The 136,231-nt window shown below is 41.3% G+C and overlaps 5 protein-coding genes and 1 long non-coding RNA gene across 7 annotated transcripts in view; 2 read left to right on the forward strand and 4 right to left on the reverse strand.

Moving 5' to 3' along the window:
• The window catches only part of fbxw4 (F-box and WD repeat domain containing 4), a 53,757-nt gene extending 40,470 nt beyond the window's left edge, over positions 1-13,287 (reverse strand). Inside the window, exons 1-5 of the mRNA XM_019271552.2 lie at positions 12,887-13,287; positions 11,680-11,775; positions 11,165-11,350; positions 9,488-9,620; positions 9,281-9,366 (exon numbers count right to left, since the gene is read on the reverse strand). Coding sequence (XP_019127097.1) covers positions 9,281-9,366; positions 9,488-9,620; positions 11,165-11,350; positions 11,680-11,775; positions 12,887-13,071 — 686 coding nt within the window. The 5' untranslated portion in view covers positions 13,072-13,287. The remainder of the gene's footprint in view (positions 1-9,280; positions 9,367-9,487; positions 9,621-11,164; positions 11,351-11,679; positions 11,776-12,886) is intronic.
• Positions 13,288-30,215: 16,928 nt separating this feature from the next.
• On the reverse strand, positions 30,216-37,045 carry fgf8a (fibroblast growth factor 8a). The gene is made up of 5 exons (XM_027275831.1): positions 36,333-37,045; positions 36,195-36,231; positions 35,131-35,311; positions 32,864-32,970; positions 30,216-30,952 (listed from the first exon to the last, which is right to left on the reverse strand). Exons 1-5 carry the CDS (start codon positions 36,362-36,364, stop codon positions 30,668-30,670), a joined length of 642 nt encoding a protein of 213 aa, XP_027131632.1. The 5' UTR covers positions 36,365-37,045; the 3' UTR covers positions 30,216-30,667.
• Positions 37,046-68,427: 31,382 nt separating this feature from the next.
• slc2a15a (solute carrier family 2 member 15a) lies at positions 68,428-91,356 on the reverse strand. Of its 2 annotated transcripts, XM_010750961.3 has the most exons (12): positions 91,238-91,356; positions 87,598-87,696; positions 83,783-83,943; positions 82,096-82,220; positions 80,919-81,064; positions 80,057-80,189; positions 79,547-79,734; positions 73,929-74,039; positions 73,407-73,508; positions 72,809-72,884; positions 70,709-70,836; positions 68,428-69,421 (listed from the first exon to the last, which is right to left on the reverse strand). In XM_010750961.3, exons 1-12 carry the CDS (start codon positions 91,280-91,282, stop codon positions 69,170-69,172), a joined length of 1,566 nt encoding a protein of 521 aa, XP_010749263.1. In that variant the 5' UTR covers positions 91,283-91,356; the 3' UTR covers positions 68,428-69,169. The 2 variants fall into 2 exon arrangements, with proteins under 2 accessions (XP_010749263.1, XP_027131633.1); XM_027275832.1 differs by lacking the exons at positions 87,598-87,696; positions 91,238-91,356 and adding an exon at positions 84,850-85,037.
• Positions 91,357-95,267: 3,911 nt separating this feature from the next.
• Positions 95,268-96,774, forward strand: LOC104935156 (stress response protein NST1). The gene has a single exon (XM_010750956.3). The coding sequence runs from the start codon at positions 95,454-95,456 to the stop codon at positions 96,663-96,665; it is 1,212 nt and encodes a 403-aa protein (XP_010749258.3). The 5' UTR covers positions 95,268-95,453; the 3' UTR covers positions 96,666-96,774.
• A 10,707-nt stretch (positions 96,775-107,481) lies between these two features.
• On the forward strand, positions 107,482-108,568 carry LOC113744814 (uncharacterized). Its single transcript, XR_003461852.1, has 5 exons — positions 107,482-107,587; positions 107,682-107,878; positions 107,951-108,037; positions 108,136-108,389; positions 108,482-108,568. It is a non-coding gene; the product is annotated as an uncharacterized LOC113744814 (long non-coding RNA).
• A 5,571-nt stretch (positions 108,569-114,139) lies between these two features.
• LOC113744818 (uncharacterized) lies at positions 114,140-115,725 on the reverse strand. The gene is made up of 2 exons (XM_027275845.1): positions 115,117-115,725; positions 114,140-114,572 (listed from the first exon to the last, which is right to left on the reverse strand). Exons 1-2 carry the CDS (start codon positions 115,707-115,709, stop codon positions 114,338-114,340), a joined length of 828 nt encoding a protein of 275 aa, XP_027131646.1. The 5' UTR covers positions 115,710-115,725; the 3' UTR covers positions 114,140-114,337.
• Positions 115,726-136,231: the final 20,506 nt, after the last annotated feature.

Consider the following 136,231-nt stretch of genomic DNA (forward strand, 5'->3'; position numbering starts at 1 on the left):
CAATGATCATGTCCTGAAGGTCTCTACGGAAAGCATCAGCACTTGAGTTGAATGGAGCTAGCAGTCCTGTCCCTCAAAATAAACCATCCTTGCCAGAACTGGGTATAGCTGACGCAAGTTGCTGACCTTTTTGCAAGGGACTACTTTCGACTAGATATCGTATCCAAATCATCAAGACAAGTCATCAAGCTCACAGACCCCTGGGAAGATCACTTAGATAAGGCCTTTGAGAGGAAGCTCACCAGCCACAAGTGGCTGGTTCCCCAACTACAATGAAGCTTCAACCAGAAACCTGAAGAACTACATTTATGTCAATAGTTGTGTAATTTTACATTTCTTTCTTAGGCACTTACTGACCAATACAGAGCATGTTTTTTTTTTTATAATTCACATTTTTATTGAATTTTTCATTTTTGTATACAAACATAAACATATCGAACACAGGCAACAATGAAAAGGCAACATTTTTTGCAGGCAATATCCTCCACAAATTATAAAAAAGAAAAGCTGAGAGGGTCCAGCATTAGGACTTGGATAGTGGGTATTCAGCAGGTACGGTGCATTCTTCACCGGTTCATATTCATTCTTCAGTTTCCGCATACAAAGTTTCTAAAACTCTCCCATTGTTCATAAGCAGCTTCATTTCCACCATTTAGTCTCATTAACATGTTTTCATATGCAGCCATTTCCATCATTTGAACTTTCCATAATTCCATAGTCGGGGTTTGGGGTTCCCTCCAACACCTCAGAATCAGACGGGCACAAGTTAGTAGGCTGGATTTTAGTATTTGGTATTTAAATTTATTTAGGTTTGGTACTGTTGTTCTGTCCCCAAGGAGACAGAGCCTTGATGAGGCTGGGAGTTTACATTTTAGCCAATTACCTATGAACACTAAAACATTTTCCCATAAGGGGAGAACCAGAGGACATTCCCACATAGCATGTAAATATGTACCGCGTTCTGCCCTGCATTTCCAGCATAGGTCATCTTCAATTAATTTCATTCTATTAAGTCTAGTCGGAGTAAAATAATATCTATGTATTATTTTATACTGAATAAATTTGCTCCTGGCTTCTCTAACATAATCTTCGGTGTTGGAAAGAATTCCCTTCCACACTTCCTCATTCAAGGTACAACCTAAATCCTTCTCCCACAACTTCCTTAGATGACCACACCCTCTGTTGGTCCTCCAGGGACAAACCTCATACCACTTGGAGGCTGTTTGAGACCTTGGTGGTAGTTTTGTGAACTGTTCGATTGTATTATCGTCATTATTATTTATAGACATTTTGTCTTTAATACAATTTCTAATCTGCAAATATTTCCAAAAATGTGCTCTTCCTTTTAGTTTAAATTTATCTACTAATGTTTGATATGAAACAAAGTTACCCTCCTCAAAAAGATCATCCAAAATTCTAATACCTTTTTCCAACCACTGGGCCCAATAAATGGTTTGTTTTCCTATCTTTATCTTTGAGTTACGCCAGATAGACGCAGATTTTTGAGTGTTATAAGAAATGTTGCAATACAGAGCATGTTTAACCCTTTCTTTTGTCTCCTGCAGTAGAACTAATTATTTCAGTTATTTTATTAAACTGAAAAATATTTATTTTTAGTAGCATGGTAATAATAAAGTGAGGAAAAACTATAGATCAAAATTAGAAATTCAATATTATGGCAATTTTTGTCATGCTCAGAATCAACTCAACATTGTGGTAGAGGGAACAAATGTTCAGTAGACATTTTCTCAAATAGCGACAAAACAAAAGAAACAGAAACACTGAGAAAAACTTATTTGACCCTATTTTACCCCTGCAACCTCCTGTAGTGCCTTGTAATATTTAATTCACCCTGTCCAATATGAGCTCGTCAGAGACTGTGAGCAGCCAATATGGTGTGGAAAAAGGAATATGAGTGAAAAAAGCAATCTGGACAGAGGGAAAAAAAGTCAAGGTCCATGGCCACTGATTGGATCAATATCTTTTCCGAGGCGGCAGGGAACGAGGATGGGGGCAGCCATCCTGCACTAGCCTTGGCATTTCACCGCAACCACAATAATCCTCACTAACAGACCTTGAGAGTGGAACAACAAAAACACGGGGATGGAAACAGAGGAGAGGTGGGATGGACAGTGTTAAGTCAATAGATTATCAGTTCTTCACAAATTAATCACCCTCAAACTTCTGGACAACATACTGTATGTAAACATCTTCATCCAAGGTCTGCAGCATACACTGGATGCACTTTTCAGACAAAAGAAGCATTCAGAGTACAGTAGCTGAGATGATCCAGGGAGGGATGTAATGCCAATTTTCTTGAAAGTTGATGCATTTTGACACTGGGAATTATACAACAAGTAGTTCCAACCAAGCAATCTGATTGGTCAACAAGCAAAACATTTAACATGTAACCAAATATCAAGAAATACACTGGTAGTCAACTTTAATAAGTAATACACCTTTCTTAAATAAATATTCTAGATAATATAGCCTTGTTAATACATGTGTGCACCTCGTTAATACAGGTGTGTGTGCACCTCGTAATACAGGTGTGTGTGCCTCATTAATACAGGTGTGCACCTCGTTAACACAGGTGTGTGTGCACCTCATTAATACAGGTGTGTGCACCTCGTTAATACAGTTGTGCACCTTGTTAATACAGGTGTGTACCTCATTAATAAAGGTGTGCACCTCGTTTATACAGGTGTGCACCTCGTTAATACAGTTGTGCACCTCGTTAATACAGGTGTGCGCCTCGTTAACACAGGTGTGCGCCTTGTTTATACAGGTGTGTGGCTCGTTAATACAGGTGTGCACCTTGTTAATACAGGTGTGGACCTCGTTTATACAGGTGTGTGTGCCTCGTTAATACAGGTGTGCACCTCATTTATACAGGTGTGCACCTCGTTAATACAGCTGTGCACCTCGTTAATACAGGTGTGTACCTCGTTAATACAGGTGTGCACCTCATTTATACAGGTGTGTGCCTCGTTAATACAGGTGTGCACCTCGTTTATACAGGTGTGCACATCGTTTATACAGGTGTGCACCTCGTTAATACAGGTGTGCATCTCGTTTATACAGGTGTGTACCTTGTTAATACAGGTGTGCACCTCGTTTATAGAGGTGTGTGTGCCTTGTTAATACAGGTGTGCACCTCGTTAATACAGGTGTGCACCTCGTTTATAGAGGTGTGTGTGCCTTGTTAATACAGGTGTACACCTCGTTAACACAGGTGTGTACCTCGTTAATACAGGTGTGTACCTCATTTGTGTGCAGCATGTCAGAAAGGAAAGAGTTTAATAACGCAGAGAAAATGTTGTTTTTGACTTGACAACGCTGTGGAGTTATTGGAAATGTCTGGATCACATCGTTCATCAGCTGTGCGCTGAGTCCATATACAGAGCTATCAGCTTAAAAATAAATATCAAGTTCACAGACTTAGGAGCTAAATCTTTTCATGGAAAAAGTATCTTCCTCAACAGATATCTTAGTCACTAAGACTCAAATAGCAAAGCCGTTTTGTGTTTTTGTGTGTGGTATTTATTCAGTTTGGAAAACGTCACAATCTCTAGATAGCTTTGATGAGACTAGACATTGTCTCTGTTGCTAGGTCATTACTAAGGCTCAGACTACTTGCTGGAGGAGTAAAATGGGTTCCGTTACATGTAGGAGTCTACTGCCACGACTTTCTGTTTTTCGCATTTCCCCCAGCTTTGGGAAGTGGAATACTGAATGACTGGAATTAACTTGGAACTAACTAAGCTTTGGTTTGTTCCATATTACCAAAACATACATCACAAAACATTGTTTAAATCCAACCATCCTATACAACACAACCCACACATCACAAAGACCAGAGTACAGAACTTATAAGAAAATTATAACACATTAAAACACAAAAGTTTCTGAGCAGATTCTAACTTATTACTTGCTTACTAATGGGCTGACTGTTACTTTGTTTGAATTATTGGTTTTATCGAATTAGGGATTGGCTTTGTAGGACTTCAGTTCACATACAGTGCTATACATTGCTTGATTAAACCTGAACACAATAGGATGCACTTGGAATGCCTGTACTGACACAATTCTACAAAACAAAAAACAAAACAAATCAGATCTTTCTAAGCGATCAAAGGACAGTTACATTTCTAACACAAGCTGCTCTCCCTCTTTGCCCTTCTGTTCTGCAGTGGAAGGCATGCTGTGAAGGCAGCCACCATTCACCTCATTCACTTTGAACTAACCTTTAAGCATCTCACAAAATCTGTCAGAGTGGCACATGGCACAAACAAATGCCAGTAACTGTTAAAGAGGGTGAATTACGATGCCTGTCTTGAGTCATACATCTGGGAAGAAAATCAACCTCATGACTGGAAACAACTCAGGCTGCTGAAGACCAAGGTTCAATTGTTTTAGGAGACAGTGTAAGAATTACCATTATAAGATGAATTTTGAATATTTAATATAATTTATTCATTATTCATTCAACTCCCCAAAATGTCACATTCTGTGTAAACAGCATTCAAGCACTCAATTGGGCATTAAATCTCTCAATAGAATCTTACAGGATAAACCAAACAAACCATACACATACTAAGCGTGCATTCAGACAGGATCAGGGATTGCGGCAGCTCGTAGCAGGGTTGTCCGGTGGTGGTGGTGGTGGTGGTGAGGGGAGCTGAGGTGGGTTGCTGTGGGTGTGTCTATACCAGCTGAATGTAACCGCTGTGAAACAATCAGGAAATTACTTTTTTATTTAGATTAACAGCTTTATCGAGTGTCACTGTCACTCCCACTCTGCAGCCTGTATGCCTGTTCCTTCACTATGCAGCTTTGGACTCCAGGTCAGGAAAAGTACATTATGCTTTACGACACTGAGTTGCAGACCACCAACTATGTCAGTGATTTTGGTGGAACTGGATTATATTTTATGGAGAACATGGTTTGCTCCAAGTCATTAGCTTAAGGACAATTAACATACTGAAGCTGGAATGTTATACAAAATATGATTTGTGTCCAGTGCCAAGATTCAGTGGAAATGCAGGTGGAAATAACAGGTGTGGATGTTGGGGTGTCCGGCATTCTCTGCCTAACCTTAATCAAAGTTTTAGTTACCAAACTCTACAATAACAGTACAGTAGTAGCCATGTGTCCATTATCTACATTGTGACTGGTAATAGGGACAGCAAAATTCTACAGTCATGCATAACGCTACTTAAGGTCTGCTTTTGCATGATTTGATTTATAACGCTGTAGTTTGCAAGCCTGAAACTGTTTATCATCGTGCACGCGTCATACTTCAAACTGTAGTTGTATGACATGTGTCTTGTAACTTCAGTCTGAACTAACTGTGTGTGTTGTACTGTGGCTTGTGCACATGGATGTCAAAGATCAGGACCTTGCACATGTGCACATTCACTTTGCAGCTCAGTGTTTAAACTGATACTGTATGAATTTCTCTTTAACATTTCAACACCATTCACAGGAAGTATAATATGTGTATTAATCAATTCTACAATAAATGTAATTAGTCTATCTGCATCATAATATCATGGGGACACCGACTATCATAGAACATAACCATCAAACACACTGGTGAAAGTCTACCTTTACTGTTTTAGGTGAGACTTAATTACCGTTCACAGCATTGTCATCCCTGGCTATTTACTTTCTCTAAACTGTTTGATTTTGTATGGTTTCTTCTTTCATATTGTTTGCGACCTTTAGCTAGGGTTACAACTCAGGTAAAAAATATCTATTTACCTTTCAGGACCCAGCTCGAGGGTTAGTTGTGGTGTGTGGTGCAGAAGTGTGTTTAATAGGTTTATCAGTGAGTTGACACCTGGTTTCGAGGAGAGTTTTAATTAACCAGGCTGTTGGTCAATGAGAGGTAAGAAGAAGGTTTCCATTATGAGGGGGCGGCGGGCTGAGGCATGGTTTGCTATTTCAGCCAGCAAATTGGAGAATTAATGATGTGGATAATCTGCCTGTTCCTCTCAGATCTGAGAGACGCTCGGAGGCCTGGATCAGACAGACAAGGCCACCATGCATGTATACTGATATACCGGATTTCTTATTTCCTTGTGTCAACAGTCACAGTTTTAGACTGAAAATTAGGAAATTTGATCTGCTCCTCACTTATTTATTTATAGGGATTGAGGACCAACTATGACTGAACTACAGTTGGGTTTTAAGGATAGAATTAGACATAGAGTTAGAGGATATTTCAATTAGAGAGATTTAGGAATGAATGCTGATAAAAGTTTTTAAATCCTCTGGAAATGTGGCTTGAAATAGTAAAAAATGCATATATCATATCAAAGTGAAGTGAACATCTCACTAAGCATCCACAAAAAACATTTTTAACTACCAGAAAACCCAGACACAGAAGCTAAACAATGTACTGCCGTGGATTGAAGAAAGAGCCAAACAATTTTAGCCACCTAAAAACAAATCAGTATCAGTTTACCTGGACACTGTATTTAAAAATATTTCCACCAATGCTGTCATATAGAAATCTCTGAAAGGCAGTAGAAGCTGTTATTAATGCTCTCTTCAAGGCCAGACCAGACTTCCTGGACATAAACAGAGATTTTAGCAGGATATTTATTCTATATTTATATATGGAGGATTTGTTTTGACCAAAACCAGGGCTGGTGATTGTCGGAAAGGGGAAAGACAAACCAAGACGTCTTGGTGAGTTTGATTATGTTTCTGTTATTTGAATGATTTACAATAAGTTCATTAAGCTCCAAAAAGTTCCATAAAAGAGAAATTCATCTGTTCTTATACTTTCCAGATACACGCTATTATGTATGTGAGGCTCTAAATGAAATAGTTAGAAGGCTTTTGTGGATTCAGGTTTCCAGCACCTTTAAGATCTTTTATGCAAGTGTGCATGAATAGTAATGAGACCTGTCCAAAACAGGAAAGAGTTATTTATAGCAGACAGTTGACAATGCTTAAGTGCAGCAGTGATACAGACTAGCATAACCCCTGGGTCAATAAGCACAGACTAATCTAGAGTGTGGAAGCTGACGAGATGCCAGTTTACACCCTGTGCACTGCTGAGATGCCCTTAAGCAAGGCACTGAACCTCTAACTGTTCAGGGTGCATGACAACGTGACATCATCTCTGCATATATTAAAGCATGGGTATTGATGTGGTTTGCTCGTGTATGCTTATATCTCAGGCCTGTATCTGTATAACAATTGACACAGTATGTCAGGAGGAGCCAGGAGGCAATACAGACACTCTGACGTAAATCATTTTGAGCAAAGTGTTTGCCTTTGTTCTTCAAACTGTTTTCTAAGAAGATTTCAAAACACTTTAACAGTATAAAGTAAAAGAGCAAATGACTTTGCCACTCAGGGAGATCACCTAAGACGTCATTTACTTTATTGAGTCAGAAGAACCCCTGCAGTTCAAAAGGAAACAAAGTCAGTGTCCTGTGATGCTAGCACAAAGTACTGTCCTTTGTTTTAATTAGTCCTGAGGCTGTACAGAGAGCAGGCAATTATTTTATGAGATGGTGGAACCCCGGATCTGTGATGTTTCCACTCTGTAGCCAGATGGACGGTCACCTGCCTCTCTACTGCAGCAGCAGGTGATTAAGTCAGGATACTGTTACAGCGCTCTGCATCTGTCATCAATGCTGTGAGTGATTGTGTGTTATTAAGCGTCTGGGTGTAAACATGGCTGAGATATCAAAGGCACTTCTAAATCACCACCACACTGAATTTGGTTCTGCTCTCCCATTGGAGAGGTTATATTGACACTGTGGTGGGAACCTGTAAATGTGTACTCTATCACTCTAACTTAAGTCTGCTTTTAAGGCTCAGAGTTACTCAGGTTGTCTTGATTAGTGAAATAGAAAGCTCCCTCTGCAAACCCAACACCTGCCTGCAGCACCATATACACCATCATCTCTACCCCCTTCTGTAATCTATAACATATATGGTCAATCACTTTTTGAAGTTGTTGCACATTATTTAACTGTTAATTTGATCGTTCTTACTTTTTACATATGTTGTTTTTGTTTGTTTGTATACTAGAGTATTGTAACAAAAAATAATTCCCCCCTGGGATTATTAAAGTATTTCTGATTCTGATTAAACCAGCAAAGTTACTAAACATAGTTCTCAAAAAAAAAAACATACTTGAATGCTAAATGAAGCGTGGAATCCAGGACAGTCAGCACAGAAGTGAACTAGCAGTATCAGAGTAGAATAGCAGTACTCTAGTTATGCAGTGCCATGTCATACACACTTGCATGAAGAGTATATAATGTGTTTGCAAGTCCAAGTTTACTCTGCTACACTACTTATATTGAGAAGAAATATTGCCATGCATTCAAGTTTTATTGTGTTCAATTAAAAAGACATTTTTAATACCAAACTGAACTATATGTAACTGTTATGTGATATGAAAGCCATAAATATACATATGAGTTTTTGCAATCTGTTAAAGGGTCAGTTATCTGTCAGAATGGCTAATAAAGCCGACTGCCTTACCTAAAATAGACATGCCTGCTAATGGTGGAGGATATTAATTATGTATATTAACATTAACCATCAAAGGAAAAGAGCACATGTACTATATTTCACTGCAAAGCATACAGTGTTTAATGCGTGAGACTATTAGACTCATGATACCAGACGATCAAAGATTGGAGAGTACAGCTGCTAACAATTCTAAGCACCTTACATTATTGGAAAAGATGCTCTCCTCCCATTCTCCTCTATAGTTACAAGTACACGACTTCTGCAACACTGCCCAAATATGAAGGGCCGTCCTGAAGACCCTCTCCTGGAAATCATTCTCACAATTTTAACAACGAAAGCTGTAAGATTGTCCTCTGTCTCTATTGAGTGTTCAGAGACTGACTTATGATCATCTAATTACTAGATTGTTTAAGAGATGAGATACATTAGGATCTGTCTGATTCAGCTCAGCAGCTAATCGATTACACTGTATGCAGTTCATACAAGTAAAAGCAAACTGTTCAGTCAGAATTCAACAGATGTGTTTTTGTCCATCAATTTGTGTTTCATTTTACCTTAAACCCAAAAACAAACCTTAGCCCTAATTACAGAGGTTAGTTCCACAAGAAACATTATTCAAAGAGGAAGTAGACTTTGCCATAAGACAGGTTTGTTTAACCCGATAAGGCCTTTCCTGGGGAAAACCTATTTAACTTCTAATCACAGCCACATTAGTCTACCTCTTTGTGGCTCCTGTTAACCAAACTCTGTGTGACTCTAAACAAATGCTTACCTTAGTGTGGGACTAATAGCAACAGACCAGACTCTGTCATACATGGTAATTGTGTCTCTGGGGCAAGTGGAGGTCAAAGTCCAAATCTAGAGAAACAAAAGTGACCAGTAAGCATGACATCAGTGAGACATCAGTGAAACCTAAATTCTAATTATAAACACCATGACACTGTGCATTACATCAATCAAATTAAAGAGGTGTTCTGACCCGGGCTGTTTGGTCTTTGGATCCACTGATGATGAGCCCGTCTTTAGAGTCCAGGCAGTTGACTTCCTGGTTATGACCTGATAACTCCATCAACATGTCAGTCTTCCTGCTGTGGACCAGGATCTTGCCATCACTGACACAAACAAAAAGGGAGTTACATTTATGATTAGCCTGATATTCTAATCCTAAAAAAAATTAGATTATCATCTTCCAGTATAGGCTGAAGCCTTTCTCTTCTGTCTTGTCAATTCCGTGCACAGCAAAGATCAATGTATGCTGTGTTACTCTTTTCAAACACTTGCTATGTTGAAAGATATTTAGAGTGTGGTCAGCACATGAAAGCCATTCCATTTGCTAGAATACTGTGACAGGTAGGTCAGGACAAAAAAAAGCGCAGTGAGAATAATCTGACTCAATATCCACCTAAGCCTATTTCACAGGTTTGAATCAAATGTCACGGCCTTCATCATCAAATGAAGCCATTCCCATTATCAATGACAGATGATGAACCAACTGCATGACCTAACTAAATTCATTTTACTGTTCTCACTGTTGCTGAGCTTAAAATCCATATAAAAAGCTGGTAAGTGGACTTTGATTTAAGATTTTTTGTTGCCACTGTTCCCAACATGGTATATCTTTGTCTGTAGTGTTTTTTTTAATTATGCAGATCCAGGTGTGTGGTCACCAACCCCTGATTGGCCCCAACTAACCACCTGTTTCATCCTTTCTTGGAAGCCCGGAGGATCAAGATTGGAGCAGCCAACCAATTCCCAGTCTCCAAGTGCCTGCATCACCATTATTTAAACCATGTAAACACATGCCAGTCAGGGCGGCTTGTGATTGTTGTGCTGAGCAGGCCTCGTTGATATCTGAAACTAGACTGCGAATGTTAACTGTTGTTAACTCTGAGACTAGGCTTAGTTATTTCATTTAGATGCACTAGTTCAGGGATGCCGTGTGATGTGTTCTTTGTTATAAGAGATTAGGTTAGATAGTGAGGCTTTTTGTTCTTGTTTGCTTTCACACAGATAGTATAGGCTCTGTCCTTTATCGTACCTTAACTCCTTTTGTTAAAATGAATCAGAATTTTATTAAATACATTTGTTATACCAATGTATGTTACTTCCTTTTCTCCTTTGAGAGCTGGATCGTAACAGGTCCAATTAAAGGTGGGCTGTGACTACGGATACACTAGATGGAGTTTGAGTTTTTCCAAAGGGTCTGCTTTTTCTTCCAGTAGATACTTGTGTAGGAGGGTGACCGGTTTGGCTCCGACCATTCTCTATTCATCTTACAAAGTAATGGACCAGGAATGTGCACTTACATCTGATTGACCGGCCAGCACGTCTTACCAGAAATGCTGCATTGCATGCTGCATCGTTTGAGCCTGGTTCAGCTTGCTTGCTTGCTTTGCTGAATGGCTGCATGCTTCACACAGGTTAATTTATGGTTTCACAGAGTGGACACATGTAGCTGCTGGAGATACATTTTAGGCTAATAGTTGACACGTGCCTTTGCACCTATGGAGGTCGTTGGTCATTGTGGGACTCCCTTATCTTCCCCTTTTCAGTAAAACACATCCAACATCTGTTACTCTGATTGTTGCACAATGACTAACGCATGTGGTGAACACCAAATAAAGTCACAAGAAGAACAAATAGAGCATTAACTAACCTTCCACCACTGATCAGGTGAGAATCCGTCAGTGCAAAGTGACAGACATCACCCTTGTGGCCTGAGTAGATTTCAAATGGCTTACGCTGGACCCTCCCAGAGTCTTGGGACAAATGGTATGCTCCAATATCAGAAGCCTGAGACAGAAACAGGACGTTTCCATCCAGCTGCAACCATGGCAACAGTCTGAAAACAAGATAAGTCATGATGAATGAAGAATACATTACGTTTGTTAGAAAATAGTTTAACATATGAAATATGCTTAGTTGCTTTCTTTAGAGATCAAGAAGATGGATATCAATTTCATGTTTATGTGTTAAGAAAGGAGTTAGAGTCAGGACATGCTTAGCTTAGCTTTACATAAAGAGTGTAAGCAGCCTCTGAGGATTATTGTAAAAGCTCAACATATATTTTCACATCATGTACTAAATGAACTCTACATTCTCATACATATTCCATTTATCATGTCTTACACTGCATATTGCCTTTAAACAGTCTATGGGCAAATGACTCACTTTGTTTTCCACTTTAGAGGAACAGCCCTTCTGCAGACCCCATCGTACCAGTTTTGAGCTATCTTCACTCTCTCTTTCAGTGGGATGTGACTGTATCTGCAATGACAGTGAAAGTTAAAGTTTAGATTCACTGAGCATCAGATGAGATTGTTGTAGTTGTGGAATACAAAAGCTCAAGTCATTTTGTCACCCTTGTGTGGTCAGTGCAGTCAACAACTGCCATTACACTATCATCTGCATCTGAGAGGCAACCAAAGTGAGCAGTGTGAGTCACTAGAGAAGCCTGAGGGAGGACACTGGGATGCCAGAGTGGCTGTGTGAGTCAGAATGATTCCTCGACACAGGTGATTATTAAAGTTTATATGAACTTTGATATTCCATAGTTTTGGCCGTTCCAAGCTCTCCGTCCAGGTGGGGTCCTCGGATGCATGTCTCTCTCTCCTCTTGTCTCCAAGCATCTTTCGACTGTTAGCTATCTAATGATGGCATAAAATGCCCTGATGACACATCTGGCCCCACTGGAAATGTTACTCTTTACTTTACTTGTTTGACTAACCTGGAGATCACAACCTGTGTGATTGTCTGGCTGCTTCTTGTGTTTCTGATCCCCTCTGACTACTTTTAGCAATGTCACTGCATTCTCAGAACCCTGTGGAATCCTTGTTACACCTGATACACTATGATCAAGACACATCTATGAATATTAGACCCAGGTTATATAAAACCAGAGTTTTAAACTAAGATTAATCAGATCAACTCCTCAGTTCAACTCAGACTGTGTTGGTTTGAGAATTGGAGCAGCCTAATAGAACTGACAGATCGTCAAAGCAGATGAAATGTCATTTAAGTCATAATCACTCTGATCAATGTGGTCTATAAGATAATGCCTGATCAAATTAAAATAAGTCATATTAACTGGTCTAATAAGGTGCAGCTGCCTCAGACTGGAGTGCTTCTGCTGCCTGAAGACAAAATTCAGGGAGGTAATTACAGAGTTGTAGGCAGAGTTACAGGTGTAGCTGTGCTGCTGTCTAACACACCGTGACTGTGCGCAGGACAACACACATACACCATGTGGCTAACGAGAACGGTGTAAAAACAAAGTGCGTCAGCCATCCTCTTTAAATAACCTTTGTATTACAATCACAGTCTGTGTGAACAGAGTTCGTGCTAACGTCAAGCTAAAAACAAACAGCACTCCTCTTACTTGTCTGTCCCATTCAGAGTAATTCCAGTATTCAGAAACTCTTTAGCAATCTTCCTCCACACGGCGTCCCGGTTCACGAAGTGGTAAATACTTTGACAGACTTGAGAGAGGCGACCGAGAGACTTGTAGTCCAAATAAGACAGGATGTGATAGAGAATGTCCTCTGGCAGCTGGGACAGCAGCATGATGAGCGCCCTGACAGCACGGCTGTCCCCTCCTTGTCCACTCTGTGCCCGGGTGTCCGCCCTGCGTCGCCCCGCACACCGAAGTGAGTGAAGTTAGTGAATCTGTGTGTTAAAGAAAGCAACGTTAAACAATCCTCCATGTTTCAGAGAGGAGCCAGACAGCACACACAGGAAGCCATGCCAGGGGAACGCTGACGTCAGACGACAACGTTACGTACCTGGACGTGATGACGTATGGTGCTGGGTTCAGCAGCGATTGGTTTCGAAATAACATAAAAAAGAGCTACAAGCTAAATAAATGGCAAACAATATAATATATATATTACAATTTGAATTAATAAATCCTTTTCACCGCAGCCATTTCGACGTGAGACAGTAAGGTCAACTCAGGTGTTTCCAATGAGACTCATTAAGGTTCCATTCCATTTAGTGCAGCAGAGCTTTTCCAGTGAACCAACATGCACCACAGCAGCACCCTGACTGTCTGACCTGAATGGAACGGGACCTTCATTAGTAACACCAAGATGAGAGGAGACCTGTTGAAAGCTCTAATCTCTGATTCAAATGGATGTCAACTAATTAACACTTAAAAAATATGACAGCAGAAAGGTCATATTATACTAAAGTTGGAATGGATTGAATGTGATAACTGAAATTTAATTGAATTAAATGAATTATATAAATATCATAGTAACACACACACACACACACACACTGAGTTGCTGTCATTAGCTGACAGTAATATCAACTATTTATTTACCAGGTTTCTATATGAATGACAAAGTAAAAGCAATGAGACCAGACCAGAGCAATCAAGAGTAGAGCTCACAAAACAATTATGAACAAAGAAATATAAAACACTATAGGTTCAAAACCAGAAGAAAAATGGCCCTGGTAAAGCTGGACAGATTTTTTTCAGAAGTGTTTTATACAGATCTGGCTAGCATGACATGCTCAGGTAGGGTACAGTACAGTCAAAACCAGCATCACATATTCTCGGCTTTAAAACAGTGCTTCGGAAACCTACAGGTGACGTCACTCAGGCTCTGTCCATTCTTTATACTGTCATTGGTCACATCCCTTGTTTTCTGTTGAATGAATCAATTCCAGCCACCAGGAGTCAACCAATGGTTTTAGTTGAATGAAAAGAAAACACTGTACCTTTTATCACTGTCGTTTGTCTACTGATGGAAAACAAGGTAATAATTAAAACAGCTGTGTTTTAGCAGGAGAAAGTAATAGAGTTATGATGTGACACCCTCTATTCTTAGACACTTGATTCAGATAAGAAAAGGAAGAGCAACACTATAGAATACCAAACCAACTATGAACTAATTCTACTACAATATATTTTGTGTGTCAAAACATGTCTTCAATAGAAACCAATAGGCCACAGGCCATAGGGTAGGGATAATACAGAGAGATGATTAACATATTAGGTTTGGTCTTTATATGGGATTTGTTGACAATAAAAAAATATATAGAATATAATAAAAATAAAAGCTATAATAGAAAACTTAAAAATAGAGAGTCCCAACATCATCTCCAGAACTACTATTTAAGAAACCCACAGTGCAGTGGATACCATGAAGACAGGTAGAATGACCCCACTGGAAGACCTGGGAACAGAGGGAGACTGGAACAAGATGGCAGTTAGCCGTTAGCTACGATTTAAGGCCTGCTTTACCCAAGAGATGGTGCTGATGATGCAAGATTCCGGCAGGATTTCATTGTAGTCTTTAGTGTTACTCTTTGGGTCAATCTGGCAGGAAGGGTTAACCCTAACCCTAAAAGGACACAGGTGCAGTTTTGGTCAAAGGGCAAGTGCTGGGACAGCATGGCTTGTACTCCCTCAGATGTGGCAACCTGACAAAGCGCCATTTACAATCTGGGAGGACAGGAGCTGAGATAAAGTGACACTTCAGAGTCTGGAAAACGTGCTCAGTTTGGGACCACTGAAAGAGGAGCTACAAGAGGTAAAGGGAATGTAGCTGGGCAGCAACTGTAGTTATAGACAAATTGTCTATATAAAATTAGCAAACCCCAGTCTTAACAAAACGTTTGTTGATGCAACACTTGACACGTGCTGCAAATGCTCCTGTCTTTTCTGAGAGTCATGTCATCCAAATAGATAAATATGAATCTGGACAGCCAGTGCATTAGTTTAGCCAAATGATACAACAAGATACTTGTAATGTAATCTTCCTCTCTCCGTCTCCAGGTTGACCCTAACCATGCTTTGGTCTTAGGTGAGTCAACGTCCTCAGAAGAAGGTTGATTGCACAGTTGTAGGGTACCTCAAAAAGGTCTGGAACCTCGAGAGATGAGGCATCAATTGCGCAGTTGTAAGCTTATCAGGTAAAAATTGAATGTTCAAGATGGTTACCTGATATAACTACTCCCATGCGGACGTGTGTAGTGATGCATGACCTATCAGAGGATATACACGTTACTGACCATCCACCGCACTGACTTCCGTGTGGCTTTCAACTGCTCAACACAACACAGTCTATGACAGTAGCTCCCAACCATTTTCCCACCCCTCCCACCCCTTCTTTATTATGCAGTGAACGTGCTATTTAATTTAAGTCAACATGATGTGCAAATTTCATTTTGACAACCTTACAATAGAAAATGCACCTCCTATGATCTATGGCGCCCCCCTGAGGTGGGTTGACCTGGGATGTGGACTGGTGAACTGCTTAACCAATAGATTTGAGGAGCTGTTCATTCTGAGCAGATTCAATGGTTCAACACTCAGCCGTTGAAAACAATCAATTATTTAGTTGGTAAGAAGTTCAAGGCAGAAACTGGCAAAAGATAATCAATCAGTGAGGCCAACCAAAGCAGGAAAGCGGCAGGCAGACAGAACCTGGAACAAGCCTTTGTAGTAATAACAATTGTACAATTTTATTACAGAACACCAGCATAAAAGAAAGACTTAACACATCTGTTAGCAGACTTCCGGTGTTGTAGCTGTGGTGTCGTGAAACTGAAGCAACCAAAGAAATGTCCAATGATTTCTTGTAATGAAGATTCAACACAGCACCAGCACTCAGTGAACTGTCACACAAGAGGTCTGGACTAAAGTCAGTGGAATCATGTTTAATCTGAGCTACAACTCTTTCATGCATGGATTGCTGGATGAAAAATGCCCACTACACATAAAAAACTATTCCAACTGATAACTGTATTGTGGAAAACCAGAAGCACCATGGTAATACAACAGACTTTTGACAATGATGATCATCAAACAAATACTTGCTGATTTCTGGAGGAGAGTAACTTTAGATCAAACTCTACACTGGCACATTGTAGACTTTTGCTATCAAAGAAACTTAGGAAGAATCGGTATTGTGAGAATGGTGAACAGGTGTGCTGACTGACTACAGACCAAACTGCATGAATGTAAAATCAAAGTAGAGGTTCATGACTAGCAAAATAGGGGAAATAGAAAAATAGCAAAAAATATCCTAAATGAGCTACAGAGGTATTGTGCCATAGATAGGTTTACTTTTTAGAATTATCAGAGGCAACCATGGCTTATATGTAAGTTTCCAATATGTTATTTTGCTTCAAAGTAGAAAAGAGACTACTTCTAGGAGAATTTAACCCACAAACAGTTCAGGTGAGTACTCAGCAGGACATTCAGTCATCATTTTAATGTGTCATCATTCTACAATGCATCTGAAAAAAGTAGAAGTAGAAGAGTCGTTTCACCCAAATGAGCAATAAGATCGTTTGTTCTAAAAGCAAATAAATAAATAAATCCCTTGTTAGCCTTTTCCAGGGCTTTTAACTGAGCCCATGTACAACTTACGTACTTACCTAACTTTCACCAGCTGAGTGAACTTACCAATATATTAGTCTGAAAGCTCCAGAAAAAGCTGTTGGGGGGACCTTTAAATTTACAACGCTCTCTATTTACATTCAGTTTCTGTATCAATTAGTTGTTTCACTAAATTTCAGTATGATGTTTTCCAGTGTGATAAACCAATAAATAATTTGCACAATAACACTAGATTGGTCGGATTGAAATATTTTAACTGGTACACATATGGATCATCACCTTGTGAGGAAGTTGATGCATGTGCACCAGAATCATATTATGATTTTTACAGACGCTGCGCAAGACAAGTTAATTTATAAAACACCATTTATTTAAGAAATCTACGGGACTATAGTCATGTGGTGACACTGTTATGTAGAGGTGTGTGTCATCTGCATAAGAATGGTAGAAAATGTTACCATTTACCATAATCAGTGTAATGGGGAGGATGTACAACTTTGATTCTAAAATCAAAAGTTGTGATGCGGTTTAAAATATAAATAAGAACAAAATACAGTGATTTGCCAGTTGGTTTTAATTTAATTGAATACAGTACAAGGACACTTTATATTTAATGTCAATGTGATGTAACGGACTAAAGAAAGAGATTTTAGAAGAAAGAAAGACTAAAGAAGAATTTTTATTTTGAAGTTGTAGCTTTTATTTTGGTAACTCTCCTTTAGATTCTAATTTCTGATCAGCAGTAGTAGTCCTTGGTTTTATTTCGGAAGATGCAACAATCCTCATCCGTCCATCTTCTATTCTTATGGCATTGCCAGTAAGTATAGTTATATATATTTTATTTATTTGTGAATCTGGGAAATCAACATGTTTGAAGCAACAAACGAAGATGGTTATCTGCATGGATTACCATAGCTGGATACAGCAAGAGGAGTCAGTCCTAGTCCTAGAAGTTGTCTTTCTACTTACAGGAAAGGTGGATGACATTTGGATCAAAGTATAATGAAGACCACAACATACCTTTCCCACCATTCTCTCAGTTCATAAGGAAAGAGGCCAAGGCAAGGAACGATCTGAGCTTTAATGTCTCTGTTTCCATGGTGACTGCTTAAAAAAGGAAAGGACGGAAAACTTGAGCTACAAAAATCAAGTTTAAGTAGACAAACCTAATGTGCATAAGGAAACAACCAATGGAGTTTCCAAGCAATGCCGCTTGTTGACATATGTTTCCGGTGCTGTGCTTCTGATACAGTGCAATCATGTGCCCAACAGCAGATAAGGAGCAGAAATCCTTACTCCAGAAGCAGCATACCTTACAGCCACATGCGTGCTATAGCTGATGAAATACCTGCTCTAGATACTCCTGCAGACATTTTGCTACTGTTAGGACAAGACATTCTCCAGGTCCACAAGGTCGGAAAGCAGTATAATAGACCACACAACGCTATGTTTGCCCAGAAGCATGACCTTGGCTGGATCATTGTTGGTGACATCTGTCTGAGTGGAGCACACCCCAAGGGAGGGAACACATTTAAAACACGCTTTATGGAAAATGGCCACCCTAGCTATATGTGTCCTTTTGAGCTTGTCAGAATTAAGGCAGACTTCAGTTAGGGTTTCAAGCAGATCAGCCTCGGGCATTTACTCCAGTGCAACAAGAGAACCATCTTGGAGGGACAAACAGCTTGCACCTTCTATTGATGGCCTGTCCTTCTTGCTGGATGCACCATTGCCATTTCGCAACCCAAAGAAACTGCTTCCAATTTATAGGCAGCATGCTCAGCAACTATTTATGTCATTGCAACATACGTTTCAGAGGAGACCCAGCATGAAAGAGGATTTTGTGTATTTCATGCAAGGAATCCTGGACAACCAGCATGCTGAACTGGCACCAACACTAGAAGAAGGAAAGGAGAGCTGATACCTTTCCATTTTGCAAACATCAAGTAAATGTTCTACTGCTTTCTTGTTCAGGAAGAACACAGAGATGTTCTAGGCTTCTTGTGGTTCACACACAACCTTGAAAATGATGTGGTGAATTACTGCATGAGAGTTCATGTGTTTGGGAACAGTGCATCACAAATGGTGGGAACCTATGAATTAAGGACAGCAGCACAAGAGGGAGAAAAAGACTTTGGCAGTGTCACAGGGTTCTGTTTCTAACCTCCTGAATGGTTCCAAAAAAAATCCAGGCTTAGTTGGAAAAACGTATGTTTCTAATGTATTGTCCCACCTTACCAGGTGCAAGCAGTTACTTGCAGTTACACCAATACTTACAAAAAATTAAAAATAATGTGAATGAAACAAAATACTCTATATACAAGTTCATAAGGAAAACAAAAAGAAAGAAAAAAACTCAACTTCACAAGAAAACCAATATACTCTGATGCTCAATAGCTGTTACCTCACCCCACTCCCCCAGTAGGGCCCAGGCAGCCCCTCCCACTAGACTTTTTTTTAATTGACATTTTTAACAAAAACATATTATTAAGAGTCACATGATTGATAAAAGCGAGTGTCATCATCCTATCTAATAATGTTGATGACGGCCTGTTTCTCTGTCGGAAGTGGACAGGTACTTTGTGGCGGACACATTTCCACACACCCGGTACGTTTTCATAAGCTGTCTGAGTGTATGCATACCTGAACTAGAGCTGCTAAGTGTGTACCCTTGCCAAAAGCTGCCAAAAGAACCTGCTCTGTCTCAATGTTTGTCACTTCATCAAGATAGATTTCTATGTGGATGGTGCTCTGAGGTCTTTCCCTACAGAGGCCGAGGCAGTTGATGTTTTGAAGAGAGCTCAGAACTTGCTGGATTGTTACAACATCAAACTCCACAAGACCAAGGCAGAGGTCATAAATACCTTCCCCACAGAGAATCAAGCCAAGGGCATCGAAACGCTGGATCTTGCTGTTAAAGATTTACCTGTTCAGTGCAGTCTTGGAGTAGCTTGGAATATGATGTGAGACACATTCACCTTTAGCATTCCTGAGTCCCAGAAATCCTTTACGCGTAGGACTCACCAGAAGAGTTCAATATCCCTCACACCTATGTTTCCTTTCACTGACGAGGTCCAAATGCACTGTGCAGCAGTGTTGGCTTCAGAAATTGCTGAGCAAGTCAAAGAGAAAATAGATCAAAAACTGGACGAGATAATGTCCTTTACTGACAGTTAGGTTACATAAACAACAAATCTTGAGATTCTACATGTATGTTAATTATTGAGTACAAAGAATCATGCAGTCAAGTCATCCAAGTGAATGAAGATATGTTCCAACCAATAACAAACCGGCTGATCATGTCTCAAGGTCTGCTGTACAACACTAGTTGGCTGCCTGGACCAAAGTTCTTGCTGGAACCTGAGAATCCATCAGACAACACCTGCTTTTAGTTGGTTGATCCAAACAGATGCAGAACTTCTTCCTGAGGTCACAGGTTTCTTGTCCAAAGTCTCTTCACCAAAGGCACTGTGCGTGCAAGTGGCTTATGGATAGTAGGAGCCAAGCAAGGCATTAGCATCTTATCTTATCTACAAGTGTGAGATATGCAGGAAACTGCATGGCAAGCTGGAGCAGCAGCAGATGGTAAACCTACCACCAGAGCATCTACAGCAGGACCCTCCATTTCCTTCTTTCTCTATCAGGGGACCTGTGAAATAGGATTGCCGGTAAGTATATTTATTTATATTTTATTTGTTTATAAATCTGAGGAATTAATAAGTTGTAAATCAGTTTAATGTAAGCACATAATACTTACCTGTTGCTAGAATTACTGTCATTTTGATTGTTTGGAATATTTGTCTGTTATTTGTTTATTTCAGTTTACCTTTTCTTCATTAAAATACAGTATTAAGTATTTTGGAGGAATGAGTTTAGCTTGCTGTTTCATACCATAGATGAGAACAGTACAGTCAAACTGGTAAATTTTATTGTTTTCTTTTTTTAATATACACTTATTTGTTGAGGAATGGCCAAAAAACACCTGTTCATGTAAACATGTTTATTAGTAACAGGTGATATCATGATGTCTCAATCTAGATTCACACCATCACTTCTCCTCCACAGATGGTGGTTACTAAGTACACTTGTATGTTTTATTTGCAGTTTGTTTGTTTGTTTTTTTCTTAAAGGAGGAATATGTATGCAGCCTTTAGAGCGGACATATTTCATCAATATAAGCATATGTAAAGGTTTCAATAATCTTTTCTAAAAGGCATGTTTGATGTAATAGTTATTATATCACGGAGGCCTCCAGATTAGACACTTTTAAAAAGGGGTCTAATGTAGATTGCAATAGAATGAAAGTGTAAACCAGCCCAGCCCTGTGGCCTGTTTAGCCGCTAAAACTGCCAAGGTTGTGTCACGGTCAAATGACTACCAAAAGTTGATTGACCTTATAACATTTTGTGAGGCGCTTAACCGTTTAGCATCAGTAGCATCAATTTGTGCTCATTCACATCACGAGGGTCCTCAAGTCTTCAGTTACGAGTGGCATCCGAGCAGCTCTTTGATCAGCTAAGCACAACCGCACATAATTGAAATATGCAGATCGTTTTTCTTTCTTTTTTTCTTTCTTTTTAAAAGACATGTCTGCTTGTTGAAAGCTGTGCTTCTCTGCAAGGCCATGTCCCAAACACCGGGCCGTCGAAAAAAATCATTTATGGTTGGCTTTCCAGCTGAACTGTCATGGCTAAAAGGAAATGAAGAGGTTGGGAGGAGGGATAAGGGGAGTAGAGGGGATGTTTGGTGGTTGAGGTGGGGGTGTTTCAAGGGGGCTATGAAGCGAGGGGGTGGGGTGGGGTGGTGTGGGGATTCTTTCCTTTTGATCTTTTTAGGGCAGCAAAGAGGGAGGGGGGCTCTGCCTGAGCTGGCAAACACATTTAGCTGGTAATTGTTCAGATCAGACTGACAATCAGTCTTGGAAATGCATGGACAAACAAAAGTTTACAGCTCCAATTGGAAAAGTCAACAGGTCTCGCATAAGGCCCGTACATAAACAATGAAACTGTCGAGCTGGAACTTTACTTTGATCAGTTGTTTGCGTTTCAATTATCCAGCCTGGTTGGACTGGTGGCTTTTGTTAATACTGCTGAATGGGGCTTGGATTTAATGGGCTGCCTGTCATTTTTGATAGAGAATCCATCCACCTTACTGCGTCTGTACTCAATCCATCTGAACATCCTCAGACAGTCAGCTTAGTTTAGCGGTACAGTACAGTATAAAATCAATGCTGGTAGTCACTAATCAGTTAAGTTCTTCTATTATAACAGTTACAAAAAGACAGACCCCATAATAAATGATTTGTACACTGGATTTGTTCTTTTCATTTTGCAGTTCTACTGTTTGTAAAATGTTTCAAATTGTTTATATTGAAATCAAGTAATTGTAGTTCATTAAGCTAGAGAAACCATATATGACAAGTCACTGCATGATTACAACTGTCCCTTTAAAACACTAAAGGGCTGGCTATGGATGGTCAATACTTGGGGAGCACAGGCTGAAATGTTTCTGAATTATTCAGGAGTGTAGCAAGGATTTCCAGGAGTCCCAAGTCTCCCAGTGGAATTACAGCCCCCTAAAAAGCTTGTAAGTTTATCTCTCTCAGGATGCTCTAATCGTTCTTTCAAAGCCTTTTCTTCACTGCAAGAAGAGAAATATCAACAGAAAAAATGTTAACTGCTAATGGTGAGACTATATGATCATGCTGATGCATGAAATAAAATTTTATGATTAAGTGATTTATTTAAAAATTTTTGATTTTAATAAAAAGGAAATTCCCCAATATTTATTTGATATTCATTTTTAGGTTCACAATTACTCTCACAAATCAATCAGATTTGGGAAAAATTGAAACAAAAATCAAGTCACTCAGATTTGATTGATGAAATTCACCTAAATTCAAAGTGACAAGCATCGAGTTACATATGGCAGTGACCAGTCCTCTGTCTACCAGATGATGTTCTGTCTGCTGTGTGAAAAGTAAAATGTGAAAATAAATTCACTGACTTCAAATTTCAATGTTAAGTATGCAGTAGTGATCCAATTTAACATTTACATGTTCAGTTTCTTTTTAAATTAAAATGATCACAGCCTCTCTCTGCTTCCATAGTCCTCCAATCAGACCCTCTGAAGTAAATAAGTATTTATGTGTACTTGCCCTGACACCAGTTTGGACTCTTCATTATCTGTAAATGTCACATTCACTTCACTTACATGTTTATAGATTTGTTTAATTAAAGAAAACAATATCTCAACTCATGACTGAGTCTGAGCATATCTAGTCATTTACATGAATCATTTAAGAGGCAACACTAAGTCGAAATGCTTTAAATTTGGATGGATCTGATGACCTAGCAAATTATATTCTTGACAAATGTCCTTAGAGAAGTTCACATTACTGAATGACTCTCCCAGAGTTACAGCTCATAGAAGTCAGCCCAAGGGTCAACAAGGGCTGTTTGCTCCCTGGGAAAATGAATGTTTCAGCAACATATACAAGTGGCTTGAGGTTGTAAGTGCTTTTTGATGGGGGCAACTTCTGTGTCGGCTTGTGGCATTCAAAGCTGCTTAGGGAGGCAGGGTCGTGTTCTCCGGTCACCCCTGCTATTCTACGGCCTCCACAGGGGGGGTCAAGGCACGGTTTAAATTGCTCCCTAAGCAAATGAAGAAGGTATCTCTGTTTGTTTATCCGGGGTTAAGGATGATGGTCGAGGCTCAATAAAATGGATGAAAGCGTTACCCCCGTTTTTCTGCACTGGAATTGCTCCGCATTTGCATGGCAGCATTGGCGACACAAAAGGTGTGATTTTTCCCACAAGCCAGTTCTTCTCTGAGGTTCAGTCTGACTTTACAGGCACTAGATGGGTGGGGGCTGTAGTGTAGAAGGCAGTCTAGGGGCCTAATTTAATCAATTTACACAAAGTCTACTGACCTTCCAGAGGGTCCGCAAATCCTGGATTCAAGAAGCAAAACCATAAACCAATGGAGTCACCTGTAAGACCACATCCTCTCTTTAAAAATATCAAACTGCATTTCATCAGTATTTTTCTATTAGCATCAGCTTACTTCATTAAGTTATCATAAAGCACTGGCCTCAATGGATTGATCTGGTGTCTGCGAGCTTACATGGGAAGTCCCAAAGGAAAGATCCCTGTGTTAATCCAATGTGGAAGAAGTTAAGCAGATTAATGTCAAGTGTTGTCAAGACCATTTAGTTCAGTGCTTTGGGTTAGACAGCCTCTCATAGGTCAGGATTAACTAGTGAAGGAAGTCGTCCATTTTTCTGCTGCATCTTCTCAGCAGGGTTACAAAATGTTTTCATGGCTCCAACAGCCAGTTTATGGAACTAAGATAAGGTTATTATATGAACTGAAGATCTGTATGATCTAATGATCATTTCATCTATTAGAAGACAGAACAGTGATGAGACAGTCAGGGTTCTTATAAACTTCAAATTTTTACATTAAAGAGTGTAATTAAGAACAAGCGACCAGGGAAAGAATCTCCAGCAAATAATAAAATGTAAATTAAAAAGTTATAAATACCTGTCATGTGTTCTTTGTTATATTGTTAAACTGTGGGTTAGAGTAAGCCTGTCCCAAAGAATACCACATTATTTCTCAGAAACCAAAGTGTTTTTCATTTTGAAATTATTTAACGCTTTTTTTTTTCAAACATATTTTTATTAGCTTTTTTTTTCTTTCTTTCTTTTTTTTAAAAGAACACATTACAAAAAGAAAGCAAAAAGATGACACACATGAAATTATTTAAGTTTCACAACATATCATGTCATGCAGCTTCATCTGAGTGGGAACTGGTTTCCTCTTGTTGTACAAGATATGAACAAATTGCTGCATTTACAAAAGAAGAGAAGAATCTGAAGGACAGAATAAATCCAAATGGGTTATCAGCTGACCTGTAATGAATAATGATGTTGATAGTTCATTAATCAGACCAGAAAATACATTTGTTTTTTTTCTTATCAACATAAATACATGCTCCATTTTTCAGCCATTTTTTTCAGACCAACCAATGAATTCATTAATCAAGAAAGTATTCATAAGATGAATTGACAATGAGCTCTCAGCTCTACGTAGTGTACATGTTCCATCTGTCTGTGTTATTAAAGAGTTCTTGGTTAAATGAGAATTTTTCCTTGTTTGGGGTTTCATGTTTTGTGTTCATGTTTTAATTTGTAATACTCCTTTCTCCTCGGGCCTGTAACTTCACTTCACAGCCCTGATTAGTTTCACCTGCTCTTTATCAGCGTTCACCTGTGTCTGTCTTTGTCTTTCTTTGTCTCAGGTGTTCCTTGTGGTTTGTTTTGGGGTTTTGCCTCATTTTCATGAACCGTGGACTGTAGATTTTCTACCTGGTCTCTATCTGATTTGTTTGCCTGTTTGGACTGCCATACCTGGTTTTACACTCACCCTGCTTGACTGTAAGCTTGTGTTGTTTCACTTCTGCATTATTGGTGTGTTCATACTAGACCTATGTAAAGTCTACAAATAAAGAAAAATCCACATTCACAAAGTGTATGACTCCACTTCATAAATGTACAAAGATAAGAGGAACGTTGCAACAATAGCTAAAAAGAGAAGTTCTCAGTAAGTTTTAAAAACAAGTTTTAAAAAACTCAGCTCAGTCACTTTCTCCACGCACACAGGGTCAAAACATATTTGCTGCTTAACATTTACATAAAGAACTTCCAGTTTTGCACAATGAAAATATAACTCCACCTGGAAACACCGGAGGAGGATTGTAGCTTGTTAACCCGATGGTAGAAAAAGCTGCAGTCTTCTATTTAGTGAAGCAGAAATGACAGAGATCAGAGAAGTATCCTGTCACAGACCTAAAATAGTTTTTGTTTTTTTTGCCCATTACCATGATTAGTAAAGTTGCCTAACTAATCATAAATAATAATTTGTGTTTGTGATATGTGCATATGAATGCAGAATCTGTGGGCGAGGGACCAAGATTTTGGCATCGGAAGTGTTTTAGTTTCTGTTCGAGTAGTCCTGGAACCTGTTAATGTTCAAGCTTTTTTTATTTTTTATTTTTTATTTTTATTAATGTTAATGTCTGGCAGTAGGGTTGGCTGCTGACATTACTTGATTTACTTATATACTAACTGATCAAGGGCTTCCTGTGGACACGTAGTAATAATTTCTGAACACACGCAAAGTGTGTATGATTACATTATTATTCTTAAATTCTTAAAATCTGTAAACCTTCAATGTAGTTGCACTAAAATCAGTTCCCTACAGTACAAACGGTTCTTCTCAGTTTGAAAACTTCTACACTGAGCTAAAGTGACTTCAACTGAGCTGAAGGTTTTAATTAATTGTGGGAATATGTTAATGCAACTGATATCATAAGTTGCCAGTCCCAGGCTACTTAGAACTCTTGTTTACAACAAATGTCCTCTTGAAGGAAATTTATGGCCTATTTGCTTTCCTGCTGGCAAACAAACACACAAACTAACACAGAGAAACTGACCCACTCATACACAAGTCAAACATACAGTACATGGTTAAAGGGCCCAGGCCTCTCACATCAGGTTAAAGTAGAATAGTGTTGTTTGATCAGTCACAAAATCAATCCAAATGCATAATATCATCATATCAGAGATGGATGACACTCTCTGGATCAATAAGAGGCCAATATGACCTGCTTGGATTGTCCAATCAGATTGAAGGGTGGGGTGTTAAAAGGTGGGAGATGAAAGAATAACAGTGGAGATACTGAGAGTTACAGAACCTGAAGGAAGCTAAAGCCCAAAAACAAACACAGCGGTATCATCCCCACAACAGCAAAGCGCTCTGACACTGACATGCTGCTATCTGCTAAAAAGGAAGGAGGAGGGAGGGATCTTCATGACTTCAAATGACCTTGTTATCCCAGTTGGGATCAGACTAAGAATACCCTCCCTGTTAGCTTTCCCTGGTCAGGTTTCATGTGGGGAGAAACCAAAGGCCACAGCGTTTCCTTTCTGTTCAGTTAAGAAGTGCTTGTAGAAGGTTAATACCAACATGAGAAAAGAAGCACATGTTCACCTCTCAACAAACGTCCTACAGAAAATGAGACAAAACTCAAAAAGATTCTGTCAATAAAGCAAATAAAAAGATGACAGGTGAAATAAAATGAGTCAGATTCAGATTTGAACTGTTGAAAGACCTGGATCTGGGCAGAATTTTGGTTGGCGATGCGAAGAAGCTGACAAAATGCAACAAATTACTGATTAATTTGGTATGGAGGCTACCAAGTGTTTCCCTGAATTAGCCATTAGTCATAAGGAGGTGCTTGAGGTGGCTGGGGTGCACAGAGAACAGGGTTTCATGTCCTGGTTTCATTGTTTGGATGAGTTTAAGTTAGAATAAATGTCTTTCATTGATCATTTCATTCAGTTAATTGTGTTAATATGGGGAATAAGTCCACCAAGATCTTGCACACTGTTCCAGGACAACAGGGCTGTTTTTTAAAAAATGTTCCTAAAACCTGAACAAATCAAAGTAAACTATCTGCATGGTGACGACTGGAGGGAAGAGAGAACACATGTTGTAATCTGCTGCAACCAACCTTAAATTAAAGGTTTTCCAGGTGAACAAGCAGATGAGCAAGTGCTGGTCTGCAATCTAATCGCAGGAAGTGCTTCAGCAAACCTTGAGTGTTAACCACACTTTCTGGTCTTGGGCCTGTTTGGCTTCTGTTCCCAGCTTTGGTCCAGTTGTTGTTGGTCTGTCCAAGTTGGGTTTTTTTACTTCTTCCGGTTCAGATACACACCAAACAGGGCAAATCTTTTGGATCTGTGAAGATCTCTAATTACCAGCATGTACCGCTAGTGCTCCTGTCTTCTACTGTAGCTTCTGGAGACAGGAAGACAGTGATGGATAGCTGACCACATACAGCTAACTAACAAACAAACTGACATTATGTAAACACAAAATAAATGAACTGTGGTGTAGATTGCACTGGTGTCAGATTTGCAGGGGTTGCCTACATATTAACAGTCAAGGCTAATGTAGTTAGCATTTCGGACGACCTGCTAGTGGCTTGTAGACAGATATCATGACTTCACATTTAGGAGGGAAAACGATAGTAACTTGAGGTAGTATATACCTGTACTTGCAAATACAAAGTGTACTAGGATTACTCTTTTGTTGTAAAGATTAACACAACACTTAATACAACAACAAAAAAATGAATTCCCTGATGCGTTATGAGTGCTCTTTAATTCCCAAAAATGACATGTTGTATGAACATTGCACCTACTTCTAATCATCTATGTTTATTTTAAATCAAACAAGATGGTGTGATGGTGTGTGTCCGTCATTCCTGCTTTTAACCTGCAGAGTTGCAGATTATGGGCCATACAGTAGATAAGCAATGATGTCAATACATTCTACCTACAGTAGGCTGCATGCCTTCTAGTGCCTTCTAGACACTATAATCACAACATTCATTTTTACAGATCTTAATAGATAATGACTCCTCCAATTCACGTCACTGATGTAAGATGTAAAATAAAGGCACTTGAGTCAGTTTTCAGTGGACCATTCAGAGCTATTCAACATTTTGGGATGTTTGTTTTCTGTCTACAAGAGTGAGATGATAGTTTGGGTTTTTTTGGAGTTGTATGAGGTACCCCAGTGTATACCTACAGTAGACAGTGCTCAGAAGTAGAGTCAACTACTGCTAAATATCTGTTCAAGTGAACGCTATATATTTCTGCCTTACCGTCAGAGGCTGTAATATGCGCAGTTGGGATGTTAGATGTAGAGTTCTACAGTTGAGATAATGTAGCGCCAAGGGAGAGGGCTGTCTGAAGGCAAGGTTTGCTTCTTGAAAATGGGAATGGCTCACTGAACGCTGAACCTCATACAACCCCACTTCAAATAAACAAACTATCTGTTTAAGAACAGAGCTGAAGTTAGGATGTAGTTAGCGTTTCTTAAGGCAAAGACTGGAAGCAGGGGGAACCAGCCTGGCTCTGTCCAAAGTATAAATATACACCCAATTACACTTCAAAAGATCACCAATTATCATGTTGTGTCTCATTTGTATTAAAAAGAAATGTCAAATCAACAGTTTGTGGTGTAAAGGTGGGGTCAGTCGTACCGGAGGAACATAACATAGATTTTCGAGTGTCATTCCCATGAACGCCACCTGTTGTGTTTTGTGGTTTGGTCCGAGCCACTTTGTTTGTTTCCCATTCACCAAAACCAAAGTGTCGGGATCGAACAACTACCTTTCTCCAGTATGACTGACCCCACCTTTACACACTATTTCTTGTCCAACGGCAAGTGGGTGCAACTGCCTGACAGGTTTGATACGATTGTGCCTGTACAGAGACCAACAACTAGACAACAACTAGCAACTTGTGCTATAGCTGGAGCTGCATGTAGGTGCTGTGTGGATACACGTATTTCAAGAAATGGTATAGCAATTAGAAATATAAGTTTACAGTGACTGTGAATTTCCTTTTTAGGTTTTAGCCACAAACCACAAAACAACTGGATCAGCAAGCTTTGTGCACACAAATGAATAAATCTGTCTGCATTTTTTAGCGTGCACAGATGTGTACAGATATTTGGTGATTAAAGCATCAATCATTCATCAGCACACAAAAGAACAGAGCACAGTATCCAACATGGTTTAAATCCAAACAGCTCATTTAGATGAGATTGTCAATGGTGGGAAAACTTACTCCAGAAATGTTGTGTAACCCATTATAGCCCATAAATAAATTTTAACATGCTAACAATATTATTGTTATTGTTACTGTGACTGCACATAATGAATTAATCTGAGAGCATGAAATAAGTCTTTTTTTTTTATGTACTCTATGTCTTGTGGCACAGCTGCTGTCAGACTAATACTCAGGTTTTTTTCACAGATCGCTCCAAAGCAAGCATGTACCAAACAAGAGTTTAATATCAGTATTTAATGTACATTTATTACACATTTTAAATAAATATTCCATCCTTAAAATTATTTTACACATCCTCAAATAAAAATATATTTATATATGTATAAAAAGAGACATTCAGGGGGCAACAAGAACACAAGAGGGTGAGGGGGTAGTAGGCGTGTCAAGGGGGTTCCTTACACACTTCAATGCATTTTGTACAAATCAACATTACAGTCAGAACAGGAAACCTGTGATTATCAAATGTAGCTGCCACATTGTTCCATCAGAGCTGTAAAAGCTCTGTTTGCTTGAACGGTGTGAGAAAAGATACAGAATGATCCCAGACAGGACGCAGCATCAAGCAAATAAAAGCTGAACCGCCGCAGTGTTACCGCCACACGCTTATGCAACATTTACTGCGCTCACCAACGCAGTGTGTGACAGTTTGTGTCTCTGAACGCAGCGTTCCCTGGCAGTGCGGTCAACCAGGGCCCTTCAAGTCTCCTTGAGCAGCAGGCGAGAGTCCAAAAAAAATGACTCCACTGGTCAAAATGAAAGAAAAACAAAAACAACACTCTACTAAGAAGTCCCCGATAAGTCAGACAATGAGTTATGTGCATCTAAAAACAAACTTTTCTTTTTGTTTTGTTTTTTTACACAGATCAATACTAAGTCTGGAGTACAAAAATAGATTTCTCATATTTTTTTGTCTATTTTTTTTTTACTTTGAGAAAAATAGAAATCAAACTACACATTAAGATATAGTAATGCTCAGTATAAAAATGTCTCTAGAGGTTTTTCTTTTTTGGAGAGAGGAGTGTTTTGGCTGCTGGTAATTCAGTCAGTCTGTCAGTTTCTCCTCTTTCCCTCTGTCTTTTCTATCTTCCTCCCCCTCCTCAGCGCTCTGACGAGTATCTCGTACGTTTAGTCCTTTGATTGAAAGGGTAGTGGATGAAGTCGAAAGGACGGTGGTTGCTCGAGTGGGCGGGCTGCTGCCCCTTCGGCAGCCTCTTCATGAAATGGACTTCGCGCTGGTGCTGGCGCGTCCGTGAGCCTTTTCGTGGCCGCCCGCGGCGGGTGAAGGCCATGTACCAGCTCTCGTAGCGGGCGTTCCTCAGCGCTGTGTAGTTGTTCTCCAGAACAATCTCAGTGAAGATACAGTCACGGCCTTGTCCATTTTTCTGCAGAGACACACAAAGAAAAACAGTTAGTGGGAATGTTCAGAGAAGACTCCGCAATGAAGATTTACAGATGGGAAATATCAGATGTATAAAGGTTTCCCTGTGCAGCCTGCCCCCTGCATGCGCACACACTCACACACACACAGCCCTCCCCTCATACATGCAGCATATGCTACAGTCATTACAGATCAGAGAGAGGGGGATGACAGTAAGCGATTACTCTTCTCCCCCTTCAGAAAACATCCAGCAGCCCTTGTGGTGTCAGTAGCTGCAGGACAGATCCTCCAGCCGTAAAGCCTTAATCAGCCCCCCAAGTGTCACTTTCACTCCTGGTTTGATCTCCTGTTGCATTTGTGGCTAAATTTAACTAACCAGGTCTGCTCGAATTGAATAACAATCAATAGATCCTTAAATATGTCACCAGTCCTCTGCTGGGTTCACTTGAAGGCCCTGTTCGATCAGGCCGCTGACTGATCGCTCAGGGATGAGACGGTAAATAAGAGGTTGGTGGAGTGTGACCTCCAGTTGGTGAAACGATTCTACGGTTTCCATCAGTGATAGAACGTACAGTAAGGTCAGCTGACAGTATTAACTGGACTTGGACACACAGTGCTGGCCTACTGTAACAAGCTCCCACCTTTTTGGACAAAATAGTGTGTTTAAAAATAGTCATGATACACCCATGTGCACACGCATACACCCGAAAGACACACACTCAGTTCATTCTTTCCCTCTTCAACACACACACACACACACACACACACACACACACACACACACACACACACACACACACACTGGGGCTGGGGCAGGCTGTGACTGGGCCGGTAGCTAGGGGCAGATGGTGTTCGAGGCAGGGTGCTGGGTGGGTGGAGGGGAGTGTGTGTGGGGGTTCTGCAGAGAGGCTGGCAACTCTGTTTATTAGCCGTCGCAGTAAGAGAGGGGCACTGAGATGGAAACACACACCTACACACTCATAACAGCAACAGCAGCATAACTAAAGCCTAACCTGGAGCCTTCTGTCATAGAAGTGCAGTTTAAAGCTGAGATACAAATCAAGCTAACGATCATCACTGTTCATTAACCTCTAACACTCGTACTGATCATATAAGCACGAAGGAAAACACCTTACATCATCTAGCATGAAAAACACACACACACACCCTGAAGGTTAAGCTGGTGGAGTGGAGTGTGCTAAAAAATACAGCACACTAGGCTGCTGCTTTCATCTAACGAAAACCAACGCTGCCAGTAAATTTAAAAAACCAAGAATGTGTCAGTCCAGCTCTCGATATGTTCGGACTTCTCTGCTCTGTCTGTGCAATTTCCCGTTGAAAATGTAAACCTTTAAAAACAGCTCACAAATATGTGCATTTGTTGGGAACTATTTTCAGCGGTGGACTAATACACATTTGGTAAGAGCAATGAGCTCTGTCAGGGTTTGGCCGCACTTACTGTGTGTTTGATTTAAAATCTTTTTAAGGCGCAGTGTGTAGGATTTAACAGCATCACCCTCTTATTCCTAGCATGAAGGAGAAACTATGGGACTTTATCTAGAGCTAGGGTTTAGTTTGTCCATTCTGGGCTACTGTAGAAACATGGCGGACTCTATAAATATAAAAGTCTCATTCGAAGGTCGCAAAAACATAACAATTCTTATTTTTAGGTGATTAAACACAAATGAAAACAGAGTTATGAATATTAAATTCTGTAAATAGAGCCCGCTAAATCTGACACACTGGACCTTGTTTTGTTGAATTTAAGAAAATCTTAAAACCTTATTTATGAAAATGTCATAAAGCTGATAACTAACTACTGGAACTATATTTTAAGTGAGGAATAATGTATTCATCCAGTGTGCAGTGAGGCTCCAACCTAACTCTGCCCTCAGGAGGTCAGTTTTTTCCTCACCTTGCCGATGAGCTTGCCCCTCTTGTTCATGCAGATGTAGAAGCCCGTCTCAGCTCCCTTGATGCGCACACGGCTCCCAAACGTGTCCGTCTCCACGATGAGTTTAGCTGCAGAAATCAAACAAAATAAAGAGTTCTGTTAGCTGAGAGAAGGACAAAACGCGGTCGCAAAGGTTCATGTGATTTTTAAAATGTGCCTTTTTGCTGCCTGTCCTGAATGGATGACTTAACAGTGCACGTAAGTGCAGTGCACATAAAAGCATCGACAACACACGCAGAAATGCTCGAGTGTGTTTCCAAGCATGCATACTCTCTCTCCACACACACACACACACGTACCAAAACCTGTGGGACCATTCCTGGGGATTTATGCAAGCTGAAATTCTTGCAAAATGATAAAACCACGTGTCTCCTGATTCTTTGAAAGCTAAAGAGGCAATCCTGGCAGGCCCATCAAGAATTCCTTTTCAAATAAATCTGCGTTGACCTCACACATAAAGCTCCACATTTATCTCTATATCCTGAGAAGTACTGAAAGAAACAGGAAATATAGACAGCTCGCAGAGCATGACTTTACGGAGCTTTGTGCATTTTTTACATTGCTTTTCAACAATGTCATTATTATTTCACGTTCGCAGAATGAGAGATAGAATACATTTCCAGGTCAGATGATGTGTTTTCACATTCTTGTGGATATCGATCCAGAACAGTGCAAACCAACAGCAGACAGCCTTTAATAAATTCCATCTGAATCCACGTTGACTCATAAAACCTGTTCCATGGCGTCGCACACGGCGTTACTGGGGTCACTGAGGATGGTCAGGGCCTTTTCCACCCACCCACTGACTAACCACGACACATCTGAGAGCTGTAGCTGTGGTCAGAAGCAGCAGTTACAGCTGAGCTGAATACTCAGACGTGACACACACACACACACACACACACACACACACACACACACACACACACACACACACAAACTTTCATACATTTCATACAAAATGACTTCAGGTGACCCAAGTAACTCACACAGTCTCTTTAAGGCCACACACACACACACACACACACACACACACACACACACACATCCTGCCCCGCAAACAGACAGCAGCAGATACACCCTAATCAGACGGTATTTGAGTGTGTTCTTCATGGAACTTAATTCAGTGTAAATACAAGAAAAAAAAAAACTACAGGCCAGGCTGGCTGCAAAACTCCACGAGTGTGTTCTGAGGCTGGATGGAGAAAGGTTGAGCGTGGGGGTGGTGGAGGGGGGCGTTGGGGGGAGAAGGCACTATGCAGGAAATGTTCGGGAGGTAGAAGTAAGATGACTTCTAATGGCTCTTCCAGACCTGCGGGATCTCTGGAGGATCACCTCCAGCACCATCTACAATCCACCGGACAGTTTCTGAGAGCTCTGAACCTCTTCCCCTCCAGCTGTACAAGACTGGGATCACAAAGATCGACCACCTACACCAGTGCAGTGGTTTGATTAAGGCATAAAGGCTTCAGGAAAATGCTGCTGAGAGGTAGGGAGGGGAGGGATGGGGCGCGTTTGTCTGGAAAGATTTTTACCAATTTGACATAAGACAGAAAATATCTGAATGAATGAATGAGTGGGACAAATTCTGCAAATATGCTGATTTGCATTAAAAACACATTTTCTTGTTGTACTTTTCTTTAAGAAAGAACTAAAAAGATTCAAACGATATATAAAATATGACTTTCACTCTGATATTCTGCTCTCTGAAGCTTCAGGCCTGTGAAGGTGTGTTTCACACTTTCAACACATTAGAAATTTGGCTTGGAGCCATGTTAAAAAAAAAATCCGGGAATAATTTGGGTGAAAAAGCAAAAGAGAAATTTGGATATACAAAAATATTATTAATTATAATAAAGATAGAAGAATTTTACATTTTAAATATCAAATCAAAATAGTAAAATGTGTGTCATATTTTTTTTTGGCCAAAGCTGATAAAACTGGATCGTTTTTATTTTTTTAAATAAATGCTTTGCGAAATTTAACAAACCGGGACACCCGGAATTTCCATTCTCTGACCGGACCGTGAAGTGTACAGAGTAAAGTGGTGTAAAAAGAAAATGAGTGAAATAAATCCAAATGATTTATAATAATTAATTTGTAGGAAATTTATAGAAAACAAATGATGATTAACTAGACTAAAATAAATCACAGTGATGTTTTTTCATTTGCAGACTGTCTCTCAGTGTCTCGGTGTCAAACAGAGTTCGTGTCTTTGCTTCTCTTACCATGCACATCTCCATCGTCGGCCATGGCGTTGATCTTCTTGTTGGGCAGGACCTGCACATGTTTGCCGCTGGTCCGGCTGTACAGCTGGTAGATCCGGATCAACCTGCGGCTCACGCGGTCCGTCACTTTGCTCTGCTCGCTTACATGCTGCGTGAAATTAGGCGGGGACTGATTGGTTACCTGTCAGAAATTAGATGTCACCACAGTCATCAGTACGTGTACATTTGTCTACATTTGATAGAATTTGTTTTTATTTGTTTTGTCTTTTTTTTTTCTTTTAAGTGCAGAGGTGCCGGGCTGCGCGTGGAGCCAGCTGCGTGTCTTCTGGTTACTGCAGGAAACGGTTTAAACACAGAGGGGAAACAGATCCTAACGCAACAACAGCCTGTTGTTGTTTTTTTCCCAAAGACAAGTGTAACAAGTTCCAGGAGAGCTGTTGCCAAATTAAATTAACAGCTTCCAAAAAAGACGCGCGGTGTGATTACAGGTTGTGCGTACAGGAGAATGTGCGCCACAGAGCGCGCACACAAAAAACACTTTCCGGACGGGTTTAAACGTTCCTCTCCCTCTGAACCCTCTCTGCGTGAACTACCAGAAACTTTTTATTTTTATTCCTCCTTCACTTCGATCTCTCTATCCGCCGCGCTCCGCTGTGATGGAATGACTGCTGCTGATGGAAACATTGGCCCTGGTTACTTGGTACCCCACGACATTTTTCACAAGGCTCGCAAGCATTTCCCTCTGCCCCTCTGCCCCGTCTGTGCCCGCGCGTCCTGTGCCAGGGCCAGTATGTTCATCAGCAACCTGCCAGCAGGCCGCGCGCCCCGCTGCCCGCCGCGCCGTGGGAGCCATCCGATATTGTTGTATCACATAATGTTATGATGATCCCTCACCTTTCCTCCTGTTACTGCGCCGTGCATCACACGCGCCGACTGCCATATGTTTAAGAGATTTCAGATTTGGAAGCTAATCCTGAATTTAACGCCCCAACATAAAAAAAATAAAATTCTAATAATAAAACAAACAAAAAAAAATATATGATGAGAATAGAAAGGTGACATACCTGAGCATAGTAGCAGAATGCAAATAAGTGTAGAAACCTGTGAAGGAGAAGAAGGAGAAGGAGAACATGCGTTAGGTCACCTCGGAGCTGCGTGAAGGAGCATTAACAGTGCGTGAAGAGTGAAGTGACGGAACTCACAGATAGCTGAGTCTGGATGGGATGGGTCGCATGATGGATGGAGGTGGAAAGCTCTTCCACTTTGATTCTGATCAGAGCTGCAGAGTCCAAAGATGATCTCAGTCAAACAATCAGGTCCAAAGATTTTCAGCCGAAATCCACACAGACAGGTCAGAGGTGCTGACAGGGAGGCTCACGCGCGCACGGCGGACACATTCTTTATCAAATCCATCAGAGACGAGCTGGGCTTCACTCAAACGTCTGAACGTGTGTGATTATTAAGAGTTTCTCATCCAAACACAGGCTGTGTGTGTCTGTCAGAAGGCTGCGCAGAGTCTAAGTGCACTTGCAGAAGCGAAGCTGTGCGTTAAGTTTTGGAAAAGGGCGCTGCGGGATTTTCTTCTTCTGATATTTGATAAATAAGTTGAGCCGTGCTGTCAGGCTGTCCCTCCTGCTTTGTAATCCCTGCGGTACTCCTTCAGGTGAGTGTGTGCGTGAGGCTCGGGCTCCTCAGTGCTCTCGCAGTGACTCGATGCTGCTGCTGCTCCGCTCGGTTGTTGCACGACTGCAGACAGGACGCTCCTTCTCTCCTCTCTCTGTTCCCATCACACACACACCACTCCCGTGTCAAAGCCACTCGCTCGGCGCTCACACACCCCCGGTTAAAAATGGCAGGCTGATCTGCTAAGAACAAGCCCCCTTTTTCTGCAGAACAAAAGCGGACAGCCCCAGCCCCACTCTCCACCTCCCCCTCCCTCCCACCCCCTTTTTTTTAAAACATCTCTTTACCTGAGGAGCGGTCCACACTGTTTGGTAGGGGGGAGAAAGAGGCGAGGAGGAGCCTGGGCTGCCCTGCGAGCCCTGCCACCACAAGACTGCGAAACCAACAAATAAAAGAGTAAAACACAGAATAATCACCTCTCTTCATGATGAGTGCATCAGCTGCTTGATATGAACCTCCTGCTCATCCCTCCCCTTCTTTCTCCTGGCCGTTCAAACTCTGCTCTTCCAGTTTTGGGGAAGCTGGAGCTGCCTGAGGTTTGTGTATTGACAGAGCAAAGTGTGAGACATATTAAAAGGATTACAGGCGATTAGTGTTTTGAAAACAGCCCCTCCCTTCTTCTTCTTCTTCTTCTTCTTCTTCTTCTTCTCAAACATGCCTTAGACTCAGTTAGGCTTTCACCCATAGTAACGCATGAACTTCTGCAAAGCAGAGCTGCTGCAGATGAGGGTGAGGCAGACATTCACACATTAAAGAGGCCCATTTAGTTTTTTTTTTCATTAGAGATGCGCCACATTAATTATCCACAAACTATGCCCTTTTATTGCAGAATGGTCCGTGAACGCGCCCATTATCAGTTAGACTTTTTTTTTTTTTTTTGATTGATTGATTTGACCATTCATTAGTCTGCCCAGTATCGGCCACATGAGAAACACAGAAACTCAGCAGCAGTTTGATTAATAAACATCATTGAAGGTGTTAGTTAATTAGCTGGACAGGCTGGAGAACCATTGAGAACATCAGCCGGCTTTGTGTGGAGTCACTCCGCAGAGTTAAGACCACTAATCAAGGTGCTGCAGCCAAACAAAAGATGGCTCCTTTATTTTATTAAAGAGGTTATGCAGAGTGAAGTGAAGGCTGCAGAGTTCTAAATAAATAATGCTCCTATGAGTTTTGATGCGCCACCGCCTCACCTTCTAACCCACATCCTCTTCATCACAGAGAGGATGGTTTCACTGTCAGTCTGTCATGCGCTGCGCAGCCACCAGTGGGCGCTCCAGTGGAGATGATTAGGTGTAATGTGACAGTATTAAAGACAGTGTGGAGCTCCGAATCACTTCATCTGTTATCTGCTCCACGACAGGCTTCATGTTGTCACATGGTTTGTTTTTTCTCTTTCCTTCCCTCCCACCCATTAGCATCAGTGTGTGTGTGTGCGTGTGTGTGTGTGTGTGTGTGTGTGTGTGATGAGCGGCAGGTAGCTGCCACTCCGTACCCTGGCTCAGGGCCTGGCTGCCCTCCCCTTAACCCCAGGAGCCCTGCATCCATCAGCAGCCCTGCAGGGGGCAAACACCCTTCCCCCTCCGCTGCTCCACTCCCTCTCTATCTTCACTGTCCCTCCACTCATGTGCAGAGCTCCACCAGTGTGAGGTTATGAAAGACATATTTTACACAGAATAGTAATAATATAATAATATTCATGCTAAAAGAAACAGTCAGTGTTTTTGTGTTTCCTTCAGATTTGTTTTCCCTGATCGGAAGAAAAAACATTTGAAGATCGCTAAAACTTCAAATTGAAGTGAAGCTTTTTTTTTTTTTTTAAATCATTTATTTATGGTTTATGTTATCTAATATTTTCAGCTTTACATTGCTGTTTCCATCCATTCACTAAAATCACTTCTGCAACTTAAACTGTCTTTTTAGACACCTCATCTATGACTGTAAACATCATTACTGTTAGAGGTACATCATACATGACAGCGCAGACCAGCACTGACGATAACTGTGATATTAAAAAAATGAAATATTGATAATAATAGTCAAATAATAATATAATTTAAATAATCCAGCACCTCATAAATTCTTTCTGTTTGCATCTGTTCTCTCTTTGTGCTTCACTCAGTGTAAATGTTCTTTTGATTCTCTTTTGTACAGTTCTGGTTACAGCCTCTCTCTCAGAAAAGAGACAAAACACGTGACAAAAGTTAAATATGAATGTCTATTCTGATAATATCAATATTGTGAATCCTTTTCTTAATGACACTGTGACAGCCGTAGTGGGAATGCTGGACTAACTGATGGCAAAACACTGAAGTGAAATGAATTTAAACTGCTGGCTGCTCTAAATAAAGAACACACACCTAAACATTACATGTGCCTTCACCACGGTACAACAGAGGTGAGCGGCTCTCACAGAGAATCACTGTCACTGAAACTGTTCTCTTTGGAACTATTTCTTCTGTAGAACATCATTCCATTTGTTCACATTGAAGTGACACATCGCCCTGCTTCTGTTAAACATCATCCTCCTTTCTCCCTCTCTAACGTCCCATTCCTGAATTGACTACCTGGGTTACACCTCTCTCTGCCTCCATCATTCCTGCCCTGCATTCCAACATGCCACCATCTGCCACCTCCCCTCCTCCCTCTGCTCTCTGTCCTCCCTCCATCATCATTTCTCTCTCTTTCGCCTTTTACCCCTCTCTGAGCTGAGGTGGGCTGCAGTGTAAAGGTCTCAAACCATTTAGCTTGTACGACTTGTCATGTGACCTTGTCTGAAGTCAAAGTTGCTGCCTGTTCTCGTTGGCCATGCTGGAAGACATGATGAACAGTCTGCTGTCAGAGCCTCCTTCATGGCTGCATCGCACCTTTCTCCGACAACTCTGTGTCTTTACAACAACACACCTTCAGACAGTCGCAGGTCAAAAGAACATGACAGTGGCACAGACAGCTGACAGCATACTAGAGTTGCACGATATCCACGGTATACCCGGTACCCCGCGGTGCCAAATCATAACCGTCGCTACTATACTACAAATTTTACACGACGGTACTACCGTGGATTACTATACTACCGGTGCCAGTCTCCGCTACATAGCGGCCGCCTCTGCTCTCCTCCCGGCTTCTCACTGCATGCTACTCCTTTGTAAACAAACCAACGTGGAACCGCAACCGAACTACACAGCTGCTGAATGATTGGCTGTTTGCCTGTTACTGGTGACGTCCAGGGATATGATAGGCTGTTTCCACACGCTGGGTCCGCCCGTCTGTTGGCTGATTGGCTGTTCGTGTGTTTCTGCCGGCAAGAACAAACTCCGCGAAGACAGCTCCGCTTCGATAGAAACTCGCTTCAAAACAAACAACAAGCTAAAGTTCTGTCTCGACCAGACACGAGACAACACACTCACCATGGCAGAAGCACTGGGCCCGAGCAGCGAGTCTGCCGTGGCGTCTTCGTCAGTGGCAACACTAATTTTGCTTAAAAAACAAACGTCGTTGTTTCAAACTAACTTGTACAAATACATTGCAGTTTATAAAAATAATAATAATAAAAAAAGGCCGCAGTATCGCGATAATACCCGGAACCGCGATACTTTGTCTGGTATAGTATCGTGGTTACTCATTTTGGTATCGTGACAACTCTACAGCATACACATGCTTCCATGTAGTACATGTATTATGTAGTAGTAGTCTGTTACTCTATGTACTTCCTGGTGTAGTGTAATAACTTCGGCAGGGTAGTGTTGTCTCAATTTGAGTACGGTCGTTGTACACTTGCACTGCAGCAGAAATTATGATCGCAACATTTTGCCACTTGTTCTTCTCCGTCATATTGCAAACTTACATAAGCATATTGCTGTATTCACAACAACCACTCCATCAGCTTCCCCAGCCACCATACTCACAGTGCCAGTTGTCCCTCCCCTTCACCTGTGACCGCTGAGGGCGAGACGTGTCCAGCGTTCTGTTTTTACATTTGATCTGTTCATCTTGATGCCCGTATAACACGCTGGATACATCATACAGACAGAAGCAGGTGCTGATGAAATGTGATGAATGTCTTGCTTTTCTAGACACACGTGTGGACAACACCTCAGGGTTTTAGTTACTATGGTTACGGGGACGCTCTCTGCTCTGTTACTCTGAAACTTTCTCATGATTCTCACCCACCTCTTACATCTACACCCACACAGGCTTCATCTTTATAATTAGGTTACAATGGTGCTGTTTGATCTCAGTGATGGATATGTCTGAACATATCGAGCTGCCAGTGTTCAGTCAGTTAGATTAACCTCTCCCTCCTCGGATGGCTACAGTCTGTATGATGTGTATTCACAATACATTTGAATAAAGAACAATGATGATTTAATGTCTCCAGTACAATACAGCACTGACTTGTCTGTTATTATAGCCTGCTTAAAAAAAATCAGAGAACAAGGTGGTGTTTGCAGCTCACTTTGAAACAAAGAAGGTGGCCATAGTGAAACTGGTGAAACCTTCTTTGCATGGATAATTAATTAATTACTTCCCAAACATCCCCCTCTCAGCCTCAGATGTTTCAAATCTCTGTAATCTCTGTCAGAGCTGAGTCAGGAGTCTCCAGCAGTCACTTTCTTAGGGTCAGTCATTAGGTGGATGTGCTGTCAACTATTTATACATCTGGATGAAGAGAGAGAGAGAGAGGCTGGCATCTGTGGACTTCCAGACATTTCCAGCCTCAAACCCGGGGTGTCTTTGATTGCCCTGCTGGGTTTCACCAAATATGGTCAATGCGCACACACTGACCAAACATGTGTTAGTAATACCCATTCCATATGACCACTTAAACCCAGCAGAGGCTTCAGCAGCGATCTATGTTTCCCTGTTTGCCTCTGCAGACCTGCATCTATTCAACACTGTCTGACACTGAGGCCAATCTACAGGAGATGATTCTTCAGAGATCTGTGGTAGGAAAGATGCAGGGCGTTGTTTGTTTAATTGAATCAGATTGCTCTGGATGCAACAATGACCTGCACACAGGACACCTGTGATTGTTCTAAGTCTTCATCATGGAGCCAAAGATCACACAGCCAACAATTATTATAAATCCAGCTCCTCCAAATCAGAATGAGCTGGATTTATTGTTCGGCTCAATGGCTTCTCTTGAATGAGTGCTTATGATCTGCCACGCGGTTGTTACGCTTTTACAATGTGTTTTATTGGCTGGTGCTACAAACAGCAAAATAAGGAAATACAGATAGAGGGCTGCAGACGCCTCCACACACTTCAAGTGGGTCATAATTGATGCATGATAAGGATTCATTTTGTGAGAGTCTGTACATTGTGTTTCAGGAAAATTCCACTCTTCATATTGAAGAAAAGATCCAGGTCACATTAAAGTCAGGGGAACCCTCGTGGAGTCTTTCCAGGTTTTAGTACTGCCTATGTTAAAAAATCTCCAGAGGGAGCTGTGTGGAGTTTGATAAATTGATTTCAATTGAAACATCACTCCTTGTCTCTTGTCAAGGCTGCAGGCTTCATTAGCCACAACTAGCATAACACACTGGAATCTCATTCTGAATTGTTTATGGTCTAGTTGCATTCTGGGTAATGTAGGTGCCAGGTTTTGAGAGGGAAGAAGAATGTGTTTTATTTGTTTTAACTGTCCACAGTACGTCAGGGTTTAGTTCACCCAAAAATCCTTCAGCCTTGTGAGGACAGGCAGGAGATGAATGGATCCACTGTGCCTTTCTATGTGTCATTCTTCGATGATGAAACTCAGCAAAGAACCTAATAAACAACTGATTTGGGTACCAGCACAGTGACTCTCTGACACACACGGTATTCTAATTACACACTCAGACCTGTACGCTGGCCTCAAATGGAAACTGTCCTTTGACACACACACACACACCACACAACACCACACACAGAGTTTTAACAGAGCAGAGCTGGACTGTGACTCTGACCTGGTAGCACCAGGTCTTGCTGCAGGGGTCAGTTACAGAGAGCCTCACATGTGTTTCATGACTTGAGTTGATGACCTCAGTGTGTGCAGTCCATGTTCCTGCTTCACAGACACACAAACACATGTACAGGTTACCTGTTGAACAGACCATAACAGGGTAGACTGACAAGGTCAGTGTTTTTCTAATTTAGCGCTCCAGTTTCAACAACGCAAGTATTACTTAATAGTCCAGATGAGCCCAGTTACATTGCCCATTTGCCCAGCTCGACACTGGTACCTGTCTGTTTCCCCTGTGGTGGTCCAAAATGCCTGTGGTACAAACAGTGGCTAACAAACTGAGTTACATTAGCTAACAGCAGCTACAGTTGGCAGAAGTTTACTTCACTGTCCATCAGGAAACTCTGTAAATGACTCCATAGAATATGATCCAGTTTCACCAGAATCAGTCAAATAGTTGGTGGTGACTTAATGCTGCGTTATGTAAATCCCACAGGTGATCACACCCCTGATTACAAGTCATTGTAGCATCAGCATGATTTATAAAACATTTTAATGTACAATGGAGCTTTAAGATACAGCTGCTCAGACTGTTAGTAGTTGTGGAGGCTGATTGAGGTTGAAGCTGGATTCACTCACTTTGTTCCTACAGCACTGTTCACTTTGTGGGGTTAGCTTGAGATGAGTGAAAGAGATAAATGTCAGATGAAATGATTGTAATAATTTACCTTTAGCACATGTCTAAAGAACGATTTAGATGACTGTCTGCATTCATCCCGATCCTGGCTGAAAGTCACATTACTGTTTGGTTGCAGCTTCTTGTCTAATTTTCAGTGGCATTGTAAATGGCAGCGTGGGGTTCCTTTCCGACCTGTGGCCCTTTGCTGCATGTCATCCCCACCTGTCACTCTTCAGCTATCTCTATCAAATACAGCTTTAAAAAAGCCCAGACACTATCTAAACACAATTAGAGCGAACTGTGGGCACAGCTGTCAGGTAAACTACTTGTTCTCTCCAAGTTTGATGTCAGTGAGGTTTGTGTGCTTCTTCAATGCATCACTCTCTGTCTGTTTTGCTAATATTTTACATAACATAAGATGTTTTGGGGGATTTTTGAGCCTTTATTGTATAATAGCAGCTGAAGAGTGACAGGAAACTGTGAGGGGGAATGACATGCACCAAATGGCCACAGGTTGGCTTCAAACCCTGGGCCGCTGTGGCAAGGACTGAGCCTCTGTGCATGGGGCATCATGGTCTGTCTGTGGGCTGTGCTCTTCTTCGTCATGTGTATGAGCCTGTGCAGGAAATGAAACTCTTTCCATCAGCAGCAGCAGCCTCTGTGTGGACCAGTCCAGACAATGTGTGGGCATGATGACACATCATTTTAAACCCAGACAATGATCATCTTGTCTCTCACTCAAGGATTAGTTACAGTCCTCCATTTATGCAAGATGGAAAATCAGTGGATTTAGTTTAAATGTAGATTATCTGACCATATCTGGGCAATTCAGATGCACATCTCTGAGTAAATAATAACTAACATGTTTTCAGCCAATCTATAGTATAAATCATGTTTTATATTTGAAAATATGTATGTTTAATAGTGTGGGGACTGGCCTAATGACCTTACACAAATGTCTTTGATTAGTATTTTAATGTTCAGAGCAGAGGGATGTCTCACCTTGTTATATTTTATTTACAGTTTGTCAAATGATATCAATCATTTTGTTCTTATATTCTTTATTCTTTTATTATACTGTCCGTCTCACTGCAAGGCTTTGGTGATACTGGTCGCAGTGCAGCGCCCTAACCCACTTTGCTATGGTCCAGCCAAAGGAACACACTCTTAACTTGATTTTTTCCATGTTTTATCCGTGCGCCCTGCCCACTTAGTACTGCCTCTGGATCTGCTTCAGGCTGCCATGTTCTCTGCCTTCACTTTAGTCCTCTAGACGTTGCTGGGCTGCTTTTTACATCCTCTAGACACACACACACACACACACACACACACACACACACACACACACACACACACGCACACATATGCACAGAGGTGAGGCAGTAAAAATACCTGGCAACCTGCCGCTGCTAAGAATTAACTGAGCTGAGCGGACGTCTGAGAACGCTGCAGCGACCAGACTGTGGGCACCTGCACACATGCATACATGGTCACACACTTACTTGAATGTCTCACACACACACACACACACACACACACACACACACACACACACACACACACACACACACACGGTACACGTTCATAGGAATGAATGAACATGCATATTCAAAGACACTCAAAAACATGAACATACACAGTCGCAACAAACAAATGCACAAAAACACAATTTGTACACACAAATAAGAAATAATCAACTTTTGCATGTGCTCACATATATTCAATTAAAACACACAGACACACTCGAACATAGAACTAAAAAACACACTCAAACAGGCACTTGTGCAGGCGTGGGCACAGCGGTGAGGTAGATGAGTCTAAACCAGCGTGGGAAACTGTTCCCACAGTTGGCGAGTAGAGCAGCGTGGGTTTAAGGCGGAAGGTGCTCGGTTCACACTGATGGACTCATGGTGTGAGGTGAGTGTGTGTGTGTGTGTGTCTGAGGTGGGGTCCAACTGACTGATTTGAAACCCAACTGGTCCTAAATTTTCCCAGTATAGCTCTGTGCATATGTGTGTGTATGTGTGTGTGTAGTGTGTTGTAGAGATCTGTGATGTGTTGTCTCTGATGAACACACACCTCTGTAGTCAAATTGATTCAGTGAGTCTTTTTGAGCTGGATAATTGGACTGCAGCTCAACACTTCACTGCCTGTCCTCTGTGTATGAAATCAGATTACAGCGTGTCCAGGAGAGAGCGCACCTATTGGCCATCGAGCATCATAACACCTGTGTGCGTGTGACATCACTGACAGATGCATTGTGGACTTGACACATGCTGACGACATCTTATCAGTGAGGAGGAGGATGGAGGGGGGGAGGGAGGTTCAATGGTAACATCAGGAGTCCTCTACCTGCAGATTTCCTCTGTGTATTCTTGCAAACAGCCTTGCTCGATCAGAAGTATGGTTGTATACCTCAGTCTTAGCTCGCAGAACACCTTGCAGTTGCATTGCATGAGTTCAGATCCAAACAAACATGTCAAACGACAAGTCAAACAAAGTGACTGAGGAAGTGTGTTCTGTGAGATAAATGCTGCAGCGTTCTCTCCTTTTTCTCAATGAAGTCTGGCTTTGAAAAGAGCATGAGTTGATATAAATGCTTCTTCGGAAATGTCTGACAGCAAGATAAAGTGGTGAAAATGTAAAATGATTAGACTGCTATTGATCTTGTTTATTTTGTTTTTTTGGTGGCAAAAATAGGTTTTGTTTGTGCCCATGTTGACAACAGTCCATCAGTCCATTGCTTAGCTCCTGTCTGCTTCTCCAAACTGCCATCCACAGAATACTGTACGTGATGCACTGACTACTGGAAACAAGCTCACTTCAGACAACACAAACTTTAAATAACTAACCAATAAACCAGTCATTGACCAAAGTGATACACAGCCTCATGCCATTTCCTGCATGGAACACACTGAACATGAGTAAGGGGAGGGAATATGATAAAACTGCTTTTATGTAGAGCTGACACACGCTGATGCTGGGAAAGTTCATTCTATTCAACAAGTGAACTCCACTGCTGTCTGTACTAACATCAAACAAACAACACAACAACACATCAGCACTGGTTGTGGGTGTCAGTAGGTAAGTTCAGTGCATTAAAAATGGCTATAAAGTTGATCAGCCTCAGATAACTAATTATTCTTAATAATGACTTCTCTTGCTCCCATAAAATGGTATTCTGAGATGCATTCTTCTTCATAGAAGGCATATAGTCACGCATTGTGGATTCACTACATTTCCACATTTGCTGTGCTCTGTTTCAGATAGTTTGCCTGCAATGACAATGACATTAGTGAGCACACAGGAGAACATCAGGTGACTGCAGTCTTCACATTCCTGAGAGGACGACCACCAAATGGGCCCGATGCTGAGTGGAGCAGCATGTGTGACATCTCTGACAGACGCACCACACACACACACACACACACACACACACACACACACACACACACACACACACACACACACACACACACACACACACACACACACACACACACACACACACACACACACATTCAAAATGGTCCCAAGATGATTAATCTGGGATTTCTTGTGAAGTACTGAATGATTTTAGTGCTCCTTTAAAATCCTTAAAATAAAGCAAACAAATCATCCACAGCCAGTTCATAACTTGTAATTTATCATTTAAATGTTTGGAAATAGTTTTTTTTTGTAATGAACAAATGCAAAATTCTTCAATACAAAATATTACTTTTGACATGTTGAAAGTTATTTTGGAACAAAGCAGTGACTTTGGGCCACTTCAGCTTCTGCTCCAGTACATCTGTCGGAACAAGACAAACTGGCCAAATGTGAAGAGTTCCATAGTGATGATGCTAGATGAATTTGTAGCCCACATGAGAAAGTGAAAAATGCGACTCAGTGCAGCCTTTTGGTGTTTACACTGATCATAAAACAGCTGAAGGGTGTGACTTATTAGTGCTTATGTAGAAATGCACTGAGACAGAAAGTGAGAGCAGGGCACAGAGGCAGGTTAGAGTTAAATGGATCGAGAGACTGAGAGGGTGGGAGAGACCAGGCAGAGAGTGAGAGGGGAAATAAATTGAAAAAGCAGAGAGTAATACGGGGTCTTGCTGGAATTTCGAAGAGGAAAAAAAAAAAAGAAAAAACGGGCTGGTGGAAAAGGGAGACACGGCATCGTGTTCAGAGCTGTTGTGTTTCTGTCGGTCCCCCTCTTCAAAGGGACGCTGGCCCTGATGGCTTTACCATACGCTGCTCTGGGGGTTAGGGCTGGAGCACGACACTGCACAGTACCTGCAGGACTGGGGCTGCAGGCAGCGGGGCTTGTGACAGCCCGGACGGGGCTTAAGCAGCCAGCTTCAGCGTGGCACTCCAGGTGAACCTGCAGACGTACAGCATGCTGACGGACTGTCTGCTGATGACAGAGAGACTGCAAGTTTACTGAGAGTGTGCGTTTGAAATGAGTGGAGTGTAGAGGTGACAAGGTGTGACACAATGGGTTTTGAACAGAGAGCTTTATGAGGACTTCACAGCTCTGGCTGTCCCTGGAGGAATTGCATGCAATGGAACTTAAGATAACATTTATTTTGACATAATATACTTATGACATATGCACATGCAGCTAAATTTGTCCTTTCATGATCCAAAACTTCTCACTTTTGTGTCAGGAAACATAAACTGTAATGACATTACAGCTGTTGTGAACATTTTTCCGTTCTTCACAAAAGGATAAAACCATTTTTGCACATACTTGTGAAAACAGCGTCTGAAGGCTTGTTTCCCACAGCACCCTGGGACAGTTACTGTGGAGCCATACTTAGTGAAGAACATGCTGTATAGATACTACAAACAACTGGGGCAAGATGCTGTATCCCCTTCTCAACAAGTCTACATAGCATTAGCTATCATTAGTGATTTAAGATGTCTGTCAGTTAACATCATTTGTGAGGGACCATTATGTTATTATGTTTGGATTTAGACTCAATGCAAATGCTGAAGAAGCTAGTTAGCCTATGTAGCTAAGGTTGATTCCATACCAGACATGAGCTCTCCTTAAATCCTCTGGAGATGTGGTTTGAAATAGTCAAAATGCAGATATGATATCAATGAGGAAAAGAAAAACACATTTCACCATCCTAAACATCAGCATCAGTTTAAGTGCATGCTATATTTAGAATGTTTTCACCACTGTACTTCCATACAGACAGCCCTCTATGTCCTGATGGGAACCAAAACTGTGACTCCTTTGACAGAAACATCAATTTATCACATTAAACTGGATGAATTGAGGACTGCTGATTGTTGAACAGTGGTTTGAATGACGTCTGTTTTATACGACAAGTTAAGAAGGAAATTAGGCTGATCCGAGTTCAGTAAGAGAGAGAAACCTGGTTGCATTTTTCTGTTTAACAAGCAAACAACAACGTCATGTGCTCAGAGCTGCTGTTGGAAATGAATTGATATACCAAACTGTCACTCACAGAGAACTTTCACCAATCAAATTAGAGCACAGTCAGTACCAAACATCTGTGAGCTACTGGTCATATCACACAGAGTACAGCTAACTAATGAATTCAACTTTGGGTTGGTGTTATTATCTTGTATATGGATATGTATTCTTTCAAAACATACATAATTTTACTTTGATGTTATTTATTTGAATTGTAATTGAACATTTTAATGAAAACATTTAAATAAATGTTTCTCTGAATTTAATCTTATTTTATGAGAACTACATGAATAAAAATGACCAAAGGATGAAGGATGATGATGATAATGATCATTTTCCTCTCATCTTAGATGCCCTATTTGGTCACCGGTCCGTATTTAGGCCGTGAATGCTCCATGGTGGGACTGGGATGCCTGAGGGGTGTGGGAGGTTCGCATGGAGAAGGAGGGATACAGTTTAGCGGGGGAAGACAAGGCTGTCAATCGGGTGCATTATCTCCGCTCCACCCTGTCGATGAGCCTGTCACCCCTGGGTGGCGACAGAGAAGGTCGCTCATATCTGAGAAAGGCTGATAACCCAGAGGACCCGCAGAGCGGAGACCCTCACTGTTCAGCTCCAAGGACTGACAGCAAATTCACTCCTCCACACACACCTTCTCATCTTTCTTTCTTTTTTCAGTGTGGGAGAGCTCAAACCCAATGAAAGTCCATACCTGACTATATATTTACATATATGTATATATTTCATGTTTTGAAGGTGTGATCACTTTCATGCTTAAACTCCAAGCTCTCTGTGCTTTCACACACAGATGTGATATGTGATATCTGAAAATATAGATGGTTTGGTTGAATTATGATAAATTCCGTAGACCATTGGCGCTCCCCTGTCATCATAGTGACATTATCAGTGTTGAGTGACTCATGGATGACTTCATAAGTAGATATCTGGCTAAAAACATGAAATGTGGAAACCAGACAGTATTGGTCCTCCAAAGGCATGTTTCTCTGATGTTTCTCTGGTGCTTTGGTCCAGACTGAAATATCTCAACAAGTGCTGAATGATGGCCATGAAAGCTTGCACAGACATCCCTGGTGATGAGACGTTGAATCCTATTGACTTCCTCTGACCTTTCCTTCCTTCTAGCACTGCCAACAGTTAAAAGTTTAAACTTATCCTGTGAAGTATCTCAACACTCACTTTTGGAGAGATGTCTGTGTAATTTGGTATGCACATTCATGTCCTCCTTAGGATGAATTGTGCCAGGTTGATCTGCTCTGTGCTGCTGAGAGCTGCATCGATTCTGGTAAAATCACAAGCATTGTCTTGAACATCCATGATCAGCTCCAGCGGCACAGTGTTCACATGTCTCAGCTGTTTAGCTAAGATGAAACTGATTGTGATAATCATAGCGGGTCAAAGAAGATTTGGAATCTAATTTAAAATGAGTAAGTGGGACTGCTTTTGTCTTCACCCAGCCTATTTGTTCTAATTTGGACAGTGAACTCTTCACCTTCCCAGAATATATTGTAGGACCCTCTGCATGTGTTTGTGCTTATCAGCAGACTGAAATAGCTACCAGGAGCAACAAGGAGCTCAGTCTGACACCTGGCCAGTCTGAGCTCAGAGCCTGATGTGCTGGACGTCTTCTATTGGACATCAGATATTTGACAGATGAAATGACCAACCTCTAATATGACTAAGCTGGAGCAAACATTTGATCTCATTTTAATGCAGAAATACTATATTTTAATGGACAGGTTTAGTGTCCCGCGATCTAAATGCTGTCTTTGGACTACTGAAACATGTTTTGAAGACAATGACCCCATAGCACCTGGGAGTGCTCATCATTTTAAACTCATTCCTGTGTATCAAAACATAGAAAATAAAGTATTGTAAAATAAGATTTGTGTTGCAGATTATGCAGAGCATGCATGGCATCACCCGTAGGATTCTGAAGTGTCGTTTTAAAGCTGAAAGTATGTGCTGGCATCCACCATTTGTCTCCTCCGCCTCCCGGGTAAACTAGAAATCGGCAAATACGTGGACATGAATGACACCAAACATGCCAGCAACAGCAGGACAACAGGACAGTTCACTGAAGACTGAGCAGGGAGAACTGACCGGGTTGCAGTGACTTTCCCACTGACTTTATATAAATAGGATTTTTTTCCCTCATGTAGCTGCACTGTAGAGTTTTAGTGCTATATGTTTTTTTCTTTCTGAAGTGTTGAATCAAACTTAGTTTAAAAATCTACAAATACCACGTATTTTATATTAAAGAGGAAGTTATGTTTTTTTTAAAAATGAAAACAACTTGTGATTGTAAATTTCTTTCTGTTTTGAGATTGAAGAATTGTTTGGTCATTAAGTAGAATGTTCTTTTGAATTCTCAGTGAGTGTTACCAAGCAGTAACCTCTGTGGCTGGGAAATGAAGTCAATACGTAAATGCCAAAAACTGTAATTCCTCAAACGTCCACTCGAGGCTGACTACAAATGAGTCAGTCTCCATAAGTCCCCATGTTCAAATGTCCAACTTCACAGCAGAAATAAACATGTTTACAGCCTGGTACAAAAAACTGTTTTGGTCTCTGTAGCTAATTTCCCCATTCATGACAACTGTACTGAGGGTGAATTTATATACAACTCACCTGTTCACATTATAAAGTTATGCAGAATTAAAGGCTTGTTTGAGTTGGTATGACTCGCCTCAGGTCAGCCAGGAGTCAGAAGAGGTAAGTCTGCTAACAAGGCAGCAGCCAGGGCTATTATATTATCATATTGTGAGCTTCAAAGTGATGCTTTGGAAACCTGTGGGTGACGTCATGCACATGTGATTTATACTGTCATTGGTTAATGCAATCTGTGGCTTTAATAAAAAGGGCTGTTAAATAAATACTTAAAATCCATCTTCACAGTAATAAAAATAATAAATACATGGAGGGGACATCCAGTGTACACACAGTTTTTGTGTGTATGATAAAGTGAAACATTACTACATACAATACTGATGTCCATGGGCTCATGTTGTTGGTGTCATCCCCTGTTCACAAAGCTGTGGGACAGACTGAAGCAGAGGCAAAAGGCTTGCTCAAGGGTCGGTAAGCTAAATGTTTTGGCTGTTCTCTCAGTGTGTGTGTGCGAGTGCTTGTGTTGGGGGTGGGAGCGGGCTGTACCAGTTGATACATGTGATGTGAGACGAGCTGGCTCTCTGACAGGAGCTGTCACTGGAACAGCAGGGGGGTCCTTATCAATCAACCCCCCCAGCTGCCAATCAAATCCCCTAACCGCGGCAACGAGGGCCCCTGTTATCTACACATCTGTCAGCTCTCTCTCTGAGTTTGGGTCTGAAAAGGACGAAACAACCCGAATGGAGAATGATGCATCATAAAGATGATTCAGAGCAGGATGAGAGTAAAATGGGTGGAAACAAAATGTACAACATGATGGGACAGCGTGCAATAACTAATGTGCAGTTCATTTATCAAATCTGATGAGAGACTCCTGAAATACCAAGCATGAAGAATGACTAATGAGGGAATTAATCAACAACACTGATTGGTCCCTGATACATTATTTTGCAGTAACCGATAATCCAAACAAAGATTCTCCAGTTTCATACTTTGATTTATCATACTAGCCATATCAGAGCTGATTCAAATCCTAGTGAGCTGACGAAGACCACGAGATGCAGCTGAAAGCCCTCAAACAGCTAGTACATGGAGGATTTCCTGTGAAGGTCTGATGTTGTCACTCGATGCAGTGCAATTAAAGGCGGACATGCAGGAAGCTAAAAATGGAAGTGACCAAAATGACGTGCTTACAGTGCTTTGGTCAAGCTCGTTGGCCAAATACATCCGCCGTCACCTGCTGCCCGGTCAGCGGTGTCACAGGACATATCTGTGTGTGTCTGGTTTGGAGAAGTTGGAATATCACAAAAACATTTTCTCTGTCTGAGGTGGAAACATGGATGACAAAGGACTTTGCAAATAAATGATGAGGCTCTTCCACACTGCCAATAATACATCATAAGGAAGTAACAATAAGTGATATTAAAGGATGTGGTTAAATATCATCACATCAAGTCCAAACGTCACGATTAAACCCTGATGGCATGATGGAAGGAAAGTTAAAAAGGTACAGCAATATGGTTTCCTGTTTCTCTTTTCCTCTTTTCTCTCATTCTTCTCTGTCATCAACACACACACACACACACACACACACACACACACACACACACTGCACTATAGTCACACAGGGAGAAAGGCAACCTGTGGGCTTTGTTTAACAGTAGCAGAATGAATATGTAAAGAAGAGCTCATAAATAGAGAGCTGAAAGACACCCAGCTGAGGCTGCTCTGGGCCGGCCTCCAGCAACACACACACACACACACACACACACACACACACACACACATACACACGCACACACAGACACACACACACACACCACACACACACACACACACACACACACACACACACACACACACACACACACACATACAGGTCCTTTCAGGCAAAGACAAGCAGCACTCAATCAAAGGTCTGTAAGGGAAATAGTTGTTAACAGATCAATCACCTGTAGGATGAGACCAACAGAAGAACAATCCATCTATCGCTGAAGCTGTATGCTAATGAGAGGAGTCACTGCATGACTGCTAACACACACTTCAGCTGCTGCTGCTCGCGTGTTGTTTTGTGAGAAAAATGAGTTTTGGAAATCAGTTTATTACATTTTCTACATCTTTCTTTACTGAATCTGATCTATAGATCTCACTTCTTTAATGAAGCACTCTGACAGAAATACAATGGACCTCAGTACAAATAGACCTCACTCTACACAGGATGACACAGAACTGTACAAACTCAGCTGCTTCAGGGTCTTCGTACAAGTTGCTGTCCAGTATAATCACATGTTGCATCCATCAGTGTAACATCACATAGTGTCAACTATGACATTCTCCTATCTAATATTTCTGTGACTGTGACGTGACCACCTCTCATATCAGTGACCGCGTTGCCTTCATGTCAAATCGTTCCTTCTATTTTCTGTCACTGCTAACTTTGTTTGTGATTTCTTTTCACTCTTCTGTATTTTTGTGAATGAAACCAGCAGGTTGTCAATCAAATCTCACAGACACACATCTCCTCATGAGCAGGAGACACTCATCAGGCTGAAACAAGCCATTTACAACGACTGTGACATGTTGACAACCGGACCATGTCTGTGAGTTCATGCTGAGCAAAGCCATGACATGTGGCTGAAGGTGCATAAGAAGTCCTGTAAGAAGATGTTGAGTTATAGGAAACAACAACGTTGCACAGGAGGAACCATGGCTCCAGCTCCGGTGGATTGTGAATGAGTGTAAGAGTGTGAATGTCAGAGAGTGAATGGAATAGCAGTGTGTGTGTGTGTGTGTGTGTGTGTGTGTGTGTGTGTGTAAAAATGAGAGTGAAAGGGAGGAGCGAGACAGAGCATAGCAAACATAGCTGAAATAGCTGATGATGACTTGTTTGTGCGGAGTCGGAAGCACTGCATCTCTGTGTGTGTGTGTGTGTGTGTTTGTGTGTGTGTGGTCATCTGTTTGTGTTGAGGTACAGTCCCTCAGTGCTGTTTGTCTCCAGTCTGTGGAGCCCTGCCCAAGCAATGTGAACTTTCCTTCTTCTGTCCAGGTTGACTCCATCCCTCCATGTCCTCCTCTCTGCTCTGTCACTCATCTCTTTCTGAGTGTTGCACTTCCTCTTCCTCCTTCTCCTCCACAGTCTACTTCTATATATTTGAACTGCAATCACTGTTTAGAGGATTTAGAAGATTAAATGCTTTATTGTCATATTTCTCTTTAAAGTATCAATCAGACCAATTCATATTGAACAATAAAGACATCAGCACTGATTTTGACTAGGAGTATGGGACCATACATGGACACAGGATGTGTTGAAGGCCTACACCATGACCACTGACACTGAACATTATTGTAATGTGGATGAGGATTTCCTGCTCAAGAACGTCTCAGCTATAGTTAGAAGAGGCTGTTACTGTCACAAAGAGTAAAGGTGAAATTTACTGGACTGTACTTGACTTAGGCCTCACAAGATACAAGGTTTAAATTAAATTAATGCTTAAAATCAATAAAGTAAAGGCAAAGAAGCACAAAGACAACCTCTGAATGTACACATCGCAACTCTATCTATTCTCAAATTTACACCAAGCCAATCACACCGCTTAGTTTTCATCAATAATCTTTATAATAATCCATAAGTAAACAGAAACACGTCACAGACTGTGTTGGATTTAGAAAATATTATAACAACAGAAACCTTAAAGAATATAATATACCCCACACAATATATTTCTCTCTATCTTTTCATTCATACTCTTCTGCTCTCGTTCTCTTCCTGTCCGTACTTCCAGCTCCCACCAGTTATTATTGTGGCCTGCTAGCCACTGTTGACGCTGCAATCTTCATAGCTGTGGTGTCCCGCACATTAAGCGAGGGCTGTGCTGTGATTTGGACAAATTGCGATGAGATGTCTTCGCTTCTCAAGGATGAAAAACACTGGTTGGGACACATGGAGCTGGATCAGGAAAAAAGAACGTGGACTAGAAAGGAAAGGGAAATATTCTTTGTCAGTGGAAGATGGAGAATGTGATGTCTTATTAAATTTAAGTTCTTGTGGTTGTTGTAGAGAGACATAAGTCATGCAAACGAGGTAAACCACACAGTTCTTACTGAATAATCTGTCAGAAAACTGCACGTGTGAATGCGCTCATGCTGCCATTTAATGGGAGCTAATGAAATGTTTTAAAAATGCATCTGTGTGTCCTTTCACCTCGGTTACAGATTACACAGATTTCTTCAAGCTAAACATGCTGAATCTGACACCTAACACAATTCTAACCTGTAACGTGCAGTGTAAAGAATAAAGTTATTCGGCTTTATAGTCCTTGAGTCTCAGTAGGCTAAAAAAAAGTGTCACTAAAAGCACTTCAATTTTCACTTTAATGAGAACATTTTTTTTTTAAATTGATGTTGAGTTGTTGAAATTTTGAGTTGTAATTCTGTGTTGGAAATGTGTCTGTACTTTCTATCAGCTACAACATCTCAAAACAGCAAAGAGATAAACTGATGGTAAAATGGCTGCACAGATCAAATCAAATCAAATTTTATTTGTATAGCCCAAAGTCAAAAAGTACATTTGCCTCAGAGGCTTTACAATCTGTACAGGGAGTGACACCCTCTGTCCTTAGACCCTCGGTTCAAGTGAGGAAAAACTTGCCCACAAAAAACCTTTAACAGGAAAAAAATGTGGAAGAAACCTCAGGAAGAGCCACAGAGGAGGGATCCCTCTCCCAGGACAGACAGACGTGCAATGGATGTCACGTGTACAGAACAAATCAACACAAACATATTGTACAATTACAATGAATGATAAAATGACAATGAATTACAATGAATGATAAAATGACAATGAATTACAATGACTGATAAAATGACAATGAATTACAATGAATGATAAAATGACAATGAATCACAATGAATGATAAAATGATTACAGAAGCAGTGGAACCTGTGATAGAGATAGAGAGACACATATAGACACACATATATATATAGCAGCAGCAAATCATGAACTAACTATAAACTGTAATGGAGATATGGTAACAATAATGACAGTAGTAATATATGTAGAGGACGTCATGCAGGATCACAGCAGCAGCCACGATCCACGAGAACCTGCTGGACGACAGAGCACAGAAACTCCAGGGAAGAAGTTTTGTTAGCAGCCATCATTGCTGGCAGTTAAAGCTAAACAAAATCCCATATGAACACTCATACAGCTGATTCAGCTAATCAAAAGGAGCTACTGATTGTATCTGACTTGTTAACAAATTGCCACAAATTCAACACGTAGAAGAAAAGAGCTTTCAGGCTCCTTCTTCCTTCTTCTGTCACCATAGCTTATGCTGCATTAGCATGGGCGGTTTACAAGCACTCCTCTTTATAAAATGACCTTGCTCCTTTGAGGCCCCACGCTGAGCTCTACAATCAAACAATCTGCTCGAGTATTTTACAGTGACACCAAACATGTTACAATTGATCTGAAGAAGCTTCAGTGTGTATTGATGAAATATCTGCATGTCTGCTCTCAGCAACTCTTTGGTTTTGTTTATTGCTGACAGGACTCGCAGGTCTTTAACAGAGACTATGTATCAGTTGTGAATACACAAGACGTCTGCAGACACATACTGACTCAACCACTTTACTGGATGATCCCACTGAAGTTACTTCCCTGTTCATTGATTTGAATGTTAGGCCATGATTCAGTTTGGGAAAAAATGCTTCTGTTATATTTTTCAGTTTGTATGTTTTGTCACTTGGCTATACTTTACAATACTATACTAACACTGATACTGCAAAGGTGTCCAAAGCTAGGGCCAGATCTGATGTCCTTTGCACTGTATCCCTCTAAACTGTCTTCTGAAAGCTCGGCCTAGCGTTTGCATTCCACATCTGATGTTACACACATTTAACAGGCTACATTTTTGGATGGGACCTCATATAGAGGCAACAAAAGTGTTCAGCAAAGGTCTGAGACAGACTCCAGGGTTAAAAGTTGACCTAGGTCAACCTTGCATATCAGAGCTGTGTCTTCCGGGCCAGGTCCAGAATGTGGCCGCTGCTCAAATCACAGGTTACAGATGGTCAGTTTGTGCTGGGCTCTACGTGGACCGAGCTCCACCCAGCAAGGATGGAAAACACCTCTGACCACAGCTCCTGTGGCCAAGCACAGTCAAACCTAGGCGTTATCACCTTGGCTGCACTCTCCTACAGACCAAATGTCACTGTGAAACATCAATTAATGTGCAAGCTATATGAGTTCATATGTGACTCCTGTAAACTGGAACTCTTCTTTGGAAACTTGTGATGTGATGTACTCTAATGATTGTTTGATAGTCGATGTGTCTCAGCAGTTAAGCTGCTATGAAGTAGTGCAGAAAATTGATTTGGTGCATCCATTTCCAACTTTATTGGACTGCATCTATTTCAGTTAGTGGTATTCAATTACCCAGTATGACCTGCATCCTGGCTCACAGTACAACAGCGCTCTGTGGCTGTAATACATTCTGGTTTACTGAGTCAACTGTCAGTGGAGAAAATTGATACCTATCTCTGCCTGGAGAGTATAGAGGTGGATTCCTGACATCACTTCCTCTCTAGCTGCTGTTTTACTAGCTTGTGTAATTAAATTCAATCTGTCCCCGAGGGCTTCATCTGTCGTCTTTCTGAAAAAAGGAAACATGTTTCTGGAGATAAAGGAATGTCAGCAACAGAGAATTCTCTATAATTTAAATCCTTGTAATTGTATTAAGAAATGATTGTATACAATTCCCATGAAGATTCACTTTTGCAGTTCATGTGTTATTTGTCATTGTACCTTTTTTGCTATCTCCTAAGGCTTTTGAGAAACAATGTCCGTTTTTATCTACTATTCTTGTGTAGACAATTGGACCACACCGCACACTGTGGAGTCTTGTTATATTCCAAGGCTGGACTTTTGGTAATGTGTGTGGTTAAAACTGACATTGTAATTTTGAGGTTTTCTTAGTATTGGAACAGAGGTTCCAGTTTCACAGACTCTGTAGGAAGGAGCTCAAACATCACAGTGGTCCTGGATCTTTGAGCCACACGAGCTGTGGCTGATTTTAAATGTGTCTTGTGTGTAAAAGTTTCATTCAGAATGTGACATTAAATACACATACTGGTCTTAACTACTCAGAAACCACCCAACTACCCATCATCAAAGCCGAGTTAGAACTTAGTCCATTCTGGACAATTAGTTCAACCATGTACTTCTGGTAACGTAACCACTATTAACACCCCATCAAATTGCTATTGAGCTTTCCAAAACCCAAAGAGCTGATTGTATTTTAACACCCTGGCTCAAGTCACAGCTCAGCCAATCATAGTAGCTTCTATTGTTGTGTTTCGTGTATTAGTGACCATAAAGAGCCTTCATAGGGCCCAATAGACCCACTGTGGGATCCCAGGGACCAAACACAGGGGCCACAACTAGGAAACTGTTGTATTGTTATTCGTAGAAGCAGACACTCTGTCTTTTGAGTGCTGTTGGGGGATCCACTATTACAGGTAGTTGCGAACTGTTGCTACTTGTCGAGATGAAGGCCCAGTACACAATGACCTGCTGCAGGGTACAATGACTTCAAATAAGTTTCAAGGTAAACTGCCTCTGCACAACAGAGAGACTTGGGCCCATCAAGTCACAGACACTGAGGGCCACCTTGCGTATTGAGCCGCGTATTGGTGATTTGAGGTTTTCGGGGTTTGGAGAGTCGTAAATGAACAGAGTCATAACATGTCTGTGTCATGTTTGCCAGTGAAAGGACAGTGAATGGAGGAGGGCTGAAGTGATGTTGTTGTGAACCAGCAGAGCAATAATGTTGTGATCAAATAGAGGGAAGCTACACAGGAGCCCGGGACAGTCTGGACAGACTCACAGTCTGAGTGAACTTTAAGGGTAACCTGTTATTACCACATGTGTCTTTCTTCCACCTGCTGTTTTGTTCCAGTCCTGTAACATGAGGCAGCAGGTTAGTTAGTCACTCTGAATGCACCACTACTGTCCTCTAGTGGCAGTTTCTGTTAAGTGCAGTCCAGGAAAGCCCAACTTAAAAAACACTGTCATTGTTACCAGTATCACATTACTATATGCAGGGCCGGTCCTAGCTATGGGCAATGTGGGCGGCCGCCCAGGGCGCATTCTCTGTGGGGGGCGCACGAACACCCGAAAAAGCAAAAAACCCCGGTAATTTTCGATACCGCTCATTAAGTTAGCGGAGTGGGCGCCCCGGGAGCGGGGTGTTGACAAGGCAGAGGGGGGCGTCGGACAGACCGATGGGGGCGCACGGCGCATCCAGGGGCGCACGGGCGGCCGTTAGGGCGCACGAGAAAATGTTCGCCTGGGAGGGGGGGTCGCCCAGGGCGCAAATGTGGCCAGGACCGGCGCTGACTATATGTACATACAGAATTGCATATATATCTCTACAGTATATTGCAAATGGATGTGTGTTTATTAGTATTCATCAGTGATAGTGTTTGATGAAGATATATCAGACTGTCATACACACACAGTATTTGTTAGTAGGTACATTCATTGTTGGTGTGAGTCTGCACATGGTATTTGCTGACAAGAATTTATTCTTAAATTATTAAGACCAGCATGTGATACTTTTATCCAATACTGTCACAAGCACTGTACCTTTTGGTATATACACAGGAAGTCCATCTATTAAATCACCAGAGTAAGCATTTTGGGGAGGTTAGCCTTTTATACTGTGAGCTATTTATTATTAAGCTCTGTGTAAAATGACATGATTGACATCTATTTAAAAGCTGCTGCATGTCAGGAGCTTTATTCAAATTGAACAGATTTGGGATGTATCACAGTTTGATGCTCATAAATATTTGTACAGGATTTTATTTTTGCTTCATTACATACCTTTTTCAAATCATCTCATATTCTGTGGTGAAACATCTGATGGATGACAAATGAATGCACAATAGAAATGGTGTTGTGCATTCAGTCATCCTCGTATGTGTCACAAACATTTGTGGGGATCAAACTTGTTAAATGTGCATGTGTGTGTTCCAAAAGGTGCCAGCCTGGATGGGTTAAATGCGGAGAAGTAATTTCACGTTCAACATCATTAATGATTAAGTTTCCTTAAAAAAAAAAAAAAAAAATGTAAATGATTATTTATGAAATGACTTTCACTGCTGTTTTAAGTCTGGGAATGTCATCATGTTAACAATGTGCTGCACCACATGCACATCCGTATAGTTAGGACACTATTACTTGGTTAATCATTAACCTTTGACCCTGACAATAGCTTCATATTTCCACTTACACAACACACACACTGCTCATCCACATCAAAGCCAACAGGTGGAAAAACGCCCTAACACATACACATTGAGCAATGAAAGGCTGCAATCAACATGTGACTGCCTTTAATGATGTGGGAGAATAAACGTGTGAGTAGTGGAGCAGTCAGCAGAAACCAGCTCAGCTCTGGAAACAGCTCAGATGCTTATTGGCCCTCCATGTTAGCATTCAAGCATCTGTGGTCATGTCTGCAGCCCCGGGGCAAGGCAGTGGTGATTAACATTTAAAACAGGCCCAGGACACCACCCACCCCCTACCCTACCCCACCCTCCACCACAGCTCTGGAAGACAGATATATATTGGGATATTAGCCAGTCCACCTCTGATATCTACTCACCCTCTGTAAACATCCATGTCTCATTAATGCATGTTACTAACTAAACTTCTTCCCTGGAGTGTCTGGCTCTGTGTCCAGCAGGTTCTCGTGGATCGTGGCTGCTGCTGTGGTCCTGCATGACGCCACTACATAATTACTACTGTCATTATTGTTACCATATCTCCATTACAGTTATAGTTAGTTCATCATGATTGCTGCTGCGTGCATCTGTGTCTCTCTATCTCTATCACAGGTTCCACTGCTACTGTAATCATTTATCATTCATTGTGATTCATTGTCATTTTATCATTCATTGTGATTCATTGTCATTTATCATTCATTGTAATTGTACAATATGTTTAGTTGATTTGTTCTGTACATTTGACATCCATTGCAACGGCTGTCCGTCCTGGGAGAGGGATCCCTCCTCTGTGGCTCTTCCTGAGGTTTCTTCCACATTTTTTCCCTGTTAAAGGTTTTTTGTGGGCAAGTTTTTCCTCACTGGAACCGAGGGTCTAAGGACAGAGGGTGTCACTCCCTGTACAGATTGTAAAGGAAAATGTACTTTGTGACTTTGGGCTATACAAATAAAATTTGATTTGATTTGATTTGATTTGATTTTAATGATGACATGATAATGGTAGGATCTCTGACCAGCAGGGGTGAAAGTCTGGGAAGTGGGGTTGTGGAAGAGCAGTACAAATGTGCACAACAATGCAATACAATTAAGGATCATGTCATCGTGGCTTATGGTTAGCATTATTGTACCTTGGGATTGATCTAAATGGTTAGTTTTTAGGATTTTCTTGCCTCAGTTAGAAGCATCCGAAGAGAGAGATTTACTCTTGTCCAGCAGACTCTTGCTCAGTTATGGTTTTCTCTTCTTTGCTTCCTCTGTTAACGTCCTCTTTGGTTTCTTTGTCATTAGCTATGTCCATAGAAGCTGCTGAGCCCAGTTAGATTAGGGTTAGGCTCATCTAGCTCTAGTTCTGGCTGCTCTGCTCACCACCAGCATTCCCCTTTGCCCTGGGCCTGAAAACCTCCTCTTCTTGGTGGTCCACAATGCCTGTGGTACAAACAGTGACTAACAAACTGAGCTAACATTAGCTAACAGCAGCTACAGAAGTTTACTTCACTGTCCATCATAAACTCTGTAAATCACAGAGAGTTGAGGCGGAGCAGCCAGAGGACATCAGAAAACAATTTCTCCATAAAATATGATCCAGTTTCACCAGAATCAGTCAAATAGTTGGTGCTGTGTGACTCAGTGCTGTAAAGCGTTACGTACTTCTCCTGACCCGAAACCCAAAGTTACATAGTGTGAGAACAGACATATGAATGACAGAGACACCGTTCACCTGATCACAGGTCAGTGTAGACACAATGTTTTTTTAATGACAGCAGCTCTGCTGTGCATTCAGTCAACATTTAAAATGAACAATCACAGAGAAAGTTAAAGGTGATCAAATGTTCTTTCACTTTCCTCAGTGGAGAGCTTCAATTGATTCATTTTTAGAGTCCTAACCAGGCAAAACTCATTTCACATGACTAACAAAAGTCTGAAAAAAAGTTAAAATACTTTTTAGATAACTAACTAACTTTCTTCTTTTTCTTCCCTTGTTAATTATTCTTAGATTTATTTTACATGACAGATGCGTTCAAATATTCACATATTTAATAAAATCGATTCTAAATTCCTTAAGAGTGAAAACCATTTAGGCATAAAATGATCGCGTGATAAGTTAAACTATGAGTTAACTGCAGCTTCCCTGAATAAAGATGAGCTCCCTCTCAGTGTCTGTGTGTTGGTGTATTTATGTGAAGGCTAAAATGCATGCATGGCCATAGAACTGCTTGTGTGGCAACAAGGCACTAAAGCATAAACAATAGGCTGGCCCAGTCGTAAGACACCCTCTACACTTACAGCCTGTAGCAGTGACGTGCCATATTCACCATCTATCTGCCAGGGCATTTACACACCCACCATCAAAAGCTCTGTGAGACAGGGGAGGGAGGGGAGGAGAGAGATGGAGGGCAGAGAAAAAGTGACACATAAAGAGTGGAGGGGGGGGGGGACTATGTCATTAGAGAGTGAAGGTGGAAATCCAGAAAACAGAAGAGAGACTGTGTCTTTGTTTAAGAGATGCAATGCAGCCTCCACACTGGTCAGCATTCAGTACAGTTCTACATTGATAATACGAATACTTATACAGAGTGCTTTACATGACACTCAAATACACTAAAAACAAAAAAAAAGAAAATTAATTTTGAATCTAGATGTTTGTGAGAAGAGTTCCAACGGGGGAGGAGGCAGCTACGGAGAAGGCTCTGTCACCCCAGATCCAGTTATGGCCGTTAGAGGTGGAGACAGGAGGTTGGCATCAGAAGTGTGGAGGCTGCAGGGCCGAGTGTGGTAGTGGAGCAGGTCTCTGAGCTAGCAGCGGGGCTGGTTATAGAGGGACTTTTGAGTTAGAAGAAGAACTTAGAAGTGGATCAATTGTGGGACAAGGAACCAGTTCTTGAGGACACGGGTAAGACGAGCAGCAGAGTGATACTCCGAGTGAGCAGGTCACCATTCAGACTACATCGAAGACACCTCAATCTGAAAAATGCACCATTTTCTGTCCATATTGGGCCTCTGTCAACTCTGCACAGCATTTTCACATCCAAAAAACAGATCTTTAAAAACAATGTCCAGAACAGTAAAACTCAGACAAACTGAGAAACTTCCATCACTTGTTTTAAATGTTGACATATGTTACTTATTTTGTCAGGTAACCTTACAGTCATAAAATGACTTGATTGACATCGCAGTGAAGCAGCATTATTGTTCAGCTGGCTATAGTGTTTATGAGACACTACAGTTGTCTGACAACAGACACAGAAACACAGTGAGTTGCATTTAGACACATGAAGGTGAAGATCGTGGAGCTCCTGAAGGCTGTGCCATCGGTGTGTGAATGTGTATGAATGGTTAGCTCCTCAAACTGATGAGCATTTGGCACCATGCATGGCAGCTAATGCCATCAGTGTATGAATGTGTGTGAATGGGTGAATGAGATATGTAATGTAAAAGAGCTTTGAGTGGTCGGAAGACTAGAAAGGAGATATATAAGTACAGTCCATTTACCATTTGCCATGTTAATGTTGCCATGTTATATACACTGTCTGCTCATATCAGGGACTAGACAGCACAAAGGTTTTAGAGATTCTAGTTATTGCTGCAGAAAATGTTTCCTTTATGATCATGCAAAGTAATGTGAATCTTTCCTCTGCTGCCCACCCAACCTGCCTAATATCTGATCAACTGCTTGTTGTTCGACACCCAGTAAACACCTGACCAGATGTTTCCACTTATGCAATATTAGTACTGATACATACAAGTACTGAGATCTGAAGTTTCAAATGCTGAACTAGGGATGCTTACACACAACTTTATCTGATGTTGGATTGTCACCATTTCAATTCAATTATATTTATATAGCACCAAATCATCTAACTGTTAGTCCCTGACAACTAAAGAGACCACCATGAGCAAGCACTTGGTGACAGTGGCGAGGAAAAACTTCCTTTTAACAGGCAGAAAATTCGAGCAGACCCAGGCTGGGTGTCTGGGGGGGAAAGCTCTGGCTCCCAATCTACTCTTCTCCTCACTCACTCAATATGTCTGCTTGAGAACTCTGCTGCACAACGGTCTCACATGACATAACAGAGTGCTGCATGACCAGGCACGTGAATACGTGGCTAAATGACTTAATCCACACTCACCAGATCACCCTGTCAGATCAGATCTGTTAAAAAGGTAGTTTCGGTAACCTGTATGTACCAGGTCTAACACTTTGTGACTGTCTGTGAAAAGTATTACACACTAACACACAACTCCAACCTTCAGTCACACCAAACTGTTTCTTCATGTCATCTCTTAGATATTACCATTTGATATATTTATTTATTTGATAATATAATTTGAATAGAGTTGCAAGGGTTGGGAAATTTCCAGTGTATTTCCAGAAACTTTCCACAGGAAGATAAGCTGGGGGGTTTCAGAAATATTCCAAATTGGAAAACATTCTATGGGACTGATGGCAATTTGGGAATTAACTGGAAACTGGGGATAATTAAAACAAACGGTATCATATCTGAACATAAATATAAACAATTTATTTTGTCATAAGTAATAATAATACAAGAAAAAACGTGTCAACAGATTTATTTGTAGAATAACTTTATCAATTTATTCAACAATTACTTGCCCCAACAGTTCCCTGTTAAAGGCCAACCTTCAATTTTGTAAAATTCCCTGTTTATTCCCATAAATTTCTGTTAATTCCCATGGAAATTTTCAAACTTTGAAAATTCCCAGAACTTTGCAACCCAAGATGAATTGAATGAGAGTCTGGACGATTGAATCAGCTCTCCTGAGGTCCTGATGGTCTGCAGCTGTTAGACAGGTGCTGATGCTGCAATCAGCTTTTACATCATATTCTTCATTTGTGTTTGTCCTTTTCAGCCATTTTTCAAACTTACATTTTGCATTATGTTGTCTAATCTTATATTGCTAGTTGTGATATTTTTATATTTAAGTCTTTTTCTGTGCTGCATCCTTTTTCCACATTACTGTCGCCCTGTCTTCTTTCCCCCTCCGTTCTTGCTCTGGTTTAATTACAGCAGCTGTGAGTCCATCCATCTAGTTTTATTACTCAGTGACATTGTCGCCACTCTATCTGTCACTGGCCTTGTTCCATGATAACAGACATTTGTCACTGTCCTGTGCCTCCCTGCTGTAATGCCATCAGCACCAGTGACAGCCACTTGGCAAGGGACACTGACACACACACACACACACACACACACACACACACACACACAGGCTTGTATGACCAGAAGGGAACACACTGCAATAAAGATCAACAGAATGCTTATTAGGGACAGAGGCACTGCCATTAATTACAATTCAGTTGTGTGTGAGGTGACGTGTGTGTGTGTGTGTGTGTTTGTGAGAGAGAGAGAGAGAGAGAGACAGACAGACAGACAGACACAGAGAGAGAGAGAGAGAGAGAGAGAGAGAGAGAGAGACAGACAGACAGACAGACAGACAGAGAGGAGGCAAGATGATTGAAGAAATATACTATTCTGAATTATGCACACATTCTAACTTGGTTAGACAAATCAGATGAGGAAAACATCTTGGGCACTGAAGGGCTCGTTCACATGCAACCAGGTAGTAGACGTGTCCCACAACAGAGAAAGGAAACACACAGTTGTTGTGGGAACGGCTGTGTTAAAATGCTCTGTGTAAGCTCTGCCAAAGCATGATAGTTTAACCGGAGAGTGACTGTGAAACTGTAATGATATACTGTGAGCATAAATATATCTGTTTAAAACTATCCAGTTTGTATTAACTGCATGACAACTGTTGCCAGGTGAAGACTGCGAGTCTGCAAAGGTGGCCTTTCACCATGGATGTATTATTAGAACTGGATACTGGACCCAAAGGTGGCACCTATACAGTCCAATGAGAACTGCTCAGTCAGTCAGTCAGTATACTAACTGACTCGGACTGACTGACTTTTGCAGTTGAAGGTCAACAGTTTTTTGGATTACTGGGTTCAATTTAAGTGAAGTTGAGCAGCAGGTCTTACAGTACATCGTGAAGAGACTGTAGCCTGTGTTCTTATAACCTTACTGATAAACATGTCAGCAGTTGCTCTTCTTCGGCTGTCGTCGAGCAGGTCGTCGACTCCTCCAGTCTGTATGTCAAATTGTTCTTGAGCAAGACACTAACCCCCCAAAATGCTGCATCATCATCAGTGTGTGTGAATGGTTGAATGAGATATGCAGTGTAAAAGTGCCTTGAGTGTTCAGAAGCCTAGAAAAGTGTTACAAGCTGGTTTTAGTACTGCCAATAATCAAGAGACATGAAGAAGTTTATGACATGCTGGAGTCCGTCCGAATATTATTGTTCACATCCAGTCACAGTTAAGATTGTCATATTGTCAAGATCCTGTAGAGTAAACCTGCATGCTTGTAGAAGTCGATGCAATAACTGCATTCACTCCTCTGTGCCCCTGTTTGTTTGTTAAACTGTTTGTTAAACAGTGTGTCTCAGTTAGACTGGACGAATAAGATACTTCCTGTTTTGACCACTAAGGGTCAGAAGTGAGTCAAGTTTGTTAGGGACAGTGTGTGTGTGTGTGTGTGTGTGTGTTCTCACACATAGAACATACATGCACGCACAATCTGTGTGCATAAGATAAAACCTCAGGTTAGCTGCTTGTGATTAGTAGTACCAACCTGTAGAAAACACAGAGGGCTTCCACACCAAACTGTGAAGTCAATATTTTGTTTGTCAAATGTATTTCAGATTGGAGGCTCTGCAGCTCAGAGTTTTCTCGTTCAATGTTAATTAGGGATGTAACGATACACTAAACTCACGACTCGATTCGAGTCACGATTTTTTGTTCACGATACGATTTTTTCACGATTTATTTAAAATCAAAATAAGCTACAGACAAATTATGACCAAATAAAATTATCTTTTTATTTGTAGGAAAAAAATCTCTCTTTACAGAAACTCTCAAACAGTTTGTGTTCTTATTAGGGCTGCCAGCAAGCAGCTGATCTGACCATTACCTTTCAGCTTGAAGTATGAGCTAACTGAAAATAAAAACAACAAGATGATAGCTCATTAACCCTTTAATGAGAGTCCACGGCCCCGGGAAACGGCGAGGTCCGGGCGCTGTAAACGCAGAGCCGGTCGCGGCACACCACCTCAGCGCCGGGGAGAGGACCCATAAGGGGATCCTCCCGCACCGTGCGGCCTCCCTGACCCGAGTTTAATCCCCCGTGCAGACTGCGCGGAAATTGCGGTGAATGGTTAAAATTGCAACACCGCCCTGAATTCACGGGGATTCACTGAAGTTGCGTTGAAGTTGCAAATCGCAACATTGTGAATTCCTGGAGGGTCTGTGTTATGGTATCATTTACGGTACAGTCAGGCCTGACGCCGATTACCACTACTGCGCATGTGTGTTGGGGTGTGTGTGTGTGTGTGTGTGTGTGTGTGTGTGTGTGACACAGAAAGGCAGATGCGGCAGTGGAAGCTGTAGCCACAACGTAACCTATTTCTAATTAAAAAAAAGACGAAAAAGAACATATCCTACTTCTCTCCCATTCGCCAAGAATCGCGATTCATTTTTTCTGTCAACCGATGCGAGTCGTCGCACATTTGTACCGATTTTAATCGTGTCACGATGTATCGTTACATCCCTAATGTTAATCAGAGCTGGTTATAACACTGATTTAGACTGCTGCTGGAGGGATGAACAACATTTGTTGTCTTTAAATCACAGAACACAAAACACGGTATTACAATCTGCATGTAAAACAAACATTTCAGCACACTTTACTGCACACCACAGATCATACAGAGAACTCTGACACACTCTCATATTAACAAGTAATAGAACTACGATGAAAAGATGACATGGTCAAAACATGCATAAATATTGTCACTTCATAGATCATTTCTTTTATCACAATATACAAAAGATTAAAAAATGTATTTCAAAAGGTTAATTTCAATCACACATACTGAATTATGCACACATAATTCAGTATGTGTTCAGTATGTATTTCCCACAAGCTGCTGTGACAATCTCTGGTAAGTTTGTTGAGTCTGTGCCCTGACATATATGAATTGGGATACTCATGTATACAACTGAAGCACTTCTGGCATTCAAACAATAGATACAGCTATGTGGTGGCTATTATAAAAAAAATAAAAATTATTAAAGTGACATAATTGACACCCAAATTTTCCTTAAATGGCTCAAACAGACTGAAACATTAAATTAATACCAGAACTGTACTCAGCAAAGATCTGAACCTGAGTGTGATCCAAGTGAGTCCAGGTGAGGTGTGTTTGGTTAATATGTACACATTAAAACAGTGGAATGGAGCAGAGGAAGCGATGAATGGTTTCGTAGTCCCTGTGAGAACCTGGAGGTCAGTTAAGGTACAGAGGAAGAGCTGTCAAACTCCAGAGAAGTATGTTCAACACCACCGTAACCATTCATCTTCTTCAACTTCAGCTGGTCGTGGATCAGGCCCTGGGTCTCTAAGACAGCTTCCTTCTTAGAGAACATTCGGCTGATCTCCATGAAGGTCTTGTTTTTGGTCTCTGGGATCACAATGTGGACATATACGGCCACAGACACACAAATGGTGGCAAACACCAAGTAGCAGTAAGACCCCGCTGACTCCTGATGGTTGGACATGGCAGATGGATGGAGCATCATCGGAAGGATTTAGAAAAGAGGATAGAAAGGTTAGAGACTGAGCGTCTGAGAAACACCATGTTTGTCATGAAACAAGTGATCTATGAATTTTCAGTTCAAAGAGGTTTGTCATCAGTTTACAGAAAGCAGAAATTATGCAACACAAGCATGCTCCATTTGATCTCATTTCAAATGGTCTTTGATGATCTTCTGACTACACCAGGCTAGATAAATATGGCATCGGTTCTACTTTTGCTTCCTATGTTCTCTTCTTGTTTATGTGACTAGTGCCTGATACTAAACACGCTGATCAGGATTGGTCAAACAGATGTGATGCCACATCACAATGATACAGACAAATAAAAATTTCACTGCTGCATCTGTACAATGTAAAAAAATGTCTGCAGATTTTACGGTGAAAAACTGCCAAACCATGACAGTAAAAGACCGTTAAATGAGTTATTAAGAATTTTGGTGTTTTACTGTACAAATAACAGTCTAAATAAAAATACTAAAATATAAAATACTAATAAAAATATAAAATACTAATAAAATATAAAATACTACTATATTTACCTTAAAATGGCATATAAATAAAGAAAAAATATTTCTTATACGGTCTTTTACTGTCATGTTTTGACCGTTTTTCGCCGTCAAATCTACAGACATTTTAAAATACAGAATAAAACACCAACTTAAATGTGAAATTAACAGTACCAATATCCTTTTACTGTAATATTAGAAAAAGTTTTACCGGATTTATTACGGTAAAATTCTGGTAACCACAGCTGCCAGTTTTTTACCGTAAAAACATTATTATTAATATTTTAACCTTGTGCCAACCAAGATGACCAATATAAGAGAGAAAGTGGGGCATCACTGTATGTCCCTCACTGTCTCTGCATGTCTCACTAAAAAAAGTGAAAAGGGTAAACACAAAAAACTTGTGAGAATGTGGCTTGCAGGGAGACATTTCCTGCAGTAGAAGGGGCTGTGTGGCCTTGGAGAAAATGGACCCTTTTTTTGACCCTTTACACTGTGTTGTGAGCAGTATATTCTTTAGTCTTTGTGCAGGTTTGACCCTAGATGTAATAAGTATGAGACTGTCTTACTGTCAGATGAATTAAACAAATGAGACGTATGAAAGAGATTTTAGCCTGTCTGTTTGTGTTATCATTTCCCCCTCCTTTAATCCTGAGCATCCCCAGTGTAGTGTGCCAGTATTTATGAACAGAGAGAAGCTGCCGCAGGACAGGGCAGCATAGTTTTTACCTGTAAGAAGGGGAAGACAAAACCCACAGTGAAGTTGGACAGCCAGTTGAGTGATCCTCCTACGATGTAGGCCGCTGGGCGGTGGGACTGTTTAAAGAGCTCCGCTGTGATTAGGAAGGGAACCCCCGCTGCAAGAGGACCAAAACAAAAGATATGAAAGTTCATTAAAAGGGGCATGGCACTGAGTTAGTCTTTCACTTCCATTAGGTGAATAACAGATTACACAGGAACTGTCAGAATCTGTCCAGGCTGAGAAATCCTGACTTTGACTTTCTTGTATCTTGATTCTACATCTGTCACTATGCAACGTGACATTGTTCAAACTCAAGCCATCCCACATGTAAAGTAGGCTTTCAGCTTATGTGACAATTAAACTGACATCAAACCTGAGGAGGTGATCTGTTTTCACATAAATATACATGAATATGATGAGTAAGCTGAGCTTGATGTGTAAAACTGCTGGACTTCCCCTTTAGAGCATGAATGAATGAATGAATCAACAGCTATTTTCATAAATGGACTTTTTTAAGCAAAAAGGTAAAATAAAAAAAAATGGCTTTAGAAATCTGAGTTCTGGACTTTTCTTCAGACAGATTTCAGGATGTTAACTTTTGTTAATTGTGTTTTTGATTAACAGAGAAAATAATCATTAGTTGCAAAAGTTCCATGTAAAACCAGAAGTTTTTTTAAAGAACCTTGTAAGAAAAGTATTTTTTCGAGTGTGGTAACTGCTGGTGTTACATTATATAGAATTCACTAAGTGCAGTCATCAATGATATGAAACTATGGAATCTTGAATTAAATATTATCTTAAGTCACTCCAGTTCTTGTCCCTGAGCCACATGAAGGTAAAACTTTTCATTCTTTAGAATGAAGCAGTACATTTTGTTTTAAAAAAGAGCAGATGAGTCTCCTAACAAGATATGTTAGCATGCAAGATTTTTATTTTTTTTGTAGCGAAAACACTATTTACAATCATGATTTGATTATTAACGTTCATTCATCATCTTTCACAGGAATGAGGATTAACAAGGCTAATTAGAGATAAAGAGAATGTGGTGAGAGCCAGGCCAGCATATGGATGGGAGAGTCATCTATCAAAAGAATGCATACTAATATTTTATTATTATAGTCTTTCATTAAAACTGCATTATTTGTCTCTCTTACAGGCGGGCACAGAACATGGGTTTGTCATAGCATGCATAATTGCACAGAGAAAAATAAATAGACATATTTATCACTGAATAAGAACAGTTAGCTAAAACATAGAACAACGTGACTTCAATATACAGACTTGACAGATTTTGTATAAATATAGAGCTCAGTGCTTTCAGTTAAAATACATAATGAATTATCAGAGACCCCTCCAGAAGAGTGTTATGGTATGAACTCTAGAGGGAGCTGTTAAATAACACAAAGCAACTTGAACCTCAGACAAACCAAGTGAAGTACCGGTTACCACCTGGGGTCAAACTGAAAGTGATTTTAAAATCCTGCAGTGCTTAAGAAATAAAATCATCCCCTCTAATGTGCAAATAGCATTAGAGACATTTGTCTATACCACAATACAATGGAGAATCATTGGAATAATAATCTTTACAGCGAGAACATATCAGAACACAGACTGACAAGGCTAACTTTAAAACCTTTGTTATAAAGAAATATATATTAAATAAGTGAAATATGAATAATGTCTTATTTGTCCTCTGCTCTGAGAGCAAACTGAATATCTCTGGGTTTTGATCAGTCATGGACAAAACAAAACAACTTGAGCTATGGGGAATTGCATTGATCATTTACCAGTTTTTAACATTTTATGGACTGATGAATTCATTGATTGAACTGAAAAAACAATCAACAGATCAATTAGATAATGGAAATGATCTGCATTTGTATGAGTATAGGGACTGGAAACTAGCTGATGGTGTGTGCTGTGCTTCTCTTCTATTTTAAGGTTCATTAAGTGTTGAACCAGGTCAGTTAAAGATATTAACAGTGTGTAACAGTACAGGTAGTTCTGGCATCAGTTGTGTACTGCACAGCTTGAATGAGTAAATCACACCGGGTAAGACCTTTAATGTAGAGTACAGATTAACTTGCCTGGACCGATGCAGAAGCCAGCGATGATGCCGACCACACAGCCGACACTGATGTAGCGCATGAACGACAAGTGAGCCTGCAGGGAGAAGAAACAGGACAACATGACCATATGTAGCCATTTCCTTGAATGTGAGACTTGACTCCTTCCTTCTCCATGATGCTTCACACCTCAGCCTGCTGCTACGTGACTCTACATGGAATCCACTGTTCCAAAGGGCAGAACAGGAATACAGTGCATTCTGCCAACTGACACAGCTGTTTGTCCACACTTATTCCCCTGCTGAAAATCTGAGATGTGTTCATTTGTCTTTTGCTATCCTATTGCTTTCTAGGAAGTGAAGACAAAATATCAGTGTTTTCAGGACATGAATGAGTGTGTACAGTAGAGCTGGTAGCATCAGTGAAGGTTTGGACAGTCGTGCTGTCAAATACATCATAAATCCAAATAGGCCTTTTGAAGTGGAGAAAAAAAAAGAAGTTCATTTTTAAGTGTGATAAAGTCACACATGAAGCAACATCATGCACCACACACACACACACACACACACACACACACACACACACACACACACACACACACACACACACACACACACACCTGTAATATTAGTGCTAATGTGATTCCAGCACTGCAGACGCCCATCATGGCAAATCCCCCGATCATGAGAGGCCTCCTGCCGAGCTTCTCTATGGTGAAACACTACAGAAGGAGACACAGAGTTCATGTCAGAAAACACAAACTCATTTGCTTTCTTTCGAGAGTGAGATTACAAGATTGATATCAAATAATATTATATTTTTATTACTATTATACTAATACTGTTCTCTAAACCTAAGAGCCGGGTTCTGATCGAGGTTCCCAAGTCCTTACACATGGTGGGAATTGCTGGTCTCTGTAAATAATATTAGAAAGAGTACAGTCTAGACATGTGCTATATGGAAAGAGTCATAAGATAACCTATGTTATGATTTACATTCTAAATAAAATGGCATTGAATTGAATAAATCTTATCTGTCCGCAGAGGTTAGCTTAGCAGTTTTACCACAGTTACTAATAGTTTAAAGAATGGTTGGAAAGTTGGAGGGTTAGGGTTAGTGAGAGAGTGTTTGTCAAGTTTACCCCAATGAGTCCAGCGATGATCTCTATAATTCCTGTTCCTGCTGTGGTGTATGGGATCTCTGGTTCTGGGATGTCTGCATTCTTAAAGATGTCGTTGGTGTAGAACCAGATCTGTGGTGGAAAAATAAGTATGAGAAGATCAGTTCTCTGCACGTTACGATGTCAGCCTTAGAAGTTTCAATAAGAATACATCAGCTCATACAGCCAGGAGCAGATGATGTCTCTGCACATGTGGGCACGTCACAGGTTTCAATGCAGCTGTATTAGAAAGTATGCAGAATAAATATCACCGACATATTCAATGTGCACATCAGCACAGAGGTTTCTGTGGTTATTTCACAGTCTGGTAATTACTGGTAGCACAAGATGTAACCAGTTGATCTGCTGTGCATAATTCTGTCTGGACAATGAGTCATTAGTCCTGTTAGAGACTGCAGATGGGACAGACGGCTGCTTCCTTCAGGTAGCTGTAAAGAATGTAAAGAACTGTTGTGGATTAAGAATCACTCTTTATTCATTCTGGCTGTTACAGATGCTGTCATTGGAAGAAAAGTTTGTTTTTGTTTGTAATTGTTATGGTGATAACATTTTCAGCTGTAGATTTTGTACAACAACAAGAAACAGGTATATGAAATATGTTGCACTTCCTGCAAATTGCAATCCACGCTGCACTGCATGTCACTGACAAGTCCAATGAAGTCATCACAACATTTTTAATGTCTTGCTTGTCTTTTGCCATGTAATGTTGGCTAAAAAAGCACACTGCCCAGGTTATTCACGTCACACAGCTGCAGTTACCCACAGCTAGCTAAGCCAGTAACAGGTCACCTGATAGCAGTTTGGCTCCGAAGCAAAGGTAAAACATTTCTCCCTGTAATGTGACATATGCCTTGAGTAGGGAAAACAGTGGTGTAAAAATCTAAATGAGCAGGCAGACATTCAGGACTTGCGGGCTGCACAGGTGGCCCAACATTGCCACAGAGAGACGGCAGACATTTGCTCACATTCAATTCAATTTGAGGCTTTAGGGGGAGCAGGACAGGAGGTGTAATAACTGGAGACAGCAGACGATGGTTAGAGGAGCAGGTAGAGAAGTACACTGACACACACTGGTATTAACACACACACACACACACACACACACACACACACACACACACACACACACACACACACACACACACACACACACAATCCTGTGGTGCATCAGGACGTGTGCCAAGTGTTGCCAACTGTCACCTGCACTTAGGACTAACTGTCACCTCAAGCATCTGCCACATCCCAGTCACGATCATCATCATCATCATCACATCAATATGCTCAAGAACATCAACAACATAATCACAGTTATTGCTTGTCATCATCACCTTCATCAGTGTCATCACTGTTAATATCGTCCTCGCCATAATCATCATCATTATCAACATCAGGGATGATCGTCAGCATCATCGTCAAATATAACCACCTCAATCACTGCCATCTTCATCATCTTCCTCATTATTACACTCATTATCAGCATTGATGTTGTTGTTATTGCACAGTAATGAACTATATCATCACATCACAAGCTCTGTCATCTCTGTCACCAATCCATCCATTTTACATAACAACTTATCGTTATCATCCTTGTTGTTGGGGCCTGGAGCCAATCCCAGCTGACACCGAGTCCATCTATGGTAAATGGACTGTACTTATATAGCACCTCTCTCGTCTTCCAACCACTCAAAGTGCTTTTACACTACATATATCATTCACCCATTCACACACATTCATACACTGATGGCACAGCCTTCAGGAGCTATTTGGGGTTCAGTATCTTGCCCAAGGACACTTCCACATGCAGACTGGAGGAGCTGGGGATCGAACCACCGATCATCTGATTAGTGGACGACCCACTTTACCCACTGATCCAATCACCACTATCACCAATATCATCTTTGTCACCTTAGTCATTAATATTACCGTCATTATTAACATTGTGACTTTTGATTACATTTATCCATTGATTAATTTATCTACCAGCAGTAATATGACCATCATCCTCCTCATCCTCATCCAGTGCTGCTGTCAGTATGTGCATGTTTCAGCATTGTTTCACTTTGTTTAGGTAGAGCTAATTAGCAGCTAAAAATACAGCCTAGAGAAGGGTGTGCTAATGAGTTCAGCTCCAGTGCTTACAGCGTGCACTTTCTGGCCCAGGCGCCCCGGTAATCATTTGAATAATTAATGAATCTCCAGGGCAATATTCAGAAGGAGAATTTGGCTAATCGTATCGGCAGAAAAATGATGACATCAGCTTTTGGCTTTATTCATGAGACCACGCGAGGCGTATAAAACAATGAGGGATCATTTAGGCACATTTTCATCTCAGTGTCTTTGTCTAATAAGATAGATCAATCAGATGAGGGAGCTGCAGAAACGGGGGAACAGTTGTGGTGGATATGAAGAGGAGTCTTGGTGAGGGGGATAAAGTGTAAGTGAAAAGAGTCAGAACAGACTCAAACCATCTGATGCTGTTTCATCAGGAGTTTGTGCCAGTTTGTCCGTCACTGTAGCCTAAAGACTCCATTTACCAGACACCATTTGGCAGCCAACAGCTGATGGTAAGCAAGCACAAAGAGGGGCTACAGAGACAGAACGTTTGTTTAATACCATTCTGAAGCAAACACCTGCTCATACTCAAAATCACCCATAGCCAACAGTACTTTAAACAACTGGGATATAATACTAGGCCATGACATCAGCGTTCAAGGTTAATTTATTTATCATTATTTATTCGAAAAACACATTGTTGTTCAACAAATTATATGCTGTAGTCCCTTCTTGCTATACAGAAAACATATGGAAAAACAACTGATATTTACGGACTGGGGATGTTGAATTGAGTAGTCTCACAGCTGTAGTCTGGTGATATGGCAGCAGACACTTCTGGGTGACTTGCCAGACGGTAATCTCTATAAGCAGATATCTGCTTATGAATGCAGAATCTGTAGGTGAGTATTTTTAATCATTGATTACGGCTTCAGTTGCAACAATTGGAGAGCTGCTAATCAGACTGCAAAGGAAGTCTTGGCTTGGATATCCGCTGGGTACACCTGAAGCCAGAAACATTGGCTGTTGCCCCCAGAGGCTAAATCGTTGTCAGACAACAGCTAATGGGTTCCTGAGATTGGCCAGAGATGGCAGCAGGGTGTACAGGCTGTGGCTGGGGCCAGCGTTGTCCTTATAGTGTCCTTTGAAGGCACCTCACCTCAGAGATATCACTGATCCCCTATGGATGGGCACCAATTATGTACAAGGCAGTTCTATTCACCCGCTGCAGAGCCCTATTGTCCTCAAAACTGATGGTTGTTTGATAGAGATGTTGTCTTCTGCAAACTACACAACAGAGTTCTTTCTACGTTGTGGATCATGTGTGGTATGGTGTGAACAGGGAGGAGCTGAGCACAGCCCTGGGGGATTCCAGTGTTGCCCAGCAGTCTGAACTGTGTGGAGTCTGATTATGAAGACAGTTCATCGTGTGGTACTGAAGCCCTGAGTGCCCAGTTATTGACATGTTTTTAAAACACAGCCTGGGATATTATCACGCCCAGCAGCTTTACTCATATTCACAGCAGGATTCTGCTCTGGATACTGACTGTGGACTGTCTTCAAGCAGTGACGTCAACTTGACAGCCGAAGTTTTTGTTCCTGAGATCAAAGCGAGAAGAAAATGTACTAGGCTCATTAGGCAACGTGTCCTCACACATGATGGGCTGAGGCTTTGTAGGCTGCGAAGGTCTGGATTCTTTGTTTTCTCATGTGACTGCTGATGACCTCATGCAGTTCCTGTAGTGTATCTTTTTTTTAAATTTGAACAACTTATGGATAAATATAAACAGCAGCAACAATAACAGATAATATGGTTGGCATTACATTAAATATTAAACATTAACATCTTAACGTTAAAACTCAACTTTGGGAAATGGAGTACATTGTCCATCCACTTTAACCACATTTAGGCACCAAGAGTCATTGATGTAAACACTGAGTTGAGAAGACTGGTTCACTTCCCCTGATTTGACTGTAGTCTTGTGTTGTGTTGGTATGGAAATGCAGTCTGCGGTCTCTGTAAAGATGTGGGCACAACACTCTTTGATTTCCTGTTGTTGAGTTAGTCTTAATTCAGCTAAATTAAAGAAATAATGTGATTGCTTCTTCAAGCCACTTTGTTCTAGACTTGATAAATGCACATTTTGCTTCTTGACTGTATAATTCATCTAGTTTAGTCTGCAAGATAGCCAGTTGCAATTTCTCTTCTTCTAGCAATGTGTCTGGGTGTTTATGACAGAAAGTGGTCATTATTGTCACTGCTTTTCCTCTTCAGAGCTTCTGGATTTTGCCTTTACACCACAAAAACTTCTTAAAAATGACCGACCTCAAACTTTTAAAGTTCCCAATTAATTCCATCTTGTTTTCCTTGTCTAGCTAGACAAGAGCTATTGAGTTTCCAGTACACAGACTGAGCAGTGCATTTTTTACATTTATCTTAATGTATATAGCCTGATGACGTATAAGAGGAATGGGCCATATATTTACATTATTATTGTAAAATAAAGAGAGAAATAAAAAGTGTTATTTCCACCATTTTGTTTTTTCCTACAATATTAGACAGGAGGATGCTGGGTAATGGAGTAGCCTTTATGGTAGGGGATTTAGGACCTGTCTTGAGATTTTATAAAGACCTGTGAGTTGCAAAAGAACGACTCTGTTCCTCCTCTGGCATATATGTGGTTTGAGCAGTGGAGCTGAGTGAGCAGTGCAGTAGGATAGAAGGTCTATTGTTAATAAGTGAGTCACACTGTTGGTCATGTAGTTCTCAAAACACGCTGTCACTTTTGTGGCATCTGTTTGGCCTGCCGTAACGTAATGACCTGCTAATCATACAGTGAGGTGACACTGTTCAGTGAAACATTTTTATGGATCAAATGTAAAAAATTGGAAAAAAATTGGTTCTTGTGACAAACTAACAAATAATTATGCCAAACTCTGCATTTCCTCTCAGCTCTACAGAGTTTGTTAGTCTCATTGTTTTACATCTGCAAACAAGAAGCTGTTTTCAGTGCGAAAGACAAACAGCAGCTACTGTATGGTAAGCATATGGAGAATTTCGTATCTACAGAGCCAGATATTTTCCTAAGGAGTTTGTAGATAACAAATCAGAGAGTGAATATTGGACACACATATCTAATTGAATGCTAATGTTGCTTTGTGTATGCTGGATATGTAAACACACAACTGTCTGCTAACAGTAGCCATGTTTTACTTAGCTTGTTCCAACCCCGCAAGTGGCCGAAACTCAATTGATACAGATTAATGTCACTATTATTTAACAATATTTCATTCAGTCATTTGCTAATTCTATTTGTCTCAATGCATTTCAGCCTCAGGGACCTTGGAAATGAAACACTGACTGACTCATGACTCCCATGCTTGATGTGTGATCTTGGTGATTTCCCCCTTGGAGAAACAAAATAGACTTACTAAATAGACTAAATATTAATTATAATATCAAAAAGACATGCCAACCTTCCACACATAACTTTTTTCTTTCTTTCATTATTAAAAAGAGTCCTTACAGCATCGATGCCAGACAGCTGCATGCCGATGTTGATGACCACAACACTGAGGACCTGCCAACGGACTGTGTCATCCAGCAGCAAGTTCCACACTGACAGCGTCGCCACTGACGATAGGGAACGCTGCTCCTCCTGCATCTCTTCAATCTCAGCCTGGATGTTACACTTGGCTCTGTACCACTTCAGGGCTGAGAGATGGGACAGGAAGCAGCATGGTTGTAGCACATCATAGAAAGATACAACAGCACATCTAGTGTGTGTCTGGAAGTTCTATGGTTTGCCCTGTTTAAGTATCAGTAAGTCAGAAAGTCTGTCCACCAGTCATCAGCACCTTTAATTTGTGGTGTGCCACAAAGATTCATTCTTGGTTCCATAATGTTGTTTATGTACATGCATTAATAGTAATACCTCCTGCTAAGGTAGATAACTGCCAAACGTCTCAAAACATATTACAACTAAACTGTCAACATGGTGTAAAGCTCCCACTTGTTGATGTTCAGCAACACTGACCTGTGATGGTGGCGTGGACATTGTGCTTTTCAATCAGCAGGTACCTGGGGCTTTCAGGGAACCATGGCAACAGCATCAACTGGATAAAGGTGGGTACCACCACTACCGAAAGAAAGAGGGGCCAGTGCTCCTCCTGTAATGGTTCAAACATGTCATGTATTGTTTTTTGGTTGATAACATATTCATTTTACACTGCAATGGTTGTCCATAGGACAACATTATTGATTAGAAGTTTGGGCCAAAATGTCAGAAAATGGTAAAAATTGTATTGATTGTTGTTTCCCAAAGCCCAAGGTGATGTCACATAAAGGGCTCAAGAAAACTGAAAAAATTCACATATGAGTAACTAATTTCTCCGATAAACAAACATTCAAAACAATTCATTGATAATCAAAATAGTGGTGATTAATAGCAATTAAATTAAGAGTTTACAACTAATCGATTAAACTAATCATTGCAGCTCTAGATGACCATGAAAGCACTTAATCTGAATAAATTCTAATAAATGGTGTTCACTTCAGGACATCCCTGTCAAAGTCACCATAACATATCTCACCAAGATATGTTTTGTCAGCCAGTGTAACACTAAACACACTAATGTTAGGGAAACTGTCTGGGGAAAGCCCAGAATTGTTCTTCAGTTACTGTTATTTGGCATTTAAATGACAACATTTTGATGCATAAAATGCACAAATTGCAATAGAGTTTTGAAATTGAGTTTGCTATACAATGTAGAAGTGAAGAACTTGTAAGTTAATCTAGAGCCAAGCTTTAGCTCCACACCGTAAACCACACGGTCACATGAACTTTACCTGTAATCCCCTGCACACAATGGCTGTTCTTAGAAAGCAGTGTTTACTACCTTTCCGAGAAGCTCATGTAGGCCGAAGATTTGGGCAGTGAAGACTCCAGTGCCTATAAAGATACTCGGCACGAGACCCAGGAAACCTCGCAGGTTCTTAGGCGCTATCTCTCCCAGGTACATTGGTACGACGCTTAAAGAGATGCCTGCAGTAAAAAATCCCAGAGAGAATCAATGTAGCAGTACACTGATGTACTTTGATGAAATGTTCTATAGAGATTTGACAGGATAACTCAACTATTATGTCAAAAAATATGTAAGAGCAACAGCCAATAAAGAGACACTATGAGGACAAAAGTATGTGGACGCAGATTCCTTGAACTTTATATTAATATGTGATTGTTGGATGCAGTCCTGAGAATTGAAACTGGTAAAAAAATAAAAATCGAGGCACCGTGGCAGAACACTTTAAAATTCTTGAGCACTCTGAGATGAAAAACGAAGAAAGAAGAAGCAAATAGAAATTGTCTTGGGTAACTTGTAAAATGTCAGAAGAACATAACAATGGCACAAACCCTACCAGCCCACTAATATTTGATCATCAAAGGATGAATTACTTAATTTATTATTGAATTTTGATCATTATTAATTTTACAAAAATGTAATAAAATTTTTTTTGAGGATTTGCTGCTTGTTTATGAAATATGTTTAGGACATGACATTACCACTGGGAAATTCTGAAATTCATTATAATTTTTTTTAGATCTGATTATTTGTCACAATAAAACAGATTAATTGACAACAAAATGATGAAATGATGTTTTATAAGTACTTGTTGTCACTGATTAACTATGTGGCTCTTTTCTGCTTCTCTTTTCTCTCTCAGCTCTCTTGGCTGGTAAGTAACCTATCATTAGTACAACCCCTATCAGTAGTGCAGTAGTGTCACACAGACAGAAGTACAAGTCTGCTCCCACTCAGTCAGCAGAGCATCAGTGAAGCCCAACAATGATGTTTGGTGATCAGGTCTGGCTCACTGTTGGAGTTCTAGTTCATCCCAAAGGTGTTGGATAAGATTGAGGTCAGGTCTCTGTGCAGGCCAGTCAGGTTCTTACAGCAAACTGAGAAAATCATTTATTTATTTAAACAGGAATCGGCCTCCACTGAACTGGAACAGAGTGTCTGCATACATCTCACTCACTGATGTGTGGGTATAAATATGTGTGTGTGTGTGTACCTGAGTGGATTCCTGTGATGAAGCGGCCGATGATAACCATCTCAGGAGAATTACAAATCCTGCTAAAGCCCATGAGTGAGCCAGCAATAAACACCAGCACTGTTGTGTTTATCACTGTGCCTTTTCTGAAACACACACACACACACACACACACACACACACACACACACACACACACACAGCAGACATTAGGAATATACATTAAATCATATGATCCAGAGGTTTATGAAACAGTAAGGACAACAGTAGTACATGGTCGATAGCAGTAGGCCCCTCCCCTGATATACACACAGTCATAATAATAGACATGTGTGCCTGTATAAGTCCTGATTAACCATAAAACGCTAACACAGCTCACAAGGTTAGTCATAAGCTGTGATTAACCATAAAACACTGTTATGTGAGGAAACTGATCCGCCTGTAAATGGGATTATAAATTGCTCGCTTTTCATTTGCATTTAAATGTCCACTAAAATTCTGTGAAATGGTGGAGATGAATGGAGTTTCCAGCTGATCTGCACTGCATATAAAAGAACTTTCCTCTGCACTTTGAGGACTTGCACACTTCTGAAGGGCAGAGGGGATGAGACGATGCTGGTGCATTCTGAAGGACGACAGGGCACTAGGGGAAGGTGGTGGGGGGGAGATCAGCAGCTCTGAATACAGAGGACAGAGGCATGATTGATAGAAGGCCCTGATCCAGTGCCTTTTGTGCCAATATAAGTGTGTGTGCGATGTGTGTGCATGTGTTTCTGTCTCTTATGTGCCTTATTTTTACTCATGTGCTATGCCATCTGTCTGACTTCTGCATATTACACACTGCATACTGCACCATGTTTATTAGTGTAATTCTCATAATTTGGAGTATTGTATGTTCTTTGGTGTGACTGTGTGTTACTGGTGTGTATGTGTTCAGGTGTTCATGTTGGTGGCAGCACCAGATGCTGCTGAGTGTCTCTCAGGCTCGCACTGCCAACTGGCCACTATCCACTCTCATGGTTGGATGGTCTGGGGGGGGGGGGGGGTAATTGGGTAAGGTGTCAGGACAGAGCAAAGCCAACTTCCAAATACAGCTCAGAGGACTGCTGAGGAGAAATAGTCCCTGCTTGATGTCAAACTGTATTTGTTCCACAAAATAAGTCAAAAGAGGCCTCATGAACAACAAATACAGAGAAAAAACTGATTCCGATACTTCAAGAACGACCTGTTGGATGGATTTAGGACTTATTGTCAGTGTACTGTGGAGTTACAATGTAGCAGGCAGTTTTGGTGCTGCTGAATACGTGGTACCAAACCTGAACGTTGGAACAGCACAGCATTGAGGTGAAATGTATATCTATACCTTAGGTTCTACATAATTTCCCTACACAATACTGCACCGAGACCACCAACCTAAAAGCTACTGTTTAAATTCAGGGCACTGGCTTATACAGTTATGGTTTAGGTAGATTTGGTGACTAAAGCTGAAATTATACTGGACTGTATGATTGACTGTAGAGGTGTGAATGTGTCCAGCTATGCAGATCCCAGTGCAGTATTAAAACACAGTTGGTGTGTGGCTGCATGTCTGTTTTTATTGATTTGGTTAAAGTTTGGGGGAAATGGTTCACAGTTACAGGAAAGCAACATAAACTGTTGTAGAACCTTGAATCCTCTCCTGAATAACCCGTGAAAACAAATGCCTCACCTGCCGAAGCGAGTGACCAGCATGCCCACGATGAGGGAGCCCAGCAGACCTCCGATAGCGAAAACAGACACAGTGAGAGAGTACATGAGGGTCAGGGTCTGCCCACTGAGTCCTGTTCCATTTCGACTCAGCACTGTCTTGTTGTAGAAGTCCTTTATGTACTGAGGAGTGAAGGGTAGTAGAAACAGGATGTAGGAAAGGTCAGAAGAAGAAGATGTTATGGAAGTGTCTTAAACACTGAAAAATACATGATGTATGAATAAAAGCTCATTCATAAAGATGTAGATTTTTAATTCCTTCACTTGTTTTTTTTTTGTCCATTTAGCTTGCAGCCATATTTCGTGTGATCCCGAGACAGCAGGTAGAAGAAGCTAAACATCAGATACTGTAGTGATATTTACTAAGCTACTCATTCTTTCTGATAAACACAGTGGACAGTAACGTTCCATCCAGGGCACTTTACCCTGCTGCACACCATGCAGAGCATGTACTGGTCCTTCACACGTCAGAGCAGTGTTTCTTCATATTCAGCCAGCAGCGGTGCACATTTCACAAGATCATTCATATCAATGCACCACTAATGATTTTTACTCCTGTGTGAGCACAAACACACCACAGAGTCATTAACTAGCGCAGCACATCCTGTCGGACCCTCTTCTCCTTCTTCACAGTGTGTCTACGGAAAAGGTAACGTTCAAGTTAGAGTAGCGAGTAACGTTAACGTTAGTGTAACATAGAGTAGTGTAGCTCCTTAGGGCAGTGTGCAACAAGTGAGCGGGCAGAAAAAGTGAACGCAGCCGCAACAGTACAGAGAGAGAGATTAGCAGGAAGTTGGCAGGAGAGGAGCAGAGAGAGGAGCAGAGAGAGGAGGAGAGAGAGGAGTGAAGAGAGGAGCAGAGAGAGGAGGAGAGAGAGGAGTGAAGAGAGGAGTGAAGAGAGGAGCAGAGAGAGGAGTGAAGAGAGGAGCAGAGAGAGATGCAAGGAGAGGAGCGAGGAGCACTAGAGACTTTTCCACACTGAACAGGGTCATTTTAATAAAATGCATTATTATTGATTTTGTGCCTCACCCTCATGATTTCCACAAGTACTGTTTGTATTTGTAGGTGAGGACTGACCTGGAGCTTTCCTCCACAAGGCCAGAAAAATCTAATGCTCACAGGCTGGATGTAGGCTGTGTCATTAAGTCTTCTGACTTGTAAATAAATAAAAGAGTACATTTCTGTGTTGTGTCTAGAGTTGCACGATATCCACGGTATACCCGGTACCCCGCGGTGCCAAATCATAACCGTCGCTACTATACTACAAATTTTACACGACGGTACTACCGTGGATTACTATACTACCGGTGCCAGTCTCCGCTACATAGCGGCCGCCTCTGCTCTCCTCCCGGCTTCTCACTGCATGCTACTCCTTTGTAAACAAACCAACGTGGAACCGCAACCGAACTACACAGCTGCTGAATGATTGGCTGTTTGCCTGTTACTGGTGACGTCCAGGGATATGATAGGCTGTTTCCACACGCTGGGTCCGCCCGTCTGTTGGCTGATTGGCTGTTCGTGTGTTTCTGCCGGCAAGAACAAACTCCGCGAAGACAGCTCCGCTTCGATAGAAACTCGCTTCAAAACAAACAACAAGCTAAAGTTCTGTCTCGACCAGACACGAGACAACACACTCACCATGGCAGAAGCACTGGGCCCGAGCAGCGAGTCTGCCGTGGCGTCTTCGTCAGTGGCAACACTAATTTTGCTTAAAAAACAAACGTCGTTGTTTCAAACTAACTTGTACAAATACATTGCAGTTTATAAAAATGATAATAATAAAAAAAGGCCGCAGTATCGCGATAATACCCGGAACCGCGATACTTTGTCTGGTATAGTATCGTGGTTACTCATTTTGGTATCGTGACAACTCTAGTTGTGTCATTTATTTTTAAAATATGTTCTACATAGAAATGTCAAAAGCTGTAAATTGAGACAAAATACAAACATGTATAATCCTGTTTATAATAATTTGAAACTATTCTCACATGAATACAGGTCGACGTTGCATTCTCATGGACCCGCAAACAAATTTTGGGTGCTATATATTAAAATTTATATTTAATAGTTTAATAGTTTAAATAGTTTTTCTGATCATGTATCACCAGTTTCATTTTTTTTTTTGTTTTTCTACTGTATATCAGATGCTGTACTGGACCAATAAAGAACATTTGGTTTATCCCACCTAGAGTCAGTCAGTGTCATGTGGCTGAGATATCTCAGTCACGAGACAGCGGCACACTCTTTTTTTCCCTCTCTTTTTTACTCTCTGACATTTTCAGCCGGTCTAATCAAATCTCCAAGTCTTTCTACCTCAGCCCATTAATCAGTTTACCATGTGATGGCACGAGTTGTTGGACCAGCATCAATTTCCCCAACTGCGGGAGGAAGACCGGCAGACAAATGCAAAAGACTCAGATCTCAGGAGGGGCTCTACAGTAAAGCATCATCAGGCATATTTTAGCTGCAAACTCAACAACTCTTTTTTGTGGGATTGTATGTAGTGATGTCAGCCTTTCAGCAATAGTAGGAGCAAAGAGAGATACAGAACTAAAATATATATTGGAATGCTGTCTCCAAAAGAAGAAAATGATTTGTCAAAATATGTCATCATCGCTCGAACGTTACAGAGAGCCAAAGTAAAACCTGAAATTCCAGATTATGTTCTAGAGCTAAGACATTAACATTTATAACCACAATGAAAGTCTGAAGTGAAGATCCAGCCTCAGAATAGTATGCCATGTGGTTCACTCTATATGTAATAAGTATGTTTATGTATGTAGAAAACATATATTTTTTCTAAACAACCAAACACAGTTCGTATTTAAAATATAACTATATGCTTTTTTAAATTATATCCAAAGAAGATATTAGGGAAGTCAAGACAGCAGTGAGCCCATAATTGATTTCAAGACTTTTTTTAATATTATATTCTTAATATATTTTTAGGAAAAGTTTCAGAACTGTAATTTTATTCTCATGTCCTTTCACACTGGACGGGAAATAGGATATCTCTATATTTTAAAATGGGCTCAAAGTAGTTTGAACAGCTAGTTCAATGTTGAATATAACATATATATATTTAATATATAAATAGAATCTCACTATCAGTATTAAAACTTCAGGTGAATATTTCAGTTCTTTCTCTCTATGTGTAGCCTTCTCTGTACACTCATCCTCACTGACTAGGACAGGCACTGCATTCCTTCTAATTAAGTCTGGTATGTTGTGCCGTTCACAATCAGAAATATTAGTAATCTGGATGTAACTCTAAAGATGATGTCCTGTATACCCGGGGAGTGGATGATGTTCAAGTGTTTCAGTAGAAACCATTGCAGCTGCTCACTTTCTCCACCTCAGCCATCAAGGCATGAGGCGATCCAGAATGGGGCGAGATCCCTGCTTGAAACAGCGGCAAGGGCAAGTCTTAGATTGACCATTGGCATCAGCCATGGTGCTGCACTGTGCACAGTGTTTTTCATGTCACTGCAACAGTGAAAGTGTTTGTATATATACATATATATATGTACACTTTATTTAGTGTATGAAGCAGGTGTGCACAGGGCTTCTCTACATCACAGGCTGACAGAATGAGCTGCCTTAGTTGCTATCTTATATCAGTGGTTTAAATTCCTTTACAAATGTAATTAATAAAATTAACGAAAGTCACTTGACACAGGGAATCGGGAACTTTCGGGGCCCTTGGGGGGTCTAATGTCCCTGGACAGATGCCCACTTTTCCCAGCTGATAATCCATAGTGTGTGTATGTGTCTTACCTCAGCAGGAGAGTTGACCACAGCCAGATTGTAGCCATAAAGCATGGAGCTCCCAAAGGAGGTAAGGAATGCCACTGCCAACAAAGAGCCAGTCAGCTGCTGCAGACGGAGGGAGGAGATATGTTAGGAAGTTCAGAAAACTGAATGGGATGTGATTCCTTGTTGTAATAAAACAAATGAGACCATGGTAAAGACTGTATGTGCTAATGTTTCTCCAAAACAACATACATTTTATCCCCTTAAATAAATATAATAGCTTTCCAGAAAGTGATGTGAATTGGGATTTATATGTATTTCGCCATGTACTGTACCATAAAAGTGACAAAAAATAGTTCCCGACTTTCACTTCTCCACTCTCTCACTCTAAAACATGGCTCCATGACCCACAGATTACTCTTGTTAAACTTGGTGTGGCGGCTCCTGTCTCTGCCATCTCTACCACCAATCCAAGAATAGTTATTACAGTTATATAATAATCAGCATCTCACTACCTCAGTACATTTGTCATGAACAGGGCAATTAGCTATAGAGACTAAAACTTTTTTTGTACCAAATCAATCAAACACAGTCCCCATGGAGCACACAATGACACCATGATCTTAGAATTCTCTGACAGTAATTCTCAGAGCTACTTTTCAGTGTTTCAGTCATGTTTGTTTAAACACTGTTCTTATAGACACCTTTTGAGAGAAATAGCAGTTCCTCTTAAACAGTGGAGGTCTTCATTTGAAATGAGGCTCTTAATTTGCTTGTCCAAAATTTCTTGTTGGCATTGTTCACATTCCTCACTGCAGGCAAACCAAAGGGCATGGCTGGCTGCCAAGACAGAAACCTTTTCCCACAGTGTGACCAGTATCTGGTAATGAAAGAACTACCCAGCTAAACTTTAAAATGTCAAGGTATGAACTGTAAGGGTAAACACTGCATTGGGAAAAATATGAGAAGAATAGCTAAAAAGGCCCAAAAAGTAAAATATACATTACATTATATTACATTGCATTTAGCAGACGCTTTTATCCAAAGCGACTTACAGAGGAGGACATAAGCTGAGAACGGTGTAAAGGAGCACAGAATAGTTGTTAGTTTTGTTAGTATATACAACCAAGAGGCATATGACATGAAGCCAAAGTGACTAAAAAGAAATGTTTTCATGGCTGGCAGGTACTTGTGTTGATTACATGGGAACTTATGACAGTTTCTCTATTACACACAAACATTCTATTTAATATATGCTTCTCTTCAGTGATGTAAGTTAACCACAGTGATCAAGTGCTTTGGCAGCATAAAGCGCTTTACAGTTTACTTCTTTATCCATTCACACACACACACATTGACACACAAATGGTAGTGGGCTATCATGCAAGGTGCTGGTCTGACCATTGGGAGCAATTTGGAGTTCAGTGTCTTGCTCAAGGACACTTGGACATGTGGACGGGAGGATCTGGGGCAGGTCATCGCCCTGTGATTACACCTGCTCTACCTCCTTTTGGTTGCCTAAACTTAACCACTCTTTAATTACCATGCACACGTATTCTAGAATATGGGAATTTTAAAAAATGTTTCCATTAAATGTGGTCGAGGGATTTGCAGTCACTCTTAATATAGACATTGTTGTCTGTCATGATGTGTTACAAATGACATTACTGTGGTTTGGTACAAAACCTACTTGGTTACGGTATTGAGCTGTAGGTTTATTGCTTATGGTTTGGGAATAGTCTATTAGTCATGTTAGTGGCTTAATGTGTAACTAAACCTCCAAATTTTGCTCCCTCGCTTCCAGCAAATTTTAAAAAGGCAGAAAAGGATAATCACTATCATCCTCTCATGTGATATTTCCTTTGTCACAAACTAAAGTGACAAAGGAAATATCACAGACAGAGCAAACAAAACATATCATGAATGTGTTTCAGACTGCCACAGGTCCAGCAGACTCACAAAAGCTGCCACCACGTCAACTGCCTTCAAAATCAGCAAATAGCTAAATTCAAATGTATTAGCCAGGTTTCAATATGTGGTAACTATGCATATTTAGAGCACAATGTGTGATTCAAATACTGTCAGAATTTGGGCCTGAACCAACAACATACGACATACCCATATCCACTGGTTTACATCTGAAAAAAATGGTTTGGGAGTTTAGTCACACATGATGTTCAGTGGTGCTTTAAACTAAACAACTTAATTTAGCATGCTACTGTAGCATGCTAACATTATCAAATTAGTGATGAACACAAAATTAGTTTTGCAGGGGAAACACGTTTTTACCAAACATCCTATGGGGACCATGAACATAGTAGTAGTAGGTCAGTAGGTAATCATCTGGGAACCACGAGCATCTGAACAAAATTCCACCCCAATCCATCTGATGGTTGGCTGACCAGATATTTTATCGTGGACCACCCCGGCCGAAAGTTTCTAAAGAAATGCCACTAGAACGACTGAAACAAGAACTGAACAGTCGAAATCACTGCTTGTCAAACATTGTTTAAGAATGTTACATCAAGACACAACAGGCTCTTTGTCTGTGTCTGAAAATATAACAAACAAAAATAATCTCTGATGTCAGTCAATCAATGAAACTCTTGTGTCATTTTGACATCCTTCCTGTCATACTGACATTGTTAAACTACTTATTCAATCAGTCTGCTACTTGGGCCTACAGTCTTTACCTATTCACACTGGCCATCTTGAGTCGCCATGTTATCCACTATGCCTGCTTAAAAGTAGTATCCATGAGGATCTTTGCCATGCTACTTTCTGTCACATCTTTCATGACAAAGTGCTGTAAACATTCAAATAGATTAGTTTACAGTCTGCACCATTTTAGCTTAATTTGACAAGATTATTTGCCATATAGACAATATGAATGATGACATTTATCTGGAGAAGAAAAATAAAATAGGTTATCAACGGGAGGATGATCAGTGCCTGAATAACACGCAAAGTAAAAAAATAAGTACAAATATTATCTTGCCTGTGATCTACTTTTTATTATGTATACTCTAGATGATGTTTCCGTAGACACTTGTAACACTGACATGCTCAGCACACTAGAATGATGTCAAGCAGCCTGATCTCAACTACTCAATGCACCCCTCAACACTGAAATGAACCAGTCCATATCTGATTATGAATGAGTCATTGTTTTGGTTATTTAACATGATCATATTATTGAAATATGTGTCAATGCTGACAAAAGATTCAAAATAGCTATGACCTAATGCACCAAAAACAAGCTGCTTAAATACTGAAAATTGACTGAATGACTACTCGGTCTGAATTAAATCAAGCCTTAATCAATCGGTGATTCCTATGGTGACTTCACTGAAGTTAGTTGTTCAGGCTGCAGTCTATTCTGTCTGTATACTTTTGGTCAAAATATCACTCAATCAATATTCACATAACTTTTACAAAAACATTAAAGAATGCTTCCTCTCATTAAAGATTTTAAAGTTTGGTGGCTCACTTCAAATGTCTGGAAGATCTCAATAATGCAGCTACTGTTCTATTTCATCCCTAGCACCAGGCAAGACTTTTAGAAGTTGGTAAATAGCTGCTGGGACTAAAATAATAGAGGATCAGTCAGCTAACAGTCCCAGCTCTGGATCTAAACCCACTGAAGGAGCCAGTCTAAACTTACCGATGTGATTTTCCCAGACGATGGAATTAATACCTCCTCAGCCATTTAAGATCTCTGTCACCCAGTCCCAAACAGCAAACAGCAGCAGAGTTTCTCTCTACACTGCAGAGGATCGCATGGCTGTAGTAGCAGGCGTGGTCACAGGGTCCAGGTTAAAGTGGTCAAGGCAGTTCATGTGCAGAAGGCCAGGCCTCTCCACCGAGCTACAGCCAGAGGCCCCCGATAACAAGCACACACAGTGTCATCACATGACGGAGAGCAGCGTGACGGACTGAGAGAAAAGCCTGCTGGAAGCAATTAACTCTAAGTGAATTTACAAAGAAAGAGACAGAGGAGAGGAGAGGAGAGGAGAGGAGAGGAGAGGAGAGGAGAGGAGAGGAAGAGACAAAAGGGAAATAAGAATTGGAATTAAGAGGAGAGAATAAGCATTGTGGAGAGTAGAGGAGAGATGAGGCTAGAGATGAGAAGAGAGAAGGAGAGCAAAGGAATATGAGCAAATAAGGAGGAGATGGAGGAGGTGGGGGTACGTAAGGTGAGGATGACAAGATGGGAGAGGCAAAAAAATAAGAAGGAAATGGGGCCCTGGGAAAGGAAATGAGAGGGGAAAGGGAAATGGGATTAGAGAAGAGGAGAACAGGAGGAGGTAAGAGGTTTATGTAATACACAAATGAATGGGAAAAAACTGATTTCTACTCAAGATAAAACATTCAAAACCACAGTTATGGTCTTTTAACTTAACATAGAATTCCAATACTATCACAATCAAACACAGTGATCATGTGCTAATAATTCAATGAGTTAACAGAAGAAAGGCCATGTTCTCTGTGACCATTCACTGGGTAACAATCACCTGCACAACATTCCACATTTCTAAATCCTATGATTTTACCCCCACTGCTGGCGCATGAAAGGTTGTTTTGTTGAGAAAATCCTGCCCTTTGGAACATTCTCCCTATTAGCCTAATTCATCACACTATTCTCAGTTATTACAGAGCTCCAAATTTGTAAATTCTGTAAAGTCTGTCCTGAGATCTGCAATACTGTATGTCACGAGCAGATACAAGCACTGTCAGGCTATTAGATTAGATTCTTATTTTATCATGTGACATGTGGGTTCATCTCAGTGAACAGAATGCTGTGAGATCTACAGGAAAACCAGAAACATTTCCTAATATCTTAAATAAACGTCCTAATGTTCATCTATTACATTTCTTTTGGAAATGCAATTGTCGCCTGCTGCCTTTCCATGAAGTGCTTCTTTCTTTAACCACACAGATTGTGTTGGGGTGCCTGCCAGGAATTGAAAGAACAGGACTCCAGGACACCACCAGTCATATGTGGTTAGGCAATATGGGTTAGGTCAGGTTTTCTTTGAAGTCGGGCTCCATGAGCTATTTGTATCAGTGTATTACCCACAGTATCCAGCAGGTGACAAATGACAAGACACAACAGAGAGAGTGTGCTAGACTTGGATATATACGTATGCTACATATGGATATATGCATTATGACTATAGAAGGTATATACCGTAGAGAGGTTGATACTGAATGAAATTAAATAGCAGCAGAGATAAAAGGTGTAATGTGCACATTGTTTTATGTTTGCAGTTATATTAACAGTTCATTATGTTTTTTATGTTTTACATTGATTGTTGTCTAACAGTCTGATTGCCTGTGGAGATGTTGATTAATTATTTATTTTTTATTCCATCAAAAATCATGTGTGCATCAACTAAATGTAGCCAATGTCTGATAACACTTCCAGTGTACCACATCCTGGGTTCATGTGACTGTGTGCAACCTTACTTGTCCTTTATTCATTCCAATGGTCGGAGGTTGCAGAAAGAATGTCTGTCCTGCTGATAATGTTTGAAAACTACTGTGGCACAGGAGTGTTAAGAACTGACAGTGATGACAGCTTACTGTACCAACACCCACACTTTGATTGACAGGTGACCACTGGAAAGAGAAGAAGAGATTACAGTGATGAGCAACCACAAAAATGACAAAATGAGAAACACCTATACACACATCAAACATTGATAACATTGTACTGCAGGACAAGCAGAAGCAAAATGTAGATTTCAACCTGGTGTATTTCCATAAATGTCTTTGCTGTTCCAATCTGCGTAAACAGACATCTGTGTCTCCAGACTAGAATATGCTGACAATAACACCTGTATGAGTAAAGACATTCTCTTTGACTAATTCTGGGCGTATAGTATTTGTGGTGTTATCTTGGGGTTTAAACTCTGTCCACCAGGACAACAGAATGTGAGACTGACTCAGGCACTTCTGATGTACTTTGAGTGTCTCTAGTTCTCCTTGATCAAGCGTCAATAAATAATACAGCATAAGACATGAGAGGCTCCTGAACACTTTCTTCCTTCCTGACCTCACCATTGACCTTTGACTTCAGCAATTTCTCCACAACAAATATGAGGCCTTTTGCTAATATAAATATGTGTTCACATTCACATTCAAATTCAGTTCTTTGATTTATACGTGATGTTTCTATAACTGCGTTACACAGGTATCATAGTATGACCATTAACAGGAGTATTATCTGGCCTCCACAGCTGAATCTCAAATTATATATAAATACATTTTTAAAGTCACAATTATATTTATATAGGAATACAAATACGAATATTTATATAGTTTTATGATAGCTCACACATCATCACTTCTTCATCTCTTTCTCTTCTTTTCTGTTTCTTTGATGTTTTGTTTTCCTCTAGAGATGTTCCGATACTGTTTTTTCCCTCCCGATACAGAATCCTTGTGCTGTCTGTATTGGCTGATACCGAGTACTGATCCGACACCAGTCTGTTATAAAAAAAATATCATACTATGCCTGGATGACTGTGATATGATTGTCATTGTGGTAAGGCCTGGCTCAGGTTAAACCCTTTGTAAAACATGAATATATTTAAGCCATTTATTTTTAAAAAGAAAAACACTGCTGCCTGACCCTCCACTGGAGGAACTGCCTAACTGAGTTGTCTTCTCTTGTGTCACGTGTGTAACACACACACACACACACACGTAACCTAAAACAGTATAATACAGCATAGTGTACTTGTTCAATGGCAATTGTTTTGGGAATCCAAACCACCTGAAGAAGCCTAAAGAAAGTAGCACACTTGTATATTTTTCATATCGTTATTCTTTAAAGCTCCCTTCTTTATGATTGCCCTAACAGTCTGTAGAAATATACTGTACATGAGCCCTATTAGCAGAATCTGTACACACTGCATTTAAATATAGCACAAATTCAGCTAAATGTTTCAGTGTCTTTAGGACAATGTTCAGTTATCTTGTCTTCTCTCTTGGATCTTTACTTTTTATTGATTATTGATTCACCAGCCACAGTCATGCTGCATTCCTATTTAAAAGCTTTAATGAATTAAGGAAATATAAGGATGTTGAGGATAGATGTATTGGAGGTGGGGAATGTGGGGTATAGGTTTCTGGAGTAGAGTCACCTGTGGTGATTATTGGCTCCAGACAGTATCTGGAAAAGGAGAGATGGCAGAGGTGTGTGCAGGATCAAGTGCAAGGCAATGATAGGAGGAAGAGTCAATGGATGAGAAAAGGGATGGGCTGAGGGAACTAAGGGCTCTGGAGGGAAAAAGAAGGGAAACAAGTATAAGACAAGTATAAATATAATAGAGGAGATTAAAAATGTTCTGTTGCCAGCCTCAAGTGGCCTCTTGAAGGATTACAGTTTTCTGCACCTTCACATTGACTTCATTTCACAGCCACAGAGGTTGCTGTATGTTGGACCTCAAACATCCTTGCAACACGCAGTTTTTGAACAAGGACGTTTTTATTCAGATCAAAACTACAAAAGAGGTTCAACTGCCCACACTTAACATGTGAGAAATGAATGAATGAATGAAAATGAAAATGAAAATGAATGAATTTCAGGAACCAGGGCTGCAGTTAGCTCCTCCCACTTAAAAACAAACAAAAACAATATTATTCATTTTTCACATAGCTCCTCCCACTTTTAAACATCAAAAGATCAAACATCAAAACCAAGAAACAGAACTTTGATCTAGGATTCTAGAACTCTGCTGTGTGTCTACACCTCAGAACAACAACACAGGAACTTGTTTCTCACTGCAGACTACTGCACACGATTAGAGACAACTACAGTCTATCACAGACAACTACAGTCTATCACAGACAACTACAGTCTATCACAGACAATGGAACAAAGACAAAATCCAAGGCCTGCCCGAGGACGGCGTGTTCGGTTTGTTGACACTGCTCCTCACGACTACTCAAGATCTCGTCCAGATGTCCACCCTCTGCAAAGGGACCTTGACTCTGCTCACTGGAGGGCTGAGCGCCTGCAGGGTACAGTGGATGAACTGGCACGTCAAAGGTCAGACTTACTAATTAATAGGACGAAGCTCTGCAAAACATTACACAATTATAAATGGCAGATCAACAGACTGGAGGGACTTCTGGAGATCAGGGAGAAGGAGTTCAAAACTGAGTTTAAGAAGAGTTACGAGACCATTTCATCGTTTGAGGCACAGGTCTCCTCCCTCCAGAAACAGCTCCAATCTAAAAACAAGGAGATAGATCAAATCCAGCTCCTGAGGAAGCAGGAAAATGATCTAATGACCGCAAAGCTGGAGTCAGAGAAGCAAAAAGTCCAGGAGAGTGCTGTGCTGCAGAATGACTTGCAGCAGAAGTTGAAAATGATGGAACAACAACTCCTCCAGAAGGACAAAGAGATCCTGGATCTGCAGAGCAACAACCATGATCTCTCTCACAAGCTCACAGAGGTTAGTGCTGAATTTCAAAGTGACAGTGCTTGGCAAACCAAATACAACGCTCTGCAGGAGAAATTCACAGAGGAGATGGCCGCTAAACAACAGAGCTGTGAGGCCACCAAAGAACAGTTGGTGGAGGAGAGGAAGAAAGTGGAGGAGCTTCAGCTGCAAATGAAAAGTGAGAAGACAGAAAAAGACCAAAAAGACCAGAAAATGAAAAATAAGGACAAACAAGAGATTGATCGACTCTCCCAGAAGCTCACAGAGACAACAAGTGAGCTGAGGAGCTGCAGAGTTGAATTTCTCCAGAGCTACAAAGCTTGGCAGGGAGAATACAACGCCCTGGAGAAGAAATTCAAAGAGCAGTTGATCCAGAAACAACAGGACTCGGAGAAGACATCCAAACTGGTGGAGGAGGAGAAGAACTCCCTGCTCCAAAAAGAAGAGCACTCGGAGAGGAGTCATGAAGAAAGAGTAAAGAGTAATGAGGAAACAGATGTCACATCAGGGACACAAACAGAGGAGGAGAAGAAGAAGAAGGGATTTCTGAGCTGTATCCACAAAAAGAAAAGCTGTGATAGCCAAGCTGAGGTGGAGGAGGCTCCTTGTTGTTCGACTCAGGTCGCACAACAGTAGCTTCCTCTTCCTTCCCCCTTCACCCCCCGAAATGTCTGCGTGGGTTTTCTCCTGGTGCTCAGGTTTCCCCCACAAAAACATTAAATGTTCAATCAAAAAAAAAAAAAACTATAAAAAAACACAAACAAAAAAAATCAAATATAACTTCACTCGTTTTTCTGCGTTGTGTATAAAGATATTCATTGGAAATATAACTGTAAGACAGTAAGATGGCTAAAATGTGCTGCTATCTGTCATGAAATATCACTTTTTAAAGATATAAAATATAACATTTTTGCATTAACATGTCTAGACATATGGTTCACACAGCAGACATTTTGACTTTTCAAACATTATAACTAATCATATAAATAATAGCTGCATTCTGTTTTGCTGTGCATGTTGGCTAACTGATAAGTTTTAAGACAAATCTTAAATGGAACTGAGCCCTCATTTATGTGCTTAGTTCAACTTTTCCTACTATGAGGAGTGCTTATTACTGTCCTGATTTCTATTAAGACGTTCAAGATGTTATTCATATATAAGATATATATTCCACTGATCTCTGACCATGTGCTCTGATTGCGAAGATGCGTTCTTTTCCAGACATAAGTTTAGAGCAACATGCAATTATCGAGAGAAACATAAACTAAAATAACTAACAATTAGATTACATTATACTTTATTCATCCCACAGCAGGGAAAATGTACTTATCACAGCAGCAAAAAGAAAAGTGCAGTACACACTACAGACATTAAAGTAGAAAAAATAGCAACAACACCACGAACAGACAGAAGTATCTTATAACCTACACAATAAACAAAACAAACAGACATCTGGCAAACAACAGACAATGTGCAAAAGTATTTGTGGTAAAGTGGCATGATATAAAAAGAATTGTAAGCTAAAGTGACCATCGTATGAAAATATTGCACTGTAAGTGACCATGTAATAAATAATATTGTAAGAGTAGTAACCAAGATATAAATAATACTTCAGAAGTAGTAACATGATATAAATAATATTGCAAAAGTGACTGACCCTGGTATAATACAATATAATGTAATATTGTATGGTACAGTAACCATGATATAAATAATATTGTAAAAGTAGTAACCATGATATAAATAATATTTCAGAAGTGGCAACCATGATATAAAGGATATCGCAAAAGTAATAACCAAGATATAAGTAATAATGTAAAAGTAGTAACCACGATATTGTTACAGGTACCGGCTGGTACCGAGTAAACAGATGTATATTCTGTAAACACAAGAAATGAATGAGACAGGGCAACCTTGCTTCTGCTCGTTTCAGCCTCGCTCAGCAGAATCAATTTATTCTCAGTTTGCTATTAAAACAATAAAACATTCTCTTTATAATCCATTCACAAATCAGCCATCAAAACCAAAACTCATAATCACCTGGTGTCTTGTCTTCAGTGTTCTTACTGAGTTACAATTTGTGCATTAAATCACAAAATCTTAATAAAACAATCACAATGTTTATACTCTTGCAGGTTGTATCCTAACCTTAAATATAATTACGATTCCTGTCCTAATCACAGGTTTCTTTGTATGAGCATTCAATAGCTCTTAACCGGCTACTCCTAGTAATGAAATGGTTTCTGCACAGGCTCTTAAGGCCCACTCACACCGGAGGCGTATGCGGTCACCGGAGCAGATAGCTGCCAGTCTAGTCAATGAGAGCACTCACACAGGGCGCACCATGGAGCGTCTCAGAAGCGTCTCTCCGTGCCATGGGGCGAGCATTCCGTAGCATTTCTATTTTTGACACGAGCCGCTGCTAAACCTCGTAAAGTTCAACAGAGCAGATCGCACCAAACAGGAAATCCAACACAGAATCAACATAATAAACTTCCGCCCCCTTTCAAAATAAAACACGATACGCAGTTCATGTAGCTTATCAAAACTTCACATCAACGTGACATCATGACCTGTGGCACCAGGTGAGCAGTCAATCAATCAAAGGGTCTCAACATGGACGACGAGAGACTAATTGTTGAAGTGGAACAACACACAATCATTTATGACACAACAGATGCTTTTTATAATCTCCTCCAGGTTGGAGAAGCAAAGTCAGCTGTTTGTTGTTGTTGTTTTCTTTATACAGAGTTTATCGCGGGGTCTCGCATACGTCCAGGATTCTCGCGTGATCTCGTGATATCGCGTGAATACAGCCGGCTCGCTACGCTGCCGTTACGCGGCCAACACACAAAAATAGAAATGGCTCCTGACATTTAAAACCTTATTCTGAAAACCTGAACATATAATACACATCTTCAATATAACAATGGCATGTTGTATGGGCTGAGTGGACAAGCAGGTGGAATGTAAGGTACAAACCCTGTGAGTGGCGAGATATGGTAAGGTGTCGGCCATGCAGGTATAAAGGGGGAGGCTGGTGTGGTAACTGCATTGACAGTGGTGCGAGGTTGTAGTGAGGGTTCACCTAGAGTTTGATATGTGAACAGCTGCCGTGGCCTCCTTTCTCTAGCGGACGTCCTGACCCCTCTGGACGTGTCTGCTACTGGGGTGGGTGAAAACCTCTCATCATCATTAGGAACAGACAGCCTATCTCCTCCACTGTCCATCTCAGGTGGTAGGGAGTCAGAGAGTGGCCGTGCTGCAGGCTGACCGCCCCTTTGACATCCATTCTCATTGGCTGGTGCGTTAACATGCCTCTCTTCCCTGCCAGATACTGGGACATGTCTTTCTTCCTTTTCAGAGACGAGATCCCAGTGGGTCTCATAGGGTAGGTCAATGATCACAGTCTCCGCTTTTGTGTCTTGTTTCCTTTACAGGAACTCTTAACCAATATCCTGCAGTGCTCTCATCTGAATCAGAACAACCTGTGTCACTTCCTTGTTTTCTCCTGTCTTTGTCACATAATCGGTTATGACTTGATCTGGTTTGTCTCTTTGGTACATGTTTTAGTCTCTGTGGTGGGGCTTCAACAAGTAGATCATTTACCAGTAGCAGCAAATTGCGGTGGAGAACTCTGGTCTTGCATTTGTCTCCTGCTTCAGAGTAGACTACGTACACACGGCTGTCTGCTCTCTGCTCTTTAACTACATAAATGTTCTTTTCCCAGTATGACCAAAGTTTCCCTGGGCTGCCCCGCTCCCCAAGATTCCTCACCAGTACCCTGTCCTCAGGAGGCAAAAAAACTCCCTTAAGTCTTTAGTCATAATAGGACTTGCCTTGTGCGCTTGCCTGTTTACTGTTTCCATTGGCAATTCGATACGCTTCAGTCATCTTTTCAGCCCACTTTTCTGGATAGCTGTTGTGTGATTCTGTACTCTGCTCGCCTACCAGACCAAACAACAAGTCTACTGGGAGACAGGGATGGCGTCCATACAATAGAAAGTAGGGGGAATATCCTGTGGATTCATGACACGTACAATTGTAGGCGTGTACAGTTTTTTAAAGATGTTCTCTCCACCGCTCTTTCTCCTCATCAGCGACTGTTGCAAAAGAGTCCTGTTAAACCTCTCGGCCGGATTTCCCTGAGGGTGGTATGGCGTCGTCCTCGAATGTCCAACTCCAGACTTCTCCTGCAGAGTCCTAAAGAGCTAATTTTTAAACTCACAACCTTGGTCGTGATGTAACCTGCCGGGATATCCAAAGCATGGGATGAACTGGTTGAAGATGCGATCAGCTGCTGTCCGACCAGATTTGTTCTTCGTCGGAAAAGCCTGAGCAAATCTGATGAAATGATCCACCATGACCAGGATATATTCATATCCGCCCTGACTGGTTTCGAGATGGAGGTAATCTATACACACCAGGTCCAATGGCGAGCTTGAAGTGGTTGAGCCCGTTTGGGCACGCACATGTCCAGTGGGTTTCTTTTGTTTTATACAAGGACACTTCCTCGTAACATAATCCTCAACTTCCTTTGCCATGTACGGCCAGTAGAACCTCTCCCTAGCCAGAGATAGCTCTGTGCCAATGTGTCCCATGTCATCATGGAGGTGCCTTAATACTATCAGCCTGTATCTGGCAGGGAGGACTAACTGTTGCCTCTCATGGGTCCGTCGGAACAAAAGTCCGTCACTTAAGTACAATTTGCTCCACTCATGGAGGAGTTTCCTTGCTGCTCTGTTCACTGTTTTTCGTGTGTCACTTGTCAGGACCGTGTTTGTCTCCTTTAGTTTAATGATCTCTCCCACTGCTTAATCTTCCCTTTGAGCTTTGGCCAACTCCTCCTTACTGATAGTTGGTAGAGGTGTAGGGGGTTCTTGGTTGGCATTTGTGGCCAGAGCAAGGGCAGCAACACAAGCAACATGCTGCCCCTGAGCTGCTGAGCACCTGAGTTCCATTCCAGGTGGCCTGTACCACTTCCTGTGACATTTCTTCAGTACACCCTTTCACATACTTATCAATGTCGAGGGGCATGCGAGACAAAGTGTAAGCATCCGTGTTTGTCTTGCCAGGTCTGTACTTGATCTCGAACCTAAAGTCAGACAAGTCCCCAACCCAACGGTGCCCAACAGCATTGAGCTTGGCCGAACTCATTACATAAGTTAAGGGATTGTTATCAGTATAAATGGTGAAGTGTAGGGCGTAATACAAATAATCTCTGAACTTTTCACACACTGACTGATTTAAGTGCCAAAAATTCCAAATTCCCACTGATCTCCAGCACTCCCTGGTGCTCTCCAGCCCACACCACAGGGGCCTTGGAGGACAGTTGAGGGCCTTTGGTCTTTATTTGGGGGGTCTGTACAGTTGACAGGCCAGGCTTAACCTTGAAAAGCTCATACAATGGTTTCGCAATGCGTGAGAAATCCTGGATGTAGCTACGGTAATAGCTGAGGAAGCCCAACAGCCGTCTCTATGAAAGTAGATTAGTGCCATATATCTGAAGAAGAGCAGACTATGATTTGCACTTGTAAAACCCGTAATTCGCAACTTGTGAATGCGCATCTCGCAACTTGTGAACGCGCATCTCAGAGTTTGTAAGTGTAACTTCAGATCCACACATCTGCAAAAAGAAAACTGCAAGCATATTTCACAACTTGTGAAAGCGCATCTTCGAATTTGCACTTGTAACTTCAGATCTGCAAAGCTGCACAACATGATTTGCATGCGCAGGTTCCTATTTGCTCGCTCAGTTGCGTCATCCTTCTCACGTGATTTTTGGCACGATTCACTCGGATGGATTTGAAGGAAACGATTTGCGCACAGCCACTCTTGTCCAAGATGGTAAATGGTAAATGGACTGTACTTATATAGCGCCTTTCTAGTCTTCCGACCACTCAAAGCGCTCTACACTACATATCTCATTCACCCCATTCACACACATTCATACACTGATGGCATTGGCTACCATGCATCAGTTTCTGGATCTAACCATTCATACACATTCACACACCGATGGCACAGGGAGCAATTTGTGGTTCAGTGTCTTGCCCAAGGACACTTCGACATGCAGACCGCAGGAGCCGGGGATCGAACCGCCGATCATCTGATTGGTGGACGACCCGCTCTGCCTGTGAGCCACAGCCGCCCCAAGAGGTGGCAGTGTGGTTATTGGATAATATATCAATAAACGGCTCAGTGGTGGTGGTGGGTGGCTGGCCATGACTCTTGGTCTACGAACTGCGCACACTGAAACATGGAGAGAAGTGTTCAACAACGTGTAAGTAACATTATGGTTTAAATGTCTTATAGTTAACTAACTCTGTAATGTACACGGTTAGTGAAATTGTCCTATTTTTGAGGTAATGTGCACGTAAAAGCAGCCTTGAAGAATGAGGTAGTTAGGCTATCTTGACAGGCTAAGTTGGTTAACTATATTGTAATACACGTCTAGTAACATTTACAGTTAGCGAAATTATCCTAATAGAGCAAATGTGCGAGTGATACAGCTTGGAGAGTATAGGTAGTTAATCCTGAGGAGCTACGTTAGCTAACTGTATCTGCTTGTAGGCCTACCATACATATATAGTAGGATAACGTTTCACATCAGTGGCGGTCTGGCCATCAGGAGCATCGCGGCACCTTTTTAAAATACTGTGAATGTTGTAATGTGTAAAGGCATACGGGAGAAAGTGAAAGTTTACGTATGTGGAAACATTTAAATTTCGTCAGTCATTACGTTTTTCACGTTTCTTCCAAACAGGTCAGCATACGGGATGCAGCACAAAACCTCCTCTCTGTCTTGCAACCTATTGTCCAGCAATTGCCAGATGAACCTGTGGGAACATCTCAACCCCAAAGTAACTTAACTGTAGGGCAACAGCCTACAGTTCATCAGGAAATGACCAGGTTTGACCTTTGAAAATCACATTAACCAAAATAAACTGTTCAACAAATGAGGAAATAAACACCATCCACTTTGTGCACATGCACCTGTCCCTATCTTGTAATACTCATTGGAAATATTTGTGGCATTGGTGATTGCTGACTATGAAAGTAGATTAGTGCCATATATCTGAAGAAGAGCAGACTATGATTTGCACTTGTAAAACCCGTAATTCGCAACTTGTGAATGCGCATCTCGCAACTTGTGAACGCGCATCTCAGAGTTTGTAAGTGTAACTTCAGATCCACACATCTGCAAAAAGCAACTGCAAGCATATTTCACAACTTGTGAAAGCGCATCTTCGAATTTGCACTTGTAACTTCAGATCTGCAAAGCTGCACAACATGATTTGCATGCGCAGGTTCCTATTTGCTCGCTCAGTTGCGTCATCCTTCTCACGTGATTTTGGCACGATTCACTCGGATGGATTTGAAGGAAACGATTTGCGTGCCGAGACCAGGAATGCCTGTTCTACCACTCTTGTCCAAGAGGTGGCAGTGTGGTTATTGGATAATATATCAATAAACGGCTCAGTGGTGGTGGTGGGTGGCTGGCCATAGACATATATACATAGACGCCGCATTGAGCGGGTTGGTCGTTGGTCGCGATATTGGTTCGGGCAGATCTGCCCGTAAACTAATACAAGGAAATGGACTGAACTTCATAAAGCGCCTTTCTACAAGTGCTTTAAGTATGTCTCTTATACACCCATTCACACACAACACTAATATATCTGGGAAACAAACAGGCACCAAAAAACAACGTATGTAACTTTTAAAGTGATGATTAAATGTTACTCCTTATGTAAGCACCCAAACCAATTTATGTATTTTTCTATGCTGAGTGGTTACAGCTACTAATGTGTTGTACACTGTTACTGTGATGATAAATATTGAAATATTTATATATAACATTTAATCTGTTCTATAATAACCACATCCTGAAATGTAGATGTGACATGGGGTTTTCTGAATAAAGAGACACACACACCACACACACACACACATATACATATTATATATACTACACATACCTACACCACACACACCACACACACACACACAACACACACCCACCACACCTATATGTGTGTGTGTGTGCTCTTATTCAGAAAAACCCTCACTGTCACATCTACATTTCAGGATCTGGTTATTATAGACAAAGATTAAATGTTAATATAAATTTTCAATATTTATCATCACAGTAAACGTGTACACACATTAGTAGCTGTAAAACATCCGCATTAGAAAAATACATAAATTGGTTGGTGCTTACATAAGGAGTAAACATTTTATAATCATCACTTTAAAAGTTACATATGTTGTTTTTGGTGCCTGTTTGTTTCCCAGTATTTAGTGTGTGTGAATGGGTGTATAAGAGACATTAACTTAAAGCACTTTGTGAAAGGCGCTTATGAAGTTCAGTCCATTTCCTTGTATTAGTTTACGGGCAGATCTGCCCCGAACCAATATCGCGACCAACGACCAACCCGCTCAATGCGGCGGCGTCTATGTATATATGTCTATGGCCAGCCACCCACCACCACACTGAGCCGTTTATTGATATATTATCCAATAACCACACTGCCACCTCTTGGACAAAGTGGTGTAGAAACAGGCATTCCTGTCTCTGCGCGCAATCGTTTCCTTCAAATCCATCGAGTGAATCGTGCCAAAAATCACCGTGAGAAGGATGACGCAACTGAGCGAGCAAATAGGAACCTGCGCATGCAAATCATGTTGTGCAGCTTTGCAGATCTGAAGTTACAAGTGCAAATTCGAAGATGCGCTTTCACAAGTTGTGAAATATGCTTGCAGTTTGCTTTTTGCAGATGTGTGGATCTGAAGTTACACTTACAAACTCTGAGATGCGCGTTCACAAGTTGCGAGATGCGCATTCACAAGTTGCGAATTACGGGTTTTACAAGTGCAAATCATAGTCTGCTCTTCTTCAGATATATGGCACTAATCTACTTTCATAGCTGACCTTGTGTTTTTGACTTGTGCTTTTCTGATAGTAACTCAGCTGAACTTTGAAAACTCAAATTTACACCCTTGATATTTCATGTGAAAGTTGTCACAGTCAGTTAAATGGGAGCTGCAGTGCTTCAACACATGAATTGAATAGAAATATCAATGACTTTACTACAGCTGCAAAAAAAAGGGTTAACAAAATGACTGTCTTTTTTTCAGGTCATTTCCTGGATTGTTCCAGAGAGGTCAAAGAGGTAGAAAGAGGCCATATGTTGGAGTAAGGCCAAATGTCTCGGTCTCCAAGACATGCTCTTTTATTTTTTACCTCCTTCCAAAGACCATGAGCCGCACACCACAGCCGTCGGATGAAGTATCCTATTTGATGTCAGGGCTTGGCCGGAGGAATGTTTCTATGTCAGAGGACAGTGGCCATTACCCCGTACAACTAATCAAAAGCTGATCCTATATTAGCATTTCGGCCTGTATTAGATCTGCTTGAGCTGAAGTTTATCTTCTCTTAGATCACATCACTTCTAACCCAAGAGTTCCCCAAAATGGGGAATTTAACTGGGGGATGGCTCCTCTACAAAGCCTCAGGTAGCTTTTATTGAACTAGACCTCACGTTATTCAAATAAGATTAAAATTATTATGAAAGAGTAATATCTGTGTGTGTGTGTGTGTGTGTGTGTGTGTGTGTTTTTGTATAGGAGGCACTGGACAGCGCAAGCTAAGCTTGCTTCCACCCGAAGCAGAGGGGTACTCTGCCAGACAGTTAAAAATAGCTTCTAACAATGGCAAAAATACAGTATTCATTATGCCTCTGCAAGAAGAACTTGATAACAACTCCCTCCCACTAGATGACAGTTTCTTTTCAAAATGCCAAAAGTAGCTGTAAAAAATGTGGGGCAAGAAGTGCGTGGGCAGTTTCGCTCGTCCACCTGGAGAAATGTGAAGGGACACTACAGGTTCACTATTTACAACAAACCTCAATGATAAATATCTGTACTTTTTTGTTCAGCACATTATAGGCATGCCATTTACAACACAGTACCCTATACAGTTGTTGACAAGCTTCCTAATGAGGTGTAAATACTTCTTGATTTTTTCTGGTGTGCTTTTTAACGTTATGAATCTGTTAAATACTAACAAATATATTAATATAACTGTACTGCTTATGTCATCACTTACTTATCAAGTACATAAATTATTTTCCCGTTAGAGGTTGTCTTTCAATAAAGATGTCCTTTTTAAAGTGAAAATCTTTCTTGATTGTATTTCTGGAATGTAGTAACGCACAGTTTCCTTCAAAAATCCAGGTCTCTGAAGCATGTGATGGGATCCAGAGGAAATGCAACATGTCCAGTGTGTTCATGCGTATTCTCCTTGCCACAATTGAAATGCATGCCAGCAGTGTGGTGAGAGGTAAGTACTTTGCTTTTCCGTCAGTTTAGGAAAAAAGAAACAGGTTTGTGAATGTCAGGGTCACGGGTGAGCCGTGACGCTTACGCCACATGCACATACAGTTACTCACAAGCGCGAGGCAGCTACCTGCCGCATTTTCTAACACCTGTAGCTGACCTGTGTTAGTGAGTAGCTTTTTTCCAATTCCACCGTTTTTGTTTTGGTTCAATTGGTTTATGCATTTCACACTTCACCCGTTTTTCATAGTTTTACATATTGTTACCAGGTGCAGGGAGGCTACCAGCATTAGGTAGCAATTTTTTGTTCCACCGCACTTTCTACAGTCCAATATTATTAAATATTTGTTTTAACATTTCTCAATTTGTTAAAAAACACACTACAAAATGGCAGTTGACAGCATCACATTTATTTATTAACATTTAACAAAACATAAAAAGTAGTTAAGAACTCACCAGTATGTTGCAGCTCACTTCCTGGTTCAGGGAAACAGAGGTCCTGAACCACTAGGATTATATAGGGGGGTTTTGGGTGCCCATGGTACCATTTTAACGGGTGTTGCTGGTGTGGGAAATTTAAATGTATTTATGTGTTTCACTGAGTGTTTTGGTTTGTGGAATTGATTTTGGGTGTTTATGTATTTTGTGTCTGTTCTTTTCAGTTCTTGTTTTGCATTCTGAATGTTGTTGTTTAGTTAATTGATTTAGTTTTCTAACTAGTTTAGTCTGTGGGAGGGGCTAAGGGTTTAAGAGCCCTGTAGATGCTCCATAGTCTCAGTTGTGGTTTTGTCTTTTGTTGGTAGGTACGTACGATTGGAAATGTTAAGTTGTCCGGGATCTTTATTTTGTTATATTGATTTAGTCTAGCAACTTAAAGCCTCTTTATTTTGCATTTTCCGTAATTGAGTTTTGTTGACTTTTTTTCTTGGATTTCTGAACTTCATTTTGGGACACTATATATTTGCACGTTTTTAAAGAGAATTTTGGAAAAGAAGAAAATGTAAAAGTGTTTTTTTGGGGAAAAAATGCTTCAACGCTCTCTGTCCACCACCGTCGTCCGTACTGCAACAGTCAGAATTACTTTTAATCATTGTGTTGTATTTGTACTACTAGGGACATCGATCCATCAGATGACACGGTTGGAGGCGAGTGGGAGGCCCTGGAAGGTTCATCTAGAAGTTTCTCAGTAGCAGCACCCACTGATTCTACTACAGATGGTATAACAAGATTTGTTAATGTAATTGGAAAAAATATTCATGGGATACACACACTCAATCCGACTTATTTTTCCTCACTCTGCTATTTGAACAGAGTGGCAAGTAGCCTCGGACCCTGCTAAAGCTGCCAGACTGTTCAGAGAGGCTCTTCTCAAAACGCATGACTCTGGACCCCCACTGTGTTTAAGGATGGATTTAAGAGGCGCCGAAACGACCAGGACAGGACAATTGTTGCATTCTATAAAGCACACCAAAAAAACTGGGCAGGTCCATTGAATTGCAGATTGGAGGGTAAGAATTACACACACTTAAAAATGATGTGCTCTATTGAATTGAATATAACACTTTTTGTGTCCATCCTAGGGGACACTGCTATTGGAGAGGGGGTGACTCGTTTCTTCTTCTCCATCTGCATGCAAAAGCTGAGATCAGGGTTTTCTTTGAACTGTGGTGAATATAATTTTATTGTGCTTTATTTTTTAAGAATGGTATTCGATGAACAGAATGTTCATCTGTTGAGGTTGGTATATTTGTCATTTTGAATGCAGGAAATGCCAATATCACTCTGCTTTTTGAGGGTGAGCCAGACTACTTGGTTCCTTCGTCATCATCACTGCTCGTTGACAGCGACCTTTTCCAGATGGCCGGAAGGATGCTGGGACATTGTTTTCTCCATGGTGGTCCAGGTTTTGTGGGAATGAGCCAGGCAATACTACACGTCCTCCTTGGCGGAAGCCCTGATGTGGCAACTGTAACCATAAAGGACTGCCCAGATATCGACATTCGTGAAACAATCACTTTGGTGTGTTCAGTTGAAATGACTGTTGGCCTTGCATTGTCCAAAATGGTGTACATTTTCCAAATGTCATGCTTGCATTGTTTCTGTTTTTACAGCTTGATGGAACATCAGAGCTATCGGAACAAGACAGAGCGTGTGTTCACAATTTGGCCTTTGCATGGGACCTTCCCAGAGTAACCGAAAATAACCGAAGATGGTTATATGAAAAAATGCTTGTTCATTCTGTGAGTCCTACTTTGCAGTTACTGTATTAATAGAGAGCAGTGCTGTGGATGAAGTAAAAGATTCAATGTGCACCTAGTCTAGGCATTTAACACTTGTCTCAAATACAGATTTTTTTTTTTTCCCCATTAGGGTTCCTTGGGGAGAAATCTGTCCACATAAAGACTGCCATAACAGATAATGAGTATTTTTAACCAACATTAGTCCTTTTAACATGTAACAAAATATAAATTAATTTTCAGGATTTCATGGCCATGTCGATAGCTAATTCCTGGAACCTTATTTTATAGAAGACATTATCCATGGACCAAGGACACTGCATTCCTAATATAAAAATATTTCAAATTTTTAAAGGTCACTGGACGCACCACCAGCCAAGTGAAGCAACTGCGCAAGGGTCTAAAAGAGACTCATCTCTGGCATCTCATGACTGAAAGACCTGATGTGGTACCCTTAATTTTTCCAAGGGAGAAGGATGCCTCATTGACTTCAGAGGTAAGACAAAAATGCTTACGTGCCAAGTGCATAGCCTTTAAAGGATAACTGCGGTTTTTTCAACATTAAGCCTCATTTCCGAGTTGTCTGCAATGTTGTAGAACCCCCCTCACCGTTTTTTTGATGTTTACTGCTGTCCCCGGTGTTTGCCTATTTTTGATTCATCCCAACCTGCTTCAGAATGGCAAGTCACCTGCATGTCCGACGGTCCTTAAAAGCACCATAAACGTTCGTTTTCAAAAACAACAACTCACCGGAGTGGTTGCTGGTCTTCACTGGTCACCCATATCAAATTTTGTTGCGAAAAGATGCTTCTGTCGTGAATTTGGCACATCGTTCATGCGTTAACTAGCTATTGTCTTAGCCGTCACACAGCCATGGAGTGTAGCACCAAAGATACTCTACTACGACAAGATATGGCACTGGGGGCGTAAGCGGAGACCAAAATGAATGGGGCCCAATGGAGCTAGATGCTAAAAATTGTGATTTTCACCAAAGTCTCTTCAAGAGCGCTCAGATTTGAATGTAGTTTCTTAGAGCAAAAATAGGGTTTCAATAGAAACTACATTCAAATCTGAGCGCTCTTGAAGAGACTTTGGTGAAAATCTCGGAAATGAGGCTTAATGTTGAAAAAACCGCAGTTATCCTTTAAGGGGAATTGTGGTTGATCTCAGATCTAACACTAACCGTCTGAATGTTTCAAGGCCATTCTATGCAATTACCTGGCCGGTGCTACAGATGACGACTCTGAAGATGAATGGCCAGTTGAAACTACAAGTCGCACAACGGGATACCTTCGTGAATTCATTGAGAATGGTTGGTGACCAGTTATTTGTAACGTCTAAAGAATATTTTCTATATTTTACTTTGTCATGTAAACATGTGTCAGTTAATGTCTGACTGTTCTCGGTTTACGTCCATGTCCACTCATCAGTTTAAGAGTGTTAGTATCTTATACCATCCATATACCTGCTGCAGCTAATACTGATTAATGACTGGACAGGATGTAAACAGAGACCACCAACTTCAATTTGTTCAAGAATCCATCATTTTGTAAAGTATGATCAACAGACATCTGGGGCCTCATGTACAAAGCATGCGTACGCACAAAAAAGGGGCGTACGTCCTTTTCCACGCTCAGTTCAAATGTATCAAACGTGAAACAATCGTAGAAATGTGCGTGCCCCACGCACTTTCATAGCTGTGTCACGCACGTTTCTACAGCTATTGTTCCTTTGGCGACACTTAGAGGTGACGTGGGAAACTGTTAATAATGTGAAAACAAGTAGTCATCAGAGTGATGTGCACCTCAGAGACACACTTTGAACTATAACACACGCAGGTGTTTGCAATTATATAAGTGGATAAAAGCATGCGCAATGTGATGAAGAAAATTTATAACAATGGCAGCGTTAGCGTTGTTAGAGGACCTTGCAACGGACCGCCGTGAGCGATTTAAGGACGCAAGGATTTACTTGCAAACAATGATAATTGCTCATCAACCGATTTCGGTTACCAAGGCCAGTGTTACTGGAGTTACTGCAGAGCTGCGGCCGGCCCGAGAGCGCAACGGGGGCCGGCGGGCCGGCTGCCTGACTGCCCTGGGGTTCCCGGCAACCGGGAGCTGGCCGATCGGTCAGGAGTGTGCCAGTTAACCCTGAGCCGAGCCATGCCAGCTGTGTGGGACGGAATCATCCGAATGTCTTCCTGGTACATCAGATTCCTATACAGTGCTGTTGAACAGGCCGACATTAAAGCACAGTTTGCAGCGAGAGCCGGTTTCCCTAATGTAATCGGAGCTATTGACTGCACACACATTGCTATAAAAGCGCCATCACAGGATGATTTTTTTTTTATGTTAGTAGGAACATTTTCATTCCATCAATGTTCAAATCATAGTTGTGCGCGAATGCAGCTAACTACATCGTGGCAAGGTGGCCTGGTTCAACGCACGACTCATTCATTATGACTAACAGCATTGCTGAGAACGGCTGGAGACTGGCACGGGGCACAATGGTGGCTTTATTCGTTTAATTGTCCCGTATGTAACGCTGGATTCATACGAAACAATTAAACGAATAAACTCTTTACTTACCCAGAAGCGTGCCAGTGTGCCAGTGCATATTTGGGCATTGTGCGCATTCAAATATCATGTTTTGGTTTTCTTTATTTTCTGCTGGTGAAATTAGAGCTGCAGGCTTTCTAACAAGCCCCTGATTGTCTCCCTGTGTTCGTATTCTTGTCAGTAAAAGCGGGCGTAAAATGTCAGCCGCAGCGCCACACCTGTCCAACTGTGTGTGCGCTGCTCGCATCCCACGGCATTTCCAGCCTCACACACACGCTCCCACATCACGTCTTTTTTTTTGGTCATATTTATCCCGTTGACAGGGAACCAAACAGAATCTCCACTTCATTCACTAGAATCTTTAGCTTAGACTCTGTGAAATTCATTTTCTTTCCTTTGTTCATCGCTTATCTGATCGGACAAAGAGGTGAATCTCAGGTCCAGGGTCTATTTAATAGATTTGCATATGTAAATGGGGGCGTGGACAGGGAGGAGTTGCACGTGCGCTCAATTCCACGTTGATTGGCATGTACAAAAGAAACGTGCTTGGATCCATGCGAACGCACACTTTGTATACATTGAATATTTTGTTGCGTACGACGTTTCCGGGTTCTGGCGTACGCCAATTTTAGTAGGAAATCCACGCAAGTATTTGTACATGAGGCCCCTGGTCTTTCACCTGCAGTATCCAGCAATGACCGGAAAGAACTGCTGCGTTTTTGGACTGGATGGGAGGTCTTGCCCCGTGAACTCATTGTCGCGATGACTTCATCAAAGTACCCAACAGCAGCAACTTGTATTGAAACACTCCGTCTTCCCACTCATTACACTGATTTCAGGCAGTTTCAAAAGGACCTAGAGGCGTGCATCAAAACGAGCAACACTGGATTTGGGCTCATATAACAAGTGACACAGGCATAAAGTTTTTCTTATTTTGTTTGTTCTACAGTATATGCAAGCTGTCACTCAGTATAGGCAAGCTGTCACGTAATTTCATTTTTTAACGTTTTAGGTTCTCTGGAATGACTTGTCTTTGTAGAAGCACTGCCTGTTAAGTGTGTCAACCTCAAAATTGAATGGAGAGAAAAAAAACATTAAAAGAACTAAAACATCAGCATGTTTGTTTATTTAAGCAACAAAAGGACATTGGACATTAGCATTGTGGTAACAATATTTTAATTTGCAAGCATATTCTGCACCACTTGCAGAGTTGCCAGTACTGGTCTATGCCAAAGGACAGATGGAGCCTTGGATTGACCCTTTGTTTCAACTCCTCCATTTGTGCCCTGGTCAAAGGGCAAGCAATTGAAGGCACAGTAACCCCAGGGTTTGGATCTGTTCTCAGTCCAATGCTTTCCCAGTCAAGCAGGGGAATGTTTAGCACCTGAAAGTGATATTAAAACAGTCATGATCCCATGTGACACACTTGTTCACTATCTTGGGATAAAATGTATATTTTAAAAAGGTGCAGTCTTTTCCAATTTAAAAGGATCTTTAGGTTGGAAAACTGGTTTAGAACAGTACATTATCATAATTTGACTGTGGAAGAATACAAAAATCCATTTGCCAGAATGGCAAAATGCACCTTATAGCTGTCTGTGTAGATTCTCGTTCATTCAGGTCATGGTAGTCAAAGGAGTTAAGTGGTAAGCAACTGGACTTCTTGTTGGAGCTTGAAGACCTTTTTCCAATATCAGGCCAGAACTGAAAAAGACTTGGATAAAAGGTGAAACTTAAAGCTCCAACAAGAAGTCCAGTTGCTTACAACTTAACTCCTTTGAGCACCTTATAGCTACAAAATGATTAACCTACCTCTGTACCCTCTGGTTCTGCTACTGGATTCCGCGCAAGGCCGAGATGCCACATCTGGTTTGGAGTCAGATTCCCTTCAGTACTCAACGCATGATTGTCCCAACCTTCAGTGAAAGTGTCCAAGCTGGCTTGTAGACGAGGAAGAAAGGTGTAGTGACAGCAGAAGAGGTGCACACCATCCGAAATGTCCAGAAGACCATCATCCTCGAGGGAATGGAGGGTGTTGTAGTAGGCACTTGTCACTGACCATACATCTCGCCACAGCCGCTCTATGCTAGGAGTACATAACACATGGACAAGACCAACTCAGTGTCACAAATGATCTGTATGAAAAGACTCGTCACTGAATTTTCCACTCTTTTTGAATTCTTCATCAGTTGGTTAAAGACGGTCATGTTGCATTATTTGGTGTATTATATCATACCAGTTACATTAGGCCCAATAAGTTATTAGTTCTGAAAGTACACGTGTGCCTTTGCACATTACATGTTACACCAGTGTTTCCCATTTATGTTATAAACTGGCAGCGTAGCATTAAATCAATTTAAATCATTCCTGATCCACTTCTAAATCAACTGCAACGCAAGTTTATTATTGCAAAGCAAAGCCAATGACAAGAATTTCAGTCATTGCATAGGTATATTTACATTTAGTGCATTTAAGTAAAGAGACTGCATTTGAAACTTATCTTAGAACTTACCGCTGATTGTGCACACTCTTCCCTGCTATGAAGCTGCCTTTCCCTGTGCCTCGGACTGAGAACATCAAACGAGCCACGTCAACGTTTTCCACACCATGGTCTCCCCGTACCCTAAGAGAGAAATTCACCAATTAGTTGTATTCATATTTTCAAACTTTTCACAACATTGGTATCTATTCAGTCTTATGTTTCAATGTTTATTTACCAAAAAAAAAAAAAACTTACCTTACGCTCTAATGGAAGCCAAATGCTATCATGCTCCGCCCATGATAGAAGCCCAGGTGGTGGCTCAGGTTGAGTTGCGCTCCATCGCGTACGATGATTGTCGCAGCAGAAAAGCAACACTATGAGATGCCTCATGTGCTGTTGACACTTTTGATGATTGATTCTGCACAGGCCTCATGGTATTGCAGCCTACTGTCTGCTTTCCCATATGACTGGTGTGTGTTCGAGGGGGGGTTGGTTTTGAACCATCAGCATAGTAAAAAGTTAGTAAAGTTTAACCAACTAACCAGCAAGACAAAAAACAAATCTCTTCTTCACGGCAACGTCCACAATGAGCATCGGGTAATAAAATTAACTTTCAGGGCTAGGGAAGTAAGTGTGTGTTACCTTCCAATGTCAATTTTAGATTGTTTTGTTTAGTGTAAATCAAAATCATTCCACAAACCAAAACAACCTGCCATCTTCTGATCTCACTGCCAAATAATCACCTTTTAACCACCACAGCGCCATATCACTGTAAAGCACAGATATTTGCAGACACCTGATGGATGTAGTGCAACAAGTAGCCAGACAGCTGAAAGGACAGTGATTAAAATCTGGACACACAGCAAGTTGTTTTACCTTGCGTGAATATCCATCAATACCCCCAAATATGACCATGTTGTACCTGTGTTTAAAGAGGAATGTTTAAAAGACAAACTGTCAAATTAACTCTATACATCACATAACTTCACCTGCATATAAAAATAAAATATCTTTCACACATATGTCTGTGTAGATTCTCATTGTTGTTTCACATTTTATCCCAAAGGCTTCTTCAGTTCTGGCTTGATGTTTGGATACCAGGAGTTATGGTTGTTGTGGTCAGAATTATTATCAGAATTGTTATGAACTATCATGTGACCCCAGCGACTCTCACTCCAGTTTACACCTTGACGGGTGACTTATGTGACCCTTTGTCATGGAATGAGGGTGTGGTTTACACCTCCGTGATCCAGAGATTAACTCCTGGTTTTCCAACATCAGGCCAGAATGAAAAGCATTGGGATAAAAAGTGAACGGTCTTCAATCTCCAACAAGAAGTCCAGTTGCTTACACCTTAACTCCTTTGACTATCTTCCACACAGTTATGTAAACTCCTTTAGTTAGGTGGTTGTGAATATGACCACTTTTAATTAAACATCAGGCATGATTTAAAAAAAACAACTAACCTGATCAGTTTGTGATTGGTGTCAATGTGCATGAGAAACCTTGGGCTTGGAACAAAGTAGCTCCGTCTCACCACACACCCAAGGTTTATCATGCGGGAATACACACCAAGGGTGTCCACCCTATGCAGTGATGCTCGGATACGATCCCACTGCACTTTGTGTCCTTCTGCCTCCAATGCCCCTTTCATCATGCGGTATCCTGCATGTGGCATCCTGGTTTTGATCTCAGACACAATCTCATCAAGCTGCTCATTTGAGAGGTTGCTGTAGGAGGCCCTAACACTAAAGTTGAACTCCTCCATCCTCCGACGCACTGTTCTGATGGACACCCCAAGTAAATCAGCAATTGTTGGTACAGGGAACGACAACTCCAACAGGCTGCTTATTTGCTCCTCGGAAATGAGTGTCTTTGGGCGCCCTCTTGCACCTTGCTCCATACTCAATGGTGTTACTTTAACTTGATCAAGCTCTGTGTTGATTGCACAGTCCAGTTCATCTATTCCAGCAATTACCTCTGCTGGAATAGTGACTTGACCTGCTATGGCACTGAGAAAAACTCTCTCCTGACAACATACAAACTGCATGAAGTCCATGTCCAGGTGTGGCTGTTGCAGGACATGCTCCAGGCGTCTAAGCAGTCTTTGAAGGACATGATGCAACAGTGCCTGTAAATAAAAGTCAATTTTCCATTGTTATTGTACTATACACGCTTTTATGTCACTTACTGCGCTTTTATCTCCCTTAACAATGGGATTCTCTTCCTTGACTGGCTGATGGCCTACCTTTGAAGTAGTCCCCAAAAAAGTAATCACCGTTCCATATCAATGCGTTTATGAATGGTAACAAAAACAGTAGTAAAGTACCGGTAGCCAAATAACTATTGACTGACAAATCATGGACAGCGGAGAAAACACAACACAATAATTTCGCTAACTGTAAATGTTACTAGACGTGTATTACAATATAGTTAACCAACTTAGCCTGTCAAGATAGCCTAACTACCTACCTCATTCTTCAAGGCTGCTTTTACGTGCACATTACCTCAAAAATAGGACAATTTCACTAACCGTGTACATTACAGAGTTAGTTAACTATAAGACATTTAAACCATAATGTTACTTACACGTTGTTGGACACTTCTCTCCATGTTCTCATGGCGCCGTGTCGTAGACCAAGAGTCATGGCCAGCCACCCACCACCACCGAGCCGTTTATTGATATATTATCCAATAACCACACTGCCACCTCTTGGACAAGAGTGGTAGAACAGGCATTCCTGGTCTCTGCGCGCAAATCGTTTCCTTCAAATCCATCCGAGTGAATCGTGCCAAAAATCACGTGAGAAGGATGACGCAACTGAGCGAGCAAATAGGAACCTGCGCATGCAAATCATGTTGTGCAGCTTTGCAGATCTGAAGTTACAAGTGCAAATTCGAAGATGCGCTTTCACAAGTTGTGAAATATGCTTGCAGTTTGCTTTTTGCAGATGTGTGGATCTGAAGTTACACTTACAAACTCTGAGATGCGCGTTCACAAGTTGCGAGATGCGCATTCACAAGTTGCGAATTACGGGTTTTACAAGTGCAAATCATAGTCTGCTCTTCTTCAGATATATGGCACTAATCTACTTTCATACGTCTCACATCACCAACTGTATGAGGGGTCTTTGCCTTGAGAGACTGCACCACTTACAGGTCCCTTGGGTCAATGTGCACACCTTCCACCGACACTAGGCGACCCACATACCTCACTTGTCTGCGAAACAGTTCACATTTTTCAGGTCTTAACTTTACACCATGTTTTTGAAGGGCTCTCAGGACATTGCGAAGTCCCTCAACATGTTCCTCAAAGGTTTTGGAATAGCAAAGGATGTCATCTAAATAGGGGATGCAACATTCATCCCTTAGTGAGACAAGCATCTCTTCCATATTCCTTTGGAAGGCTGCCGAGGCATTTGTGAGGCCAAAGGGAATTCTCACCCAATCATACAACCCCCACAGCGTGACAAAGGCTGTGAGATGTCTTGAGCCCTCTGCCATGAAGCCTTGGTGATACACCTTCCCCTGATCAAGGATGCTGAACCAAGAGTGCCCCCCTAAGGTGTCAGATCTTGGATCCGGGGTAGGGGATGCCTGTCAGGGATGTTTTTTTGGTTCAGTAAACGATAGTCAATACAAAGGTGTAGCAACCCGTCCTTTTTGCGGACTCACACAGCAGAGGCTGCATAGGGGGACTTCGACTTAACAATCCACCCTTTTGCTAAAAGATCCTGAATGTACTCTTTTACTTCTGCAAATAGTGGCTTTGGGACAGAGGAGTAGGCTTTCTGCACAGGGATGTCATCTTTGGTGTTTATTGCCAGCTGTAGGCATAGAATACAGCCAATATCGTTAGCATCCCTTGCAAAAGCAGCTCATACTGGTGACTGCCACTGTGATGGTGCACAGGTCGGATCAGCTGGGGTGGTAGTGATACTCTGGACCATTACACCCTTTTTGTCAGGTCAGTCTGTCTCAACATTTTTTTTGATTGGTTGGGTGGTGTCAAGTGAGGATTTTCTGGGCAGGGTAATGTCATGTTTTGTATGGTTTTCCAGAGGCACAGCTACATAGGGGTTACAGGTACCGGCTGGTACCGAGTAAACAGATGTATATTCTGTAAACTGGAGAAATGAATGAGACAGGGCAACCTTGCTTCTGCTCGTTTCAGCCTTGCTCAGCAGAATCAATTTATTCTCAGTTTGCTATTAAAACAATAAAACATTCTCTTTATAATTCATTTACAAATCAGCCATCAAAACCAAAACTCATAATCGCCTGTTGTCTTGTCTTCAGTGTTCTTACTGAGTTACAATTTGTGCATTAAATCACAAAATCTTAATAAAACAATCACAATGTTTATACTCTTGCAGGTTGTATCCTAACCTTAAATAAAATTACCATTCCTGTCCTAGTCACAGGTTTCTTTGTATGAGCATTCAATAGCTCTTAACCGGCTACTCCTAGCAATGAAATGGTTTCTGCGCAGGCTCTTACAGCTTTACTGTTTTTAGATGTAAATAAACCTTTTTTAACAGATTTTAACAATTTTCACATAGTTAAACATTATCATGCAATGTTTTTCAGAATATTTATACATTAAATCAAATGTACAGAAGCACCAAATAAACCCCTGAATGACGCACCGCGGGAAGAAAGTGTACGGCGCCATGTTGTGTTAATCAAATAATACTCGACATATTCATAAAGTAAACACCAGTAGATTACAGCTTCACAAACCTGTAAACAGGAGAAATGAATGAGACAGGGCAACCTTGCTTCCGCTTGTTTCAGCCTCGGAAACCGTTCGTAAACACCTGACATAAAGTGCCCCGCTGCCCCCGATGGGTATAATATGTTAATTTCCCACAACAGAAATCAGTGCGCTGCCTATTGTAGACAGGTTAGAAGCATATTGATGCTATTATCAAAACAAAATACACCATCAAAATTGTGACTTCACAATTGTGGCGTCACAATATAAATAATATTTAAAAGTAGTAACATGATATAAATAATATTGCAAAAGTAACAGAAGTATCTTATAACCTACACAATAAACAAAAACAAATAGATATCTGGCAAACAACAACGACAATGTGCAAAAAGTATTTGACCTCAGATGTCTGAAAGGAAAGGAACAGTAAGGATTAGCCAAATCAGGCTGAGTAACATTAGTCTGTTTTATCCAATACTTGGTGCATACTGTCAGTGTATGTTCTATTCATGTTACAGGAGAAACCCTATGATACCCTATGATACCTATGATACCCTACAGAACACATACCTCAAAGTACAGAATAATATGTCTCATAATATATAAGCCTTTCAAAGTATGTACTTTTTCCTTCTCCCTTTATATGAGGCTTTTTGCCAATATAAAAATGTGTTGGCAATAAGCTGAAATTCACATTCAAACTCAGTTCTTTGATTTATACTGCAGCTTCCACCTCACCTGCCCCTGAAGTCACTTCAGCAGCGTCTGCAGCGAGCCATGGTAAGGCCACTCGTCGCTCTTCTGAAGTAAATGACCGCCGTATGTTACTGAAGGAAGCCGTAATCAGACGGTCTGGGGGTCTCCCTGGAGGTAGTCTGAAGCAGTCTCCTCGCCTTTTTCCACCTGCACAGACCCCCCACTCTGGGCTGTCAACCTCTAAGCCGAGGGAGGCAGCGCCAACAGAGTGTCTTCAACGTCTATCAGGCGGCCCGCACATCTCGTCCCCCCGTCCCCTCTTTCGTCCCACCACGTTGATCATCGGTGACTCCATAACCCGTGACATTCGTTTCATTAATGCAGCCACACACTGTTTTCCTGGAGCCACAGTCCCACTCATTCTGGATAAACTTCTGGAAATGATGCACTCGCTCCCGACCTCAATTAAGAGGATCATTGTTCACTTGGGAACGAACGACACCACCCGTCAGGAGTCTGAGCGCACTAAAAATGATTTTAAACTCCTTTTTGACGCCCTAAAGAACTGTGGAAAGTCTGTTTTTATATCCGGCCCCATCCCGACTGTGCGTCGTGGAGCTGGCCGTTTTAGTAGACTCCTCAGCCTTCACACTTGGCTCCAAATGGGTTGCCACTAGTTAGTAGAGCAATGGTTGGAGTCTCGCCTTATGTAGATAAAGCATCAGCTGTTACAATGGGGTAATCCGGTGACTATTCTGACCCATCATAGCTCAGGAATCTTTTGAATTATGGTAAATATACATTAACCATGCCGAGGCTTAAGAATATCAGCAGGCTTCTAGAGCAAGAAGATGTTACTTTAGCGAGTGGTGTCACAGTGAACCCAGCTGAAACGTTGCCAACTCCAGAGGACGGTGGAGCCACATGATTGTGTTCATGAGGCAGAAAAGTATTCAAGGCTTAGGTCGGACTTACAAGCCTCCCATTGCATGAGGCGACTTAGAGTATTGGACAGATTGGATCTGTGTTATCGTGTGAGAGATAAGTTTGAGTGACAGGATATTCCATAGTTAAAGCCCAAGCGATGAGTTTGTGTGGAGAAGGCTGACAATACCACAGCCGGCGTCTCGCAGCGTGCAGAGCTGGTGGGGTTAACTGAAGCATGTTTGTTAGCTGAAGGCAAGCGAGTGACGATTTTAATACAGATTCTGCCATGCTCCAAATGTGTGTCACTGTTTGGGTCAGTGTGGAAGAGCCGAGGGTTTAAGAAAACCGACGGTTCCCCCATACAACATCACTAAACAAACCGAGAAGCTAAGGTGGAAGTAATACCTACCCCCTCCACCCACCGCCTTAGAGAAGAAACCTCCTCCTTATGACAAGAAGGTAGAGTTTTCAAGAGATATATCCTCAGCTCCATGACTTCTCAGGACGGTGGTTTATCAAATCATGGATGATGAGATAGAAGAATTGAAACCGGACGAGCGGATACTCTCATAAGGATGTATCCAAGCGCCAAAAGTAAAAGACAACGTTACAACCGGAAAAAATGTGCGTCGCGGTATAGAAAGACACAGGTTGGGGATGACACACATCAGAGCGACTCAGAGGGAAACTTGGGTGGTTACAGTTCTGCAGTCAGGGCGGATATTAGCTAGGGCAGAGAGGAAGGTGGACATAAGAACAAGGAAAAGAAACAGCCATAGTCAACAGAGCAGCCTCATTGAGTCAGCCTTTGTCATAAACAGGGTTTGCCACAAGCACCTCAGCCAACTTCAGTGGTTCCTGTAGTTTGCATATCCACAGCCGGTTATTGGTCAAAGCAATTGGAGAGAGAGTTAGGAGAGAAGATATGAAGGAGTATGGATTTTGGGCACCATATTTGCTGAACGGATTGACTATGTCATAGGCAGATGCACAATCTTTGGAAAATAATGTTCTAAGGGGGGGGGTGATGGTTCCACCCGGTCAAATTCCGACGCCAAGGGGTCCATGGCAGAGCTAGTGTGGACTTTGTTGACATGATCAAACCGGTCGGGGGTAAAAGGTACCAAGTGACCGATTTTCAAGATGGGCCTGAAGCTTGTCCAACAAGCAGAGGGATGCTCATCATTTGCCAGTTTTGCACAAGTTTTTATGTAGAAAGGTTATAAGCAGGTGGGGGCTTCCAGTTTGGATATCCTCAGGTAATGGTAAAGAGTTCGTTGACAAAACAGTAAATTTGATCTTGTAACAAATTGTGAATAAGAACAGTGTCTGGTGCTGTTTATCACCCGCAGAGTCAAGGAATGTGTGAAAATAAGGGGTTTTTGAAAATCATATTCTTCATGGTATAATATACTTATAGTTGTAACGTTTTTCTAGTTATTTAGTAGGGGTACGGTATGATTGGGGTTAAAGAGGGTAGTAGTCAATGCAATTCATATGGTTTGCAGGAACGTTATATTGGGTATAGAAATTGTATTGATGTTTTTCAATGATATGTGTTATTTCTGCAAAGATACTGGTGGGTGTTTTCTGTTTCCCTCAGAACAACAGTGGGGGAGGACCGCCATGAGGGTGGCCGATGATTCAAGGATCCCAAGCTGTTAGAGGTTCAGAGACACCGATAAGAACAATCGCAAAGGACAAATAACCCTGGACTCTGGACAAGGACATTGTGGAGAAATGTCCAGAGTAAACATCATCACAACTTGGAATCAAATGGCCATTAATCAACACGGTGGAGGAACTGTGAGCCCGATGAGTACAAAGAAGAACGGAAACGGAACAGAAATGCATGTATATGATGTTAATCTGAATTTAATCGTACCAATGTAGGTGCTTTAATGATACCAATATATAATGAGTAAAATTATGTGGATTGGAGTACTATATGTGGTGGCCGCCAGCTGAGGCAGAGGGGCCGTGAAAGAATTTTCCTGTCTAGATTGATGGACGGATGTTTCGGAAAGATGGCTGCCAGACAGGTTTTTTTCGCTTTCAACACTCCATTCAAAATGCTGTATGGTTAAGATTATTCTGTGAGGGGTTAGCATTGTAAACGTATATTTTGTTATCGGGACTCTATGTAGTCCCGAGGGGGGAATATGAGTGTCTGAGCATAGATGCATAGTTCCCTACTAACATTAGTCTTTTTGACTACATATGGTTTACATGAAGATACTTGTTTTGTCACAGTAGCTGGTATCTTAAGGTCATCTGGACTTTGGGGTAATTTAGATAGAAAGGTACTTCGGGTCCCAAATGGTGATTTTTCCTGTGTCTATCTATCAGGTCCAGAGATCAAAGGGCCATTTGTTGGGGTATCCTGTCCTGGGAGAGGAGTCTCCCCCGTTCTTGGGCTTTTATGACACCAGGGCCATGTGTTGGGAGACACGGGGAGAAGAGTTTCTTCCTCTTCTCGGGCCTGTACGACACCTAGGCTTTTGCTGGGCATCCCAGGAGAGGGGGCTCTCTCTTCTTTCTGGCCTTTTATGACACAAGAGTTATAAACATTGTTTATTTCTGAATGCATGTTCTCCCCCATGGTATATAAGAGCTTGCCCTGTAAGTTCGGGTTCCCACCGCACTCTACTACAATTTACACTTCACAATTCATCTGTTTAACATTTCTAATTTTGGTAAAAAACCAACTACAAATGGCAGTTGACAGCATCACATGTATTTATGGTAACATTTAACAAACATAAAAGTAGTTTAAAGAAACTCACCAGTATGTTGCAGCTCACTTCCTGGTTCAGGGAAACAGAGGTCCTGAACCACCTAGGAGGAATATAAGGGGGGGGGGTTTTGGGTGCACATGGTGACCATTTTAAAAGCAGGGGTGTTTGCTGTGTGGGGAAATTAAATGGTCTTGTGTTTCACTGAAGTGTTTTTGGTTTGTGGAATTGTTTTGTTGTTTGATGTATTTGGTGTCCTGTTCTTTTCAGTTCGTTGTTTTGCATTCTGAATGTTTTGTTTAGTTAATTGATTTTAGTTTTCTAACTATTTAGGTCGGTGGAGGGGCTAGGGGTTAAGAGCCCTGTAGATCTCCAGATCTCAGTTGTTTTTTTGTCTTTTGTTGGTAAGGTACTAACGATTGGAAATGTGAAGTTGTCCGGAATCTTTATTTTGTTATATTGATTTAGTCCATAGCAACGGGAAAGACTCTTTATTTGCATTTTTCTTTTCCGTAATTGAGTTGTGTTGACTTTTTTTTCTTGGATTTCTGAACTTCATTTTGGGGACACTATATATTTGGCAACGTTTTTAAATAGAATTTTGGAAAAGAAAGAAATGTAAAAGTGTTTTTTATTTGGGCAAAAATGCTCAACGCTCTCTGTCCACACCATCGTCCTACTGCACCTTCAGAAACTTAACTTTTCCTCCTTGTGTTGTATTTGTACTCCTCGGGCCATCGCTCATCACGCTGCCACGTTTGGCCTGGCCGAGGGGGGAGGCCCTGGAAAGTTCTCTAGAAGTTTTCTCTCAGTACACAGCAAGCACCCACTGAGTCTACTACAGTGAGGGGTATAACAAATTGTGTTCATGTCATTGCCCAACATCTTCATGGGCTACCCCACAGTCCCTCCCACTTATTTTGTCCCTCACTCCTCTGCTATTTGACACAGAGTGGCAGTAGCACCGGACCCTGCTAAAGCTGCCCAGACTGTTCAGAAGAGGCCTTTCTCAAACTCATGACATCTGGCCCCCCACTGTTTTTCGGATGGATATCAGAGAGCAGCCGCCGACCAGACGGGACCATTGTTGCATTCTATTAAAGCACAAACACACCAAAAAAACTGGGCAGGTCCCCATTGAATTGCAGATTGGAGGGTAAGAATTACACAACTTAAAAATGAGTGCCTCTATTGAATTGAATTAACACTACTAATTTTTGGTGTCCACCTAGGGGGACACTGCTAGTGTGGAGAGGGGGTGAACTCGGTTTTCTTCTTCTCGCATCTGCATGCAAAGCTGAGATCATGGTTTTCTTTGAACTGTGGGAATAAATTTTAATTGTGGCTTTAAGGTTTTAAGAATGGTATTCGATGAACAGAATGTTACATCTGTTGAGTTGGTATAAATTTGTCATTTTGAATGCAGGAATGCCAATATAACACTCGGCGTTTTGAGGTGAGCCAGACTACTTGGTTCCTTCGTCATCAATCACTGCTCGTTGACAGCGACCTTTTCCATTGTTACCGGAGGATGCTGGGACATGTTTTTCCTCCATGGTGGTCCAAGGTTTTGTGGGAAGGAGCCAGGCAATACTAACGTCCTCCGTGCGGAAGCCCTGATTTGTGGCAAAAACCTAGTACCATAAAGGACTGCCCAGATAATCGACATTCGTGAAACAATCACTTTGGTGTGTTCAGTTGAAATAACTGGTGGCCTTGCCCATTGTCCAAAAGGTGTACATTTTCCCAAATTCATGCTTGCATTTTTTCTTCTCGGTTTTTACAGCTGATGGAACATCAGAGCTATCTGAACAAAGACAGAGCGTGTGTTCACAATTGGCCTTTGCTGGGACCTTTCCCGAGTAACCGAAAATACCGAAATGGTTATAATGAAAAATGCTTGTTCATTCGTGAGTCCTACTTTGCTTACTTGAGTAATAGAGAGCATTGGGTGGATGAAGTAAAGATTCAAATTGCACCTAGTCTAGGCATTTACACTGGGCTCAAATAAACAGATTTTTTTTTTTTTCCCCATAGGGTTCCTTGGGGGGAGAAATCGGTCCCACAATAAAAGGGACGCCATAAACAGATAATGAGTATTTTTTTAACCAACATTAAGTCCTTTTCACATGTAACAAAATATAATTAATTTCAGATTTCCCAATGGCCCATGTCCGAGTAGCCTAAGTCCTGGAACATTTTTCTTAGAAAGGCATTATCCTGTACCTGCATTCCTAATATAAAATATTGTAAAATTTTTAAAGGTCATTGGACGCACCACCAGCCCAAGTGGAAGCAACTGCGCAAAGGGTTAAAAGAGACTCATCTCTGGCATCTCATGACTGAAAGACCTGATGTGGTACCCTTAATTGCCAAGGGAGAAGGATGCTCATTGACTTTCAGGGTAGACAAAAATATCTTACGACGTGCCAAAGTGCATAGCATTTTAAAGGATAACTGCGGTTTATTCACAACATTAAGCCTCAATTTCCGAGTTGTGCCTGCAATGTTGTAGAACCCCCCTCAGCCGTTTTTTTGATGTTTACTACTGCTGTCACCCGTGTTTGCCTATTTTTTTTTGATTCATCCCACCTGCGTTTCGCAGAATGGCCAAAGCACCTGGCATGTCCTACGGATCCCTTAAAAGCACCAATAAACGTTCGTTTTTCCCAAAAACAACAACCTCACCGGAGTGGTTGCTGGTCTTCACTGGTCCCCCATATCAAATTGGTTGCGAAAAGATGCTCCTGTACGTGAATTGGCACAATCTTCATGCGTTAACTAGCTTATTGGCGTAGAGCCGTCACACAGCCATGGATGTAGCACCAAAAGACTCTACTACGACAGATAGTGGCAATGGGGCGTAAGCGAGACCAAAATGAATGGGGCCCAATGGAAGCTAATGCTAAAAATTGTGATTTTCAATCACCCAAAGTCTCCGTCAAGAGCGCTCAGATTTGAATGAGTTTCGTAGAGCAAAAAATAGGGTTTCAATAGAAATAGCATTCAAATCTGAGCGCTCTTGAAGAGACTTTGGTGGAAAAATTCTCGAATGAGGCTTTAATGTTGAAAAAACCGCAGTTAATCCTTTAAGGGGAATTGTGGTTGATCTCAGATCTAACACTAACCGTCTGAATGTTTCATAAAAGGCAGTCACATGCAATTACCTGGCCCGCGGTGGCTACAAAATGGACGACTCTGAGATGAATGGCCAGTTGAAACTACAAGTCCGCACAACGGGAATACCTTCGTGAATTCGTTGAGAATGGTTGGGGAACAGTTTATTTTGGTAAACGTCTAAAGAATTTTCTATATTTGTACAACTTTGTCCATGTAAACATGTGTCAGTTAATGATCTGACTGTTCTCAGGTTTACGTCCATGTCCACTCATCAGTATTAAGAGAGGTTAGTATCTTATACCAGCCATATCCATGTGAGCTAATACTGATTATGACGGGACATGGAGTAAAAGAAACCACCCAACTTCAATTTTGGTCAGAAATCCATCATGTTGTAAAGTATGATCAACCAACATCTGGGGCCGGGGCCTCATGTACAAAGCATGCGTACGCACAAAAAAGGGGCGTACGTCCTTTTCCACGCTCACGTTTCAAATGTATCAAACGTAAACAATCGTAGAAATGTGCGTGCCCAACCCAATTTCAATAGCGGTCGTACGCACGTTCTACAGCTATTGTTTCCTGTGGCGACACTTAGAGTGAACTGGGGAAACTGGTTAATAATGTGAAACAAGTAGTCCATCGGAGTTATGTTCCAATTCAGATGACACACTTATGAACCTATAACACACGCAGTGGTTTTGCAAGTATATAGTGAATATAAGAGCAATGGCGCAAATGGTGATAAGAAAATGAATACAAGGCACGTTAAGCGTTTGTTAGAGGACCTTGCAACGGACCCGCCATGGGAGCGATTTTAAGAAACGCAAGGATTTTACTTGGCAAACAATGAGATTGGCTCATCAACCGCATTGCCGGGTACCAAGGCCAGTTTTTGACTGGAGTTACTGCAGAGCTGGCGGGGGGCCGGCCCGAGAGCGCAACGGGGGCCCGGCGGGCCGGGCTGCCGACGGCCCTGGGGTTTGCCCGGCAAAGGGGCATTCCAGCGGGAGCTGGGCCTTCGTATCAGGAGTGTGCCAGTTAACCCCTGAGCCGAGCCATGCCAGATGTGTGGGACGGATCAGCCGAATTCCGTCCCCTGGTACGAAAGCAGATTCCTATACAGTGCGGTTGAACAGGCCGACATTAAGCACAAGTTTGCAGCGAAGCCGTTTCTCTAATGTAATCGAGCTTGACTGCACACACATTGCTTATAAAAGCGCCCATCAGGATGATTTTGTTTTTATGTTAGTAGGAAACATTTTTCATTCCATCAATGTGCAAATCTATGTGATGCCGAATGCAGCTAACTAACGCGGGTGCAAGGGGGCCTGGGTTCAACGCACGACTCATTTCATTATGACTAACAAACACATGGCTGAGAACAGCTGGAGACTGGCAAAGGTGCACAATGGGTGGCTTCTATTTCGTTTAATGGTCCCGTAGGTAACGCTGGATTACATACGAAACAATTAAACGAGATAAACTCGTTACTACCCAGAAGGCCGTGCCATGTGCCGGCATATTTGGGCATGGTGCGCATTTCAAATATCATGTTTTTGGGTTTTCTTTAGTTTCTGTAATCGGCTGGGTGAAATTAGAGCGGGCAGAGGCTTTCTAACAAGCCCCTGATTGTCTCCCTTGTTCAGTATTCCTTTGTCAGTAAAAGCGGGGCGTAAAATGTTCAGCCGCAGCGCCACAAACCTGTTCCCCACAACTTGTGTGTGCGCGGCTCAGCATCCTCCACGGCATTTCCAGCCCACACACACGCCCCACTCACGTCTTTTTTTTGGTCATATTTATCCCTTGTGGACAGGGACCAAACAGAATCTCCACTTCATTCACTAGAATCTTAGCTTAGACTCTGTAAATTCATTTTTCTTTCCTTGGATTTTTCATCGGTTAATCTGATCGGAACAAAGAGGTGAATCTTCTCAGGTCCAGGGTCTATTTAAATAATTTGGCATGTAAATGGGGGGGCGTGGACAGGGAGGAGTTTGCACTTGCCGCTCAGAATTCCACGTTGATGGGGCAGGTACAAAAGAAACGTGCTTGGATCCATGCGAACGGCACCTTTGATGACATCTGAATATTTTTTTGTGGCGTACGACGTTTTCCGGGTTCTGGCGTACGCCAAGTTTTAAGTAGGAAATCCACGCAAGTATTGTACATGAGCCCCTGGTGTTGTTCTTTCACCTGCAGTATCCAGCAATACCTTAAAGAACTCTGCGTTTTTTGGAACGGATGGGAAGTTCCTTGCCCCGTTGAACTACATTGTCCGCGATTACTTCATCAAAGTACCCACACATCAACTTGTATTGAAACACTTCCCGTCTTCCCACTCATTGACACTGATTTCAGGCAGTTTCAAAAGGACCTAGAGGCGTGCAATCAAAACGAGCAACACTGGATTTTAGCTCATAGTACAATTGACACAGGCATAAATTTTTCTTATTTTGTTTTGGTCTACAGTAGATCAAGCTGCCACTCAGTATAAGGCAAGCTTGTTCCACGTAATTGCCTTTTTTTTAAAGCGTTTTAGGTTTCTCTGGAATGGACCTTTCTTGTAGAAGCACTGCCTTTAAGTGTGTCAACTCAAAATTGAATGGAGAGAAAAAAAACTTAAAGAACTAAAACATCAGCATTGTGTTTTATTTAAGCAACAAAATGGACATTGAACATTAAGGCCTTGTGTAACATATTTTTAATTTGCAAGCATATTCCTGCACCCTTGCAGAGTTGCCAGTACTGGGCCCTTTGCCAAAGGACTAAAATGGAGCCGTTTGGATTGACCTTTTTTTCAAACTCCTCCATTTGGGTGCCCTGGTCAAAGGCAAGCAATTGAAGCAACAGTAAACCCCAGGGTTTTGGATCTGTCCAGTCCAGAGCATTTCCCAGTCAAGGCAGGGGAATGTTTAGCACCTGAAAGTGATATTAAAAACAGTCATGATCCCATGTGACACACTTGTTTCCACTATCTTGGATAAAATGGATATTTTTTAAAAAGTGCAGTCCTTTTCCCAATTTAAAAAGGATCTTTAGGTTGGAAAACTGGTTTAGAAAAAGTAAATTACATAATTTGAACTGTGGAAAGAATACAAATCCATTTGCCAGAATGGCGAAAATGCACCTTATAGCTGTCCTGTGTAGATTCCGTTCATTCAGGTCATGAGTCAAGGATTAAGTGTAAGCAGACGAACTTCTTGTTGGAGCTTGAAGACCTTTTTCCAATATCGCCCAGAACGGAAAAAGACTTTGGATTAAAAGGGGAAACTTAAAGCTCAAACAGAAGTCCAGTTGCTTACAACTTAACGCCTTTGGAGCACCTTATAGCTACAAAATGATTAACATACCTCTGTACCCCCTCTGGTTCCTGCTTACTGGATTCGCGCAAGAGGGCCGAGATGCCACATCTGGTTGGGGAGTCAGATTTCCCTTCAGTACGTCAACGCATATTGTCCAACCTTCAGTTGAAGTGTCCAGCTGGCCTAGTCGACGAGGAAGAAAAGGTGTAGTGACAGCAGAAAGGTTGCACAACATCCGAAATGTCCAGAAGATACCATCATCCTCGAGGGAATGGAGGGTGTTTGTATAGGCACTGTCACTGACCATACGATCTCGCCACAGCCGTCTCTATGCTGTAGTACGAACACATGGACAAGACCACTCATGTCCACAAATGATCTGTATGAAAAGACTCGTCCTGAAATATTTCAATATCTTTTTTTGAATTCTCATCAGTTGGTAAAGACGGTCATTTTGGCATTTATTTGGTGTATTATATCATACCATTTACATTAGGCCCCAATAAGTGTTATTAGTTCTGAAAGTACAAACGTGTGCCTTCTTTGCAACATTACATGTTACAACACCAGTGGTTTCCCCATTTAATGTTAATAACTGGAAGGTAGCATTAAAATCAATTTAAAACATGCCTGATCCACTTATAAATCGCTGCAACGCAAGTTTTATTATTGCAAGCAAAGCAAAATGACAAGAAGTTCAGTCCATTGCAATAGGTAATAGTTACAGTTAGTGCATTTTGAAGTAAAGAGACTGCATTTGAACTTATCTTAGAACTTACCGCTGATTGTGCACGACTCTTCCCTGCTGTGAAGCTGGCCTTCCCTGTGCCTCGACGAGAACAGCAAACGAGCCACGTCACGTTTTCCACACCATGGTCCCTCCCCGACCCAAGAAGGAAATTCACCATTTTTTTAGTTTGTAGTCAGATTTTTCAAACGTTTCAACAACATTGGTACTATCAGTCTTTTATAGTCTTAGGTTTCAATGTTTATTTAACCAAAAAAAAAAAAAACAATTACCTTAATGGGAAAGCCAAACTGCTCCCTGCTGCCCATGAAAGAAGCCCAGGGTGGGTTGAGGCTAGGTATGGGGGGAGCCCCAGGTACATGAATCTGCACAGAACAGCCAATCACTAATGAGATTTTGCCATGCCTAGTTGACACTTATCCTTGATTGATTGATTTGTGCAACAGGCCTCATGGTACTGTTGCAGACCTACTGTCTTGCCTTTTCCCATATGACCTGGGTGTGGTTCGAGAGGGGGGTTGGTTTTGAACCATCAGCATAGTAAAAAGTGAGTAAAGTTTAACCAACGAACCAGCAAACAGAAAAACAAATCCGCTTCTTCACGCAACGTCCACAATGAAGACCAATCGGGTAATAAAATTAACTTTCAGGGCTAGGGAAAGTAAGTGTGTGTTTACCGTGTCCCAAGGTCAATTTTAGATTGTTTTGTTTAGTGTAAAATCAAATCATTCCACAAACCAAAAACAACCCTGCCATCTTCTGATACTCAACGGCCAATAGCACCTTTGAACCACCACAAGCGCCATAATCACTGTAAAGCCAGATAGTTCAGACCAAACCTGAGGATGTAGTGGCAACAAGTTCGCCAGACAGCTGAAAAGGACAGTGATTTAAAATCTGGACAACAGCAAGTTGTTTTTACCTTGCGTGAATATCCATCAATACCCCCAAATATGACCAGGTTTGTACCTGTGTATTAAAAAGAGAGCAATTTTAAAAACAAACTGTCAAATTAACTCTATACAACATCACATAACTTCACCTGCATATAAAAATAAAATATCTTTCAACAACATATATCCTGTGTAAGAGTCCATGTTGTTGGTCACATGTTTATCCCAAAGCTTCTTCAGAGTTCTGGCTTGAGGTTTGGGATAACCAGAGTTATGGTTGTTGGGGGATCAATTATGTATCAGAATTTTTATGAAAATATCATGTGACCCCCAGGGCGACTTCTCACTCCAGTTTGACACACCTTGACGGGTGACTCTGTGACCCTTTGTCATGGAATGAGGGGTGTGGGTTTTACACACCTCCAGTGATCCCGAGATAGTAACTCCTGGTTTTCCAACATCAGCCAGAACTGAAAAAGCAGTTGGGATAAAAAGTGAACGGTTCTTCAAATCTCCAACAAAAGTCCCAGTTGCTTACACCTTAACTCCTTTTACATCTTCCACACATTTATGTGAACTCCTTTAGTTTAGGTGGTTGTGAATATGAACCACGTATATTTAAACATCAGGCATGATTTAAGAAAAAACAACTAACACCTGGAGCAGTTTGTGATTGGTGTCAATGTTGGCCATGAGAAACCTTGGGCTTGGAACAAAGTAGGCTCTCCGTCTCACCACACACCCAAGGTTTATTCATGCGGGAATACAACACCAAGGGTGTCCACCCTATGCAGTGATGCTCGGAATACGATCCCACGCACTTTGTGTCTTCTGCCCTCCAAGGCCCCCTTTCAATCATGCGTATCCCCTGCGTGTGGCTCCTGTGTTTTGATCTCAGACACAATCTCAATCAAGGCGCTCATTTGAGAGGTGGCTGTAGGAGGCCATACACTAAAGTTGAACTCCTCCCATCCTCCGACGCACTGTTCTGATGGACAAACCCAAGTAAATCTCAATTGGTTTGGTTACAGGAACGACACTCCACAGGCTGCGTATTGTCTCCTCGGAATGAGTGTCCTTTGGGCGCCCTCCGTTGCACCTTCTCCATACTCAATGGTTTACTTTAACTGCAATCAAGCTCTGTTGTTGATTGCACATCCCAAGGTTCAATCTATTCCAGCATTACCTCTGCTGGAATCGTGACGGGACCTGCTAATGGCACTTGAAAAAAAAACTCTCTCCTGACAATAACAAACTGCATGAAGTCCATGTCAAGGTGTGGCTGTTGGCAGGAACATCTTCCCAGGGCGTCTAAGCAGTCTTTGAAGGACAGGATGCAACAGTGCCTGTAAATAAAAGTCATTTTCATTTTATTGAGCTATACACGCTTTTTATGTCACTTACGCTGCGCTTTTATCTCCCTTACAATGGGAATTCTCTTCCTTGACTGCTGATGGCCTACCTTTGGAAGTAGTCCCCAAAAAAGTTAATCACCGTTCCATTTTTTTAAAAATTACAATGCGTTTTAATGAAATGGTAACAAAAACAGTAGAAAGTCCCGGGTTTAAAGCCCAAATAACTATTGACTGACAAATCATGGACAGCGAGAAAACACAACACAATATTGCGCCGTAATGTAAAGTATGTTAAGAGACTGTATTACAATATAGTTAACAACTTAGCCTGTCAAGTAGCCTAACTACACCTCATTCTTCAGCTGCTTTTACGTGCACACTAACCCTACCCTGCCTCAAAAATAGGACAATTTCACTAACCGTGTACATTACAGAGTTAGTTTAACTAAAAGACATTGAAACCATAATGTTTACTTTTAACTTACACGTTGTTGGACACTTCTCGCATTTCTCATGGCGCCGTGTCCGTAGACCAGAGTCATGGCCAGCCAAGACCACCAACAACCGAGCCGTTATTGATATTTATCCAATAACCACAAAGCCACCTCTTGGAGCAGAGTGGTAGAACAGGCGGCCTTGTCTCTTGCGCGCAAATCGTTTCCTTCAAATCATCCCTAGTGAATCGTGCCAAAAGCACGTGAGAAGGATGACGCAACTGAGCGAGCACAATAGAATAGAACCTGCGGAATGGCAAATCATTTGTGCAGCTGTGCAGATCTGAAGTTACAAGTGCAAAGTCGAAATGCGCTTTCGCACAATTTGTGAAATATGCCGTGCAGTTTGCTTTTTGCAGATGTGTGGATCTGAAGTTACACTTTCAAAAGCTGAGAATGCGCGTTCACAAGTTGCGAGATGCGCATTCATCAAGTTGCGAATTACGGGTTTTACAAGTGCAAAATCATAGTCGTCTGCTCTTCTTCAGATAATGGCACTAACTAACTTTCATAACGTCTCACAATCACCACTGTATGAGGGGTCTTTGCCTTGAGAGACTGCACCACTTACAGTCCCTTGGTCAATGTGCCACAACCTTCCACCGACACTAGGCGACCCACATACCTCACTTGTCCTGCGAAACAATTTTCACATTTTTCAGTCTTTAACTTTACAACAACAAACAACCTGTTTTTGAAGGATCTCATGACAATTTCGAAGTCCCCTCAAAACATGTTTCCTCAAAAAGGTTTTGAGAGCAAGTATGTCATCTAAATAGGGGATACAACATTCATCCCTTAGTGATACAATCAATCTTCTTCCATATTCCTTGGGAAGGCTGCGAGGCAGTTGTGAGGCAAAGGGAATTTCTCACCCAGATCATACAACCCCCACAGCGTGACAAATGCTTTGAGATGTCTTGAGCCCCTGGCCATGATCCGTGGTGATACACCTTCCCCTGAATCAGAGGATGAACCAAGGATTGCCCCTAAGGTTTAAGAGTCTTGGATCCGGGGTAGGGGATGCCGTCAGGGATGTTTGTTTGGGTTCAGTAAACGATAGTCAATACAAAGGTGTAGCACCCGTCCTTTTGGCGGACTCACAACAGCAGAGGCTGCATAGGGGACGTCCGACTTAACAATCCACCGGTGTTGCTAAAAGATCCTGAATGTACTCTTTTACTTCTGCAATAGTGGGCTTTTGGACAGAGGAGTAAGGCCTTTCTGCACAGGGAGGGTCATCTTTGGTGTTTTATTAGCCAGCTGTAGGCATAGAATACAGGCCAATAATCGTTAGCACCCTTGCAAAAGCAGTCATCTGTGACTGCCACTGTGATGGTGCACAGGGCGGATCAGCCTGGGGTGGTATGAAGACTCTGGACCATTACAAACATTACAACACCATTTTTGTCAGGTCAGTCTGTCTCAACAGTTTTTTTTGATTGGTTGGGTGGTGTCAAGTGGAGGATTTTCTGGCAGGGTAAGGGTCATGGTTTGTATGGTTTTCCAGAGGCACAGCTACATGGGGGTTACAGGTACCACACCGCCGCTGGGTACGAGTAAACAAGAGGTATAGTCCCTGTAAACTGGAGAAATGAATGAGACAGGGCCACCTGCTTCTGCTCGTTGCAAGCCTTGATCAGCAGAATCAATTTATTCTCAGTTTGCTATTAAAACATAAAACATTCTCTTTATAATTCATTTACAATCAGCCCATCAAAACCAAAAGCTCAATAATCGCCTGTTGGTCCTGTCTTCAAGTGTTCCTTACTGAGTTTACAATGTTTGTGCATTAAATCCAAAACTTAATAAACAATCACAATGGTATCTATTGAAGGTTTTGGATCCTAACCGTAAATAAAATTCCATTTCCTGTTCCTAGGCCACAGTTTCTTTGTATGAGCATTCAATAGCTACTTAACCGGCTACTCCGAGCAATGAAAATGTTTCTTCTTCTGTCTGCGCAGCTCTTACATTACAGCTTTAACTGTTTTTTAGATGGAAATAAAACCTTTTTTAACAGATTTTAACAATTTTCACATAGTTAAACATTATCATGCATGTTTTTCAGAAATATTTATACATTAAATCAAATGTACAGAAGCACCAAAGACACCTGAAGGAACGCACCGAGGGAAGAAAGTGGTACGGAGCCATGTTGTGTTAATCAAATAATACGCAACTATTCATAAGTACCCAGTAGATACATTCTTCACAAACCTTAACAGGAGAAATGAATGAGACAGGGCAACTGGCTTCCGCTTGTTTCATTCATCAAGTCAGCTCGGAAACCGGTCGTAAAACACCTGACCTAAGTGCCCCGATGCCCACGATGGTGTATAATATGTTTAATTTCCAACAACAGAAAATCAGGCGCTGCCTATTGTAGACGGTTAGAAGCAGTATTTGTGCTATTATCAAAACAAAAGACACCATAAAATTGTGACTTCACAATTGTGGCGTCACAATATAAATAATAGTTAAAAGTATAACATGATTATATAATATTTCAAAAGTAACAGAAGTATATTATAACCTACACAATAAAAAACAAAAACAAATAGATTATCTGGCAAACAACAAGACAATGTGGCAAAAAAGGATTTGACGCGGCAGATGTCTGAAAAGGAAAGGAACGTAGGATAGCCAAATCAGGCTGGAGTAACAAGTAGTCTGTTTTTAATTATCCAATACTTTGGTGCATACTGGTACAGTGTATGTTCTATTCATGTTACAGAGAAACCCTTGATACCCATGATACCTATGATACCTACAGAACACAATACCTCAAAGTACAAATAATATTCTCATAATATTAGGCCTTTCAAAGATGTACGTTTTTCCTTCTCCCTTTATATGAGGCGTTTTGCCAATAAAAAATAGGTGTTTGGCAATAAGCTGAAAGTCACATTCAAACTCAGTTTTCTGTTGATTTATCTGCAGCTCCCCTCACCTGCCCTGAAGTCACTTCAGCAGCGTCTGCAGCGAGCCATGGTAAGTCCACGCGTCGCTCTTCTAAGTAAATGACCGCGCCGTATGTTACTGAAGGAACCGTAATCAGACGGTCGGGGGTCCTCCCTTGAGGTAGTTCTGAAGCAGTCCCTCGCCGTTTTCCACCTGGCACAGAACCCCCCACTCTGGGCTGTCAACCTCTAAGCCCGAGAAGAGGCAGCGCCAACGGAGCGTCTTCACGTCTATCAGGCGGGCCGCACATCTCGTCCCCCCCCCGTCCCTCTTTCGTCCACCACGTTGATCATCGGTGACTCCATAACCCGTGACATTCTTTTCATTAAATGCAGCCACACACTGTTTTCCTGGAGCCAAAGTCCCACTCATTCTGGATAAACTTTCTGGAAATGATGCACAACGCTCCCGAACCCTCATTAGAGGATCATTGTTCAACATGGAAACGAACGACATAACCACCCTCCAGAAGTCTGGAGCGCACTAAAATGATTTTTAAACTCTCTTTGAACGCCCTAAAGAACTGTGGAAACGTCCGTTGTTTATATCCGGGCCCCAATCCCGACTGTGCGTCGTGGAGCTGCCGTTTTAGTAGACCTCCTCAGCCTTCACACTTGGCTCCAA

This window comes from Larimichthys crocea, unplaced genomic scaffold, assembly GCF_000972845.2.
Source record: "Larimichthys crocea isolate SSNF unplaced genomic scaffold, L_crocea_2.0 scaffold220, whole genome shotgun sequence".
Lineage (NCBI taxonomy): Eukaryota > Metazoa > Chordata > Actinopteri > Sciaenidae > Larimichthys > Larimichthys crocea.

Excerpts from the sequence above, each read along its gene's own strand:
- fgf8a (XM_027275831.1), bottom strand. The coding sequence starts at position 36,364 with ATGCGACCCATCCCATCCAGACTCAGCTATCT. Across the intron at positions 35,312-36,194 it reads CATTCTGCTACTATGCTCAG|GTAACCAATCAGTCCCCGCC; the intron begins GTATGTCACCTT and ends AATTTCTGACAG. Across the intron at positions 30,953-32,863 it reads GGGGCAAGCTCATCGGCAAG|AAAAATGGACAAGGCCGTGA; the intron begins GTGAGGAAAAAA and ends GTGTCTCTGCAG.
- slc2a15a (XM_027275832.1), bottom strand. The coding sequence starts at position 84,999 with ATGTACTCTTTTATTTATTTACAAGTCAGAAGACTTAATGACACAGCC. Across the intron at positions 83,944-84,849 it reads TACTTGTGGAAATCATGAGG|TACATAAAGGACTTCTACAA; the intron begins GTGAGGCACAAA and ends TTCACTCCTCAG. Across the intron at positions 73,509-73,928 it reads TCATCGCTGGACTCATTGGG|TGTTTCACCATAGAGAAGCT; the intron begins GTAAACTTGACA and ends CTCCTTCTGTAG.
- LOC104935156 (XM_010750956.3), top strand. The coding sequence starts at position 95,454 with ATGGAACAAAGACAAAATCCAAGGCCTGCCCGAGGACGGCGTGTTCGG.
- LOC113744818 (XM_027275845.1), bottom strand. The coding sequence starts at position 115,709 with ATGGACTTCATGCAGTTTGTATGTTGTCAGGAGAGAGTTTTTCTCAGT. Across the intron at positions 114,573-115,116 it reads ACCAATCACAAACTGATCAG|GTACAACATGGTCATATTTG; the intron begins GTTAGTTGTTTT and ends CTTTAAACACAG.